At 47.3% G+C, this 129341-nt stretch overlaps 1 protein-coding gene across 1 annotated transcript; it reads left to right on the forward strand.

Moving 5' to 3' along the window:
* Positions 1–23635: 23635 nt before the first annotated feature.
* Positions 23636–112781, forward strand: PARD6G (par-6 family cell polarity regulator gamma). Its single transcript, XM_021673006.2, has 3 exons — positions 23636–23719; positions 68296–68518; positions 110392–112781. Exons 1-3 carry the CDS (start codon positions 23648–23650, stop codon positions 111225–111227), a joined length of 1131 nt encoding a protein of 376 aa, XP_021528681.2. The 5' UTR covers positions 23636–23647; the 3' UTR covers positions 111228–112781.
* Positions 112782–129341: the final 16560 nt, after the last annotated feature.

Raw genomic sequence — 129341 nt, forward strand, 5'->3', positions numbered from 1 at the left:
ACGAAAGAAATCAGGGCTCTTTGAAAAAAATGGCTGAAACTAGGACTGGGACAGAAAATACAGGAGCCAGGATACTTTTGAAGTAACAGAAAGAGACTGTAAATAAATACATACGTACATACATGAAATTATGTCAAAGGACCCAGTGGAAAGAGCTCCCAATGGCGACAGGGTATGAACAAAGAGCAACAAAACACTGTAGAATTGGATAACAACCAAAAGATTAAAGTAACTATCTGAGTGTCCATAATGGTATAAATAAATGATTAAATAGATACATAAATGGGCTGAATAGAAATCTCTTATACAGAAGAATTCCAAATACCTGATATAGACACTCAGCCATCAAGGAGGTGGGGCTGACTCCCCACTCCTCAAGTGTGGGCTCTGCATGGTGACCTCCTCCAAAAGCATACATAAAATGTAGACATGGGGAAAAAGTAACTTCACAGTGAGAAACCTGAAAACACTACCTCAGCCACGTGATCAAAGTTAACAATAATGGTGATAACACATCTTGAGAGCATGAAGTGACTAGAACAGCACTTGCAAACCAAAAATAAAATTCAAAGGCTCCTCCCCAAATCATCCGTATAGACTCCCTCCTCTCCACCAGGGGACACCAAAGTTAACCTGGAAGATAGGTTCAGGCTTTGATGGGAAAGGGGTGGTCAGACTTGCCTCAGTATGCCCTCCTCCCTTTTGGAATTCAGGAAAAGCCAATCAGCATTTAGTTTCTTATCAGACCTAAAATCTAATGAGAAACATTTACAATCTATTCTCTCTGAAACTGCTACCTGGAGACTTCATCTGCATGATAAAACCCTGGTCTCCATAACCCATTATCATGACCCAGACACTCCTTTCTATTGATAATAACTGATAGTAACTCTTATCTGCCAATAATAAAATGTTTAAATCTACCTATAACCTGCACCCTTTCCAGACTGAACTGATATACATCTTAAACACATCTGATTGATGTCTCCTATCTCCCTGAAATGTACAGAACCAAGCTGCACCCAAACCACCTTGAGCACATGTTCTCAGGGTCTCCTGAGGGCTGTGTCACAGGCCACGGTCACTCATATTTGGCTCAGAATACATCTCTTCAAATATTTCACAGACTTTGACTCTTTTTGTGGACACACTACATATCTGATCTGCTTCCCCCAAACCCATAACCACAGTCTAATTATGAAAAAAATCACCAAGTAAACCACAATGGAGGACATTCTACACAATACCTCACCAATCCTCCTAACACTGTTCCAGGTCCTCAGAAAGTCTGAGAGACCGTCACAGCCAAGAAGAGCCTGATATGGTGACTAGATGTCCTGTGGGATCCCAGATAGGATCCTGGGACAGAAAAAGGCAGAACTAGGAGAAACCAAATAAAATGTGAGCCTATATAGTAATATCCGGTCATCAACTGTGACAAATGATGTGAGATGTTGGCCAGGCATGGTGGGTCATGCCTGTAATCCCAGCATTTTGGGAGGCAGAGGCGGGAGGATCACCTGAGGTCAGGGGTTCCAGACCAACCTGGCCAACATGGTGAAACCCTATCTCTACTAAAAATACAAAAATTAGCCAGGCGAGATGGCAGGCACCTGTAATCCCAGCTACTCGGGAGGCTGAGGCAGGAGAGTCACTTGAACCCAGAAGGCAGAGGTTGCAATGACCTGAGATCACACCACTGCACTACAACCTGGGCGAGCGAGACTCCATCTGAAAAAAAAAAAGATGTTAACAATATATCTGATACATGTTGATATGTTAATAAGAGGTAAAACTTCGTTGGGTCTACATAGGAAATCTGCATTTTCTTCCCAATTTCTGCGCGAATCTAAAACTAATTTAAAATAAAACCTTTATTAAAAAATAATTTTTCCAAATATCTTCTTAATTATTTGTACTAGTAAGTAGTAACAGATACTAACTACTCTTATTTTTTAAAATAAGAGCATTCATGATGCTGCAAAGTAAATTATATAAACTAATAATTTCAAGAAATGCCTCTTTTACATGTTTTATGTTAAAATAACACATACATGTAAACATACTTATATCTTTTTTCTCATAGTGTGGTTCACTTTCTAGGAAGGCTGGTCACCTTCAAACCAGGAAAAAATTCACATTTTGGAGACTCTTTCAATTTACAGCTGGACATTTTCAAAAGTACAACTTTGTTAAAAAAAAAAAAGAGTTCACATAGCAAATTGTGACTGGATCACTTATTCTAATGAATGCTTGTCTTTATTTTGTCTCCTATCATTCCTTTTAGCTACAATACAACAGAAGCAAATATTTGCAACTGAAAAAAATATTCAAAGACAGGAAGAATGTAAACAGAATTTGTGACCACAATCATTCAATGTTTCATCAGGATGCTTTCCAATACAGAAGAGTTTAAAGGGATAGTTAAAGCTATTCCCCTAAAGATGCTTTGCAGAAATTGATGAAACTAGAGAAACAAAAGTGGCAGAACAGTCAATGTGACTTTAGATGTCACTGTGTTTTATGGGAAAAAATAATTTACCTTTTAGAGGATCACAAAGAAATAATGGAAGCCCAGACTCTGGAACTTTCTAAATTTAGATGTTACTATAGCTAGTAATGAATATAATGATAAAAAGGGATCTGTGCTTTATTTGTGTAATAAAATACCAAAGCAGTATTTAATGCTCCAAGGAAAACAAGTTATGCCTGAAATACAGTTGACAATATCAAAATCAAAATATGCTTCCTGGCCAGGCATGGTGGCTCACGCCTGTAATACCAGCACTGTGGGAGGCCGAGGCAGGCACATCACCAGAGGCCAGGAGTTCGACATAAGCCCGACAAACACTGAGGAACCCAGTCTCTACTAAAAATACAAAAATGAGCCAGGCATGGTGGCGCATGTCTGTAATCCCAGCTACACAGAAGGCTGAGGCAAGAGAATTGCTTGAATCCAGGAAATGGAGGTTGTGGTGGGTCAAGACACACTCCCCTATCGTATACGTAAAAATACAGATTCACTAAGTCAGACTAAATTGTGATTGCAGCGTAAGGCGGATCAAGGAAGCAAAAGAATGCAACCTTTTGTCTCTTCTCTACTTCTGACCTGGAAGCACCACCACTTCCTGCTTCTAGTTATTCCGCCTTACTGGACCAAATGACTGTACATCTTACACATATTGATTGGTGTCTCATGTCTCCCTAAAATGTATAAAAGCAAGCTCTACCCTGACCACTTTGGGCACATGTTGTCAGGACCTGCTGAGGCTGTATCATGAGCATGTCCTTAACCTTAGCAAAATAAGCTTTCTAAATTGACTGAGACCTGTCTCAGATATTTTGGGATCACAATCCACAATCACCATGGTGTGAAAGGTGGCTACAGCATTGAGTACAGAGACCTGCTATACAGGTTTGCAGCCTGGGAGCAATAGGCTATGTACCATTTAACTTACGTGTGTACACCATCTGGTTTTTATAACGACACTCTATGGTGTTCGCACAATGATGAAATCACTAAGAACAAATTTCTCAGAAAGTATCCACATCGTTAGGAGATGCTTGAGTGTATTTGAAATGATTAAAGCCTAGGAGAAAAAAAAAGAAAATCAATTCCTGTTACGGTTTAATAACAAAGCTTAATAAAGTTAACATATTTCATCTAGAATGCCAATGATTAAAAAGACATTATTTTATGCACCATCACAAATAGGTTGCCAATCGAACTCACTTTCTGAATAACAACAAAAATGTGAATTCACTTCTACTAATGCCAGGAAAGTAAAATGAAAATGAATTATGGTTTTCACATGTTAAAGCACAAAAAGAGGAGGCCGTCAGCCTGAGGTCTTCCCTAAGCAAACGGAAACTGAACTTGGAGGCATTTGAACTGACAAAAAAATTAACCAGCCAGCCACAGTCAATGACGAAAAGCCCAGCCGCAAGTTGGCTGTATGACTAGAGACGCGGAGAAAACCATCCCTACAACAGGCGGTCGGCCAGCTGGAGCCAATTAGAAACCTCACGAAGCTGCCACCACTAAAAGCTCGAAGCTCCAAGCCCTGTTTTCCTTTCTGGTGCTTCAGGCGTGATTCATGGATCATTCCTTTGCTCAAACTGTTCAAATTTATTTTGCCCAAAATTCTCCTAACCCTTAACCCTAAACCCTAACGCTAACCGTAAGTTAGTTTCTACGTTTGCACTGACATGTCAGCGTTGATTAGTGAGCGCTGTACCGGCAGGGCCGCGTGGGTAGTGCGGATTTTATACTAACATTTTGGTACTGAGGCTTTGCATTAACAGTACAGGCGTTTTCTGCACGAGCACTGTGGGTGCTGAATTCCTATTTCGGATGCCACATCTGCCTCAGGAACGCTCTCTGCACTCACAGGCTGCGGTGTGGGTCTCTCGCCGTGGCCACCTGGCCTTCACTGGGGAGAGCCGAGGTGCGCAGGATTCAGAGGGGCTTCTGGTGTCCAGTTTTCGACACCGAGACAGGCAGGGATGCAAACGGGAAGGATTTTACTCACCGAGGACGCGGCCGGAGTTGTCCCAAAGCGAGGCGGTGGCCCAAGGTCTGCGCCGAGAACACTGCTCCACCTTCTCGGTGCCCGCCGGGTCTGTACTGAGAAGAACGCAGCTCTGCTCTCGAGGTGCACCCCCCACCCCGCCCCGGGGTCTGGGCTAAGGAGGACACAGCTCCACTGCTACAGCGCCCCCCAGGTCTGTACTGAGAAGAACAGAACTCCGCAGACCACCGTGACGCCACGCACGCCGCGCTGCTGTTACGCCACGCACGCCCCGCCGCTCTGACGCCACGCACGCCCCGCCGCTGTGATGACACGCAGGTCTTCACTGTGACGCCACGCACGCCCCGCCGCTGTGACGCCACGCACGCCCCGCCGCTGTGACGCCACGCACGCCGCCCCGCTGTGACGCCACGCACGCCCCGCCGCTGTGATGACACGCAGGTCTTCACTGTGACGCCACGCACGCCGCGCCGCTGTGACGCCACGCACGCCCCGCCGCTGTGACGCCACGCACGCCGCCCCGCTGTGACGCCACGCACGCCCCGCCGCTGTGACGCCACGCACGCCGCCCCGCTGTGACGCCACGCACGCCCCGCCGCTGTGACGCCACGCACGCCGCGCCGCTGTGACGCCACGCACGCCCCGCCGCTGTGACGCCATGCACGCCAGAGGCGGAGCTACAGGAATCTCAAAAGGTGAGCTCCAGCGCTCCTTGCTGGCGGCCAGGCACTGCAAGGCCCTCTTGCTCCCAATGTGAAGTGGCGCCCCCTACAGGCCTTCTTCTGCACCACTTAAAGTCAGAGCGCCTTTTTTCAGCGCTCACAGTTCTGGAAACTCAAACTGAAATGGAGCTATTACCGGAGAGAGCTGATGTCCCAGTTCCTGTCTAACTCGGAAGAAAGGTTTTCACCAAGAGGCAGTACAAAGAGGGCAGATAACTTCACTGAAAATAAACACGGTGTAAAGAGCTTATTGTAGGAAAAATAGGCCCCAAGGGAGGAGTGGGCTGATCATGCAGGAAAACAGCCCAAGAGTCCTGTGCAGGGAATTGTATTTTGGCCTTCTTAACATTCCTGCCTCTGTCTCAAGTCTCCACCTGTTTTCTTTATCTGGTTTTTCTATTCCTGCAGTATGTCCCTGACTTGCCCCTCACGCTCGTGAGACTTACTCACTGTTAGTTAAGGCACATGTGCAGTGATCAATCTGAATCCACTGTCGGTGCTGGCTCCTTCCCACCTCCCAGGAAGGTCCTACAGTGGTCACATCTGTGCCTCGTGTGCCTGCTTATCTCTTTTGAATGTCCTTCTCTGCCCTAGTGTGTACTTATGGTGCCAGGTTTCTCTTAAGAATGTCCCCTTTGTCCTTCTTATCAGCATGTAGCTAGCAATATTCTGACATTTTCACTGCAGAGTGAATGATGATTGGGTAATCTTAAGAGGAGTTCTAGGGTGCTTCTTTCTGCATAGGTACTGTAAGGTATATTGCCGAGTTAAAATGAGGAAACTGAGGCCAGTGTGAGAAAATGAGAATCCAATTTATTCAGCTCCCGGGCGAGGTTCTGTGGTCCGGGAAGGGGCCAGAGAAGTCTCACTGGGCTTCTCAGGGTGTGGGGTTTTATAGGGAGTAGAGGTAATTGATTGGTCTTTAGGGAAACAAAGAGCAGACAGTTTCATTGGTGAGGAGGATTGATTGATTATTAGGGAAACAAAGAGAAGACAGTTTCATTGGTGAGTTTCATTGGTGAGGGAGTTTGATTGATTACTAGGGAAACAAAGAGCAGAGAGTTTCATTGGTGAGGGGAAGTCAAGGTGCTGATGGGGCGAGCTGCCATTGGTTGCCAGGCGGGACTACTGGTGGGCTGACCGGCTGGGGAGGTCAATGTTAAGCTGCCGTTGGACAAATCTTTGGTGGGCTTTTTAAATTTTGAAGGGGTAGAGTGAGGAATGCAGGAGTGGGTGTGGGGAGCCTGCATAGAGAGACCAGATAGGAGTGGGTGTGGGGAGCCATCATAGAGAGGCCAGCATGGGGAGAGATAAGTGTGTCAGCATGGAGAGGCCGGCACAGGGAGAGATAAGTGTGTCCATTTAACTCCCGGTGAGGCAGCTGGCCTTACAGGTACCTCTTCTCCCTCCTACTCACAACTGACAAGTGCCCATCCATCCAGCATTAGAGATGCTAATAATATGTACATTTTTGGTGGTCCCTCCAGGTGAGCCTTCCCAGACTTTCCCTTTCCCAGGAGCTCCCCATCATGTTCATGTCTAGCTATGTACCTACTCTAACAGAACCCACTATCCTGTGTCTTTCCCGGAAGTAGTGAAGGAACAATTGGAAACAATAGGAAATGAAATGAATGTAGATGAAAACTTTACAACTTATATAAATAATCACTGAAAATCATTTTTACAGTAAAAATGCATAACTATACAATTTCTAGAAGAGAACATAGAGGAAAAGGTATATGTCCTTGGATTTGGTAATGAATTTTAACAAACACCACAAAGTGTCAATACACACAGAAGAAGGAATAATGTGGGTTTTTTTTTTAATATTAAAAGTTTATACTCTGGAAAAGACCTTGTTAAGAGAATAAAAAACAAGCTACATAGTGAAAGAAAATATTTGCAAAATACAGATCTGAGAAAGAATTTGTATTCAAAATATATAAAAAATCTTAAAACTAAAAATAAGTAAAACAGCCCAATTAAAAATGCACACAAATCTAAATAGACACCAAAGAAGATCTACACATGGAAAGTCAACATACAAAAAGATGCTCAACATAGTAGAGAACTGAAAACCACAATGAGATTGCACAGCTGGTCTATCTCTGTTAGAACTGCTAAGCTCTAAAAAAAATGACAAATTGCTGGAGGAAAGACAAGAACTCCTTTTATTGCTGGTGGAAAATAGTGTATAAGACCAGAATATGCCACCCCAAAATATGTCCCTTTGGCATAAGAAATATTCCAAGCTGATTATTTTGAAAAAATACTAACCAACGAAGTTCTGAAAACAGGTAGAAGTTACCCTTGTGTAAGGGAAGTTTACATTTATAAAGGAAATCCCCATTTAAAAGATCTCTCAGAGAGAGAGATCCAAGATGGCTGACCACTAGCAGCTCAGGATAGTAGCTCCTAGTGAAAGTGCAGAGAACGAGAGGATGCCACACTTTCAGATGAATTTTTGTTGCTCACGGACCAGGAGATTCCCAGCGGAGGACCCTTACAGGTCACTAGCGTGACTCTTGTGGCCAGCGCGGCGGTTCTTGGTGCAGACTGAGTGGGACTGGGTCCCCTTTTGGCCGATTCCCGGGCAGAAAAGCACCATCAATCTTAACACCGCTGTTTTGGCCAGCGCAGTGGATTGCTCAGATTTCAGCGCTGGGAATCAACAAGTTGGATGTCCACTCAGAAACCTAATTTGAAAGTCGGAAATCACAAAGACAACAGGTGGATAAATTTACAATGATGGGAAGAAACCAGCATAAGAAGGCTGAGAATACCCAAAATCAGAATACCTCCCCCTCTACAGGTGATCACAGTTCCTCATCAGCAACAGAACAAGCCCTGATGGAGAACAAGTGCGTTCCATTAACAGAAGTAGACTTCAGAAGGTGGATGATAAGAAACTTCTGTGAATTAAAAGAACTTGTTCTAACCCAATGCAAAGAAACTAAGAACCTTGAAAAAAGGTTTGACGAAATGCTAACGAGAATGGACAATTTAGAGAGGAATATAAGTGAATTGATGGAGCTGAAAAACACAACACGAGAACTTCACGAAGTATGCACAAGTTTAAATAGTCGAATTGATCAAGCAGAAGAAAGGATATCAGAGTTCAAAGACCAACTTAATGAAATAAAATGAGAAGTCAAGATTAGAGAAAAAAGGATAAAAAAGAATGAGCAAAGTCTCCAAGAAATACGGGACTATGTGAAAAGACCTAATCTACGTTTGATAGGTGTACCTGAATGTGACGAAGAGAATGAATCCAAGTTGGAAAATACTCTTCAGGAGATTATTCAGGAAAACTTTCCCAACCTAGAAAGACAGGACAATATTCAACTCCAGGTATTACAGAGAACACCACAAAGATATTCCTCAAGGAGACCAACCCCAAGGCACATAATTGTCAGATTCACTAGGGTTGAAATGAAGGAGAAAATACTAAGAGCAGCTAGAGAGAAAGGTCAGGTTACCCACAAAGGGAAGCCTGTCAGACTTACAGCAGATCTCTCAGCAGAAACCCTACAAGCCAGAAAAGAGTGGGGGCCAATATTCAACATCCTTAAAGAAAAGAACTTTCAACCCAGAATTTCATATCCATCCAAACTGAGCTTCAAAAGTGAAGGAAAAATAAAATCTTTTGCAAACAAGCAAGTACGTAGAGATTTTACCATCACCAGGCCTGCTTTGCAGAAGCTTCTGAAAGAAGCAATACACATATAAATGAACAACCAGTATCAGCCTTTCCAAAAATATATCCAGCTAGCATCAAATGGCAGTATTAAACTCATATATATTATTAACTGGATATAAAGCCAAAACCCATTGGTACGCTGTATCCAGACCCATCTCACATGCAATGATACACAAAGACTCAAAGGGACAGAGGAAGATTTACCAACCAAACGGAGAGCAAACATAAATAAATAAATAAAAATCAGGAGTTGCAATTCTCATCTCTGATAAAATAGACCTTAAAGCAACAAAGATCAAAAGAGGCAAAGACGGACATTACAGAATGGCAAAAGGATCAATGCAACAAGAAGAGCTAATGATCCTATATATACACGCACCCAATACAGGAGCACCCAGATACATAAGACAAGTTCTTAGTGACTTATAAAGAGACTTAGCCTCCCACACAATAATAGTGGGAGACTGTAACATCACATTGTCAATATTAGACTGATCAACGAGATAGAAAATTAACAAGGATATCCAGGACTTGAATTCAGACCCAGAACAAGTAAACTTAATAAACATTTATAGAACTCTCCACTTCAAATACACAAAACATACATTCTTATCAGTACCATATCACACCTATTCCAAAAGTGACTACGTAATTGGAAGTAAATCACTCCTCAGTAATTGCATAGCATTTCATAGGTTTAAATGAAATACTGGTTGGCTGCTTGTTTGTTATTTTCTTCCCTTATTCCTTCCTGTCTCCATTGTTAAGCACAATTATTGGCATAAAAGAGGTTTTCAATTCCCATTTTTAGACTGCATTCTAGCCTGGGCAAGAAAGCAATATTCCCGTTCTCTCTCCCTCTTTCTCTTCCTTTTTCTTCCTCTTCTTCATTCTTTTTTTTCTTTTTTTTTCTTTCTCTCTTTCTTCCTTAAAAAATAAATAAATAAATAAATAAATAAAAAGACATGTATAACACCACATCGTGCTAGGGGTTTGGGGAAGGGGATGCTGAGGCTAGAAAGAGACAGGGCTTCTTATTTCCAAAATTAGAGGCTAGAGAAGGGGGAAGTAGGCCATACAGCAAGCACTCCCCCCCATTTAAAAAAAAAAAAAAATCTCTCTCCCCACTCCAAGAAGAGAAGGATAATTGAGTAACTAAAGAGTCTCATCAATGGAGAACATATGGACTTAAGTCTGCATAACAAACCTTACCCTTGTCTACTGTGCTTTTGCTGGGTACCTCCCTGCTACTGCACCTCAAATCACCTTTCTTTAAGTTGAAGACAGTATTTACATTTGAATTGAAAGCCACCTGTTGGAGATTTACTCATTTTTCCCTGAGTATCTCCCATGTATCCATAAGATGTAAATGTTTTTAAACTTTTGTACATTTTTTCATTTTAATCTGTCATTTGTTACAGAGGGTCCCATCTAAGAATTCAAAAAAGGTAGAGAGAAATTTATTTTTCCTCCCCTATTACAAGTTGGGCAGTTTCTTCCAAAACTAAACAAGTCTCACCTTACAATCCAAAAATCACATTGCTAAGTATTTTGACAACTACTTTGATGTTATTTCCAAACAAAAGCTATCATGCAATTATGTACAGAAGCCCTATACATAATGACCAAAGGGAAAAAAAGGAATCAGAAAGTCTTACAATAGATGGCTGTGTGGGAACTCACTCAGACATCAAGAGTTGTTATAAAGATTATTTAAATGAAAATATTTGAGATATTGAAGATAAAGGAAGAAATCTTACCAGAACTTACTGTATCCAATTAAAGCAGAGCCCCCAGAAAATACAGCTGCCATTAACCCCATCCAAGGAGTTTCTTATAAATTCAGCTGCCATGAAGACAGACTGCTCATTCCCATTAGCATAGATACACAGAAATTAAATCCTAAACTCCCAACTGACTGAACAGACCCACTCTTGGCTGAGGGGACCCCAGAGTAACTTTAAAAACTGAGCTATCGGCTTGGCCAGGATGGGCTGACAGGGTCAGATACACCTCGTTATATCCCCACCTTTGCTGACCGTGATGAGGCTTTCTTCCCTAAGGATTTAAGAGAAACCAGCCCTTTCAAAAGACTACACCACTGGTATCAACCAACTGCCTGAAGCTGCCTCTCCTTTCTTGCTTGATAAGAGACCACCCATGACAGAGAGGTTCTGGCCAGCATACAGAGGATGCATAGAGCAAGTTTTCACGTCCTCTGCTTTACCTTTTAATGTCATAGGGCTGAAAACTCCACCCTGGGATCATGCTAACACTGCCATTTTTTGTACATGGGACTCATGAAGGAGTAAGAAACTCAATTGCGCCTGCATGCATTTCTCCTTCCGTAAGTATTCACGACTCCTCCTAGAGCTTATTAAATATGGGTATTTGGCCATGCCACTCAGCATAAATTACTGTTTTCTTTACCTCTCCCTTGAAGTGTCTGTTTCTGGCTTCTGGTTGGAGTCTCTGTTTCCCAGCCTGTCAGAAGGACTACCCTGCAGGCTGCAACCCGTTATAGGAAATAAATCTCTCATTGGGTGTGGTGGCTTATGCCTGTAATCCTAGCAATTTGGGAGGCTGAGGCAGGTGGATCACCTGAGTTCAAGAGTTCAAGACCAGCCTGGCCAACATGTTGAAACCCTGTCTCTACTAAAAATACAAAAATTTAAGCAAGTGTGGTGCTGGGTGTCTGTAATCCTGACTAATTGGGAGGCTGAGGCAGAAGAATCACTTTAACCCAGGAAGTGGAGGTTTCAGTAAGCCAAGATCATGCCATTGCACTCTAGCCTAGGCAACAAGACTGAAACACCATCCCAAAAAATATATAAATAAACATAAAAATAAAGAAATCTCTCCTTTCCAAATTTTGAGCCTCATCAGTTTTTGGTTGACAGCATTAAAAATTTCCAAAAATCCTTCCATGCTCTCCCACAGAAGCTCTAGAATTTGTTATTTTGTTAATTATTTTGGATGCCTGAGAACTTGTAAGCAAATGAGTAGAAATGTTGAAATTGTGCTTTACCAGCTATGTGAGTATCTCTGAATCCAATCAAGCAGATGTCTAAAATTAACTCTCAGAAATTTATGCCTGATTCATGGCTAAAATTTCAGGATAAAAGCTGTGAAATCTCTATTTGTATTTGTATGCCTATTAATGTATGTTATGTATATGTGATATTTTCTTAACTCTGGATAGCACTGCAAAATTCATTTATAAAATCCTCTGAAAGTGTTCGAGTCTATCTTGGCTTGCTCTATTTTGGCCTGTTAATAAACATATTTTTGTCTACCACACTAAAGAATTGTACTATGAGGAAACACATCCCTCTAGATGTTGGGAGATGGCATACTCATATATTTTCTAATCTACTACAGAATGCTAATATCTGACAATTTAAAATTGTCTACTTTCTAGTTTTCTCTGGAAAATAAAGATTACTATGTATTAAAATTATAAGCTAGATATATAAATAAAAAATACTAGAAATAATAGAATAACTAGAAACAACTCTATGCAAAGTGTGCCAGAAAAGTAGGACACGTTTTGCAAGTAAAGTCGGATATATTTTTTATAAGACAAACCATACAAAATACACAAATAAAGAGAGATACCTAACCTTCTGTTGGTTATATATGTATGGGCAAAATGTTATGTTTTCATAACTTATATAAAATTCCTGGAAATGTATCAGTGCCCTCCTTATCCATGGTATGTGCTGGTATAGTGTTATGTCATGATTTCAATTATTATTTTAAATGCTCTATGCCTTGTCAGTTGCGGTATCATGAACTCTCATCAGATCTTTCTTCACAGCCATTTCATACTTTTTATCATTTAGATATTATTTCCCCCTGATGCTTTCCTGAAACTCCTGCAATAAAAATATTTGGTCAAAATGTTTGTCTCCAACACAGGACTCCCTTTGAGACTCATGGGAGGAAGAACTTTCCCTTGCAGTTAAGGGAGAGACACATGGAACACCTGCCCATCCTAGATGCCAAACCTGGAATCCTAACCTGTAAAAAGTTACGTTAAGGTTTAGGGTTAGGGCTAAGGATTAAGGTTTAGGGTTAGGGCTAAGGTTATGTTAGGGTTTAGGGTTAGGGTTCAGGGTTAAGGATTACCGTTATGGTTGGGTTAGGTTTAGGGTTTAGGGGTTTAGGGGTTGGGGTTAGGGTTAGGATTAAGGTTTAGGGTTAGGGCTAGGGTTACGGGTTAGGGTTTAGTGTTTAGGGTTAAGGGTTAGGGTTAGGGTTAAGGTTTAGGGTTAAGGGTTTAGGTTTAAGGGTTAAAGGTTAGAGCTTAGGGCTTAGGGATAGGGTTAGGGTGAGGGTGAGGGTGAGGGTCAGAATCAGGGGTTAGGGTTAGTGGTTATGGTTAGGGGGTTAGGGTTGGGGGTTAGGGTTACATGTTTAGGGTTAGAGTTTGGGTCAGGGTTGGGTTTTGCTGGTTTAGGGTTAGGGTCAGGGCTAGAGGTAGAGTTAGGTGTAGGGTTAGGGTTAGGGGCTTAGGGTTAGGAGTTAGGGTTAGGGGGTTAGGGTTAGGGGTTAGGGTTAGGGGGTTAGGGTAAGGGTTAGGAGTTAGGGTTAGGGGGTTAGGGTTTAGGGTTGGGGGTTGGGGTTAGGGGGTTAGGGTTACAGGTTTAGGGTTAGAGTTTGGGTTAGGGTTGGGTTTTGGTGGTTTAGGGTTAGGGTCAGGGCTAGAGGTTAGGGTTAGGTGTAGAGTTAGGGATTATGATTAGGGGCTAGGGGATATGGTCAGAGTGAAGGTGAGGGTGAGCGTCAGGATCCGTGGCAGGGTGAGTGTGAATTTGAGGATCAGGGTGATGGTCAGTGTCAGGATCGATGTTCATGTTAGGTCTCACTCTCTTGCCCAGGCTGGACTGTCATGCTAGGATCATAGCTCACGGCAGGTTGGACCTTCTGTGCTAGGCAATCCTTGCACTTCTGCTTCTTGAGTAGCTGGGACTTAATGCTCACGCTGCAGTGCTCTGCTTTTTTTTAATTTATATTAAGTTTTTTGTCCTCAGAGACAAGGTCTCCCTATGTTGCACAGGCTGGTCTGAAACTTCTGGGCTCAAGCAATCCTCCCACCTTGGCCTCTCAAAGTGATGGGATCAAGGACCCCTCTTAAGGAGGCCTGACTCTAGCCACCAACCCTCCTTGGCAGAGCCTTCACAGGACGTGAGATCACTCAGGCCATTTGAGTGAGATCAGCACATTTGTGTGAGACCAGCTTCCATATGGAACTGGGTTTGGTCAGAAAGTCAAAGCGTCTGGTTCCTTTGTTGCTTTTAGCTCAGGTAGTCGCTGGGCTGTTTGCCTCTGCCTGCCATACATTAAGGACCCCAGTGCCACACTGATGAATAAGTTCAGAGTGCGTTTTGTGGTGGACGATGGGGTATTTGCTTTGTTGGAAACTCTTCCCAGTTTTGCACTGCCCATTATGGGCATGCTGGGATAAATCCTGGGGATCACTAAGGATCCCAGCAATGGAAAATGCTCTACTAAACCATGGGACCTGGGCAATTTATTAACATCTTCTACTTAAGAGTCCTCAGCTATAAATGAATGCGCTAATACCCCATATACTTCATGAGATCTGTGTGTATGTGTCAGATGAAGTTGTGCATGTGAGAGCACTTTGTAACCTTAAAGCTCTTAGAGAAATGGAAGAAGTTATTACTGTAACTCCCCTCCTTTTCTGTTCTAGTGGAAAAGAGCCGTGTCGCAGTTCCCTCACCCCAGTCCCACTCTAATCGCCATCAGCCCTCTAGGCTCGCAAACCCAAATCAACACGGTCTAAGCAGCTGCAATGTGCCTGCTCCATAAATGCAGTCTCAATACAAATCCCACCTCATTACCACCAGAGAGCTGTGCTATGCAGAGCTTCAGTCATTACAGCCTTTGCTGCCATGCACATTGAAGGTTCTACAACCTCCAATCTGTCCTCCATAAATCTTTTCCTTCCAGAGGCACATCCATGGGGAACTTGAGAACACACGTGGTTTCAGTTACTACAGTTTTGGATACAGCACAACTAAAATGAAGCAGCTGAAAGCTCCAAACACACTCACTGTCCAGGCTGAAAGAATGCTCCATGGCTGATGGGGCTACTCTGCCATCCCTAACCCACAGCTTCCTGCCCAGGGCCAAGAATCCACTGCTTGCCAATCCTAGGCCAACAGGCAGTGGGCAAGGTGGGGCAGCAGGTAATAGGTTGATCATCACTTCCACATAGGTGCACTGGCCAGAGCTTGCTTGGGTGGAAACATCTAGCTGCAAGAGAGGCTGTGAGATGAAACTTGCTAAAATTGAGGAAGATGGAGATATTCAATTTCTAAAAAGGAGGAAAATGGATGTCAGGGGAAAATCACAGTATCCAACATACCACCGTAATCATGAAAGTTCTATTTTCAGGTGTCCCTGAACACTGCCTTCCTCAAGGTCTCGAGAAAGGCCCAAGAGAGCTGGACCCAGATCAGTCCCCACCCTGCACTCTACAGTGAGTGGCACAGAGAAGGCTTCAATAAACTTGGTGAATACCTCCTACTTGTAAAGGCCCTTCGATCACCCACATCTGCAGACCCCGTCTCACACCAGGGGCACCAGCTGGAGCAAACTTGTGTCTCACTAATTTCAAAGGGAAATTTTAGGACTTTGCCCCACCACCCTCCAAGTCCAATGCCCACTCCCCACTCTCCAGCACCTGCCCTGCACTCACATGACCCCCTTCAAAAGATCCTCAGAGCTGGTTACCCCAGGCAGTGACCCTATCCTTCCAACAACCTCACATACATGAAGGTGTGTGGGACAAACATCACCCAGCTATCAAACACAGTCACGGAGCCCTCCTGTCCAGGGCACAGCAGGGACTTGTGCTGTCTGGCGACCCCCATGCCTGCCCCATCAGCCCCCCTCACATTCTTCCCTCACAGCATCACCCTCCTGAGATAGCTCGGGGACCTTGCCATGAGAGGCAATGCTGCCACTTCACAGGATGAGGGCCAAGGGAGGAGACAGGGCTTTAACAGCTGAGTGAGTGGTCAGCCAGCAAGTTTCTCCACACTTTGCGGAGCAGGACAGCAGGGCACAAGGAACACCTAGGGCAGAGGTTAGACCACAGCCACAGATAGCTCACACCCACAGAGGACAGGCCACGCCCACAGACAGGTCACACCCACAGAGGACAGGCCACGCCCACAGACAGGTCACACCCACAGAGGACAGGCCACGCCCACAGACAGGTCACACCCACAGAGGACAGGCCACGCCCACAGACAGGTCACACCCACAGAGGACAGGCCACGCCCACAGACAGGTCACACCCACAGAGGACAGGCCACGCCCACAGACAGGCCACGCCCACAGACAGGTCACATCCACAGAGGACAGGCCACGCCCAAAGAGGAAAGACCACGGCCACAGAGGACAGGTCATGCCCACAGAGAGGCCACACCCACAAAAATCACACCTACAGAGGCCAGGCCATTCCCACAGAGATGACCATAGAGTCTCCTCCATCTCCTCCATCCCCACCCCACCCCACCCCACCCCAAGTGGGGCTAACAGAGTCACATCAAGAAGGAGTGCCCGGGCTCCCCCATTCCTGCTAGTGGGAGTGCAGCTTAGAACAATGTTTTTGAAGGCAATTCAGTGGTACATTTCAGATATCAGTGTGCCTTCTTTGTGATCCACCAATGCCTACAGAAACAAAGAGTGATGTCTATAAAGATTCTGAGAGGTCGGGCATGGTGGCTTATGCCTGTAATCCCAGCACTTTTTGAGGCCTAGGCAGGTGGATCATGAGGTCAGGAGATCGAGACCATCCTGGCTAACAAGGTGAAACCCCATCTCCACTAAAAATACAAAAAATTAACTGGGCATGGTGGTGCATGCCTGTAATCCCAGCTACTCTGGAGGCTGTGGCAGGAGAATAGCTTGAACCCAGGAGGCGGAGGTTGCAATGAGCTGAGATTGTGCCACTGCACTCCAGCCTGGGAAACAGAGTGAGACTCCGACAAAAAAAAAAAAAAAAAAAAGAAAGAAAGAAAGAAAAAAAACAATTCTGAGAAACACAAAAGAAACCTGGACAAATGTCCCTTAAAAAGAAAAACAGGGGATATAGAAGTTAAATGCAAAACCTCTGCCTTAAGTTGCCATCTGGTGGAGACAGACAAGTCCCTCTCCCCAGAGTGAAAATGCAATGATAGAGCCAGGCACAGAGGAGCAGTCCTCAGACAGAGGCCCCAGGCCTGCAGGAGGAGGAGGAGTAAGCCAGGCAGAAACAGAGACCAGAGGTCCAGTTAAAGAGGCTGCCTGCACAGACTGGCCCTTGAGACCACACACACAGAAAGGCCCACGGGTCACTGGGAGGATTGAGGCCCGGCCGCACACACTGCAGGGCAAGTGGTGGGCTTCACAGACCACAGGGGACCCACAGCCCTGATATATACCTGGAAGAGAGGGTCCACTCGAGGGACTGGGTGGCCCTGGGCTGCCTGAGGTGGGGCTGGGAGACGGGCAGTCCAGCTGGAAGAGTCCCGAATGACCCTTCCTGCAGTAGGCGACTGAGCAGTGATGTTTTTGGACGTGGAGACAGATGCTTCCCGAGAAGTTTGGGGAGCGAGGAGCAAGGCAGAAACCATGAGCTCGGCATTGCACATGTCGAGCCTTGCTGACCAGTGACCCGAAAGAGTGTTTGAGACCATATCTGAGAACCTGTGGATATGTGTAGGCAGGAAAGAGGAGAAGAGGACCTGGAACTCTAGGATTTTCTCACCCCTGGAGGTCACAAGGAGGTTAGTGTTTAGCAGGGAGTGAAAGTCACTCTTGGCAGTAAAATTGGGAGATACAGATCAAGAAGAAGAAGATATCAGGAGGGTATGCAGAGGTACAGAGACTGGGAGACTGGATTAAGGTTGTCTGAGGGAGCCCCGGGAGTTTCCCAGTTTGTCCTTGGGCCGGGTAGCATTATTTGGGGGGTTTTATGGCATGCTCTGGAACAACTGAATTGGGCACATATTGAGGACAGGGGAGACTTCTGGTTGAAAGGACTACATATCATGCTGGGTGCTGTCTGAATCCAAACCCTTGTCTTCTTTTGGGGCTAAGGATGGCTCCAGGAGGTTGCTTGTTCATTGCTTCCTGTGTGAAGCCGTTAGTTTTACAACTTGTGATCAAGCAGCATCGTCCACGAAGATTTCCCCACGGATCTAAGAATAAGGAGTTGATGCATAGTCATTTAGAGTGAATGAACTCTTCACACCTGGCTTTGGGATTCTTGCTTTGGCTAAGAGCTCAAGCCCAGAGACATGAGTGCTCCCTTAATGTCTGTATTGCCACGGCCCAGTACAGACCAGCCCACAGCACCATGGCATAATCTGATGAATCAGAGACATTATCTTGGAGAAGGCCATAAACTGGGCCACCCAGAAACCATGTTGAAATAGACAAGAGGAAAAGCATGCAGTTTCTTCTGATAGGAAATCCAGCAGGGCCTGCAACTACTTGGAACCTCTGAAATGCCTTGGGAGTGTGCACCAGATGAATCGTGCTGATGAATGGATGCTGCATGGCTGAAGACTGACCACACTTTTCTCCATAAAATCATATTCTGATACATTCACCAAGTCAGTGAAAAGCTTTATGGATTGACTCTTTTTAAAACAGATCCTGAGACTCTCATCCATTCTTAGTGTAATCCTTGGAACAAAGACTCTGCTTCATGTTCTAGGTGCTTTTATTTGTATTTTGAAAAAGTGTCCCAGAGTTTTAGGTAAAGTCAGAGACAGCTGGGTGAGGTCTACCTGCCTTTTATTTTCCACCTGGGGACGGACATGCAGGTCACACCACAAGCTGTTTGAGGTGGGAGCCCTTTGCACCAATCTAGGAGGTGCAGGCAGAGCCACTTTGTAGGATGTGGGCAGATGTGAGCAATGACTTCCACATGGCTCTGGAATGCAGGGAATTAATTTTGTTCTGGCTGACAGAGCCATCTGTTGAAAGAGCTACTGGTAAGTCAGTTTGGGCATGAAGCTTCTATTGAGAGTCAAGATATTACTGCATCAAAAAGGCACAAGAGGCCGGGCGTGGTGGCTCATTCCTGTAATCCCAGAACTTTGGGAGGCTGAGGTAGGAGAACCACTTGAACCTGGGAGGCGGAGGCTGCAGTGAGCCAAGCTCATGCCATTGCACTCCAGCCTGGGCAACAAGAACAAAACTCCATCTCAAAAAAAAAAAGGCAGAAGAGACCTCTTTGAGGAAGGGAAGAGTAAAGGGTAAAAAGAAGGGTTACATGAGAATCAGGTGATGACAAAGCATAAATACTCTGCCATTTCCTTGTTTCAATCGAATATCAGTTCTTCTCCTGCCTCATCCAGAAAACATATTAGAATGCACTGCAAATGCAACAGCCTGCTAGTTCAAATATTACAGTGATGCTTTCCTATCACCCAACACAATCATCTTAGAGAATATTTCCTTAGGACGTATGTATCAGTAACAAATGTTCAATTATAAAACAGCCGGCCGGGCGCGGTGGCTCACGCCTGTAATCCCAGCACTTTGGGAGGCTGAAGTGGGCAGATCACAAGGTCAGGAGATCAAGATCATCCTGGCCAACATGGTGAAACCCCATCTCTATTAAAAATACAAAAAATGTAATCCCAGCACTTTGAGAGGCCGAGGCGGGTGGATCACAAGGTCAAGAGATCAAGACCATCCTGGTCAACATGGTGAAACCCTGTCTCTACTAAAAATACAAAAAATTAACTGGGCGTGGTGGCACGTGCCTGTAATCCCAGCTACTCAGGAGGCTGAGGCAGGAGAATTGCCTGAACCCAGGAGGCGGAGGTTGCAGTGAGCCGAGATCGCGCCATTGCACTCCAGCCTGGGTAACAAGAGCGAAACTCCGTCTCAAAAAAAAAGAAAAATAAAATACAAAAAATTAGCTTGGCGTGGTGGTGCATGCCTGTAATCCCAGCTACTCAGGAGGCTGAGGCAGGAGAATTGCTTGAACCCAGGAGACGGAGATTGCAGTGAGCCGAGATCACGCCACTGCACTACAGCCTGGGCAACAGTGCGAGACTCTGACTCAAAAGAAAAAAAAGAGCCTGCCCTCATTTTTTTTTTTTTTCAACAGTGTCTCACTGTGGAGGGCAGTGGCATAATCACAGCTCACTGCAGACTCGATCTGCCCCTCTTGGCCTTCCAAAGTGTTAGGATGACAGGCGTGAGCCACTGCCCCCAGTCAGGGCATACATTTTACTGGGTTCACAACACATTTCCTTTTTGCTACTGATGGCTCACTTATTGGATAGGTTATTAGAAGCTGTGATTTGAGGAAGATTTAACCCCTACGCATTCCTATTTTCTCTCTCATCTTCTGTCTGAAACCAGTTGGCCCCTTAAAGTTTCCCATGACCCTCTGGTTGTGTGAAAAGGCAGGCTATGAGGCCAGGACCTGTGGAGTCTTTTCTCTCTCTTCTTTTCTCTTTCTCTTTCTTCTTTTCCTTTCCCTCCCTCCCTTCCTTCCTTCTTTTTTCTTAGATGAGGTCTCTCGTTGTCACCCAGGCTGGAGTTCAGTGGCACAATCATAGCCCACTGCAGCCTCGATTCCTGGGCTCAAGCAATTCTCCCACCTTTGTCTCCTGAGTAGCTGGGACTATATGTGTGCTCCAGCATGTCCAGCTAATTTTTTATTTGTTTGAGAGACAGTTTCACCATGTTGCCTAGGCTACTCTCAACCTCCTGGGCTCAAGCAATCCTCCCACCTCAGCCTTCCAGTGTGTTGGGATTACAGGTGTGAGCCACTGTGTCAGGCAGGAGAGGTTTTGTGTGTGTGTGTTTTCTCCAATCCTGCTGCTGTACCGTGTAAAAGCCTTTCCAGCTGAAGGCTCAGTTAATTTTTCTTGGTCTATACCCGATTCAACTAAGACCTCAAAGCCCTAACGAATCCTGTTCAAGTCTCAGCTGGAAACTCAGGCTCCACATGCAACAGCCAGCTTTCCCACCCTTTCCTCCTGTTTTCGCCTGCGTATCATGCCAATCAAGGACTGTGGAGCAACAGATGATTAAGATAAAGGAGAATCACTCTCAAACTTCAGCGTGGATGTGAATCACCTGGGGATCTTGTTCAAGTGCAGATTCTGATTCAGGGGGTCTGGGGTGGGGTGTTGCTAACAAGCACCAGGTGGAGAAGATTTGGGGCCTTACACCACACTCTGAGCCGTAGGCATTAACAAAATGATCTCACTCTCATCGATCTGGTCCAGAAGCCAAGTCTACGGCTACTTCTGTAGCCTTCCAGCCTTTCCTTCAGAAGGTTTCTTCCCACTCCAAAACCCCGAGATTGCTGTGTGGACCCCACTCCCGCCTTCACTGCCTACCGTACTGTTCGTTACTGCACATGGTCCTTTGCCCCCCGTTTCTTAAAATGTGTGAGTTGGAGCTTACCCCTCAGGATGTTACTGAGCCTCTTCTAACCACAGAACAACGCTGCCCTCTGTAACGGGCAACGTGCAGTCAGCATTGAGCCTGTGACTTTTCTCAAGTCCAAAGATCCGTATTCAGTTTAGGAAATTTCTCTTGAAAGAACGTCAGCATCTCTGTCCACAGCCTGCTTGCCAAGTGCGTGTCTCTTGGCATTTTTGTCTGCTTGCTTACTGCACACTTGCCTTGTTTTTGAACTCTGTTTACATATCCGGTCCTCTGGCCAGCCCAGTGTTTCTCTAAAAGGCAGTGATTATAACTCAGTGCCTTTGTAATGGTACTCCCTGGCACTAAGTCCCAGCATGTAACAGGGTAAATACTTAACAGAACTAAAGGAAAATCAGATTTCTATGAAAGTAATTTGTATTAAAGGCTTTAGAGGTGTGTACTTTGTGGCCTAGTATGACATAAAAGCTAAACATTGGAAACATCTTAAATATCCAACAATAATGAAAGGATTATAAATTATGCTTATATTCATGTAAGCACCTTTTAAAAAACATCTTATCTAAGAACATTTAATATGGCCAAGTGTAGTGGCTCACACCTGTAATCCCAGCACTTTGGGAGGAAGAGGTGGGAGAATTGCTTGAGGCCAGGAGTTGGAGACAAGCGTCTTCACACACACACACAAAATTAGTCTGTGTGGTGGCACAGACCTGTGGTCTTGCTACTCAAGACACTGAGTTGGGAGGATTGCTTGAGCCCAGAATTTTGAGGTTGCATTGAGCTATGATTGTGGCATTGCACTCCAGCATGGGCAATATAGCAAGATCCTGTTTTTAGAGGGAAAAAAAGTTCATTATATAGCATAAGCTGAAAAGAGCAGGTTGTAAAACTAGATAAACAGCATTATCACAATTTTGTAAAATATACAAATATATCTGCAGAAAAATAAGTGAAAATAAAATACACCAAAGGTTAATAGAATTCATTGCTGAATTGCATGAGTACAGGTACTTTTTAGTTTTTTCACTTATTTGTATTCTGCAGGTTTCTTTTGAAATGAATTTATGATGAGATTTATAATTATATAACTGGTAAATTACAATTCATAGTATGCTTTACAATGATTTCTTTTAAAAACTGTCTTGTCTCCCGCACTTCATCACAAATTCGTCAGGGGCAAGGACTGCATCTTCGCTTTCAGCAAGCCCTTGTTTCAGAGGCCTCTTGACTGATAATGATTCAACGATGCTGCTAGTAATTGATTCATCGTCCTAACAGGTTCTCTTCTTCTACCTGCCTTAGACAAAAAGTCTCCTCTCACATCAGGCAGGTCTACAGGTGCTTCTGATCCGCTCCCTAGAGATAGGCTATCTGATAAAACCCTCTAAGCCCTTATTTTTACTTTTCATTTTTTGAGACGGAGTCTGGCTCTGTCTCCCAGGCTGGGGTGCAGTGACGTGATCTCGGCTCACTGCAGCCTCCGCCTCCCGGGTCTCAGCCTCCCCAGGAGCTGGGACTACAGGCATGCACCACCACTCCCGGCTAATTTTGTATTTTTGGTAGAGACGGGGTTTCACCGTATCCAGGCTGCTCTAAGCCTATTGGATAAAACCCTTCTCCGAGGCCGTCGACAACTTGACAATTAGTACTGACAGGCGATGCCTTTTGGTCTCCAGTGGTTCTCGTTAGCATTCTTCTCCTGAATATTACCCGAAACAATGGCAAAGAGCAGCCCCTCTCCTAGGTGGCTCAGTGGAGCCAATCAAAACGGGACGCCCTGGGCTGGCCGCGATGCTTCTTTCCCCAGGCTCCGGGATTGGGACGAAAAGAGCGCACACCTACTGGCCAGGCGCCGCGGAGCAGCTGCGTGGGGGCGTGGGGGGCGTGTCCTCTGGAGCGCGGGGCGGGTCCGGGGCGGGTCCTCCGGAGCGCGGGGCGGGTCCGGGGCGGGTCCTTCGGGGCGCGGGGGCGGGGCCGGGGCGGGTCCTTCGGGGCGCGGGGGCGGGGCGGGGCGGAGCGCGGGCGCGGGGAGGTGGGGCGGCGCGCTGGCGTCCCCGGCGCTCCTCCCGCGCGCGGCGCCTGGAGTCCCTGAGGCGCGCGGCCAGCCCAGCTCGGGCCCGCAGCACCCGGAGCAGCCCGGCGGCCGAGCGAGCAGGGGCCGGGCCGGGGCCTGGGGGCGCCGCCCCCGGGAGTCTCTGCGGCCCCTGAGGAGCGAGGGCGACGCCGAGGCTGACGGGGCCGAAACCATGAACCGGAGTTTTCACAAGTCTCAGACCTTGCGATTCTACGACTGCAGCGCGGTGGAAGTCAAGAGCAAGGTAAGCCCCGCGCGCCCCGCGCGCCCCCCGCGCCCCGGCTCCTGGCCAATGAATGGGGCGCCCCGCGGAGGCGACTGGCGCCGGCGACAACTTTGGAGTTCGGGCGCCGCGCCGCCGGACGCGCACTGGGACCCCGGCCGCCCTTCCCGCCCCCTGCGCGGACACAAAGCCCGGCAGCCGCGGCGCTCAGGGGGCCGAGGGCCGGCGACAGTCCGTGCGGGCTCTGGACCCGCGCCGCGGGAGCTGCTCTTTTGTTCCACGAGCGAGAGGCGACCGGGGCGCGCCACACATCGGAGGGGCGGGCGGCCTTTCCGGGGCGAATTGAGGACCGGGGGCTGCTCGGATTCGGGGCCGTGGAGGGGCCTGCGGGGGCCCGGGCCGGGGATGGACCTGGCCAAGGCGCCTTCGGTGCTGCTAAGGAGGCGCCAGCTCCGAGCTGGGCGTCCCCCACCCCGTTTGGAACCAAACGCCAGGCACCAGGCGCGCTCCCCGGCCCAGACCCAGAGCACCCACCGGGCTCTCCCGAGGCCCAGACCCAAACCACGCCCCCGGGCGCGCCCCCGGCCAGACAACCCACCTCCGCGGGCGCGCCCCTAACCCAGACTTACCCGCCTCAGCTCAGGACGCGCCTCCGCCGCGGACCCAGACCCCTCCCGGCGCGCCCCCGACCCAGACCCAGACCCCTCCCGGCGCGCCCCCGACCCAGACCCAGACCCCTCCCGGGCGCGCCCCTGACCCAGACCCCTCCCGGGCGCGCCCCCGACCCAGACTCCTCCCGGGCGCGCCCCTGACCCAGACCCGTCCCCCCCCGGGCGCGCCCCCGACCCAGACCCAGACCCCTCCCGGGCGCGCCCCCGACCCAGACCCGTCCCCCCCCCCCCCGGGCGCGCCCCCGACCCCGACCCAGACCCCTCCCGGGCGCGCCTCCGCCCCAGACCCGTACCCAGACCACCCTCACGGGCGTGCCCGGCCCCTCCCGCTGCCTGCGCCCGGGCGGAGCGTGCCCGAACTTGCGGGTCGCGGTGCGCGTCTGGGTAATTGGCTGATAGGATCTGGCGCTTCTGCCCTTTGCGGGGGCGGTTCCTTCGCTGTAGATGCTATTGTTTGTGAGGGTCTCCGTGGTGGACCCCGTGGGCTGAGGAGGAGCTGCAGTTGTTGGGGGATCCTGCGGGAGGGGGCCCCTCGAGCCTTTCCCTGGCTACTCTCCGGGAGTTGAGCGGCCCTCTTGCCCTTTCTCTTTTTGCACCCTGGTTCTCAGAGTTGTGGGAACGGCTCCTAACGGCGGAGCGGGAGCCCTGACACCCAACTCTTGCCTGTCTTGGGCGCAGGGCGGATGTTCCCTCCCCTGTCTCTGGGGAGGCAAGTCTAACAGCCCCACTCCCTGTGCCGCTCTGGCCTTTGGTGTAGGGTTTACAGGGTGTCCGCAGAGGACGGGGGGTTTGTGTCCCAGCAACGGCACGGCCACCTCTCCAGCCTACTACCGTGAGTTGCAGGATCCTTCTTTACTTGCGGGTACGCGGTTTTTTAATGAATCTCTTATTTATCCTAGGATCTTGTCCTTATCCTTGTCCCATGACCTCGGCCCCACACCCATCTTCTCTGGAGCACAGGAGTGCCCCCAACTCACCCAAATCAAGTGCGCCAGCTGTGGGTTAGGCGAGGGGAAGAACCCACGAGCGTGGGTGGGAGGTTCCTTTAGCTCAGTGGGAACACAGCTCTCTGGAGCTGCACTGTCTAGTATAGTAGCCAGTAAGTACCGTATGGTATGTAACCTTATTTAACTTTTTATTTTGAGGTTATTGTAGATTCACAAGCAGTTGTGAGAGAATATAGAGAGGTTTATGTATACTTTGCTCAGCCTCCCTGATGGTGACATCTTGTGTGAGTAGCACACCGTCATATCCTGGACACAGCCCTTACCGGGTCTCAGCAGCGTGAAACGCTCATTCGTGTACGCCTAGGTCTGTGCAGTTGTGTGACCGCTAACACAGTCAAGGTGCAGAACAGTTTCCTCCTTTCATCCTAGGATCCTTCCTGCTGACCTTCACAGTGACCGTTTAACCAGGGACAACTGGTTAGCATGAACGTTAAAGACTTAGTCTGGGCTCATTGGCCCTGTGCAGAGGGTGACTGCCTCCTCACACACACAGCTCCAGAGAATCAGAGGCCTCAACCAGGCCCAGGGTAGGTCTCATCCTGCAGTCTGGGCTGCTGGCACTACAGAGGCTGCCTCTGCCTTCCCGGGGGTGTCAACTTGCCTGCCTCTGCCAGCTCCCCTTGGCAAAGAAGGGGTGCTGCCTCACACTCCAAGCATGGGTTCAAGTATTTCAGCTGTCAGATGGGCATGATCCCTTTTCTTCTTACCTCTCAGGATGAAATACAGTGAAGGCAAGAGCACTTTGAGTTAAATACTGCAGGTCAGAATTATTTGGCATTTTAAGACATTGGGTGGGAAACTGCCTTAGGGTCTCTCAGAATTTTTGTCATTAGCGATTTACCACAGTTGGCCAGTCCCCAGTGCTTAGGGACAGGGTCCTGGTGTGCGTGCGCGAGGGGGCGTACGTTCTTGATCTTGACCTGGTGGCTCTTCCCCATTTTGCAGCCCCTTATACTTCTCCAACCATTTTTACTTTAATTACAGTGATTCATCTGTTCCTCGCCAAACCAGCAGCGTGTGCTTCTGATTACCTGGTTCTGGTCGTGGGACCGCCCTTTCTCCCACTTACCTTTCACTTTTTCCTGTCCTTCCACAGGACCTGCAGTGGGGAGGGAGGGGCTATGCAGATGTGTAGGGTGTTTCAGGTTGAGGAAAGCAAGTGTCCTTGGCCACCTTAGAAAGTAGCAGAAAGCCCAGTGCTGGGATTGGGATGGGTTTGCAGGGGGCAGTAAATGTAGATGAATTTTCATATGAGCAGCAGATAGCAAGCAGTACGGTGCCACTACAAACTTAGCAATGCCTTTTAACTACATTAGTATTTCGTCAGTTCCACTGTCATCTGCATAGGCTTGAAAAATCCAAAGAAACACAGCTTATCCCCACCCAGCAGCGTGCTCAGCCCAGAGCCCTGTTCCTTCAGACTCGGGCATATAGACGACCCACTCCTCATGGCCTCAGCCCAGGCTTTCTTTGGCCTGCGTGTCCCTAGATTGTGGATTCCCCTGCCTGAAATGCTTTCTCTGGGAATCTGCCCTATCCTAAGGACCTTCTTAGACAGCTCCCTCTTCTACAAAGTCATTCTGCATGCCGGTGACAGACCAAGCTTTCTCTGTCCGACCCCTCCTTGGTGTTTCTGGTTATCTTATGGCACTTGTCATGATGCTGGTGCCACAGTTATGTTTGGAGCACCGATTGTCATGTTAATTGTATCTGGGGGAGAAGGTTTCCATCCCATTTGTGCTTCCTTATTAGATAATGTTGAGACTTTTTTGGATTCTAAACAAACAGTGTCATCACAGGAAGTTTAGAAACAGCCAAGCACAAAGAAGCACAAAGAAGCGAGAGCAAACAGCATTGGCAGCTCTCCTGTCCAAAGATGAGCCACTGTTAAAGCCTCTGGCCTTCTGGTCTTTTATGTGCATGTATGATGCACACACTCTTGTGTTACAGAATTTGGGTCAAATAGGCATGTCACGGTGTAGCCAGCTTCCCCCTCCAACTTACCGGTGTATGTATTGCAAGTGTTTCTTCATGTCATTAATATTTTTAGAAAACAAAAAATAACTGGGCACGGTGGCTCACACCTGTAATCCCAGCACTTTGGGAGGCCGAGGCGGGCGGATCACAAGGTCAGGAGATCAAGACCGTCCTGGCCGACATGGTGAAACCCTGTCTCTACTAAAAATACAAAAATTAGCTGGGCATGGTGGTGCATGGCTGTAGTCTCAGCTACTCAGGAGTAGGAGAATCGCTTGAACCTGGAGGCAGAGGTTGCAGTGAGCCGAGATTGTGCCACTGCACTCCAGGCTGGCGACAGAGGGAACAATGACGGCTGCATATTATTCCTGCTCATGTCTAAACAATGACTAAGCAGTATCTTAAGTTAATCCCAATATTTTCCATCGTAAACAGTGCTGTAAATAATATCTTTAAGTCTTTATATAAAGATTATATATAGAATATACACATATAAAGTATGTGAAGACTATTGATTATATTAAAGCAGTACAAGACTCTTACTGATCTTTAGGACAGATTCCTAAAAGTGACATTACTGGGTGAAAGGTATGTACCTTTAAAGGTTTTGTGTATGTATTTCTACTTTTTTTTCTGGGAAGTTTATTTTACCGACTTATAGATGCTATTTCATATCTATCCACTTATCTGTCTGTTTCTCCCCATCCCTTTCTTCTTTCCTCCCCCAGCACTGGTCATTTTCCATTCCTTTCCAATTAGATAAGTGAAATGATATCCCATTGTTTTAATTTGTATCTCTTGTTATAAGTGAGTTGAAATTTTCATGTTTATTGGCCATTCGTATATTTATTTTTAACTGCTTGGTTTTGTCCCGAATCCTTTTTCTTTGTTAGTTTTCTTTGGAGTTAATAAGTTATGGGAGCTTCTTGTTCACAGTAAGTTTCCAATCAATGCAGATGGTGCTGAGAGTGACTGGCTTTAAGAGTGCTGTGACCTTGCCCCCAGGCATTAAACTTGGGCCCTCCAGGATGACAAGGGTATGAGGAGCCTGTTGGTGGGCTGGCCAGTGGACTGGCTGGCCAGGTTCTGTGGGGAACAGCCAGGCGTGCGGTGTTTTATGTCAGCGAATTGAACCCCAGGATCTTACTGCCGCCATGGCCCTGCAGGAACATGCTCTTCCAGCTGTGTGATGTGCGACAGCCGGTGGGATGGAGCTGAGGCCAGGCCTCCGCGTTGGGTGGCTGACACTTGCCTTCTGCGGGCCGGTTGAGAACTGCCTGGACATGGTTTGACTCACCTGTGTGTGTCAGCTACGCCCTTTTAAGACTCCAGTTTTGTTGTATTTGTGCATGTCTGTGTTTAAACAGGTTCAGTAACTTGATTTGGGAAGTCACGTCTCGGGGAGACTTACCAGGGACCCACGGCTGACAATTTTTTGTAGGTCTGTGGCCTGTGAGAAGCAAATGGTCCGATGGCCTTCTTGGCGGGGGGGCATCCCAGCTTGCCAGGGGGTCAAGTGCTTTCCTAGGACCCGTGGCATTTCATACAGAAGGCCCTAATTTCAGGGAAGTGAAGGAATGTCAGGGATTGGGAGATGCAGCCATTCGAGGTATCAGAAGCGCTGATGTTCGCGAATCACGTCCAGAATCAGCACAAAGGGGAGAGGCATCCTGATCTTTTCCCATAAAGGGGTCTCCGTGACTTTTAGAGGCAGCAAGAAGGGAGCCTGGCCTGACAGCAGCAGAGCCTCCCAGGTGGTTAGACTAGTTCACCTGGTTGCTTACATGTCAAATCTACTTCCTCTGGGCAAGTTTCTACTGCACCATGACCCTGGGGAGCCGTGGGAGGTACGTGCTCCTGTGTAGCCCCCAGCCTCTTCCCAACACACACCCCGCAGCCCTGCTTTGAGGCCCCCAGGCTGGACACTGCCTGCTGCGCAGAGGTTGGGTTCTGAGGTATTAGTAACATTTACTTAATGCCCCTCCAATATATGTATATAGATGGGCCAGGCACCATTCTAAATACATTGCAATTGCAGATGGTTCACTAATGCCCATCACAATCCTGTAAGATAGGTTCCTTTATCATACCCACTATACAAATGAAGAGGAAACTGAGTCACAGGGCACTGTACTGGCCTGCCCGTGGTCATAAAGCTCATAACCGGGGTTGGGACCCAGATAGTCTAGCTCTAAAGTCTATAATGGGTACTACCAGTTGTTCATGGCTGGTGGAAGAGGGCTCATGCACCCCTGAGGATCCAGCAAGCCATGGAATCCAAACCAGGATACAGGTGCACACATTCCCAGCTCACCGTGCATAGGATGAGAGACCCCCCTCAGCTGTCTGAATCTGGAGCTTGCAAGAAATAGCTGGGAGATTTAGTCTTGTGTTTTGTGGGGAGAAGTTTTATTTTTCTTGCATTACTGTAGAAGGTTCTTGCTGCATGGCCTCAAGGGAAGTCCTCTCTTCAGTAGCTGTTCTTTCAAAATCTGATCTCATCCATGCACTTGTTTACTCATTTACTGAGCAGCTACTGTGTGCCAGGCATAGGGCTTGTGCTGGAGTAAAAAGTACAACATCCCTACCTTAAAAACACCAGTAAAGGTTCAGTCAGGTTAGTGGGGAGACTTGGGTGGGATGGAATGTCCTTTGTCCTGATAATCAAGCTGTCACCAAATCCACAGCTTCACGTCTCCTTGAAAACAGGTTTCCAGTGCAGCCCAGTCATCCCACCACCTAGCAAGACCAGTCAAGGTGCTGGGGCTCCCCTGAAATTGCTCTGGTGGTCTTTGTGTTGGCAGTGGTGATGCCCGTGTGAGGTGGTTTGAGACGCTAGGCCAGGTCTCCATAGCTCCGCTCCCAGAAGCAGGTGGGGTACAGTCCTGACTTGTACTCGTCTGGGGCTCTTTAATCCTTCCCACATGTGTTTATGGGGCAAGTTCAGGACCCTAGCCACACTTCTCAATGGCGTGCTACAAGGAAGAATTCAGCATTGGAGGTGGGAAGAGCAGTGCTTTGTGTACAGTCGGGACACAATCAGTGTTCCTTGGGTTGAATTCAGATGAAAAGCAAGTGGGTTTCCCTGAAAGCTGCTGGTTCAGAAATGGCCTATTAAGCAAATTTAGAAAATAGCTGGTTTTTGAGGAAAGTGACAACTACTTGCACATTTGAGTTGATGCTGGAACAAGTGAGGACTTTGAGGACTGTTGAGAAGGGATGATTATATTTTGCAGTGTCATAAGGACATGAGATTCGGGGGAGACAGGGAGAATGCTATAACTTGAATATTTGACAATCCAGACCTCATTGAAATTTGATCCCCAGTGTTGGAGATACAGCCTAAACAGAAGTGTTTCCGTCATGGGGGTGGATCCCTCATGAATGGCTTGGTGCCGTCCTCGTGGAAATGAGTGAGTTCTTTCTCTATGAGTTCTAGCAAGAGCTGGTTGTTAACAAGAGCCTGGCTTCTGCCCGCTTGCCTTCTCTCTTGCTACACAATCTGCATATGCTGGCTCTCCTTCACCTTCCACTGTGAGCAGAAGCAGCCAGAAGCCCTCCCCAGAAGCGGATGCTGGCACCATGCTACTGGTACAGCCTGCAGAACTGTGAGCCAAATAAGCTGCTTTTCTTTACCAATTAAAATATATTGATATGTTGATTTGCCAGTTGGCTTATGGCCAGGGCATCCCTGAGAGGTCTCCGTAAGCTAAAGGTAAGTGACGCCGGTGTTGTAGCTGAGGGAAGAAGGTGAGGTACTTTGGAAATTAAAAGCCCACATGGCTATTTCTGTTGCTGTTGTCATCTCCTGAGTTTCTCAGTGCTCAAAGATAGGGCGGGAGCCTGCTTGTTGCCAGCTCAGCAGCTCCAGGGGTGCTTGTGCCCCTTCCTTGTAGACCAAGCTTGTCCAACCCATGGCCTATGTGCCACGTGTGGACCAGGATGGCTTTGAATAATGTGGCCCAACACAGATTCATAAACTTTCCTAAAACTTTATGAGATTATTTTTTGTGATTTTTTTTTTTTCTAGCGCATCACCTGTCATTAGTGTATTTTATGTGTGGCCCAAGAGAATTATTCTCTTCCATTGTGGCCCAGGGAAGCCAAAAGATTGGACATCCCTGCTGTAAACCATCAGCCCTACACACTTCCTCTTGCAGAGCTGCCTGGGCACCCTCAGCCCACTGGGAATGGGGTGGCTGGACCAGGGCACTTCTGATACAGCTGTGTCATCAGATACCTTTGACCCCCCTCTTCTCCCTGCTGCTCCATGTTCCTGGGGTCTGGGGATGTGCTCTCCTGCAACCTGGCCTCTGCCCCACCTCTCCCTTATTCTCCCTTCACATCAGTCATCCATCCCATACTTTATAGACAGAAGGAGAGGAGTCTAAGAGTGTAGGGCTCCACTTCCCAGCCCCCAGTCAGAGCAGATCTGCTCTGTTTTGAGGTAAATGTGTAGCATTTTACTTGGGGAGAAGAAAGGGCTTTTACTGCTTAAAAAGGTTGAAAAGCACTGTCGCGCAGGATGGTTTCAGGCTGGGCAGCCAGGCCCTCCCACGTGGTCCAGCCGACATTAAACTACATGTTTGTCTGTCACCTCCCAGCTCCCCACGCCGCTCCCCGGCTCCGCCACCCTCCCACCCATTCTGTGACCTCCCAGCAAGCTGATCCCTTCCTCCTTTTGGCAGTGGAAGTTCAGCCCTGCCTGCCTGCCTCAGGGCTCACATCACTGCCTGCTCAGGAAGCTGGCCCACAGCCCCTTAGCTCAATGACAGTGTGTGCTGTGTTCAGTGAGTGTGTATATTACAGTGAAGCACACTCATCTTCATTGTACAGCTTGGTGAGCAAGATGTAGAACATTCCAGTGCCCAGGAAGTTTCCTTCATGCCCTTTTCTAGTGAGTACCTACCCCCAAAGTAACCACTATTAGGGTCTCTATTGCCGGTTTTTTATTATTAGGCTGAGCGCCGTCTGTCTTCTCTAGTTCAGTGTCATGTCTGCACAATCCATCTGTGTTGTATATATCAGTAGACCTTATTTTTCATGGCGGCGTAGTATTCCGTTGTGTGAATGAACCACAGCTTATGTACGTGTCCTGCTGATGGAGGGAGGTGGGGGCTGTTCCCAGCAGATGTTCTAGCCCATGTCCTATGGTGGCCACATGCACATGCTTCTCTGCAGCACGTAACACACTGTTTGACTACTTACACGGAAACTCATGCTCATGACCTTTAGCCACCTAGGAAGATGGCTTTATTTACGAGGTGGGGTTTTGTTCTGTTGCCCAGGCTGGAGTGCAGTGACACAATCACGGCTCACGCTTCCTCAACCACCTGGGTTCGAGTGATCCTCCTGTCTCAGCCTCTGAGTAGCTGGAGCTACAGGTGCACACCACCATGGCCGCTAATACTGGCTTTCAGTGACGCGTATCTGCCCTGTGGGGGTGATCGCAGTCATTGATCTTACCTATGACTCAGCCCTAGGATTGTTCCTGGCTTCAGTGTACACACAGACTGTGACCCCTGTCTGGATTTGGGGTCGGGCACTTGTAGGTCCTGGAGGCCTTGAACCACAGCTTATTAGCTATTTGTCGATTAACCAAAATCAGAAAAGGTCCTTTATCTTACAGAATTTAAGGTCCCCACTGCTGATATGTGAAGGACTTTCACAGCCCCTCTAATTATTTGGTTTGATTCGCTGTTCTTATGTATTTCCTGGCTTTCCTGAGTTCACACCAGCTGACCAATCTCTGGGGCCCCTTGTGTACAATGAAAGCTGGACAGTCTTTCTTGGAAAAAGTGCCTGAGCTTCACGTGTGGAATGAAGATCTCACTGCAGCTTCACTCGCAGGGAGTGGGCACCCGCAGGGCCAAGAGCTTCCACTCCACCTTCAGCCTGGGAGGTGTGCCTGGGCTGCCAAGCTGGTAGCTCATCCCTTCTACACTTACGGGAGGGTGTTTGTGAAGCTGTTTGTTCGTGGTTCAAGGGCTGTCAGAGCACTGTGGGAATTTCTCTGCTCCTTCTAAAAGCCTGACTGGTGAGTGGGTGCATTTATTTTCTGTCTTACCACATCAGTACACTTGTCAAAAACTAGATTACAAATCGGTCAGTTCTGTGGTATCAGATCTCTCTTTTTACTTTTGCTTCTGAGACAGGATGGATGGTACGCATATGCATGGGCCCTCAAGAGGCCTCTTTCTGAGGACGTGAGCTCATGTGCGAGGCCCCCAAGGTTCCTGGTTAAGGCTGTGAAAGAGGAGTTTGGGGCTGTTACAGCTGTCACTTTTAGGTGGTCAGCTGTTCTAGAGGATTTGGAAACAAAAGTAATGTCAGCACCTGTGTCCTACGTCTCAGGGGCCTCCATGCCTGACTCTCCACCAAGGGACGAGTCCTGACCTCATCCCTTGCTGGTCGGCAATAATAAGGGGGTGTTTCCTTGGGACGAAACAAACTTCTCTGTCTTCAAAGTGGTCCCTCGTGACAGGGAGGAAGTGGCACTGACGGCCGTGGCCTGTGGTCACCTTGGGCCCATCAGCACCTGTTTGGTGCAGAGATGAGAGGGAGTGCTGGCCCAGCTGCAAGGAGGAGCCCCCTGGGCCCTGTGTGAGGCCTGAGGATTCCAGTCACGTGACTGTGGGGTGGCACACGAGTGATTGGTGCTGAGTGTTAAATCCTGTACCACCTCAGATGACTTTGTTTTGTTTAAAAACTTTGCATTGAATACGCTCCTTTGCCAGAGGTGGGATAGTTTGCCTGGAAGGTGACAGTGTGTGTCTCCACGGACAGGAGCAGCAGATGTCAGAGAGATGCAATTGAGATTCATGGTGTGTTGATGAAGCCCCACTCAACTCCTCAGGAGATGAGCAGCTGGGGTCCCAGCATGCATGGAGGTCTGTCCCTTGAAGGTCTCACTTTTGAGGAGGCCCCACTCCACTCCTCGGAAGATGAGAAGCCCCAGATCCCTGTGTGCAAGATCTGTCCCTTGGGAAGGTTTACCTGTGAGCCCACACTCAGCTGTCCTGCACCGCGAGCTGGTAGCAGTTCCCCAGGGATGTGGCCCCATGGTTTGTGGGAGGGACACCACTCAGGGATGAGCTGCTTCCTAAATCCTCCCCTCAGCAGCCTGAGCCTCTGATCTTGCCCATGAATGCTGGTGTGGGTGTGCTTGGCCCTGTGTCCGGTCAGTCTGGTGGAGATGGAGCAGGTGCAGTGATAGGGTTTGACTGTGTCCTCACCCAAATCTCAACTTGAATTGTACTCCCATAATTCCCACGTGTTGTGGGAGGGACGCAGTGGGAGATCATTTGAATCATGAGGGCAGTTTCCCCCATACCGTTCTCATGGTAGTGAATAAGTCTCATGAAATCTGATGGTTTTATCAGGGGTTTCCACTTTCACATCTTCCTCATTTTCTCTTGCTGCCACCATGTAAGAAGTGCCTTTCACCTCTCACCATGATTCTGAGGCCTCCCTAGCCATGTGGAGCTGTAAGTCCAATTAAACTTCTTCTTCTTCTCAGTCTTTGGCATGTCTTTATCAACAGCGTGAAAATGGACTCGTACAGTAAATCGGTGCCAGGAGAGTGGCCGTTGCTGAAAGGATGCCTGAAACTGTGGAGGCGACTTTGGGTCACAGGCAGAGACTGGAACAGTTGGAAGGGCTCCGAAGAAGACAGGAAAATGTGGGAAAGTTTGGAACTTCCTAGAGACTTACTGAATGGCTTTGACCAAAAGCGTGATAGTGACACGGACAGTAAGCTCCAGGCTGAGGTGGTCCCAGATGGAGACGAGGAACTTGTTGGAACCTGGAGCACAGGTGACTCTTGTTATGTTTTAGCAAAGAGGTTGCCCCTACCCTAGAAATTCGTGGAACTTTGAACTTGAGAGAGATGATTTATGGAATCTGTAGGAAGGGATTTCTAAGCAGCGAAGCGTTCAAGAGGTGACAGCAGCCCGACAACGTGATAGGAAGAAACACCCGATTTCTGAGGAGAAATTCGTGCTGGCAGAAGTTTGCATAAGTAACCAGGAGCGGAATGCTAATCCCCAACACAATTGGACAATGTCTCCAGGGCATGTCAGAGAGCTTCTCAGCTGCCCCTCCCATCACAGACCCAGAGGCCTAAGAGAACACGGTTTGGTTGGCCCGTCCCAGGGTCCCCGAGCTGTATGCAGCCTAGGGACTTGGTCCCCTGCTGTAGCTGAAAGGGGCCAATGTAGACTCCGGCCGTGGCTTCAGAGGGTACCAACCCCACGCCTCGGCAGCTTCCGTGTGCTGGTGAGCCTGTGAATGCACAGAAGTCAAGACTTGGGTTTGGGAACCTCTGCCTGGATTTCAGAAGATGTATGGAAATTCCAGTCAGAAGTTTGCTACAGGGCTGGGGCTTTCATGGAGAACCCCTGCTAGGGCAGTGCTGAAGGGAAATGTGGGGTTGGAGCCCCCACACTGTGGGGCACTGCCCAGTGGAGCTGTGAGAAGAGGGCCACCGTCCTCCAGACCCCAGAATGGTGAATCCGCTGACAGCTTGCACCATGCTCCTGGAAAAGCAACAGAGCCTCAATGCCAGGCCATGAAAGCAGCTGGCAGGGAGCCTGTACCCTGCACAGCCAGAGGGACGGAGCCGTCCAAGACCATGGGAACCCACCTCTTGCATCGGCATGACCTGGACGTGAGGCCTAGAGTCAAAAGAGATCATTGTGGAGCTTTAAGATTTGACTGCCCTGCTGGATTTCAGACTTGGATGGGCCCTGTAACCCCTTTGGTTTGGCCGGTTTCTTCCATTTGGAGTGGCTGGATTTACCCAATACCTGCACCCCCATCGTACCTAGGAAGTAACTGGCTTGCTTTTGATTATACAGGCTCGTAGGCGGAAGGGACTTGCCTTGTCTCAGATGAGACTTCGGACTGTGGATTTTGGGGTTAATGCCGAAATGAGTTAAGACTTTGAGGGACTGTTGGGAAGGTGTGATCGGTTGTGAAATGTGAGGACATGAAATTTGGAGGGGCCGGGGTGGATTGATATGGCTTGACTCTGTCTCCCCACCCAAATCTTATCTTAAATCATACTCGCGTAATTCCCACGTGTTGTGGGAGGGACCTGCTGGGAGACAATTTGAATTGTGAGGGCTGTTTCCCCCACACTGTTCTCGTGGTAGTGAATAAGTCTCATGAGATCTGATGGTTTATCAGGGGTTCCTGCTTTTGCGTCTTCCTCATTTTCTCTTGCCACCACCATGCAAGAAGTGCCTTTCGCCTCCCGCTGTGATTCTGAGGCCTCCCCAGCCATGTGGAACTGTAAGTCCAGCAAACCTGTTTTTTTCCCCCAGTCTTGGGTATGCCTTTATCAGCAGTGTGAAAACAGACTAAGACATGCAGGGAGCACAGGCCCAGGACTGCAGGCCCGGCCACCTCACCCACTTCCTTCAGCAGCCCCGCAGCAGACTTTCTGCAGTGGAGGTCAGAGTACTCCTGGGGACCCCCCACCACTGCCCCACCCTGGTCACTGGTGTAGACATCACCTAGCAGAGGCCTGTTGAATTGTGTGGCTTGTGGGGTGCATAACCTACCACTCTTTATCTCCACCCAGAGCTGCAGGCTCCGGTCACACTCATGAGCACAGCTTTTTGCTCATGGAATTATAAAAAGATTAGTTTGTTTTTTAAAAATGCCCTGAGAAACAGCCACCTGCTAGCAGTGAAGGGACAGGCCTAGGAAAGCAGTGGCTTCTGCTCAGAGAGTCGGGTTCGTGGTTCAGCTGCAGGAAGGCTGAATCTGCCAGCAGCTCAGGCCCACGGTGTGAACCCAAAACAGGCTTACTGTTCTGCACTATTTTAATTTCAGACATGGAAGAGGTCTCCCTTTACTGTGCTTGCAACTTGGGTTTTTGAGAAGGGCTCAGCAGCCGTCCCTGTGGGTGCCTGTGAGATGCTGCACCCGTTTCTAAGCCTGGGGGAGAACAGACAGCTTGGTGAGCAAGTTGAGCGAGTGAATTGCTCCCATTGGCTGGGGTCTTATTCTCTCTCCAGGACCTATGTTGAGCACAGAACATGTATTCATATTAGATTCTCACCACAACCCTGAGATGAATGTTTTTATTCATTTTACAAAGGAGGAACAGGATCAGAGAAGTTTAATAAATTATCCAGAGTTACACAGCCAGTAGAGGTGAGGATTGGAACTCAGGTGTGTCCACTCAGAGCCTGGAAATTTGCAGCTTTGCTATGTCGTCTCTATCTGTACAATTCCGGTGACCCAGCCTGCATCCCCTCAGCCCCTCCCAGTGGGCAGCACAGCTCAGATGCAGATCCAGTCTAGAAGCTGCCTAATTAATCCATGTGTCATGAGCTCACATCGGAATGGGACCCCATTTTCTTCCACAGGCTGGAGTTCCAGGCATCTGCCTCAGTGAATTTGCCTTGCAGGAAAGTCTCGTGAAGGCAGGGACAGATGAGCAGCCCATGCTCCTGCCCCACACACTTGGGCCCAGGCCAAACCCCTAGCACCCCTCCCCTGGGGTGCTGAGCCCTCACTTACTTCTGGAGCAGCCTTGGCCCATTCATCCTACTCCCTTGCTGACGGGCCATTCCCTCCGTGCTGATGTCCGCTCCCTCCGTGAGGGGCATCCCCTCACACCTGGGGTGCTCCTTCCGACCAAGGGCACCCCTTGTCCCTAACCTTCCATTTAGAATTCTCTCTCCTATCATTGTGGCACTTTAGGTCTTTTCTAAATTCCCTTTTTGAATTCAGCCTCAGCTCCTTCATTCACGAGCCTTGTGACTGTGGACAGGTTATCGAACCCCTCTAGGTTTCAGTTTCCTGGCTTGTAAAGTGGGAACAGTGACACCTCCCTAGGGTTGCCGTCAGGATTAAAGGGAGCATGCACACGAAGTTTGGCATAGACTGTTTTCTCTCCTGTACGGTAAAGCCCTTCTGGACGGAGACCACATTCATAGACCTCTGTGTCCTCCACGTCTGCTCCTGCCCCACTCCTACATTTAGCGGTGCTGGGTGCATCGGTGCAGAACACATGCGTGAACCAGAGTGGCAGGCTCTCTGCAGGGACTGCCTATGCTCAGAGGGGACCACAGGGTGCAGTGGGCTTAGCCATCACCCCGGGCAGTCCAACACGATGCTCGTCTGGGCAGTTCTGCGAGTGCCAACGGCTGCACCGTCATCACTCTGGATCTCGGGCGGACAGCACCTAGGCAGGCACCAGGCTCCACCTCATCTGACTCATAGGTTTGTGGTCCGATTTTGAACCGTCCCAGCGTGTCAGCCCAGGAAGTCATTCCATAGCAAACTACTGCCGAGTCCCACGCTCCAATAGGTTCCTCCTGAGGGTGACAGCCTGTATGTCTTTTAAGACCCGTTGCACTCTCTTTTCTGTGTTTCTTAGTTTCTGCAGGGCTCTGGCGTGCACATGTGCTCCCTGGCTTGAAGGTCCGAGGCGGCTCGCGTTTGCCACGCACACTCGTGAGATGCGTTACAGCTGGAACGTGTCTGGGTTTGGATGGTAGGCCAGCATCGCCACCGCTTCCCAGCAGACCCTGGCTTAGAGCAGGCGAGTCTCATCCCCAGTGAATGGTTGAAAGCTGGGCATGTGACCCCATCCTGACAGTGAGACTTGAGGGTCTTCTTCCTCTGATGTGGTGACATTGTGACCCTATGACGCACCTGGATGTGTGGGGGAATGTGGGAGACACCTGAGGTCCCCCAGCACATCCTGGAGCCCACTCCCTGTGTCAGGGTTTTCCTGGAGCGTCTCAGACACGCACAAGGTCCTGCTTGCCTGGCTGCCCCCCTAGTTCCTGGGGCTGCCCAGGCTCCTTGGTCGTGCCATGGGATGAAATGCTCTCTGTCCTCACACTTCACCCAATTATTTCCACTCCTTATACACAGTTTAAAATAGGGCCTGTGTTTTGCAGTCTTTGTTTGTGTCTCTCACAGTTTGAAATTACATATTTGCATGGTGATTACTGTCTAACTCACAGATTGAGCAAACCATCAGCCCCATGAAGGTCTCCCAAAGTACTGGGATTATAGGCGTGAGCCACCACCTGGCCAGAAGTGATACTTTAAAAGGGTTTAAGGGCTCAAGGAAGTCTTTACAATGTAGTAAATTGTAAAACACACATATAAGAGCCCTGAATCTTGTGAGAATGCAGATTTGGACTCCGGGTCTGGCATACAGCATCTCCAGCTGGCTCCAGGGAATGCTTCTGGTTCAAGAAATAGCCTCGAAGTGTAGGAGCTAGAATTTTTTAAAAAGACCTTGCCTGGGCCCAGCCCAGAGGTCCTGACTTTCTTGGCCTGAGGAGCTCCTGGCTCAGACAGGATTCCCAGCCCAGGAGCCTTGCCCATCTGTGCTGTGTTGTGCCGCAGTGATTTCTGACCTAACTGGGACTGCGCTATAGATTCGGCATTGTTTTCTTGTGTGTGTGTTTTTAAATTTACTTTATTGTAAAGACTTCCTTGAGCCCTTAAACTCTTCTAAAATATCACTTCTGGCCAGGCAGTGGCTCACGCCTATAATCCCAGCACTTTGGAAGGCTGAGGCGAGTGGATCACGAGGTCAGGCGTTTGAGACCAGTCTGGCCAACATGGTGAAAACCTGTCTACTAAAAATACAAAAATTAGCCAGGTGTGGTGGCACGCACCTGTAATCCCAGCTACTCCGGAGGCTGAGGCAGGAGAATCCCTTGAACCCGGGAGGTGGAGGTTGCAGTGAGCTGAGATTGCGCCACTGCACTCCAGCCTGGGCAACAGTGAGACTCCGTCTCAAAATTTTTTTTTTTTTAAATCACTTCTGGTATCTTCATTAAATCAAAGCCTGGAAATGTGCTTTCGTGTGTTTGATGTACTTACTGTTTCCATTTGTCATAATTGTAAGTATTTTGATGAGCATTTTCTGTGGGAATCTCTGTCTCTGTTTCTGATCATTTGCAGTGGTTCACTGTTCTCACCTGTAGGACTGGGGTGAGGGCCTTAGATGGGAGGCAGGTCCCTGGGGGTGTGAGGCAGGGCCTTGGCGGAGAGAGGCCTTAGGTGGGAGGCGCAGTCTGTGGATGGGATGGGGGTGGGGCTTCAGGGCTGCGTCATAGGTGGTGCAGTCTGTGGGCCTGGGGGCCAAGACCGTGGGGTATCTGGGACCTTAGATGGGAAACAGTCTGCACACCTACCCCTTTTTGGGGTAGGCACCCCTAGCAGAGAGCGTGAGCTGTAGGGGCTCTTGGTGCCTGAGACTCACCCAGCAGAGCTGCCTTGAGGAGGCTGGGGGTCAGTGTAGAAGGGCCTGGGGTGGGCTTGTGCATGTGGCCTGTGTTCCCCAGCACTGTGCGTCTGGGAGCGCCCCTCCCATGGCCTTCCCTCTCCTCCCTGCAGCACCTTCTGCAGCTCACTTAGGGTCTTACTGCCGTCTCCCCCGTGGGCTCCGACTCCCTGAGCACCGGGCCAGGCCCTTTGCCTGCTGCAACCAGAGGCCTTGAAACCACTCCTCGGGTGAGCAGAGGTGGGGCCTGCCTCATGCTGGTCACTTGTTGTTTAGTAAATGTTTTTAGTATCTACTGTATACTAAGCTATCTTGGAAATAAGACAGAGACCACGTTTTTCCTTTACTGTTCAGCCCAGCACAGGAAAATATGGGTTCAATTAGTATGTTTCTACCTGGCTCGAAGAAGTGAGTTCAAATAGAGACACGGCCACTCAAAAGGATACTTCTGTAAACCTCCTGGCCTTTCTGAAGCCCTGGTAGCCTGGTGGTTCCTGGGGTTACCCTCTCGTGAATGGGGTTTCTCAGACGTTCTTCTCTTTCTAGGGTCTGTTCTGCTGAAGGGAAGGATGTGGGATGGGGAGTGGGTGGGAAGTCCCCAGACTCCCAGGAGAATCTACCTGCCTGCAACAGACGCATTGCCTGCCGTTCAGTCACTAGTGTAGAACACAGCCCTATGTGTGTGACCCAGTGGCTCCTACCCAAGTTTGACCAGAAGAGGACGGGAAGCTGGTCGAGCAATTCAGTGCTTCCTTCTTGAGTAATTTGGAAGCAAATTACTTTTGCAAGAAAACATAGCCTTGCTTCTTGTCACCTGTGTGCAAGTATTCTTTGAAACGTTACCTCCCTGTTTTTGTTGTTTGAAAACATCTTCACCTGCATGCTGACATTTGGCTCCAGATGGGGGAAGATTATGACAAGGGCCGTGTCTACGGGGCTGGACTGGTGGGACTCATTGCTCTGTAAGGGTCATGGAACACATTTCATGACTTTGTGCTCAAACCTCGTCCTGTCTTCCTGTTTTGTGACATTGTCAGCCAACGTCAATTTAATAAAATTCTAGAGTTTTATTTTAAAACTGGTCAAGCCAGGTCACGCCTGTAATCCCAGCAGTTTGGGAGCCTGAGGCATGAGGATCACTGGAGCCCAGAAATTCGAGACCAGCCCTGGCTACATGGTGAGACTGTGTCTCTACAAAACAAAAATTTTTAAATTAACTGAGTGTGGTGTTTGTGAGCTTATAGTTCTAGCTGCTGGAGGGGCTGAGGTGGGAGGATTACTGGAGCCTGGGAGGTTCAGACTGCAGTGAGCCACCACTGCACTCCAGCCTGGGCAACGGAATAACACCCTGTCTCCAGAAAAACAAATAAACAAACTGGTCAACAGGTTTATTTCATTAATTCAGTGAAGATTCAGGTGCCTGCTGTGTGCTCGTAGTCAGTGGAAAGCCACAGCAGTTTCCTGCCACTTGTAATGTGACAATTAAAAATTTTAAATTTGTGTCTGCTTGGGGTCTGGGAGGTGACCTGTTCCTTAGCAGATTTTGACTCATAAATTAATGCCTGGTTCTTCAGCCTGGTTCTTTGCCGGCCGGTGTGACAAGAGCCTGTCGTGTCTCTGGGGGCACCTTATAATCACGAGATGTGATCTTTCTCCGGTTCAGGGCCGTCTGTGAATCAGGGGTATTGCCACAGTAGGACTATGAACATCCAGCAAAACACTGTTTTCAAAATAGTAAGTGAAAAAAGCGTGAAGTGGACCAGTGTGGGTAGTGTGCTACCATTCTTTAGGAAAGAGGGAAGATAGATACAATTCACACATGTTTGCCTTATGCATAAGATGTCTCTGGAAGGGCACATTAAAAGCTGAAGTCATTGGTTACCTGTGGGGTGGGGGCTGGGTAGCTGGGAATTTCACTAGATACCCTTTGAATGTTGAGCCATGTGGTTATATAGCCCTATTGAAACCATAAAGAAAAATATAACAACGTATGATTCTAATTTTTAAAAAACAAACATGTTGAGGAAGCCTGGAAGAATGTCTTCTAACACATTAGAGTGGTTTTTTGTGCGGTGGGGTGATGTGCAGAGTGAGACGTCCTGAATTAGATGTGTGGAGCCCTCGTGAGCCAGCGCAGAGATGACTAGTGTGCTCGGATCTTCCTGTCCTCTGGCAGCACCTTGGGTGTCAAGCTAGACCTGGACTTCCCTCTTTGTGTTGTGCATGTGGGGGGGGCATCTACACTGAAACTTGCTGGTTTCTCCAGAATGAATACTTCCCAAGCTTCTCCAGCTACTTCAGGCAACACTACCTTGATGTGGATATGAAGGAGAAAAGAAGGCTTTTAAAAGACAGCAAGAGCATTTTGAGGAAATAACAAAGGACAATAGAAACGTAGTGTCAGAAACATTTGCCCTTCAAGTTTAATTTTGCTTTTTCGTGAAAACCAGCCTGAAGGGGGAGGTGAGCTGGGAGGGAATTGAGTCAGGCACGGTGGCAGAGAGTGAGCAGGATGACTGGGAATGGGTTATTCAGTGGTCTACCTCTATAAGGGGACACTACATCTTTCAAGTGGCTTAAAGATTAAAAATAATATATATGTATCTCATGCCTCAAGTAGCTACGAGAAATTCAACACGGCGTGAGGCTTTGCGTGAGTGATGGAAATGGCCAGGATGGCTTCCCTTCCTTTGGTTTGTTGACGAATATCACGTGGGTCCAGGCCCTAAGGGTTCTCCATAGTGTGAAAGGACCTACGTGACAAGAAAACACTGTTATTTTGGACGCTGTGCGAAGGAAATGCAGACATGCGTCCAACGCATGGGTGACGGCTGCTTTGTGCGTAGACTGAGAAACGGTGCCGCGGTTCCTTTGGGGTTGGTTCTGAGCTGCAGCTGCACCGTGATCAGCAAAAGCATGACATCTTAAAGTTTTTAAGTCAATAGTAGCTGAATGAGTTCAAGATTAAACTCATAACAGAGTCCCCAGCAGGGGACTATGTTTTCAGTGGTAAGAAGAACGCATACGCAGTTGGAGCGCTGGGCCAGAGTCAGGAAATAAGGGTCTTACTTCCAGCATGTAATCAAGTTTCTCTGTGGCTTTGGGCAAGTCTCTCACCCTCTCTGAGCCATCAGTGCAGGGGCTTAGAAGGTCAATTTCAATTGAAGCTTATGATTTAATTCAGGACATGAAGACCGATATCCAGCCTTGAAGTACACACGAAACATGAGCCCTGTTTGTGCTGACAGTGAGAGAACCTCACGTGATTAGGAGGTTTGTCCAGAGCATACTGAATCAGGACCCAGGCAGTCAGGCAGGCCAAAAGGATTTTGGATTTCTGTTTTAGACAGAAAAAGAGTTTTATACCTTCTAGAGTCATTCATGCTTGGATTTGTTTAAATGTATGGTAAGTGTAGATAGACCCTCTTAGGTATCAAGAAAATTTTGCTTACAGTATCTTTTAACCTGGAAGATAAGACATAATCATGGTAATAGTGATGGATTATCCTTCAGTATAGAAGTTGAATGATGAGGCCAACAAACACATGAAAAACGCTCATCATCACTGGTCATTAGAGAAATGCACATCAAAACTGCATTGAGATACCATCTCACGCCAGTTAGAATGGCGATCATTAAAAAATCTGGAGACAACAGATGCTGGAGAGGATGTGGAGAAATAGGAACACTTTTACACTGTTGGTGGGAGTATAAATTAGTTCAACCATTGTGGAAGACAGTGTGGCGATTCCTCAAGGACCTAGAAATAGAAATTCCATTTGACCCAGCAATCCCACTACTGGGTATATATCCAAAGGATTATAAATCGTTCTACTATAAGGACACATGCACACGAATGTTCATAGCAGCACAGTTTACAATAGCAAAGACTTGGAACCAATCCAAATGCCCATTGATGATAGACTGGACAGGGAAAATGTGGCACATATACACCATGGAATATTATGCAGCCATCAAAAATGATGAGTTCGCGTCCTTTGTAGGGACATGGATGAACCTGGAAACCATCATTCTCAGCAAACTGACACAAGAACAGAAAATCAAACACTGCATGTTCTCACTCATAGGCGGGTGTTGAACAATGAGAACACATGGACACAGGGAGGGGAGCACTATACACTGGGGTCTGTTGGGGGGAAATAGGGGAGGGAACAGGGGGGTGGGGAGTTGGGGAGAAATATCATGGGGAGAAATGCCAGATACAGGTGAAGGGGAGGAAGGCAGCAAATCACACTGCCACGTGTGTACCTATGCAACAATCTTGCATGTTCTTCACATGTACCCCAAAACCTAAAATACAATTAAAAAAAAAGAAGTTGAATGATGAAAGTAGATTTATACTGCCGGAGCCCTGTGACTCCAGAAATACCATTCATACACAGTTTTGGTTTCAGAATTGGAGAAAAAGGACCGAGGACCTTTGTAGTTTGGGGTCAGGGTGGAGACGGGCATGTGAGGGAAGGCAAGTTCCACCCTGTTCGGAGTGCCTGCCCTCTGTCCTCCTTACCTAGCCAACACTGTTGGGCCCATTTTAACTGGAAAAGCCAGCCCTGCCAGCTTGGTTGGACCAAACCTCATATCCTGTGCCTCCTCTAAGGCCCAGCAGTAATGAGACATGAGCCTTCCCTGAGTTCTTAACTCTTCATCTTCTGAATGGGTTGTATGCTTACAGCAGCTGCTGGCCTCCCTTGGTCCCGTGGAACATCCTGTTTGCCCGGAACAAAAGCAGAGTCTCCACTGCCTGCCTGCCATGCGTCCTCGGGGTTTCCACGTTTCTGAACATGGCTTCTAGTTACCCTCCAATTGCTGGGTCATGTGGTAAATCTACGTTTAACATTTTAAAGAACTGCCAGACTGTTTACAAAATCATTTGCACCATTTTACATTCCTACCAAAAATGTATGAGGGTTCAGAATCCTACGTGTTCTTATCGACATGTTATCTTTTTTACTACGGCCATCCTGGTGGGTTCAAAGTGGTAACTCTTCTGCTTTTGATTTGCATTTCCCTAGTGACTAAGGAGGTTGAGCATCTTTTCATGTGTTTTTTGGTAATCTGTGTATCTTCTTTAGAGAATGTGTATTCAAATTATTCGCCCACTTTTTAATGGAGTTGTCTTTTATTATTGAGTATTAAGAGTTTTCTTTTAATATGCCTGGTGCAAGTCCTTTACCAGAGATCTGATGTGCAAATATTTTCTGTCATTCTATAGATTATGTTTTCACTTTCTTCATGGTGTCCTTTGAAGCACAAAGGTTTTTAAATTTAATTAAGTTCAATTTATCTATTTTTTCTTTTGTTGTTTATGCTTTTGGCATCATATTTAATAAAATACTGCCCAACTTCAGTAATGAAAATTTAATTCTATGCATTTAAGAGTTTTATGATTTTAGCTCGCATTTAGTCTGTAATCCAATTTGAATTACTTTTTATGCATGGCATGAGGCAGGAGTCCACCTTTACTGTTTTGCATTTGGATATGCAGTTGTCCCATTTTCTCCCCATTGAATTATCTCGATATTCTTATCAAAATAAATAGATTACCAAGTGCAGTAGCCCATGCCTATAATCCCAGCAATGTGGGAGGCTGAGGCAGGTGGATCGCTTGAGTCCAGGAATTTGAGACCAGCCTGGGCAATATGGTGAAACCCTGTCTCTACAAAAAATACAAAAATTAGCCAGATGTGGTGGCATCCACCTGTAGTCCCAGCTACTCGGGAGGCTGAGGTGAGAGGATTGCTTGAGCCCAGGAGATGGACATTTCAGTGAGCCGAGGTCATGCCACTGCACTCTAGCCTACGTGACAGAGCAAGACCCTGTCTCAAAAAATGAATAAACTGATGACAAATGTAAGGTTTTTTTTCTGGACTCTGAATTCTATCCCCTGGTCATTTATGTGTCTGTATGTGCTGTGTGTAAGTTTTGAAAGTGGAAAGTGTGAGCTCTTCAACTCTGTTTTTCGTTTTCAAGATTCTTTTGGAGATAGTGAGTCCTTTGAATTTAGGATCAACTTGCTGATTACTACAGAAAACACAGCTGAGATTCTGATGGGGTTGTATTGAATCTGTAGATCAATCTGGGGAGTATTGCTGTCTTAGCAATATTGAGTCTTCTGGTGGGGCGCCATGGCTCCCAGCCTATAATCCCAACACTTTGGAAGGCCAAGGCAAGAGGATCATTTGAGCCTAGGAGCTCGAGACCAGCCTAAGTAACATAAGAATGACCCATCTCTACAATTTTTTTTTTTCAAATTAGCCAGGCGTGGTGGTGCATGCCTAGAGTTCCAGCTACTCGGCAGGGTGATGCAGGAAGATCACTTGAGCGCAGGAGGTTGAGGCTGCAGTGAGCTGTGATTGTACCACTGCACTCCAGCCTGGATGACAGAGCAAGACTTCATTTCGGGGAAAAAAAAAAAACAGAAAAGAAAAATTAAGTCTTCTAATCCATGAGCATTTCCATTAATTTAGAACTTCTTTATTTTTCAACAATATTCTGTAGTTTTCTTTTTTTTATATAAGTTCTGGGGTACATGTGCAGAACGTGCAGATTTGTTACATAGGTATACATGTGCCATGGTGGTTTTCTGCACCCATCAACCCATCATCTACATTAGCTATTTCTCCTAGTGCTATCCCTCCCCCAGCACCCCCTATCCCCGACAGGTCCTGGTGTGTGATGTTCCCCTCCCTGTGTCCATGTGTTCTCATTGTTCAGCTCCCACTTGTGAGTGAGAACATGCGATGTTTGGTTTTCTGTTCTTATGTTAGTTTGCTGAGAATGATGGTGTCCGGCTTCATCCATGTCCCTGCAAAAGACATGAACTCCTCCTTTTTTATGGCTGCTTAGTATTCTATGGTGTATATATGCCACATTTTCTTTATCTAGTCTATCATTGATGGGCATTTGGGTTGATTGCAAATCTTTGCTATTATGATCACTGTTGCAATAAACATTTGTGTACATGAGTAGGATGAATTATAATCCTTTGGGTGTATGCCCAGTGATGGGATTTGCTGGGTCAAATGGTATTTCTAGTTCTAGATCCTTGAGGAATTGCCATGCTGTCTTCCGCAATGGTTGAACTAATTTACACTCCCACCAATGTGTTCCGATTTCTCCACATCCTCTCCAGCATCTGTTATTTCCTGACTTTTTAACGATCGCCATTCTAACTGGCGTGAGATGTGGTTTCAGATTGGTATCTCATTGTGGTTTGATACGCATTTCTCAAATGACCAGTGATGAGCATTTTTTCTTATTTTTTTTGGCTGCATAAATGTCTTCTTTTGAGAAGTGTCTGTTCATATCTTTCACCCATGTTTTGATGGGGTGTTTTTTTTTTTTTTTTAAATTTCTTGAATTTTGTAGATTCTGGATATTAACCCTTTGTCAGATTGATAGATTGCAAAAATTTTTTCCCATTCTGTAGGTTGCCTGTTCACTCTGATGATAGTTTGTTTTGCTGTGCAGAAGCTCTTTAGTTTAATTAGATCCCATTTGTCTACTTTGGCTTTTGTTGCCATTGCTTTTGGTGTTTTAGTCGTGAAGTCTTTGCCCATGTCTTTGTCCTGAATGGTTTTGCCTCGGTTTTCTTCTAAGGTTTTTATGGTTTTAGGTCTTACATTTAAATCTTTAATTCATCTTGAGTTAATTTTTGTATAAGGTGTAAGGAAAGGATCCAGTTTCAGCTTTCTGGCTAGCCAGTTTTCCTGACACCATTTATTAAGTTGGGAATCCTTTCCCCATTGCTTGTTTTGGTCAGGTTTGTCAAAGACCAGATGGTTGTAGATGTGTGGTATTAATTCTGAGGCCTCTGTTCTATTCCATTGGTCTATATATCTGTTTTGGTACCAGTACCATGCTGTTTTTGTTACTGTAGCCTTGTAGTATAGTTTGAAGTCAGGTAGCATGATGCCTCCAGCTTTGTTCTTTTTGGTTAAAACTGTCTTGGCTATATGGGCTCTTCTTTGGTTCTATACAAAATTTAAAGTAATTTTTCCCAGTTCTGTGAAGAAAGTCAGTGGTAGCTTAATGGGGATAGCATTGAATCTATAAATTACTTTGGGTAGTACGAGCATTTTCATGATATTGATTCTTCCTATCCATTAGCATGGAATGTTTTCCCATTTGTTTGTGTTCTCTCTTATTTCCTTGAGCAGTGATTTGTAGATCTCCTTGAAGAGGTCCTTCACATCCCTTGTAAGTTGTATTCCTAGGTATTTTATTCTCTTTGTAGCAATTGTGAATGGGAGTTCACCCATGATTTGGCTCTCTGTTTGTCTGTTATAGGTGTATAGGAATGCTTGTGGTTTTTGCACATCGATTTTGTATCCTGAGACTTTGCTGAAGTTGTTTGTCAGCTTAAGGAGATTTTGGACTGAGACAATGGAATTATGCAGTCATGTCATCTACAAACAGAGACAATCTGACTTCCTCTTTTCCTAATTGAATACACTTTATTTCTTTCTTTTGCCTGATTGCCCTGGCCAGAACTTCCAATACTATGTTGAATAGGAGTGGGGACAGAGGGCATCCTTGTCTTGTGCCAGTTTTCAAAGGGAATGCTTCCAGTTTTTGCCCATTCAGTATGATATTGGCTGTGGGTTTGTCATATAAATAGCTCTTAATATTTTGAGATATATTCCATCAATACCTAGTTTATTGAGAGTTTTTAGCATGAAGTGCTGTTGAATTTTGTCAAAGGTCTTTTCTGCATCTATTGAGATAATCGTGGTTTTTGTCATTGGTTCTGTTTATGTGATGTATTATGTGTATTGATTTGCATATGTTCAACCAGCCTTGCATCCCAGGGATGAAGCTGACTTGATTGTGGTGGATATGCTGCTGGATTCTGTTTGCCAATATTTTATTGAGAATTTTCGCATCGATGTTCATCAGGGATATTGGCCTAAAATTTTCTTTTTTTGTTGTTGTTGTTGTGTCTCTGCCAGGTTTTGGTATCAGGATGATGCTGGCTTCATAAAATGAGTTAAGGAGGATTCCCTCTTTTTCTGTTGTTTGAAATAGTTTCAGAAAGAATAGTACCATCTCCTCTTTTTACCCCTGGTAGAATTTGGCTGTGAATCCGTCTGGTCCTGGACTTTTTTTTGATTGATAGGCTGTTAATTGCCTCAATTTCAGAACTTGTTATTTGTCTATTCAGGGATTTGACTTCTTCCTGGTTCAGTCTTGGGAGGGTGTATGTGTGCAGGAATTTCGACTTCCTCCTGGTTCAGGAAGAACTTCTTTCTACTTCTATTTGCATAGAGGTGTTTATAGTAATCTGTGATGGTAGTTTGTATTTGTGGGATCGGTGGTGATATCCCTTTATCATTTTTTATTGTGTCTATTTGATTCTTCTCTCTTTTCTCCTTTATTTATCTGGCTAGTGGTCTATTTTGTTGATCTTTTCAAAAAACCATCTCCTGGATTCATGGATTTTTTTTGAAGGGTTTTTCATGTCTCTATCTCCTTCAGTTCTGCTCTGATCTTAGTTATTTCTTGTATTCTGCTAGCTTTTGCATTTGCTCTTGCTTCTCTAGTTCTTTTAATTGTGACATTAAGGTGTCAATTTTAGATATCTCCTGCTTTCTCTGGTGGGCATTTAGTACTATAAATTTCCTTGTACACACTGCTTTAAATGTGTCCCAGAGATTCTGGTACATTGTGTCTTTCTTCTCATTGGTTTCAAAGAACATCTTTATTTCTGCCTTAATTTCGTTATTTACCCGTAGTCATTCAGGAGCAGGTTGTTCAGTTTCCATGTAGTTGTGTGGTTTTGAGTGAGTTTCCTTCTTTTTTCTTTTTGCGAGGCGGGTGGGCAGGGGGCAGTGGATGGAGTGTTGCTCTGTCGCCCAGGCTGGAGTGCACTGGAACAATCTCAGCTCACTGCAACCTCCGCTCCTGGGTTCAAGCAGTTCTCCTGCCTCAGTCTCCCAAGTAGCTGGGACTACAGGTGCACACCACAGTGCCCAGATAATTTTTTGTATTTTTAGAAGTGATGGGGTTTCACCATATTGGCCAGACTGGTATTGAACTGATGACCTCATGAGCCTGAGTGAGTTTCTTAATCCTGAATTCTAATTTGTTGCACTGTGGTCTGAGAGACTGTTATGATTTCTGTTCTTTAGCATTTGCTGAGGACTGTTTTACTTCCAATTATGTGGTCAATTTTAGAATAAATGCAATGTGGTGCTGAGAAGAATGTGTATTCTGTTGATTTGGGGTGGAGACGTTTGTAGATGTCTATTAGGTCTGCTTGGTTCAGAGCTGGGTTCAAGTCCTGGATATCCTTGTTAATTTCCTGTCTTGATCTGTCTAACATTGACAGTGGGGTGTTAAAGTCTCCCATTATTATTGTGTGGGAGTCTAGGTCTCTCTGTAAGTCTCTAAGAACTTGCCTTATGAATCTGGGTGCTCCTGTATTGGGTACATATATATTTAGGATAGTTAGCTCTTCTTGTTGCATTGATCCCTTTACCATTATGTAATGCCCTTCTTTTTCTCTTTTGATCTTTATTGGTTTAAAGTCTGTTTTTTGCAACCCCTGCTTTTTTTTTTTTTTTTTGCTTTCCACTTGCTTGATAATTATTCCTCCATCCCTTTATTTTGAGCCTATCTCAGTGTTGTTTTTATCAGTTCGGGAATATCTCATTTGTCCTTTTTCTTCTCCTTCATTTTTTTGACGGATAGTGTAGCTGGATATAGAATTCTTAGCTGGCACTGTTCTCCACCCCATTGCCTTCCCCAAACTTGAAATATGGCATTTCACAGCATTTTGGTCTCCGTGGGTTGGTTGGTTGGTTCGTTTTACCCAAGAAGTCAGCTGTTAATCTTACTGATGATCTCTTATACAGACAAATTGTTTTTCTCTTGCTGATTTCAGGATTCTCTCTCTTTTTTTTTTTTTTTTTTTTTTTAATGGCAGTTTGAGTATGATGTGTCTAGGTATGGACCTCTTTAACAAACTGTAGGTAGGATACACTTAAACTTTTTAAAATATATAGATTAAATTTTCATCAAATGAAAAGTTTAATGGAAAATTTTGGCTATTATTTCTCCAAGTAGCCTTTCTGTCTTTTTTTTCCTCTTTCTCTCCTCTGGGATGTCCAGATTTGTTTGATTGTATCCTACAGATCTCTGAGGCTCTTTTCTTGAGTCTTTTTTCTTTCTGCCCCTCTGATTGGATAATCTCAATGTACCTGGCAACAAGTTTGATGATTTCTTTCTTTTGCCATCTCTAAACTGCTGTTGAGTGCCTCTAGTGAATTCTGTACTTCAGTTTTATTATTTTCAACTCTAGCATTTCTACTTGATTCTTCTTTTATAATTGTTATCTCTTCATTGGTATTCTCTGTTTGATGAGATATCATTCTTATACATTCCTTTAGTTCTTTAGACATGGTTTCCTTTAGTTCTTATATTTATAATAGCTAATTTAAAACCTTTTCCTAGGAAGTAAAACATCTGGGCTCCCTCATGGGCAGTTTCCATTGACTGCTTTATTTTCCTCTCCACGGGCTTTTTATTTCTGTTTCTTTGTGTATCTCATAGTTTTGCTCAAAACTGAACATTTTAAAGAATAGGATGTGGTAACTCGGTAAACCAGACCCTTTCATCTCAAGGGTTTTGTTGTTGCTGTTGGATTTTTTAGTGACTTCCTTGGACTAATTCTATGAAGTCTGTATTCTTTGTCATGTGTGGCTTTCAGTCTTTGCATAATGTGCTCAGTGGTCAAGTAATTAGAGATTTCCTTAAATGCCTTGAACCTGTAAGTCTCCCAGCCCTTGTAGAATGGTTGTATATGTGTTGGGACACATCTTCAGCACGCTGGCAGTCCCGGTCTGCTTCAGCCTTTGCTTTCTGGTTGCACAGAACCGCAGAGTCAGATGTAAAAGATCATAGCTGCCTCAGGTCTTTTATGGCCATGCACAAAGCCCTGCCTGCCCTGACGTAGCTGTCTAGATCTCTAGAATAGATCAGAGCTTTTCACAACCTTCTTTGAACATCTCATTTCCCCAGCATTTCTTTTGTTCATTTTTTAAAATTGTGACAAAATATGCATAAAATTTATCATCTTAACCATTTTTATGTGTACAGTTCAGTAGTATTAAGTCCAATAAGTCCTCACTTATCATTGATAGCTTCTTGGAAACTGTGACTTTAAGCATAACCACTAGCAATAAAACCAGTTTACCGTGGACTGATTGATATAAACACGAGTTAAGTTCCTGCAACATATTTCTGGTCACAAAAACATCACCAAACTTCTGAATAAAGACCCCAAATTTTTCTCATATCAAACATTGAAATACATGTGAGATATATATTTAAGAAAGATTGATAAAAACAAGATATTTTATTTTTTAGACAGAGTCTAACTCCGTTGCCCAGGCTGGAGTACAGTGGTGTGATCTCAGCTCACTGCAACCTCTGCCTCCCAAGTTCAAGTGATTCTCCTACCTCAGCCTCCTGAGTAGCTGGGATTACAGATGCGGGCCACCATGCCTGGCTAATTTTTGTATTTTTAGTAGCGATGGGGTTTCACCATGTTGGTCAGGCTGGTCTTGAACTCCCGAACTTGTGATCCACCCACCTTGACCTCCCAAAGTACTGGGATTACAGGTGTGAGCCACCGTGCCCTGCCAAAACAAAATAATTACTTACCCAATTTTGGGTGAATTGATGACTGCTCATAGTGGTGGTGGATTAAATCAAGGACTGTTTGCAGAGAGAAAATTGTAATGAGCACCTCCCACCACCATGCAGTTCAAAAACAAACAATAACAAATACAGCCGGCTCACTGAGCACCTTCATACTGTAGCATTTATTGCCACATATTTGTGTGATTACAGCTTTTTATTTTACAATAATTTGTATGTATTCATTCACCCATTTTCCAACCCATTTATTCCAATTCATGGATTTTAAGTGACCAGAGCCTATCCCAGCAGCCCAGGGAATGAGGCAGGAACCAACGCTGGACAGGACACCATTCCATCACAGGTTACATTCACATACACACCCACAAGGACTTTAGACACATCGTTAACCTAATGTGCACATCTTTGAGATGTGGGAGGAAGCCGTAGTACCTGGAGACTATCTATGTAGATGTGAGGAGAATGTGCAAACTCCACAAAGACAGTGGCCCTGGCTGGGAATGGATTTTGTTTTCTTGTCAGTATTATAATGAAATAACATTGAGTGAAACATTATTTGAGGGCCTGCTATATATTCGTGTCGTTATGCAGCCATCACCCATTTCCAGAACTCTTTTCACCTTGCGAAACTGAAACACGGCGTTCACACTCCCCATTCCTCCTGCCCCGCAGCCCCTGGCACCCACCATACTAATTTCTGTCTCTGTGATTTTTGAGCACTCTGTTTATGTCAGTGGAATCATACAGTATTTGTCCGTCGCGACCAGCTTATTTGACTCAGCGTAATGTCCTCAGGGTTGGTCCATGTTGTAGCACGTGTCAGAATTTCCTTCTTTTTGAAGATGGAATAATATTCCGTTGTATGTTTACGTCATGTTTTGCCTAGTCACCTATTGATGGACACTTAGGTTTTTATATTCCAGCTATTGTGAAGGGTGCTGCAATGGACATGGGTACACAAATACCTCTTTGAGATTCTGCCTTCAGTTATTTTACATATATGCCCAGAGGTAGAATGCTGGGTCACATGGTGATTCTATTTGTAATATTTTAAAGGAGCCACCATATTATTTTCCACAGCAGCTGCACTGTTTACATTTTCACCAGGAGTGCACAAGGATTCCAATTTCTCTACACTTACTTGTCAACATTTATCATTTTGGTTTTTCAATAGTAGCCATCCTAATGGGTATGCATCCCGGCATTGTCTTTTAAATGTGTTTGTCCAGTTCTTGTTTGCCCAACTGGTAACCATGCCTCAGGCACTTTCATGGTGATCTCTACACCATAATGCTGTAATCTGCAAGTATCACTTATACTCTAAAAGAAGATAGGCAGTACCATTCAGGACATAGGCATAGGCAGGAACTTCATGACTAAAACACCAAAAGCAATGGCAACAAAAGTCAAAATAGACAAATGGGATCTAATTAAACTTAAGACCTTCTGCACAGCAAAGAAGTAATCATTAGAGTGAACCGGCAACCAACAGAATGGGAAAAAATTTTTGCAAGCTACCCATCTGGCAAAGGGCTAATATCCAGAATCTACAAAGAACTAAGACAGATTTACAGGAAAAAAACCCATTCAAAAGTGGGCAATGGATATGAACAGATGCTTTTCAAAAGAAGACATTTATGTGGCCAACAAACATATGAAAAAATGCTCATCATCACTGGCCATTACAGAAATGCAAATCAAAACCACATTGAGATACCATCTCACACCAGTTAGAGTGGTGGTCATTAAAAAATCTGGAGACAACAGATGCTGGAGAGGATGTGGAGAAATAGGGACACTTTTACACTGTTGGTGGGAGTGTAAATTAGTTCAACCATTGTGGAAGACAGTGTGGCGATTCCTCAAGGACCTAGAAATAGAAATTCCATTTGACCCAGCAATCCCATTACTGGGTATATATCCAAAGGATTATAAATCGTTCTACTATAAGGACACATGCACACGAATGTTCATTGTAGCAATCCTGGGTATATATCCAAAGGATTATAAATCATTCTATTATAAAGACACATACACACGTATGTTCATTGTGGCACTGTTTACAATAGCAAAGACTTGGAACCAACCTAAATGCCCATCGATGATAGACTGGACAAGGAAAATGTGGCACATATACACCATGGAACACTATGCAGCCATAAAAAAACAATGAGTTTGTGTCCTTTGTAGGGACATAGGTGAATCTGGAAACCATCATTCTCAGCAAACTGACACAAGAACAGAAAATCAAACACCACATGTTCTCACTCACAGGCGGGTGTTGAACAATTAGAACACATGGACACAGGGAGGGGAGCATCACACACTGGGGTCTGTTGTGGGGGACTAGGGGAGGGACAGCAGAGGGTGGGGAGGTTGGGGAGGGATAACCTGGGGAGAAATGCCACATATAGGTGATGGGGGAATGGAGGCAGCAAACCACATTGCCATGTATGTACCTATGCAACAATCCTGCATGTTCTGCACATGCACCCCAGAACCTAAAGTGCAATTATATATATATATATATATATATATATATATATATATATATGCATACATACACACACACACATACACAAAGCATTTTATTTAAAAATCATATTTGTATTGAGGACTAAATATTTTCATTTCCCCATCATATCAGATTAAACGAGAGTCCTCTAGATGAAGGAATTAACAGCTGTAATTCATTATCATATACTTGTTGTTAAAGTGCCTTTTTAATATACGTACCAGAAACTGAAACAGTGAATGGCTGTAATGACTAGGCAATAAACTTTGCTAGGCAAGTAGTTTCCAATTATTTGCTTTTGACAAAATAGAAAGTTGTCCTAATTAAACTGTCAGCTAATTATCAAAATAATTTTCACAGACGACTCTATTATTTTTGTCACATGACCTGTTAAGAGTTCAAGGAACTGAGCTGTGCTTAGCGGCCTTCAATCTCATCTACCTGAGTGTGCAAATGAAGTTTCACAGTGTTGACACCCAACAACAAAAATAGCAAGACAATTGGTGCCAGCCTACCTCATTTAGCAATAAATACTTAACAGTAAACGAAAGATTATTTTTAATGTTTACTTTGGGTGGCTAAGGATTATTTATCAAGTCACACAACTATGTTTGAATCACCATTTGATAATGATTTTCATAACTCAATTTAGAAATTTTTTTTACTATAAAAATCTATTTCATTTATAATTGTGGTAAAACATAAAATTTACCATCTGAGCCATTTTTAAGTGTACAGTTCAGGAGTGTACATTCAGATTGTCATGCACACAATCTCTAAACTGCTTTTCATCTTGAAAACTAGAACTTTTTACTAGTAAACAATTTTAAAATATTTTTAACAAATAGAGCTTCATGGCCACAAGAGAAAAATGTTTGAACTTCAATTCATATACATATATCTGTTGCAGAGAAAAGTTACAGGATTATGTTTGATTACCTGTAACTTTCCTCTGCAACAGAAATATGTATATGGGAAGAAGAAATCAGAGAAAAAGAAGCCATGTAAAATTTCTGGTTAGAAAAGAGCTCTTCACAGTCACGAAAATGGCCAAGAAAAAAAAAGACCCTGTTTATCCTATTTTAAAATGCATGATGGTAGTATAAAATCACCACAGCATTTAGATTTCATTGGCTATATTTAGAAGCTCATGCACTAAAAACTTTATTTTTAAATGAAATATTTACAGCATGCTATAAATTAAATCCTTTGCAACTATTTATATTTACTACAAAAAATTCAGGCACCAACTTAAAAATATATCGACCCCTTTTATAGTAGTAGTTTTCCAAAATTCTTTTAGTGGGCATATGGCATTCGAAGACCGCTACACATTGGAGTGTAGGGATCACCGTGAAAGTGCCTAAACCACCATTAAAGGTTAGCAAGAGACTTGCCACTCCCTAATATTTTCATTGTTTTTCATGTGGGTGTTTGTTCATATAGCAGGGCTTACAACAGGGCGACTGCTTCAATATCTGCTGGGCTTTTTGTTCATTCACCTACTATTGAGCACGTAAAATGCCTTGATGGGAGCCATCATATCCCGAAAGTCACCTCCTTACTCCAAACCAGTAACCAATTTCAATGAAAGGTCAATACTTAGGCCAGGCATGGTGGTAAATACCTGCAGTCCCAGCTACTTGGAGGCTGAGGCAGGAGGATCACTTGAGCCCCGGAGTTCTAGGTCAGTCTGGGTAACATAGCAAGACTTTGTTTCTATATTAAAAAAAAAAAATCAAATTTACTAAGAAAAGACTGCGCCTGGCCTAGGTTACTAACAAGTTAATAGATAACTACATCCAAAAGTCCACCTTGGCCAGGCGTGGTGGCTCATACCTATAGTCCCAGCACTTTGGGAGAACAAGGGAGGCAGATCACTTAAGGTCAGGAGTCCGAGACCAGTCTGGTCAACTTAGTGAAACCCTGTCTCTACTAAAAATAAAAATAAATAAATAAAAAATTAGACAGACGTGATGGCACGTGCTTGTAGTCCCAGCTACTTGGGAGGCTGTGCCAGGAGAATTGCTTGAACGTGGGAGGTGGAGGTTGCAATGAGCCAAGATTGCACCACTGCACTCCAGCTTGGGCAACAGAGTGAAACTCTATCTCAAAGAAAGAAAGAAAAAGAAAAAAAGACCACCTTTCCCTTACCAGTACCCTGACTGTGAGCTGTATCATAGCCTCCTTTTTTTTTTTAATGTTTTATTTATTTTATTTTTATTTATTTATTTATTTTATTGCATTTTAGGTTTTGGGGCACATGTGAAGAACATGCAAGATGGTTTCCAGGTTCATCCATGTCCCTACAAAGGACACGAACTCATCATTTTTGATGGCTGCATGATATTCCATGGTGTATATATGCCACATTTTCCCTGTCCAGTCTATCATTGATAGGCATTTGGGTTGGTTCCAGGTCTTTGCTATTGTAAACTGTGCTGCAATGAACATTTGTGTGCATGTGTCCTTATAGTAGAACGATTTATAATCCTTTGGATATATACCCAGTAATGGGATTGCTGGGTCAAATGGAATTTCTATTTCTAGGTCCTTGAGGAATCGCCACACTGTCTTCCACAATGGTTGAACTAATTTACACTCCCACCAACAGTGTAAAAGTGTTCCTATTTCTCCACATCCTCTCCAGCATCTGTTGTCTCCAGATTTTTTAATGATCGCCATTCTAACTGGCGTGAGATGGTATCTCAATGTAGTTTTGATTTGCATTTTTCTAATGACCAGTGATGATGAGCATTTTTTCATATGTTTGTGGGCCTCATGCATGTCTTCTTTTGTAAAGTGTCTGTTCATATCCTTTGCCCACTTTTGAATGGGCTTATTTGTTTTTTTCTTGTAAATCTGTTTTAGTTCTTTGTAGATTCTGGATACCAGCCCTTTGTCAGATGGGTAAACTGCAAAAATTTTTTCCCATTCTGTTGGTTGCCGATTCACTCTAATGACTGTTTCTTTTGCTGTGCAGAAGCTGTGGAGTTTGATTAGGTCCCATTTGTCTATTTTGGCTTTTGTTGCCAATGCTTTTGCTGTTTTGGTCATGAAGTCCTTGCCTACGCCTTTGTCCTGAATGGTTTTGCCTAGATTTTCTTCTAGGATTTTTATGGTGGTAGGTCTTATGTTTAAGTCTTTAATCCATCTGGAGTTAATTTTAGTGTAAGGTGTCAGGAAGGGGTCCAGTTTCTGCTTTCTGCACATGGCTAGCCAGTTTTCCCAACACCATGTATTAAACAGGGAATCCTTTCCCTACTGCTTGTTTTTGAGGTTTGTCAAAGATCGGATGGTTGTAGATAGGTTGTGTTGCCTCTGAGGCCTCTGTTCTGTTCCATTGGTCTATATCTCTATTTTGGTACCAGTACCATGCTGTTTTGATTACTGTAGCCTTGTAGTATAGTTTGAAGTCCAGTAGTGTGATGCCTCCCGCTTTGTTCTTTTTGCTTAGAGTTGACTTGGCTATGTGGGCTTTCTTTTCATTCCACATGAAGTTTAAGGTGGTTTTTTCCAGTGCTGTGAAGGTCATTGGTAGCTTGATGGGGATAGTGTTGAATCTGTAAATTACTTGGGGCAATATGGCCATTTTCACAATATTGATTCTTCCTAACCATCAACATGGAATGTTTCTTCATTTGTTTGTGTCCTCTCTTATTTCATTGAGCAGTGGTTTGTAGTTCTCCTTGAAGAGGTCCTTTACATTCCTTGTTAGTTGTATTCCTAGGTATTTTATTCTCTTTGTAGCAATTGTGAATGGCAGTTCGTTGTTGATGTGGCTGTCTTTAAGTCTGTTATTGGTGTGTAGGAATGCTTGTGATTTTTGCACATTGATTTTGTATCCTGAGACTTTGCTGAAGTTGCTTAATCAGTTTCAGGAGATTTTGGGCTGAGACGATGGGGTCTTCTAGGTATACAATCATGTCATCTGCAAATAGAGACAATTTGACTTCCTCCTTTCCTATTTGAATACACTTTATTTCTTTTTCTTGCCTGATTGCTCTTTGCTTATCATAGCCTCTTAAAAGGACTCAGGGTTCGTAGGCAAAATGGCTAATTCCAGGTATATGGCAAGAAATGTATGTAAGCCTATGAATCCCATCTTTATTTTTAAAGAATAAGATTATTTGTTGTTGGGAAATTCACAGGTATGCAAATCTTTATTCTTCAGTGCTTCTAGCTATATGAACCCTCATTCATTATTTAGATAATAATTACTATATTTTGTAGTTGACTCTATTATTCCTACAACAGAATAGTAAAAAATGGGGTGGGGGAAGATTTCATCTTTTAAAATTATTAAAAATCATTTCAAATACAAAATACCAAGACCAATAAGCAACAGTGTGTCAGCTTCTGGCTAGGCGTGGTGGTTCATACCTGTAATCCCAGCACTTTGGGAGGCCAAGGTGGGTGTATCATATGAGTCCAGGAGTTTGATACCAGCTTGGGCAACATGGGGAAAACATGTCTCTACAAAAAAAAAAATACAAAAATTAGCAAGGCATGGTAGCACATGCCTGTAGTCCCAACTGCTTAGGAGGCAGAGGCAGGAGGAGGATTGTTTGAACCTGGGATGTGCAGGCTGCAGTGAGCTGAGATTGTACCATTGCACTCCAGCCTAGGTGACAGTGTAAGACTCTATCTCAAAAAATACAAAGTATATCAAAAGCTTCTAAATGCAGATCATTTTTATTCTCTTTAAAATGTATTCAATGATAATCATTATACTATAAAATAGAATATCCATCTATCCACCTATATCATATCAATCCCTCTCTCTATTAATTGTATCTATCTATTCCCTCAACTCTCTCTAATTTCTCATCATAATTTTGACTCTTTCCCTTCCAGAAGAAGGGATAGAGCTCTGAGAAGTGCTTGTTGAATGAATAATACCTGGGAGCCACTTGTGATAAAAGTAGTGTTCCATAGAGAACCCAAAACAGCTAAGAGCCTGGGAAGCATGACAGGAAACTGCTGTTGTGTAAGAGTTAATCTCCAGACACTTCCAGAATAAGAGTAGGACCTGCAAAACTCTGCTTATCCATTAAAGCAAGAATACTGGGAAAAAATTGTCAAAACCAACTTTTAGAGAACTGTGGAAATTAATCAATGGCTTGCAACAATCCAAGGAGTTTTATTCTAGAAAAGCAGCTAAATCTCAGTAAGAGCAGCAAGATCTGTGGTGCTTTCACTTCCAATCCACTTCTCCTCAACTGTGAAATCCAGCAGCCTCACAGCCTGGGAGGGAGCAGAACCGATCTGGAAGTCCCCCAAAGCCCACACACACTCCATCGTCAGACCTGTCTGGCAGCTCCAGGAAAAGCCCTACTCACAGAGTCAGGCTCAGTGGGAAAAGCCCTGTCTCCAGGGCATTTGTTGACAACAATCAGCATCAACTGTTTAACATTTAAAGATAATATGATCAAAGTTTTATTTTTATTTTTATTTTTTCATGGGCCAAATTTATTTTATTAGGACCAACATAGGTTATCTACAAAGGGAACAATTAAATAATTACAAACAAATAATTATTGCATGCTCCCTGCCAATTTTAAACCTCCGGCCAGAAACAGAGCATTTACTTTAATAAACTTATAATGAGTAACTTGCCTAAAACCACTGAAAGTAGGGATATTTTCAAAGCAGCTGTTTATGTGATATGACTGGCAAAACCTCCCCACCTCACATTCCCAAACACAGGTTATTAGTCATTCCTTTGAGTCAATACATTGAAAGTCTCTGTTAAAATATTATCTACTAATAGACAAATGAAATTATTAACATTTACTTCAAACTAGTTGATTGAATTTCTTAGTCACGTAGTTAGGTCCTTTGTGAAAGGGACCCAGGAGCAGTGTTTTGTTTTGTTTTTTTGAAAAGCCATCTGTATTTTTAGATTTATTTTTAAGTTAAAATTTTACAACATGCTGGAAATTAGATCCTCTGCAGCTATTTATCTTTAGGAAAATTAGATGCCAACTTAAAAATACATTATCCCCTTTACACTTGTTCTTAAAATTCTTTTTTATTATTATACTTTAAGTTCTGGGGTACATGTGCAGATCTTGCGGTATTGTTACATAGGTATACACATGCCATGGTGGTTTGCTGCCTCCATCCCCCCTTCACCTACATTAGGTATTTCTCCTGATGTTATCCCTCCCCAACCTCTGCACCCCCTGCTATCGCTTCCCTAGCCCTCCACCCTCCAACAGACCCCAGTGTGTGATGTTCGCCTCCCTGTGTCCATGTGTTCTCATTGTTCAACACCCACTTATGAGTGAGAACATATGGTTTTTGGTTTTCTGTTCTTGTGTCAGTTTGCTGAGAATGATGGTTTCCAGATTCATCCATGTCCCTGCAAAGGACATGAACTCATCCTTTTTTATGGCTGCATAGTATTCCATGGTGTATATGTGCCACATTTTCTTTATCCAGTCTATCCTTGATGGGCAACTGTAAACAGTGTTGCAGTGAACATACGTGTGCATGTGTCTTTGTAATAGAACGATTTATAATCCTTTGGGTACATACCCAGTGATGGGATTGCTGGGTCAAATGGTATTTCTAGTTGTAGATCCTTGAGGAATCGCCACACTGTCTTCCACAATGGTTGCACTCATCTGCACTCCCACCGACAGTGTAAAAGCGTTCCTATTTCTCCACATCATCTCCAGCATGCAAGCTTAAAACCCAGTAGGGCAGTCATTAAATCTTAAAGCTCCAAAATAATCTCCTTTGATTCCTTGCCCCGCATCCAGGGCACACTGGTTTGAGGGGTGGGCTCCCAAGGCCTTGGGAAGCTCTGCCCCTGTGGCTTTGCAGGGTTCAACCCCTGCAGTTGGTCTCAAGGGCTGGTGTTCAGTGTCTGTGGCTTTTTCAGGCATATGGTGCAAACTGTCAGTGGATCTGCCATTCTGGGATCTGGAGGATGTGGTCCTCTTCTCACAGTTCCACTGCGCAGTGCCCCAGGGGGGACTCTGTCGGGGCGGGGAGGGGGAGGCTCTAACCCCACATTTCCTCTTTGCACTGCCTTAGTAGAGGTTCTCCATGAGGGCTCTGTCCCTGCAGCAGACTTCTGCCTGGGCATCCAGGTGTTTCCATACATTCTCTGAAATGTAGACAGAGGCTTCCAAGCCTCAAATCTTGCGTTTTGTACCCCCACAGGCTTAACACCATGTGGAGGCTGACAAGGTTTATGGCCTGCGCCCTCTGAAGCAGTGCCCCTCTGTACCTGGGCCACTTTGAGCCACATGTCAGGATGCAAGGAGCGATGTCCCAAGGCTGTGCAGCACAGTGGTCCCTGGGTCAGCCCTTGTAGGCCTGGAGGCCTATGTTGGGAGGGGCTGCCATGGCAGTCTCTGAAATGCCTTGGAGGCCTTCTCCCTGTGGTCTTGGCTATCAGCATTTGCCTTCCTTTTAGTTACGGAAATTTCTGCAGCCTTCTTGAATTCCTTCCGTGAAAATGGGCTTTCCTTTTCTACCGTGTGGCCAGGCTGCAAATTTTCTGAACTTTTATGCTCCGCTTCTCTTTTAAACATAAGTTCCAGTTTTAGGTTATTTCTTTGCAAAGGTGGTTAGAAACAGCCAGGCCACATCTTGAATGCTTTCCTGTTTAGAAATTCCTTCCACCAGCTACTCCAAATCATCACTCTCAGCTTCAGAGCTCCACAGATCCCTTAGAGCAGGGCCACAAAATGCAGCCAGGATCTTTGTTAAAACATAGCAAAAGTGACTATATTAGTATTCGTCAGGGTTGTCTTAGAAGGACAGAACTAATAGGGGGTGTGTGTATGAGTTTATTAACTTATATGATCACAGGGTCCAACAACAGGCTGTCTGCAAGCTGAGAAGCAAGGATAACCAGCCCAAGTCCAGAACTTGGAGTGTGATGTTCTAGGGCAGGAGAAAGATGTCGGCTGGGGGCTAGGCCTGTCTCTCGTTTTCAAGGTTTTCTTCCTGCTTTCTATTCGCTGGAAGCTGATTAGATTGTGTCTGCCAGGTTAAGGGTGGATCTGCCTTCCCCAGCCCACTGACTGAAGTGTTAATCTCCTTAGGCAGCGCCCACACAGACATACGCAGGATTAATACTTTGTATCCCTCAACCAAATCAAGTTGACAGTCAGTATTAACCATCACAGTGACCTTTACTCTAGCTCCCAGGAAGTTCCTCATTTTCATCTGATACCTCCTCAGCCCGGACTTCATTATTCATATCACTATCAGCGTTTTGGTCACAATCATTCAACCGTCTCCAGGGAGTTCCAGATCCCCCCTCATCTTGCTGTCTTCCGAGCCCTCCACACTCTTCCAACTTCCGCCTGCTGCCCAATTCCAGAATTGCTTCCGCATATTCAGGTATCTTTACAGCAATGCCCGACTCCTTGCCACCAATTTTCTGTATCAGTCCTTTCTCGCATTGCTATAAAGACATGCCTGAGACGGGGCTCATGTTCCACAGGCTGCACAGGAAGCGTGGCCGCCGTCCGCTCCTGGGAAGTCCTCAGGGAGCTTTTACTCATGGCCGAAGGCAGAATGCGAGCAGGCGTCTTACGTGGCAGGAGCAGGACTGAAAGCGGGGAAGGTGCTAGATCTCGCGATCACTCACTCACTGTCACCAGAACAGCACAGGGGACGGTGCTCGACCGTTGGTGGGAACTCCACCCTCTGGGTGCAGCCACCTCCCCGCAGGCCCGTCCTCCAGCACCAGGGACTGCAATTCAGCGTGAGCTCCGCGTGGGCGCAGATGCGGGCCGTGCCGGTAACCATGAGCCACGGGAGACGGGAAAGACCAGGCTGGTACCAGTGAAGCCAATGCTTTGTGATGTCGTTGGAACCCGGATCTAGAAGATACCACATAAAACTTACGCTGGGCCAGACGTTCCTCGCCGAGGGTCGCCGCGGTTTCCTGCTTCGGCAGCGCTTGGACGGAACCCGGCGCTGTCCCCCACCCCGGCCGGCCGCCCACAGCCAGGCCTCGGTCACCTCCGCCCGCGCCCTGGGACCGCCCCGAGGCCCCGCCGCCGCGACGACCGTCCCCTTCGCAGGTGCGCCGGAACCTCACCAGGACTCGGAGGCCGACATCAGCCGCCAGGCGCGCCCGGCGCTCTACGCCTCCCGTGTCTGCCCGGCCATGCCTTACTCCTCGGACCGCGATGATGTGGCTTTGAAGGACTTTGCCAGGTACTTTCCTCGCCAATCTCGTGAGGAGAGGGAACGTGCCGAGAACCCGATGGAGCCGCAGAAGCAACGAGGTGGCCGCGTCTTCCTTCAGGGTGTCGAGAAGCCAGACCGTGACGACTGGGAGAGCCGGCTGAATGCCACGGAGCGTGCATCACGTTCGGAAAAGAATGTGAGTCCGTCGCTACTGGAACGGCGCGAACTGGCCACCGGCAAAAATGACCCCCGTTTGTGCGACTTCGTTGAGACGCATTACCTGAATGAGCAGCTGAAATCCATCCAAGAATTGGGTGAGCACGTGACCAACTCGCGCCAGATGGGAGCGCCCCAGTCTGGCTTGGCGGAGTGTCTCTCTGACAAGCACACCCTGGGAGACAGTCATGATGAAAGCTGAGCCTCAGGCTGACCTCCCCATAGCCACGGGGTGACTTCCCTGGTCACCAAGGCAGCGCATGCACACTGGGGCTTCCTTCACCTTTTCTGTAAGTTGTACCAGAACATCCACTTAAGCTCTTTGTACCATTCCTTCAAATAAAGAAATTTTGGTACCCCCCCCCCGCCCACAAAAATAAATAAATAAATAAATAAAACTTATGCTGTAGGCTTTATGTGTGTGTCTTAAAAGTTTTGGAGCCCCTGTGTGGGAAAGAATATGCATTGCCCACGTGCCATGCCAGCAGCATCCTGGGGTGAGCACTGAGCGGAAATGTAATGCTTCCCTTTGAATAATGGGGAGGGATTTCAGCCGTTTGCTCCGCTCTGCACTTCTGACAATAGCAGGAGATAGAGGAGAGCCCTTCCCTCTGTGTTCAGAGCATGTAACTGTCCAGATATCTCGTTCTAAGGTCACACTGTTTCCCTTACTGAGTATGTAGACAGCAGGTTACAGGGGTTCTGATTAGTCATTTAAAGTGGCTTTTCCCCGAACCAGTGGTTTTTGTTGTTGTTGTTGTTGTTGTTGTTTTTTGAGACCAAGTCTCACTGTCGTCCAGGCTGGAGTAAAGTGGTGTGATCTTAGCTCACTGCAACCTCCACCTTCCAGGTTCAAGCGATCCTCCTGCCTCAGACTCCTGAGATGCTGGGGTTACAGGTGTGCACCACCACACCAGGCTCATTTTTTTGTATTTTTAGTAGAGATGGGGTTTCAGCATGTTGGCCAGGCTGGTCACGAACTCCTGACCTTAAGTAATCCACCTGCCTCAGCCTCCCAAAGTGCTGGAATTATAGGTGTGAGCCACCTCGACTGCCCCAAGCCAGTATTTTTAATTGTCCCATTGTTGTGAGCCCTGGAGATTTTTTTTTAATGGCTGAGGGCAGTGCATGATGGGTAAGAGGTTTGTTTTGCTTTTGGTAACCTGGGGGAAGTGCATTTTGAAAGGGAGGTAGGAAAGGGTATTTGTTCTCAGGCAATTCAGTTTCACAAAGAATCTGTAGAGGTGAAGGTCTAGTGGCTGATTCCGTAAAACCAGTGGTTCTCTCTCTTTTTTTTTTTTTTTTTTGAGACGGAGTTTCGCTCTTGTTACCCAGGCTGGAGTGCAATGGCGCGATCTCGGCTCACCGCAACCTCCGCCTCCTGGGTTCAGGCAATTCTCCTGCCTCAGCCTCCTGAGTAGCTGGGATTACAGGCACGCGCCACCGTGCCCAGCTAATTTTTTGTATTTTTAGTAGAGACGGGGTTTCACCATGTTGACCAGGATGGTCTCGATCTCTTGACCTCGTGATCCACCTGCCTCGGCCTCCCAAAGTGCTGGGATTACAGGCGTGAGCCACCGCGCCCGGCCCAGTGGTTCTCTTTATGTGGTCCCCAGACCAACAGCATCAGCTCTTTCTGGGACCTTGTTAAAAATGCAGATTCTTGGGCTGTACCTGAGCAGAGCCAAACCCAGAACTCTAGGGGGCTCCAGGTGATCCTGACACAAACATGTATGATTTTAGATGCTTTTACCTGACTCATTTATACAATGTCTAGATGATATAATGAGTAGTTTTCCATAAACATTAGACACTTAATTTTTATATATTTTGGAACCAATATAATTTGTTTTCAACTGTACTAAAGAACACAGAATATGTGCCGCCTGATGAATACAGGTCCTTAATTCCCAAGTGAGGAATGGCAGGAGCCAGAACCCTTGGTCATGACCCTAACCTCGTATTCCCCTGGGGTCCTCTCTTGGAGGGTATCCTGGAGCTCTGCTGGCAGCTCACAGGCGTCTGGGCCAGGGCCAGAGTCTGCTGGGAAAGAGGTTAGTCCTTAGACATTTCCTGAACCTGGACCACCTAATGACAGCTCTGGAGGGGAGTGTACATGCCGCCTTTAGGAAAGCGACCGGACCGTCATCCTGTCTCCCTTGGGCTTGTGTGATTTTTACCAGGTTTCTTCATTCTTGCAATTTTACCTCTACTTCTGATCCTTTTGAAATACAACCATTTGGTCTTACTAAAATGCAAACCAAATAAAGACACTTCCTAGCTTAAAATTAAGGCCCGTAAGGTGGTCTTTTGCCTTTGGGAAAGTGCCCTGAGGTTTCATCTGGCCTTGCGTCCTCTCCTGCCTCTGAGTTAAGCCCTGAGCAGAGCTGTGCAGATGCCCTCTCAGCAACCCCAGATGAGGCGAGGGACCGTGCTAAGGAAGGGTTCTTTTTTCCTGCCACCCAAAAAATTTACATTAATTTTGATGTTGCTTTTTCCTACCAACATGAGCTACACAGCCTGTCCTATCCTGTCCTCAGGATATTCATCTGTGTGGATGACTGGGCTGTCCCTCAGTCAGTGTGGATGAGAGAGCTGCTGCCTGAGTCACTACAGCTTTTAATGTTTTAGGGTCCCTCTTCCTGTGTTATAATTTCTTATTTAGTCACTGTGAGCTCTGTGAGAACAGAGCTGTTTGCCCCGGGCCTCGTGGAGAATTAATAAATATTTGTCCTTTTATATTTTTGTTCTTTTAATACAACATTTTAAGTTCATCAGTCTCTATAGCAAACAGTATGAAATGTCTCGGAGAACTGAAAATAGAGTTAGCAGTGGATCCAGCAGTCTTACTGTTGTGTTTCTACCCAGAGGAAGAGAAATCGTATTAAAAGGATACCTGCACTGGTGTCTTCATTCTAGCACTATTCATAACAACAGAGATGAAAGCAACTTAAGCGTCTATCAGTGGATGCTTAAAGAAAATGTGGACTATAGATACTCGTTTGTTAAGTACACTAACCACACCTTATTTCTGGCTTTTTCTCTGGTGTTTATTAATGCCCATCCCCCCCCCAACCCTGTCTCTTGCATTGTAGTTTGGGGCGGAATTCCGAAGGTTCTCTCTGGACCGTCATAAGCCTGGGAAGTTTGAAGATTTCTACAAGCTGGTTGTGCACACCCACCATATCTCCAACAGCGACGTGACTATCGGCTATGCAGATGTGCATGGAGACCTGCTGCCCATCAACAACGATGACAACTTCTGCAAGGCGGTGTCCAGTGCAAATCCCCTGCTCAGGGTCTTCATCCAGAAACGAGGTACTGAAGTGGTTGGACGGCTGGCTGGTCTTGTTGAGCAATCCTTTTTAAAATATAGTTTTTAGATGTTTCTTATTTAGTCTCTGTGAGCTCTGTGAGAACTGAGCTCACTGAATTTTAAAATATTTTTTGTCATTACTGAACCATGTGATTCTATTTTCTAACCTGTAGTAGGAGATTAAAGAAATAAAAATTTGTTTGATCAATATTAATTTATTAGACTTAAAATACTTAAACTGCATTTTCTACCTTAAATGGTGTTGACTTCTGACTTTTAAATACTGAAGAAAGAATAATATTGATACTTCCAGTTGTTTAACTAGAAGCGAGATAACTCAGTGATAAGGAGGCTTGAGTCAGTGGCCTCAGAATGAAACTCGGGATTACTGGTGCATGCTTCTATCATCTCTTTAGGAGTAGGGAAAATGTTAGTTTAGATAATAACTTTGGCTGACTTTTAGCTCTGAGCCCCCGTTTTGCTATAGATAATAATATAATTTTATGTTAAAATAAATTACTAACATAGGGTAATGGCTGAAAGGGAAGGGGTGCCCTGCTGCTGACTTGTGGGACCTCATACTGCTCATGTCTCTGAACTACATTTAGATTTGTTTTCATCTCCAAACTTCGGAGAACCTTGTTGTTTCAAAACGATATGCTGAAGGAAAGAAACACCTGCAGGTGAGGCTTGATACGGGGAAAATGGCGTTTTTATAACAGACTGTCTCTCCTTCTTTGGGTGGCCCTGCAGTGGACGTAGTGAACGCTGACCGCCTCATGGAGCCAGGCAGCGAGTGGCGATACTTGCAAAGTGACGTCGCAGTGCGCCCCGTCTGCCCTTGTGGATCTGCTGCCAGAATCTCTGGGACAGCTGGGAGAGGCTTCCCGGAGGAAAGCCTGAGCTGAGACTAGAGGAAGCAGCAGCAGGGTGCTGGGCGGGAGGCGGGCTGGGCGGGTTCTCAGACGAGGCCCCCCGCCTCCTTCACCCCAGTGTCCTGTTTTGCAGAACGAGGGTACTCATATTAGCCCCATCCAGTTACTGTGAGGATGATGCGGAGCAGCATGCCACCAGCTCCTCGGCCCTGCTCTGTAAATATTAGCTGTGGCTGTTATTCCCATTTGTGGTGATGAAGGGAACGGCAGGAGACTCGTTGACCTCACTTCAGACAGATTCTCTGGCACAGGATCAGAACACTCTGCATCTGCAGTTCTCGCTGGGCCTGGGTATCCTGCTGATGGCGCTGAGAAGTCAACACAGCTGTCACTTCCTCACAGTGGCCTGGGGGATGACTGAGCTTCAGCTTCCTCATCAGTCCCTCAGGGTTGCTGGGGGACAAGCACCCTCGCTTTCTCTGCATGGCTCTGCATAGCCTCGAGCATGCCGCACCTCCGTCCTCTGCACTGGCCACCTGCTGCTTGGCTGGTCCTGGAATGGAGGCCTGTGCCCCCTGCCCCCTGACCTGGAACTCTCCACCCCTTCACAGTGCCTGGGCGTCTGTATCTGTTCACAGCCTGCCTTCTCAGGAAGGCCTGGTCTCAGCTGCTTGATCTGAGGCGCTCGTGTTCCCCTCCCCCATCCTCTGTCCTCTTACTTGGCTTCCTCTGTGCTCTGTCCTTTGTTCCCAGGGCTGGTTTGCCCTCCGTCTCCACCAGACCAGGAGCGTAGGGTGGGGTGTGTTCCTGGCTGTGTCCCTGCCATCCCAGGTCATGGCATTTGCTCACATGGCGTAGGCTGAGCAATGGTGTGAAGAAAATGTGCTATAAACTGCAGATGTGCACACAGGCTTCGTTCCGCTGACTGTGGAGCTGGGGTGAAGACTGGCAGAAGGCACTCTGCCCTTTGGAGGTTGGCCCCAGGAGTCTTGGCATCCTCCATGGGGGATGCACCAAAGCTGGGGTGGGACCGGAAAGCGGGCTTGTGTGTTGCCAGTGGGAATGCACTAACCTCCAGCAGCGGCTCAGGCAGCTCTGCCTCCTCCAGCTTGCTGGCTGGAGCCCTGTGTTCTGTCTTCATCATTTATTTTTCCTTCTTCCTCTGCCCTCAGAGTAGTAGCTCAGTTTAACTAGCTGGCTTAGGGTTTCTCAGTCTCTCATGGTTTTTTTTTTTTTGAGACGGAGTTTCGCTCTTGTTACCCAGGCCGGAATGCAATGGCGTGATCTCGGCTCACCGCAACCTCCGCCTCCTGGGTTCAGGCAATTCTCCTGCCTCAGCCTCCTGAGTAGCTGGGATTACGGGCACGTGCCACCATGCCCAGCTAATTTTTTGTATTAGTAGAGACGGGGTTTCACCATGTTGACCAGGATGGTCTTGATCTCTTGACCTCGTGATCCACCCGCCTCGGCCTCCCAAAGTGCTGGGATTACAGGGGTGAGCCACCGCTCCCGGCTCTCGTGGTTTTAGCATGAGTGTGTCGCCAGCAGCCCCTGCCTTTCTCTGTCATGTTACAGTGTGGAGCTAGAGAGACCCGAACTCAGACCCCACCTTCTCCCTGGCTCTGTGACGCAGACACACGCCTTGCCCGGCAGAGCTCTAATGTCCTCATCTGACCACCTGCCCTCTGGGGTTGTTGTCAGGGCTTAATAGAGAAACCTGCTGATGACAAGCCCTTAGCTGGCCCTGCGTATACATCACTGGGCCCTCCGTCCTGTCTTTGGGAAAATCTGAGCTGCCTCTCACTATCCTCAGTGGATTTGACTGTAAGGATGATGACATTCCAGGTGGCAGTCAGGGGCAGTTGTATCCGGTGCACCGTCAGGCGCCCTCCCACATAGTAATCTGTGTGTTTCGGACAGAGCTGAGGCCCCCTGAGAGGCAACACTCAATCCCACAGCCTTTTTACTGCAGCATGTTGGGGGGTCAGTCACCGTCATGCTTTTTTCATGATTCTGCTGCAACCATACCCGCTCTGTCATTTACTTAATAACTTTCTGTACACAGACATATTTTATAAGAGGGAATTTACTGTCACAAAGGAAAAAAGTCAGTGTTCTTCTAATACCTGTTGAAATAAACCCACAACTATGTTTTAAAAAATTAATCTGTTGCTAAGCAGGGCATGATGGCTCATGCCTGTAATCCCCGCACTTTGGGAGGCCGAGGCGGGTGGATCACTTGATGTCAGGAACTCGAGACAAGCCTGGCCAGCATAGTGAAACCCCATCTCTACTAAAAAGTATAAAAATTATAGCCAGGTGTAGTGGCAGGCGCCTGTAGTTCAGCTGCTTGTGAGGTTGAGGCAGGAGAATCGCTTGAACCTGGGAGGCAGAGGTTGCAGTGAGCCAAGATTGCACCACTGCCCTCTAGCTTGGTGACAGATCAAGACTCCATCTCAAAAAAATAAAATTAATCTGTTGCTTAAAATAATCTCTTCCTCCAACCATACAAAGACATAGTGATAAACTACAGGACGGCATTCCTTTATGAATGTAGGTGTAAAAACCCTTTACCAAAATACTAGCACATAGAAAAATGCAGCCACACAAAAAGTACACACATGTTTATGGCAACATTATTCACAGTATCCACAAGGCAGGAACAACCCAGGCATCCATCAGCTGATGAACAAGGTGTGTGCATGCTCGCGTGTGCACGTGTGTGTATTAGTCATTCAGTGGAATATTATTGAGCCATAAAATGATGCACTGCCACGTGCTGCAGATGGATGAACCTCAGAAGCTTCATGCTGAGTGAGAGAAGTAGATTCTCGTTATTCAAGGACTGTGTATTGATGAAAATGTTGTGACCCTCCATTTCCTCCGGAAGCAGTGGTTCCATGCTCAGTAATTCAGTGACTGTGTCAATTTTAGAGAACAAACTACCACATGTTGCAAGAATCGTCTGCAATGTGCAAAGTCCAGAACAGGCAAAGGCGTAGATTCATGGTTGCCAGGGGCTGAGAGCTAGGGAGAATTGGGAGGGATGGGCTTTCTTTTTGGGGTGATAGAAATGTCCTAGACCTAGAGATTTGTGTAAAGATGCCAACAGTTGTTGAATTACACACTTCAAATGGGGGAAGTTTATGTGAATTATATCTCGATAAAGCTGTCAAAAATAGAAAGGACTGTGTGCCTTACCAGGGTGGACAGGCTGATGAGCAGACCCCTGGATCTCAGCCATAGCCCTGGATGAGGTTTTCTTGGTTTGTCTCCAGCCTTTATTTCCAAAATTCTTCCATCCTCCATGTGTGAGTACTTTGACGTTGTAATAAACATGTTTGTTCAAAACTTTAAAAATCCTCTCTTCCCTTGGTAATAGGAAACTTCCTGTGCTTCTCAGAGGGCTCCAGGCATGACGAGTGCCCAGGTGGGGACAGGAGCGTGGCGTCCTCAGCTGCCTCCCTTCCTCACTGGGAATGCACACAGCACAGCCCAGTGGGATTAGCTGGGCCTGTCACTTTGTTACCAGTGGAAATCACAGATATTTTCATATTCTGTGGTAGTTGCATTCCGATATCCTAAATATCATTTACAGTAATCATTATTTAAAAACAACGGTACATGTTGTTAATTAGTGCATAAGAATGCGCGTAAGTAACGTGCCACACATTTCCTTTACTATTGTGATATTGTCTTCAAAATAATTTCCTTTATAATCCCCTGTGTGTTATTTTATGCATTTAGGAATGCCATTTTGAGAAAGGGGTTCCCAAGCATCATCAGATTGCTAAAGGCCTCTTGGCTTATACCAGGTTGAGAGCCCCACTTGTAGAGAGGCTGCATTTGGGACTCAGACAACAGGCCAGGCATGACTTGGCTTTCATCCTCCTGGGAGGAACAGAATGTTCTTTGATGACTACGTGGCATTTGGGGGCAAAAGGACCTGGCCTTCGGCCTTCGCTGCCTTTCTTCTGTATTTACTAGGCTTCTGCTGCATCTGCCCAGAGACTGTGAAAAGCCGTGGGCTTTTCCCTTGGGCAGATAACGGCTGTCATTGCCCTTCTCTGTATCGCTGTGCCCATTTAGGCAGAACAGCAGCTACCAGAATGGATTGGCTGCGATGAGAGAGGGTCTGCGCTTGAGTCTGCGTATTTAGGTTGCAGACACAGAGTGTGTTAAGGACCCACTTCTCTGTTCCCCTGCCTCCCCAAGGGTGCAGGAATGTTTTGGGAAGCTGGCCCTTGCCAGAGAATGCGGAACCAAGCTGATGTTTGGAGCATCTCTTTCTATGTTTAGCAGGATAAACAGGAAGTGCAAACAGTAACTTCACTGCTTATCCATCAAATAAACTCTGCAAATGCTAGCGTTCCCTGTGGTCTGCTTACTTACCTCCAGGCTCAGCTCAGGACTTGGTAGGGTGTGTGGTGAAGGCTGGTAGCTCCTCCTGAAATGTGAAGTTTTAATTACACTGAAAGATGTTTAGCACAGCGTACTCTGAGCTCCTTACTTTTAAAGCTAACATAAATGCTGCGTATTCGCATATACCTGTTAACTGTTCTTGGCATTCTGGGCATTCTTTTGGGTTCCTAGAATGAAGAGAACACAGTTGTAAACTTTTTGTTTTATCAGAAGTTGCCTGATGGAGCGTATTACGCTGTGATTTCACTTAAATGAGCTACTAGAAAAGTAACTAAGGGGTGTTCTTCAGAGTAAAACATAGAATGACTGAGAATCTCGTTGTGGACACCGGCAGGGTTTTCAATATCAAGCATATAAATCCCGCTTCTAATTGTTTTTCTCGGATTCCTAGGTAAGTAGCTAGAGGTATGTTTGGTTTTTAAATTGAGGGTTCACTGCTTATCAGGAAGCCCTCAGTTAAGCCATCAGAATTCAATTTCTGCATTCCACACGTGGTATAGTCTCTTTCCTCAGACACCACCTAAGGGTTGAGGTTGTGTGTCCTGGGGTCAGGGGAGAGGTATCTTTTTGCTGAATTAGCCTCACTGTGTCCCTGTGCTTATGGGAACAGACATAAAACGTGCGCTTTGCCGTCTGGTGGAGGAGCGTTTCCATGAGACACGTTTTCTGCTTTAATTGCCACAGATTCCTGGAAGTTTGTGTGTTTGGAGGATTTTCTTTCTTTTTCAATAGAAGAAAAAAGTCTCCCACTCCACCGTGGGAACGTGGAGAAAATGAAATTCCTGCAGCCGCGTTCACGCTAGAGTAGGAGTGTGTTAAGGGAGGAGAAAATGTGCTGATGTAGCTGGTCAAAAAGAAACAGAGCCAGAAGCACCCAGAAGAATCCAGGGTTGTCCTCCAGGACGCCCACAGGAAGCCAAGCTCTGCAGGCGCCGTCGGGAGCACTGAGGGAAGCAGATGACTGACTTGGATCTTCAGTAATCCAAGAAAAACACCTTGTGTGTAAATGGTGAGAGTTTATATTGATGGAATTGGAGCCTGTTATTTTTTTTACTTTTCCTAACAGTTAAACCCATAATGTATTTATAATTTGGATTACTTTTAAAGACCTAACATATTATAAGCATATCCTGTCATTAAATTCTTCATAAACCTTTGTTGTTTTTAAAAAAGCTTTTCTGTTTAAAACATATTTGTAAAACAAGATTCAGATGACATGGAAATAATCATACCACCCTGAGGCAGTGACTGTTAACATTTTGGTAAAATCATTCTAGGCCTCTCACCATAGATGCGGTAGGTTGGATATAGTTTTACATAAACAGGGTCATAATATACAAGGCGTAGCAATTTTTTTTCCTGTGTAATGTGATTTTCTTGGAGGCATAACAATTATTTTTAATCTAGCACCGTATTTTTTCTTTTTGTAGATGTAAGTAGACATACATCAGGGTTTTATGATGGTGTGTCCGTTACGTGACTAACAAAGTACAACCAAGTCCTTATTAATTGTTAATTAAATTGTTACCATTTTATTATAAACTATGTTGTGTATTTTAAGATACTTGTCAGATTCTCTCTTTAGGGAAAACTGGTAGAAATGTTCTTGCTGGGTTAAAAGGTACGAGTATTTGGAACTAAAATATATATTGCCAGGGGACCACTCTTTTGTAGGGCTCTAGAGTAACATTTGAATTGGTTCTTTTTTACTTAAAACAAAATTCATTTTTTTCTAAGAGATGGACTCTCACTCTGTCACCCAGGCTGGAGCACAGTGGTACCATCTCGGGTCACTGACGTGGCCACCTTCCAAGTTCAAGCGATTCTCCTGCCTGAGCCTCCTGAGTAGCTGGGATTACAGGCACGCACTACCACACCCTACTAATTGTTTTTTATTTTGAGTAGAGATGGGGTTTCACCATTTCAGCCAGGCTGGAACTCCTGACCTCAGGTGATCCACCCACCGTGGCCTCCCAAAGTGCTGAGATTATAGGTGTGAGCCACTGCACCCACCCAGAAAAAAAAAATACATCTCTGAAGACTCTTATTGTATGGCACAGGAACTCATGATCTTTGAATTTTTCCTCTCGAATGCTGCATTGAAGGCCGGCAAGGGTCTGGCCTGGGGTGCCGGGGAAGGCTGCTTTCCTGCCAGAACAGCACTGAGTAGGGCCAGATGGGTGGCCACCTGCCCTGAGAATGGGGATTCCCACCTGCTCCAAGCACCTGGCATTTTGTATTCATGGATGCTCAGCTCGGCCTCGTGGGTGAGGAGCTGAAGGTCTGCAGAGTTCAAGTTGAGCAAAGAGGAGGCTGCCCGTGAGCAAATTGTACCTCTCCCTCGAACAGAGTGTTGTGTGGTAAAAATGGCCACGTCATTGTTTCTGTCATGTCACAGTGTCTTGTGTGATGATTAACACATTTGTGTGGCTACAGTTTGATGGAAATGAGGCCAAGCATGGAGGCACAGGTTGGGGCTTTCTTTTCATATTAGGCCAGTGATCATCTTGAGCCCAAGTGACTGCTGGTCCACGGTGGGACTGGCTGGCAGTGCCGGTTTCCTGCCCCTCCTCCTCCTGCTGTTTTCTTCCCCAGCCACAGTGATGCCCAAGAGCAGTGCTGCTGTCCTCTGGCAGTGAGCGCAGGAGGGGCGCCTCCAGTCACATCTCCACTGTGGCACAGCCGGCCCCTCGGAGGGGCTCACGTGAGCCCCTGCTCTCCTCGTGCTGACACCTCACACGTGGGCTTCTCTGTCCCCATGGGTATCATTTCCCCCCTCAGTTATGTCCATCCCTCATCCAGTGAACGTCCTTTACTTCCTGGAATTCACCTCTGTTACCATTTTTACTTCAGGAATCCTTAGAAATAATTCCCCATGTGGCATAGGGTCCTCCTGCACCAGTATTTTGGAACCAGGGTTATGAAATATGCAAAGTCCAGAGCTCACCCCTACCCCACAGAACTAAGATTATCAGGGGAGTGAAGGTCCAAGGCTCATGCACATTGAGGTTTATGAACATCTGCCTGAGAACAGTTAGCATGTTCTCAGAAACATTCAATGTTTTACTGTTAACCAAGGATTTTTAAAATTATCACGTGACTCTCACAATTAACCAAGTTGTGTAAGTTTCCTCCTTTTACACATGATGACACTGATGCTTCAAGAAAGGTCAAACGTTGTGAATATAGTTCTCAGTGAAGTTCAGTTCACATGTCCATGAGTCAGGGCTCACTGGGCACCTTCATGTAGAGGATGCAGAGGTAGTGACAGGCATGCACGTCACGATAATGAAGTCACATTTCGCTTGCCAGTGCTCAGAACCAAGGATTGATATACCGGCCCTGCCACACTAAGGCCATGTTGTTTTTCTGTGGCCAGGAGAGTCCTTGTTCAGTAGTGCATTAATGAAAAGGGGCTCATTTTAGACATGATATACCTATGTCATTTCTAAATGATATTAGTTTGGAGTCCAGAGACATAAAAATTTCCACTGTGAACTTTTCTCTTTTCCAGAAACGTAAGCAAGATTTGGATTTCCTCTTGCACAGCAGTTTCTTTTCCTGTTTTTGCCCCATATCTCTGTACTTTCCATCCTCTCCTGTTGGAAAATGATTCAGCCTGGAGGTCACCATGTGCAGCACGTCCCACCTGTATCCAGGCTCCCAGAAACCCCAACTGTTTTTGTAACACTTGACACACACACACACCGAGTTGGGAGTGAGAGGTGCCATTGGAGCTGGAGCCATTTACTCCTCAGTGGTGGTTTGAGGGCTGGGACGCTGGGCATTCCCACCTTCCTGCCAGCACTCCTCAGCGTCCCACTCGGAGCCACTTGCTTTCCCAAGCGAGTGAGGGTGGCTGGGGTGGAGGAGAGTGTCAGCACCAAGATGTTAACCAGTATCAAAGATGAATGCCTCACTTTTTATACTGGTGAAATATTTGTAATGTAGATTGTACTATTTTAACAGTCTTTCGGTTTATAGTCTAGGGGCATTAACTACGTTAGGAACATTGTACAAACATCGCCACCATCTGTCTCCAGAATGTTTTAACCTTCCCAAACTGAAACTCTGTACCTATTGTCTTTTTGTTGCATTGAAGTCAAACTCCAGAAAACAGCTCTGTACCTATAAGTACAAATTTCTATAAAGTATCTTTGGGGCATGTTTATAACTGATGTATCTGTAGTCTTACTAGATATTTGAGATCAAAGGGTGAGGAATTATACTTTCTCAAAAAGCAAATCACTTATGAAGAATTTTCCCTTGCTGATGGAGTCGTCGAGTCTCTGGGGAGCTCCTGGACCCTTCCCCAGGCCGGCTGTGAGGCTGACCCTCTTCCCCTGGCTGCTCCTCCTAGCTCCTGTGCACTGACCACACGCCAGGCCACAGAGGCTCCTAGGACACGGGGTGAGGAGGATGTCGGGAGTCAGGAGCAAGCCTTCTGTGCACCGGCATTGGTGCCGAGGAGGGGCTGCGCCTCTTGGGCTTCGGGTGGGTCGCTGCGTTAAATTTCCTTAGGAAAGAGCACAGCTCAGAGGCCCGAGTCACCATCTGCCTGGGGCCTTTCTGAACTAGAAAGCGAGTTCCGTCTCGAGCTGTCAGTCCTCTGTGCTGTGTTTGCCAGGAGGACTCGGACACGTGGCGCTTCCTCCACCAGACGTTGCTGCGGAGCAGCCTCCCTGCAGCCCCTCTCCTGCACCCTCCACACGGGAGCGAGGGGAGATCTGACAGCCCAGCTACCGCGGCCAGCAAGCCAGGAGGGTCCCTGCCCACGGTGCGCGGACCGTGAGGAAGAGATGATGAACAGGGGAGATTTGGGACTGGTTGACCCTCATCTCCAGGCCGGGTGTGCTTTTCTTTCACTCTTCTCCTTCTTCCCTCTGTCCTACCTTGTCTTTGGTGTTCTGGACCACTGCGAGGCTTACAAAGTGCGGCGTACCCTTCGGTGTGTTGTGACAGCCCCACTCCGGTCCCCGGGGCCGCCTGGGCAGTTGTGGAGCTTCAGGCTCCCACTGTGGCATCTGCTCTCTCCTGTCACCTGGGCTCCCGCTGGGCAGTGGCTTCAGTTAGAGCTGGCATTCAGTTGAGGCCTCACCTACGGGCCCCAAAACAGATCTGCTCCCAAGTGGCAGCTGAACAAGGCCCCCTTGATCTGGAGCTGAGGCCAGATGGCCCCTCTGCCTGCAATATGCCCCCCCTCAGGCTCAGACCCAGAGAGCACCAAAGGAGAGTATTCACTGATGTTCTTGCTTCTCAGGAATGAACAAAGGGGCCACCATCATACCGTGTCTTGTAGAGAATGTGCAGTCTCCACCTTTTGACCCCAACACCTTCCAGGATTTTTAGTGACTCCTTAATAATCAAACGAAAAGTATTTCTGTGGTTAGCACTGACCTTCTTGTACATTGAAAACATGAAAAAAGCATGTTTTTGATGTTCAGAATCATCACGATAGAGTTAGATACCTTTGACCAATTTTAGATTTGGCTCTGGAGGTGGTTTGTTAGCACTAGGAGATAAATCCCTACCTTGGAACAAGTCTTTTCTAACCTAAGCACTTTTCCCAACAAGTGATCCCTTCTGGCTGCCCTTACTGTCACATGTATACGTCTAAGCACATTTAGTTAATAAACACTGAGTCTCCTGCTGTGTTAAAATCGTAGGAACCTGAAATGGAAGGAATTTTAAATTAGCTTTTTCTTTACAGGTGAGGAACCAAAAACCCAGCTGGACTGAGTCCAAGGCTTCCACTTAAGTGTCTGACAAATATATTTGAATTGTGGCACAGGCCCTTGTAGACCTGGTTCTCCTATAGACCAAAACCTAAATGGTTAAGATATTTTTCAAGAAAATTTCTTGTGAGCAGATAAAAGAACCAGTAGGAATTCATATGTCTGAGCTGCCTGCAACCTATCATCTGTGGCAGAAAATTTATGTCTCCATATCATTGCCCAGGGACACACATGTGGGCTCCTGGTGGTGAGCTGTGGTCAGTACTCAGAGTGTAATGACCCTGTCACAATCCCAGTGGGATTTTCCTCAGAGTTGATAAAGTCCAAAGAACCATACAGAGAGGAGGAAAAAAGAAAGATAAGGATTGTACAAAGGCATTGCTTTGTGCAGCTCTGCCAGGCCTGGGCTGTGGCCAGGGTTCTTCTGCAGGTCCTAGGGAGGTTAACAGGTGCTCAGCTCTGGGTCCTCTAGAGATACCTGGATATGCTGACCTTCCTGCCCATTGCCAGGCACTTCTAAAATTAAAATTACTTCTGCTTTACCCTTCGTTACTGTTAAAATACTCATGTACCTGGTGTTATGGAGCCAGTGGATTCTGACACGCTTTGCTGCCACGGTTGCGTCACAGTTAGCTGAGAGGAGTATACGGGAGCCTCCAGAATGCCTGGCCCCTGCTGTGGTGTTCCAGGGCTGGAGGCGGAGGGAGATGGAGAAACCCTGCACGTTTCACGGAGAATTTGGGCAAATAGGTTCTGGGTCTGTTGTTTCAGGATGGGATTTAATGAGCTCTGTTTCCTGCTCATGGACGGTGATTTTGTTTTATTGCCTGGAGACCAAGAAAGAATTCCGAGGGCTGCAGGGCCTCACAGAGGAGTCAGAGGCATTCTCTCCCGAGGCCTCCTAAGCCCACCTGCCCTCCGCTCCTCAAGTCCGTGGTCCTCAGTACCTCCTCTCAGAGGTAGGAGTGGCTGCCCTTTTTATATAGGACAAAAATGAGTCCTGGAGAGGCTGTGTGACTTTTCAGAGCCACATGGCCATCAGATGACAGACCAGGATCTGTGTCTGGGCCTGCTTCCATGCCGCCTCCCCGCAGCTGGAGTCACGGGTGGAGAAGCAGCTGTGTTTCAGGTGGTCAGGGTGGAAAAATGGGCCTGTGCACATCAGGCTCACAGGTCAGAGGCCTAAAGGGACGCCTCCTTGGACTACAGAGCGCCTGTTGGGAACAAACTCTGGACGAGAAGCAATGTACACAGGAGCCCTCTCAGCCCTGCCAGAGTTTGCCCGTCCCAGGAGGCTCTGCCCTCAGGACCCTCTCCTGGCCGCCTGTGGGTTCATCTATGTGAGCCTGGATTGTTGCTGGTACACTAGACAGCTTCTGAGAAATGGCAGGAAGGTGACTTGTTTCTTTTTTAAAATCCAGGCTCTTGAAGACACTAAGTGGAAAACGCAGGGCAGAATGGTGTGTGTGATATGTGACCCGCATAATAAAAGGAGACAGTAAGCATCTGTGTCCCTTTTACTTGTGAGTTGCATGAACAGACGCTGGAATAATCTATGAACCTATTGAAAGTCGCATTCTTGGGATGAGGAGGTGAGGATGGGGAGTGAGTTTGGGGTTTCTTTTTGAGGTGATGAAATGTTCCAGAATTAGGCAGTGGTGGTGGTTGCACAGTCCTGAATATACTAAAAAGCATCGCATTGTACACTTTAGGGTAGTGAGCTCTTTGGTAGATAAATCATATCCTACATGATATCTCAAGCCAGCTGTTTAAAAGTTCTTCTGATAGTATTTCATTTGGCTTTGAGCCTATATCTGGGTGTTTAAAAACTGATGAGTTCTGCTTGGAGAGGGATGGTCTCATCTGGAGGTGAAAGAAGAGCCCCAGCAACTGACGGGGGACCTTCAGGGGGACTCTCAGGGGCGTGCTTGAAGCTGTTTGTGTCTAAAGGGTCTGCGAGCCAGGCAGGGAGATCAGCACGGAGGACTGTGGGGCGAGGGTGACTGCCCTGCCTGGGGGGCTTCTGACGTGGTGTGTGTCAGCGGGTAAGAGACATCTGGAGTTGGCAGCCCTTTTGGTAGACTAGGAGGAAAAAGGGTGTTTTGCCCATTGGTATTTCAGGCTGGCCCTTGAGGAGCCCCAGGAGCAATTGCCTCGTGTCCTCTGCTAGAAAGAGCTTACTTTGCGTTTGTGTAGGACTCAGCTTATCATCTAGAGATACGGTCCCACGGCTAGGGTAGGGCAGTGGCCCTTGGTTGAGTTAGGAAGGGACCAGTGGCCAGTCCAAGGAGGACCACGTTGACATGCCCCAGGCCTCTTTGTTGGGCTTCTGAGATATCCTTTGAAAAGAAAGAAGAAAACCACTGGTTTGATGTGCTGGCAAAATTGGTCTTGAATGCCGGCCATGGGAATTGCTGAAGGAGGTCTTCTCTAAATATGGGCTTTTCTGCCAATGGTTATTTTTGGTTGTTTCAATTACAGCTGTGCTCTTTGCTAACTGCCGTAGTGTTGTATAAATACAGGGTGAATCACAACCAGGCCATGAATCCAGATCTGGGGTGGAAGTGACACGTGGACAGCCCCTAGAACTGGGTTCTCCGCCCCAGAGCGTGACAGGCAGCCCGGGCTGGGCAACGCCTGCCCTGCTGCCTCTGGTGGGCGCTATTTTTCCCATGTCTGCACTCACACCTGAGGTCACTCTTGTGTTCAGATGCCCCGGCAAGTCCACACCACCCTCATGAACATGGGGAAATGACAGGGACTGCACCTGCCTGACTTCCCCGCAAGGTCATCCCATGGGCTGGTTTCTCCCAAGTGCCTGTCACTTGCTCTACCCTAGCCATCCCAGGCCAGGGCAACTGGCCAAGAAGCTGCCCATCTCCTGAGACGCAGACCCCTGAGAGGCCGTGTGAACTGTGCCCTGCATCTGTGTAGGAAATTAGGGGCCCATGTTTCCTCTCTTTTTCCTTCATCATAAAAACTCAAGAGCAACAGGTGGGGAAATGGAAAGACCCTTCCTCTGGTCAACTGGGCATCTGAAGAGGGCAGCGATGGTTGTGCTGGCACAGTCAGGTTCAGGTACCTGCACAGGTCAGTGGGCTGCGGAACAGCAGGGGTCTCTTTCTGTTGTTCATTACTGGAGGGTCCTGCCACGTTTTGGGCCATCAGAACTTCTGCTGCCCAGGACAGGAACTGCAGGTGGAAGGCGTCCCGAGGAGGTGCCCAGGACCATCTGTGCTCCTCAAGAAAGTGTTCTTGTTGGAAGAGACACCAGCACTGGAATCCAAGTCTCTGTTCCCCAAGATACCCATGTAAGTTCACTCTTTGAATCTGAGTCCCTAATGCAGACAGTGAGATAAGGCCACCTCTAGGGCCTTAGGAGAGGCCAGGGTGGGGCCAGCCATGGGCCCTGAGAAGGGTCACATAATTAAACAAAATTGTATCTAATTAAACTGTAGCAGAGACTGAGGAGGGATAGAAATACTATAAAACGAGGGGATATTACTGTGTCCAAGGCATCTCACTGCTAATACTGAGTACAGTCCTGCAACACATGACATTTCCATCAGTGACAACCACATAGGCAGTAGTTGTCCCATAAGATTTTATTTTTACTGCACGTAGTCTATGTTAAGAAGTATTTAGATACACAGATAGCCACCATTGTGTCACAGTTGCCTGGTATATTCAGCACAGTAACACACTGTGTGGGTGTGCGGTCGCAGAGCAGGGGGCTACTCCACGTAGCCTGGGTGCACGCTAGGATGTGTGCACGACAACCAGTCACCTAATGATGCATTTCTCAGAACATATGTGGCAATCTCTCAGAACCGTGCCTGACCCTGCAAAGCGTCTTACAGGTCAGCAGTGGTCGTCCATGGGCCGGGTGAAGCCCACGAGTGAGGACAGGTGCTGCTCCCACAGTAGGTGATGTGGGTACAGCATGCGAGAGCCAGGCGGCGGACAGGCGCCCTGACACACCAAGAGGGAAGGGGCCGGAGTCTCCTCTGTTCCTCGTGGCTCTCCCACAATGCCTGAGTTGTGGTGATTCACAGCTAAATCTAACTGGAGCAGCCCAGCTGTACTGAGGGCTGCTTTGTGGATGCTGTGTGTCCCGCTTGCTGAAGCTCACGTTGGTCACGTGTGTCCACGGTTGGTAGAATCCTTCTCACACATGTGCCTCATGTCTAGCCTGAGGGACTCAGCTCTGTCTACTCTGAAGCAAAATGTGAGAAACAGTTCAGCCCAGTGTTCCAAGAGTATTTCTCACTAGGAGGGAGTCTGCTGGGGAGAACCTGACAGCACCCACCCATGTGCGCCGTGCCCTCAGTCGTGCAAAGCAGGACATTGACGTTCCGGGGCCAGAGAACAAGTTGAAGCAGGCAGCCCCATGTCCTTGGGAGCAGCCCCACTGGCATCGGGCCATTAGAGTAACTCTTAGTGGATTCTTCCTTCATTTTATTATTATTTTTTCACTACAGTTCTCACACACATCTTCCTTGATTTCTTAAGGTGGTTCTGAAGACCAGAAAGGATGAGAAGATGCTGGTTAGCACGCAGATTTGAGGAGCAGAGGGTAAAATTTTATGTTGCTTTTAAAACTGGAGGAACAGCAGCTACAGACAAAATGCTGGTTAGCACTTGTGATCATGTATATCCCTCAATTATCACATCAACTGAGAGCAGCAGCTGTGTGTGCGTGCACATCCTTTGGGGGTGTGTGCAAGGGCTGTGTGCGTGCACGTGTGAGGGTGCCTGCATGTGAGGGTGTGTGCATGAGGGTGTGTGCATGTGTGAGGGTATATGTGTGTGTGAGGGTGTATGCATGTGAGGTGTGTGAGCACCTGTGAGGGCATGTGTGAGGATGCTTGTGTGTGAGGGTGTATGTGTTAGGGTGTATGCCTGTGTAAAGGTGTAGGTGTGTGAGGGTGAATGCGTGTGAGGGTGTATGTGAGGGTGTGCGAGCATCTGTGAGGGTGTATGTGTGTAGGTGCATGTGTGTGAGGGTGTGTGAGCGTATGAGGGTGTGTGAGGGCATGTGAGCATGTGTGTATGCAAGCATGTGAGGGTGTATGTGTGTGTAGGTGCAGGTGCGTGAGCATGTGTGAGGGTGTGTGTGTAGGTGCATGTGTGTAAGGGAGTGTGAGCATGTGTGAGGGTGTATGTGTGTGTAGGTGCATGTGTGTGAGGGTGTGAGCACGTGTGAGGGTGTGTGGGGGTGCATGTGTGTGTGAGGGTGTGAGCATGTGTGGGGTGTGTGTGTAGGTGCGTGTGTGTGTGTCAGCATGTGAGGGCGTGTGTAAGTGTGTGTGTGAGGGTGCGAGCATGTGTGAGGGTGTGTGAGGGCATGTGAGCATGTGTGTATGCAAGCATGTGTGAGGGTGTATGCATGTGTGGATGCAAACGTGTATGAGGAGTGTGTATGTGTGCTTAATACGTGTGGGTACATGCATGTGTGAAGGTGCTTACGTTTGAGGATTCATGTGTGTGAGGGTGTGTGAGGGGTGCCTGTGTGAGAGGTGCATGTGTGTCAGCGTGCATGTGTGTGTGAGGGTGCTTGTGTGGGGATGTGTGTGAGGGTGGCTGTGTGGGGGTGCATGTGTGTGATGGTGCATGCATATGTGAGTGCATGCGTGTGTGGGGGTGTATGCGTGTGTGATGGTGCATGTGTGTGTGAAGGTGTGAGCATATGTGTGTCCCTTGTGTTCCAGGGCTGCTGGTCATGTGCCTGGAATAATTTCATCTAGGTTGTGTGACATTCAGGTGATGTTGGCTCCAAATTTAACTAGATAGGAAAGACAACAAAAGTTAATTTCATTCATATTAATTTTAAAATTACTTCTTAATACATTAAAGCTTAGGCAGGTATGGTGGTGCATGCCTGTAGTCCCAAGTACTCAGGAGGCTGAGGCAGGAAGTTGGCTTGAGCCCAGGAGTTCACATCTAGCCTGGGCAACAGAGTAAGACTTTGCCTCTAAAAAAAAAAAATTAAATCACCTTCTGAAGATATGTGAGAGACCCTGTGAGTGGCCACCTGTATGCTTGAGGGAATGACCCACTCCTCCCAGCAAGGCACGTCACACTTACCAGATTCCCACTATCCAGGGGCAGTGTGTGCAGTATTGTACTGGAAAATACCCAGGCTGAGAACCTAGAGAGCACAAGATGTTTCGGTTAGTTGTAGACTGCATGATTTTCTAACAACATCTCAGAAAGAGCAGTTACCCTCGAGCGGCGTGACTACAGCCGAGGCAAACCCTGGAGGGTAAAGGGGTTGCCTCGCACAGCTGCAGGGTCAGGCACTGAGCTCAACCCATCCTCAGCGCACTGCTGGTTCCCCCTGGGAGTCTATCGCCACAGTCAAACTGAGAAAGCATCCCTGGGGATAAGCCTGGCAGAGTCATCCGGTTTTGTCTGTGTTCCCACCAGTGGCTTTCACCTCCTTCCGCTGCTCCAGCAGACAGGCTGTCGTCCCATTAGATCTTGGTGTGACTTAGATGCGTCTCCTGAGCTGGTCGGTGGCAGTCGGGGCAGAGCCGCTGCCGCTTAGACGTGTCTCCGTGTGGAAGGAGGCCTCGTGTCCACAGCCGTGCAGGACGGGGAGGCAGGGTCAGGTGGTCGGCAGGCTGAGTGGACGCTCGGGAGCAGGCAGTGGTGGAGGCTTAGGCCTGAAGACCGCGGCTCTCAGAGCTGCCAGGGTGACAGAACCTTCCTAAAACCGTGGATTCGGAGGGACCAAAAAAGTGATCTTTCTTTGCTGATAGTCCATTCCGGACTTGAGTCAGTTCTAAATGTGCTCCCTTAATTTCTCCTGGTTTATTTTCATCTTCGTCGCTATCTGATGAAGGTGCTGTCAGAGTTACTGAAACAACTCTGGCAAATCACCGAGGGCACCTGTAAGCAAGGGCCTGTGCGTTATAGGGCCCCGCAGCTGTGGCGACTTGCCGGCTCTTCCTGTCACTCTTCCTTCTGTCTTGCCATGGGGTGAAAATACAGGCAGACGGGGGTTGGGGTTCATCCTCCAAGTATGCTCCGTCCCTCTGCAAAGCCGTGAAGTACTGCACAGAAGCCAGGGCAGAACCGTCTGGGATGACTGAAGACTCCATGTTTGTGACAAACATGGAAGCAACCCAAAGTTGTCAGAAGAAAAAAGAGCAAAAGTGTCTGGCCACTGTGTTGAGAAATCCTAAGTCAGTTCGTCGTGGTTCATGACACCGCCCCAGTGTCTGCACACCGCACAGGCTTCCCAGGCCACACTCTCCGGGCGCTGTCCACACCGCGGTCTGGACCAGCCCGTGCAGCCGTCGGTCGCCTCCTGGTGGCAACCTGTCCCCTGCACTGGCGAGGCCCTCATCCTGGCAAATGGCAAAAGGTGACCCCCTTAAAGAGCAGAATGTATGAAGGCACCCATGGTATAGCAAGCGGCATGCTGGTAACTCCCCTTAGATGATAAAGGAAAGGAAAAAATTTCAGATCGTAATTCATTAATGTTGATTTTGGTCTGATTTGCTGAAGGAGAGTAGATTAAAAGCAGGGAAAAGGTTAGGCCCTCTCACAAATCTCTCGTTCTTAGGAAGGCATTCAAGCTTGCGGCAACTAGGAGGGCAAGTCTGTGGGACTAGCAGTTAGGTTCCTGCAAAGCTGGAAGGAGCCATCTTATTCTTCAGCTTTATTGAGACCTAATTCAGCATCCAGCCATTTAACTTGTCCAATCCAGTGTTTCTTAGTGTGTTCGGAGTTGTGCAGCCAACGCCATAGTCAGTTTTAGGACATTTTCATCACCCCAGAAAGAAGTGTCTGTGCCTGTTCTGGGAATTTCACATGAAAGGAATTGTCCAGTCCATGGTCTGCGTGCCTGGCTTCTCTCACTCAGCCTGAGTGAGTGGCTCATCTGTGGTGTTACCTGTGTTACGGCTTATTCGTGTCTGTGGTGTGGCTCATTTGTGTCATGGATCCTTTGTGTCGTCATCTGTGGTGTGGCTCATCCGTGTCATGGCGTTTCAGTGCCTCTCTCTTGCTTGTGGCTGTATGGACAGAGCACACCGTGTTCATCTGTTCGTCGATTGACAGACGTTGGGGTTGTTTCCACCTCTCGGCCACCATGAATGATGCCGCGAATACTCACGTGTGACTCCGAGATCACGTGGATTCACTGCAGCCTGGCAGTTCCTCAGAGGCTCAAACATAGAGTTGCCATGTGACCGGCGCCTAGGCTGAAGGGCTAAGAGCGGACACCCTTGTCTTGTTCCAGTGTTTGGCATTGAGTGTGACCTTAGCTGTGGGTTTTCATAAATGCCCTTCGTCTGGTTGAAGCCCTGGTGTTTCTTTTCTTTTTCACATCAGAGGCAAATGCATGGTGGTGGGTTCTTAATTTCCTCCAGTTTGGACAAGAAAAAGGACCGAGAGAAACAGAACTCTTTGACTGCTAACGTGTGTGTACAAGGAAAGTTTGTAGAAACAAAGTGCTTTTAGCAGCGTGGTCGCCACTGCACACAGGACACTGGAATTATAATTTGGGGCTGCGTCTGTCCATGTGGTTTCGTCGATGTCATGTGCTCTCAGCTCAGACGGGAACATCCAACTGACTTCTGACTTGGGGAATTTAAACTTTATACCACAGCTTTATTTAGAGGATTTATGTATTGTGTTTTCCATTTGTTTTTATTTAAAAGTTGTATAAAAATTGTTAGGGCTGTTTTTGACAGAGAAAAATCATGATGACGGGTTTTGCTAAACCCATATACCTTTGTGGTCTGGGGAGCGGTGAGTGCCGAAGCCCAACGAATGTCTGCAGAAACAAACGGGGGGTTCTCTCAGCTTCAGAGATGGGTGAAGCAGGCTCCTAGGCAGAGACTACTCGGAGAGAGAACGACCACGCTGCACAAGCTGGAGCTGTGCGTGCCACACGCAGGATCGTGTGCTGAGCCATGGGGGACTCAGCTTGGGGCCATTAGAGCTCCGGGGCCTGCCCCACCCATTCTGACTGGCACTGCCCTCAGGAAACCATCTCTGCCTGAAACCCATTAGGGCCAGGGAGATTCGTCTGGCTGTAAAGGAAGAAGGTGGATGCTGGTGGTTTTTTGTCTTTTGGTTGTGGCTTTAGAGCCGCGGGGAAGATCAGCGAACCTTTCCACGCCGTGTGTGTGGCTCTGCTCTTCTCCATGCTCATCTGCGGCTTGTTTTGCAAAAATCTTCCCTTTGGCTTTATCTCCCTTCTCCAGTCGCGGCCCATGTTCAAGACTGCGAATGAGATTCAGGCCTTTGAACAGCTCGACTCTGTAGGAGCCGCCTTCCAACCTGCTGGAAACGTGCATGTGAGGCCAGGGTTCTTACCCTCAGCACGGCTGACCTTCTGGGCTGGACATTTCTTTCCTGGGGCATCTGCAAATGGAGAGCTGTTTATCGGTGCTCCTGGCCTCTGCCATCTAGATACCAGGAGCGTCCCCCAACTTGTGACAACTAGAATGTCTCCAGACATTCACCACATGTCACTGGGAGCAGAACCATGGCGCTAAGTTGTGGCTGTTCCTGTGGCGGGTTGTCTGTTGTGATGAGGAACGGCCGGACCTGCAGGTGGCCATCTGGCCCCCCACAAAGCTTGTACAAGGGGGGACCCAGGAGCATTTGGTGCCTATGCCAAGCTCACTGGTGGGAACTGCGGTCAGGCTTACTTCCTCCAGGGAATGGCGAGCAGCCCTGCCATTCTCCACTAAAGTGCCATAGAGACAGTTAAGCTTGAGAATGTGATTGGCATTCTGAAAACACCCAGGGGCCACAGTGTGCCCCAGCTGGCAGAGAGCGAGGACCCCTGACACTGGCTGGGTTGGTCCTCGGAGGGCCCCCGTGATGCCTGGAGGGCATACACCACGGAGCAGAGCCTCCTCCAGTGCAATGTGGAGCCTCTGTGAGCACGCGGCTGCATTCCCAGGTGCTGCCGGCTGCGCCCCTCCCAACTGCGTGTCCTTGCCTGCCAGCCCCAGCTGTCGCTGCCCACGCCCTGCCTGGCTCCCCTGCCAGGAACTTCCCAAGCAGAGGCCTCAGGTAGCAGGCACTCCTTGCCCCCTCTGCCACTTGGGCTGCTGAGAGTATATCACCAGGAGTGAGTCAGGCCCTGGTTTGCCCAGCCAGACCTCTATGCCGTTTTCCACAGGACGTTTAGTGTATCCTTTCCTGTCCCCTCTGCAGACCACTGAACTTTCATTCCGAGGCACAGTGGGGTACTCCCATCAGGCTCTGCCTCCCTTGACAGAGGTGAGAGCAGCTACAGCATAGCTCCTGGCAGCCGGGAGCCCCTCTGACATGAGTCAGGCAGCGTGCTCACGGCACCTTCGTGTGGCTTCAGTTCTTTGACCTTCATATTCCTAACCAAAACATAAACTTTAGGATCACCTTGGATTTTGAATTACCCAAACCATTTGCTTTTGATGATAATAGTGTCTTGGCCGAGTTCTTTCTCTTGGACTTAGTGTGGTGATGGTACCTGCCATGCATGGAACCCACATCATAGGGATCTGCCACTGTGCTCGTTAACTGAGGAGTTGAAGTCACTGTCCAGAAGGCACAGGCATGGCCGGGGCAGCCTCAAGGCCACACCGTTGTGGAACCCATGCTCCTAACAGCTTACCTGCACCTCTCCTCTTGGTTCTGCATGTCTTTGCATGGAATAGCTGATTTCACGTGGGTCCAGGCCTGTAGGGGACCCTGAAGCAAGCCTCCTGGGTGGGGAGAGGCACTGGCATGTCACGTACGTCCCATTGGCCATCTACGGTGGATTTGGGGGCCAGTAGCCTGCTGAAGGCAGGACACGCCCTGGCACGGGAGCAGGCGTGGGCGGGAGGGCATGTTGCTGCAGTCTGGGGCATGCCAGCCTGGCTGCCAGAGATGAGCTCATCCTCCCTGGACCTTGCTGAGTGTCTGAGGCCTCTTCACCGAGGCTCACCTGAGTGACTTCAGCGCCAGGGGATTACCAAGGAAAAATGTTCCTCTCTAGTTTGAAAAAAGAAAAAACTGACTGCAGCCAGGCTTCAGGCCCTTCCTGTGAAGGCAGCGTGGGCCACACCATGTGAGCTTGGCTGTGGGCACTGGGCCGGCCTCTGGTGCTCACCCGCTGGTGCACTGGGAGGTCTCGGGGGTGGGCAGTGAGTTCCCATTGGCGCTTTGTGACAAGCTCCTTCTCTTCATGGCTTCTGAAAAACGTTGTACGAAATGGGAAATTGTCGGCGGCGGTTAGTGCTCTCCCTGGGCTCTGGCGTGTTCTCCGTCTCCCTGCAGGACGCCACCTGCCTCAGGGGCTCTTCTGCCTGTCTCCTGCTCTTCCTTTCTCACTCCCTCCCTGGAATAGGAGCCACTGACTTGAAACCTCCATGCTGTTTGGGGTTGACCTGTTCCTATACCTGGGAGGAAGTGATGGGGCAGGGCTAAGAGAGGCGACCTTGCCATGCCGTCAGCATGTGTCCGTCTGCACAGATTTGTGGACATCTGTTTTCTGCCTCGTGTGTTCCGTAGATAAAGACGCTTGTGCCATGTGAAGGTAGCACTCCTTCGTACTCTGTGAGCTCCACTGTCCCATCCTAGCAGGAAACATCTGGGGCAAGAGCCGGCATTGCTAGGGAGTCTGGGGGCTGGGACATTGTTTTGCCGAAGTGCTATGGTTGGAGGTATCCCTAAAGCAAAAACGGCCAAAAAGCCAGACTGGATGCTGGAAATGGGCTTGAAGGAGGATGGCTGCAAGCTGGGATTCTTCAGGGATGCTCCTCTCTGTGGGTTCTCAGCATGCAGGCACAGAAGCCTGGAGGATTCTCCTTTCCTGAGGGAAGACACTTTTGGAAGGGCAGGTGCAGCCAGGAGCAGGAGTCGCCAGTGAAGGAATGGGGGTCCCCTCAGCCCAGCAACTGCAGACACTGAGCTCTGGAGGAGTCTGGCTGGAAGGCACAAGTTTACAAAGCCTGGGCCAGAGGCATCTCCTTGAGGAGTCAGACCTGTTCTCCTCCTAGGGTGCAGCACCGAACCTACCGGGAGCAGGTGTTTGAGATTTTTATAGAGATCACTGCAGCTTTTCCAGTGATATCTCCACTGGGACAGACATGGGGATGCAATGCAGGTCTCCCCGTCTCACCTGTGCTGTCTCGTGTGCTGGGTGGATCTTAGGAGCAAGACACAGCTGTATCTGGAAGAATCAAGCACAGAAAGAAAGTTTCTCGTCTAAGGCAATATGTGGTCTTGCTGGATCACGATTATTCCATACCTCTGTGTGTGTGTGTGTGTGTGTGTGTGTATGCACACACATGCCTCCCATTTGGAATGTGATTATCTTGTGCAGGTGTGTGTGCATGCACTTCCCATTCGGACTGCGATTTATTTCATGCATGTGTGGTGGGCGTGTGTGCACGTGCACGTGTGCACATGTGTGTCCTTCCCATTTGGACTGCTGATTTATCCATGCACGTGTGTTCACGTGTATGTGTGCTTCCCACTTGGACTGTGATTTATCCTGTGTGTGTGTTTGCATGTCTGTGTGTTTGTGTGTATATGTGTGTGCTTCCCATTTGGGCTATTTATCCCATGTGTGTGCACATGTGTGTGTGTGCTTCCCATTTGGGATGTGATTTATCATGTGGGTGTGTGCTCACGCATGTGTGTGTGCTTCCCATTTGGATTGCGATTTATCCTGTGTGTGTGTGTGTGTGTGTGTGTATCTCTGTATGTGCTTCCCATTTGGGCTATCCCATGTATGTGTGTGTGCGCATACGTGTGCATGTACGTGTGTGTGTGTGCTTCCCACTTGGACTGTGATTTATCCTGTGTTTGTGTGCATGCGTGTTTGTGTGTATATGTGTGTGTGTGCTTCCCATTTGGGACGTGATTTATCATGTGGGTGTGTGCTCACGCATGTGTGTGTGCTTCCCATTTGGACTGTGATTTATCCCATGTGCGTGTGTGTGCACACTTCCATTTGGACTGACAGCCCATGCAGGTGTGTGTGCGCATATGTGTGCACATTCCCCACCTGGACTGCAATTTATCGTGTGTGTGTGTGTCCTGTTTGTTTTTTAAGGAAAGTGAAGGGCTGTTCACACAGATCATGTTTTGCCTGTGACCGCTGCAGTACCAGTGGGGAGCATTTTTCCACTTTAGTGAGCTGTTTGCCCTGTTGGGAGCTTGGCCTTGGCTGCACGGCAGGCAGTGTGGGGGAGGCTTTCTTTAAGGCTGGTTTGTGCTTTTATTCCTTCCCATTTTTCCCTTCCAGTTCCACACAGAAGTGTTTGCCTCCACCCTGTTCCATAGCAAACTGCGGCCCTTCTCCCCACCCGGGCCAACATTAACTATCGCCGGCTTCTCTTGAGGCTGAGACCTGAGTGGAAGCTGAGACCCAGGACCAGCTGCTGTGTGGCGGCTCCAGGGCCTTTGTTCTGTTTTTAATTTTGAAGGGAGTAGGAAGTATACATTGTAAGCTGGCACTCACTTGGACATTAGGTCTGGAGTTGAAATATGGAGGTACTGGCTTTGAAAATTATGTATATATTCTGGGTGTAAAGTAAACATGGGATGTGTCCATCAGTCTTTTCTTAGTGAGTTGAGTCCTTTCAGGTAGAGACACAAGGAAAAACTTGATTAAAAGCACATGTGCATAGTTTAAACCCGATCGAGTTATCTGCTCCAATTCCTATTTTATAATGTTATTCCCTCCTCTTTAATGTGCTTCTCTATACCATTGATACTTTCTGGGAAAAAATGTGAATTTCTATCCGTACCCCGACCTTTCTCTCTTCATCCTGGCTCTTGGAGCTCTCTCCTCCTCTACCTCTGGGTCACCACACCACAGACCCTCAGGGTACAGCCAGCCTCTTCTCCCTTTTGGAAGCCATCTCCTCCAGGAAGCCCCTCAGGACTTGCCCCCCTCTTACCAGCATGACATCCCAGCAGGGCACTCACCTCGAATGTGACTGGAACTGGTGGACATTTGGAGGTTTTGGATTTGGAGCTACCATCTGCAGAATCTCACAGAAACAAGCCTGAGAGTGTCCCTCAGAAAACACTAATGTCAAACACAGCAGTCCTGCATCTAGGAAGTGACCGCCCTGGAGCTCAGCGGCGGGTCTGTGTGGTTGTTCACTGTGGCGTTATTTTGTAATGGTGAACAATTGGCGAAAGCCCAAACACCTGCCTGCTAGGGGCTGAATAGTTAGAGGCACGTTCCTGCAGTGGTGGAACGAGGGATGTGCCCTGACAGAATGGTTATAAAACTGTGGGTAGTGCCCCAGGTTCTTATGTGGAAGTCCTAGCCCTCACTATGACTGTGTCTGGAGACAGGGTCTTTAGGAGGTGATGAAGGTTAAATGAGATCATAAGGATGAAGCCCTGACCTAATCAGATTGTGTCATAAGCAGAGGAGGAGGCACCAGAGATCTCTGTCTCCCTGCCATGTGGGGATACAGGAAGAAGGCAGCTGTCTGTAAGCAAGGAAGAGAGCCCTCACCAGAAACTGCCCATGCCAGACCTTGATCTTAGACTTTGCAGCCTTCAGAACTGTGAGAAATAAATGTGTGTACTTTAAGCCGTGCCATCTGTGGCATTTCGTCATGGCAGCTGGAGCTAAGACACACATTGTGTTCACACTTATGCAACAAAACAATTATTAAAGTGCGCGTTTCCTATCCAGTATGTGTTAGTTGCACTGAATAGTCTGGGGAGGTGTGTACTAGACTGTTAGGAAGAAGGATTATGGGCGTTTTCTTTCTGCTTTGTTTAATCCATTTTCTCCAGTCTGTCTAGTCTTCTGATCCCAGCACGTGGGAGAAGGCCTCACCTGTGTTGGGTGCTCTCCCGGAGCATTGGTTAGGAATGAACGGACAAATGCATGAGAGACTGCGTCTGACTTTTTACAATGAACATTTTTTACTTTGGCAAAGGGGTGTGGGCTTTGGGAGATTATCTTCCTGCATCACCCAGCACAGGAGTCAGAGCACCTGGGTCCTGCTGTTACCCCTGAGTATAAATGAAATGTGGGCTGCATCTATCAGTCCTTTCTCAGTGTGTCGGGTTCCTCCAGGTGGACATAGTGGAAAACTTGATTAAAAGCACTTGTGGGCAGGCGCGGTGGCTCATGCCTGCAATTCCAGCACTTTGGGGGGCTGAGATGAGAGGATACCTTGAGCCCTGGAGTTGTCTGTCACCCTGCTGTCACCTACCGGCCTCCAGCCTCAGTTCCCCACTCTGTCAAAGGAAGTTGTCATTGGCCTCAAGGTCTGGGAAGACCAAGGAGGAAGTGGGTAGAAAACTTTTATGGAGCCTCTGGGACTTTGCTGAGGAGGTGGGAGCTCATCCCCCATGTCAGCCCTTGGTTTGTGGACCTGGTGGGATGCAGGGCCTGGAAAGAATAGGCTTGGCTATGAACTCGCTGCAGTGCAGAGGGTGAGGGCTCTAGGCACAGCCTTGGGCTTTTACAGCAGCCCTGTGGGGGTGAGGGTGGTGCACCCCATTTTATAGATACTAACACTGGGCTCAGAGCTGGTCCGGGCAGTAGATGGTGGCTCTGGGATTAGGCTAAGCTTCCCTGACTCTACAGACTGACTGCCTTTCCCTGCATCCTAAAGCCACAAAGCCAAGGAAATTTGGGCATTAGTGACCTGTCGTGACCTGGAAACTGCCCCAGGACCAACAACGCAGTGGCTTCTGTGAGGCAATAGCCGTGTGCTTTGAAGGGGGCTTAGCAAACTCCACTGGGGAGCAGTTCTGGGGCCACCTCTAACTGAGGCACCATTACCTTTTGGCAAAGAAAAGTGTGTCTGAGTTTGCTTTATTTTTACTTTGAGGGGTTTTTAGGAAAGAGCCATTCTTTGAAGAAACTCATTTAACAGAAAAACAGAACAGCATCCGTGATTGCCGCCTTCCCCCTTTGTAGGTGGTGTCTCCTCAGGGTTTGCCTTTTTTTTTTTTTTTTTTTTTAAGACTGGAGTGCAGTGGCTCAATCTCGGCTCACTGCAGCCTCCACCTGCTGGATTCAAGCGATTCTCCTCCCTCAGCCTCCCGAGTAGCTGGGATTGCAGGCGTGCGCCACCACACCCAGCTGATTTTTGCATTTTTAGTAGAGATGAGGTCTCACTGTGTTAGCCAAGCTGCTCTCAAACTCCTGACCTCAAATGACCCACTCACTTCAGCCTCCCAACGTGCTGAGATTATAGGCATGAACCACCACGCCCAGCTGGTTTGCCCCTTTCCAAGCAGGCTGGGTTGGTGTCTGGCCGTGACCCCTGCCCTTGCAGTTCTGAGTCTGGTCTTTGTCCTCCGTGACAAACGACATGCTTCCTGGTGTGCCTCACATGCTCGTGATGCTGGGAACCTGGTGGCTGAACATGATGGTATGTAACTTCTTAAATGAGGACTTTCTACATTGAATAGCTGGTTTGTTCACTTTTGTATCATGCTGGTTCCAGACAACTTCTAATAGTGCCTGGTATTCAGGGCTCTCTTCTCCCAGGCCGATGGAAATGTTCTCATAAGCCCGGCCCCAAGCGTATGGTGACACATACGTTTCTGGTTTTTCGTTTGCTTGTTTTTACCAGAGCAACAGATAATGTTATTTGCTGCTTTACTTAGAATGGCACAGGGATGTGACTTTGAATTAGGCAATGATTTCTTAAATATAACACCAAAAGCACAAGCAAAAAAGAAAACTTAGGTAAGTTGGACTTCATCAAAATTAAAACCTGTTGTATATTAGTGAACACTACTGAGAAAATGAACAGAACCCCTCACAAAATGGAAGAAAGCATTCGTAAGTCATGTTTCTTTCTATAGAGACTCGTATGCAGAATATGTAAAGAATACTCATGGAAATAGAAAAGACAACCCAGCCAGCCATGGTGGTACATGCCTGTAATCCCAGCATTTTGGGAGAACAAGGCAGGCAGATCCACTTGAGGTCAGGAGTTTGAGACCAGCCTAGCCAACATGACAAAACCCAGTCACTACTAAAAATGAGAAAATTAGCCAGGTGTGGTGGTGGGCACCTGTAATCCTAGCCTCAGGAGGCTGAGGCACGAGAATGGCCTGAGTCTGGGAGGCAGAAGTTGCTGTGAGCTGAGATCACCTCACTGCATTCCAGCTTGGAAAACAGATAGAGACTGCATTTAAAAAAAAGAGAGAGAGAAAAAAAAAAGACAACCCAATTGAAAATGGGCAAAGGATCTGAACAGACCTGTCTCCAAAAAAGATATACAAGCGGCCAATAAGCACACGAAGAGATGCTCATCACCAGTCATCAGGGAAATGCAAAACACAGCTGCAGGGAGACACCACTTCACACCCACTGTGATGGCTGATAATGACAGGCAAAAACAAGAACTTTCAAGAATGTAGAGAAATCATAACCCTCAGACACTGCTGATGGGAATACAAAATGTTTCAACCACTGTAGAAAACAGTCTGGCAGTTTCTCAAAAAGTTCGACATAGAGTTACCGTATGACCCAGCAGTTTTACCGCTAGGTATATATCCAGCAGATAGGAAAACATACGTCCACATGAAAGCTTAGTTCTGCTTCTCTGCAAAGCCCAGACTAGACATCCAAACCAGGCTGTCATTCTTCCCCTTTGTCAAATGTACATAACAGTGTACATAAATGCACATGTCAAGTGTACATGAATGTTCACAACGGCATTATTCACAATAGCCCAAAACTAGAAACAACCCAGATTAAACCCATGGATGAATCAATGTGGTATATCAACGCAGTGGAATACTGAATTCCTTGTACAACGTGGATGAACCTTGAAAACATGGTGCTAAGTGAAAGGAAGCCAGACACGAGCCATGTGTTGTAGGAGTCCATGTATATGAAGTGTCCAGGACAGGAAAGCCCATCGAGACAGAAAGTGGACTGATTAATGGTGTCAGGCTGGGGAGAGGAAGGCATTGGGAGGGACGGGGTTTCTTTTCAGGGTGATGGAGATGTTCTGTAATGAGTGGGGATGGTTCGCTCCACTGTATTGTGAATAACTGAGTTGTACACTTCATAATGGTTAAAATGGTTAATTTTATGTTATATAAATTTTCTTTCAAATATTTTTAAACAAAATGCGCAGGGAATGAGCATGGGCCAGTGATGTCAGCAACCAGGTGTCTGTTGCTGGACTGTTGTGGTGCACCCTGCTGGCCCCACGTGAACTGGGGGAAGCTTTTTGTTGCAGAAACTTCCCAGGAGTGGAAACCCCCACCCAGGGTGACCTCCCAAAAGGCAGCTCTGCCCAACCAGGGATGCCACAGGAGGAGGGCTTGGAGGGAGGGCAGTGGGCATGGCCAGGTCTTCTTTCCTGAGGTGATCCAAGCTTGTCGGGGGAGACGCGGCAAATGTTGACTACAGTAACCTAGGAGTGAGTTATGGCTTCGGGGATTTTTGAATTATTTTTACTTCCAGTTTTTCTGTACTGAGTGTAGATTACTTGGGGTGGTATTTTTAATAGAGAGAAATAATAGAGAACCAGGACCAACATGCAATGTTTCTTAAATACTTCTAATGAAAATTTAAACTCAATTCTGCTCATTCCGTTACTGTCTGTCTTCCTGGGTCAGGGTCAGGAGTATCCTCCTCTCCTTGCCCACAGCCTCTTGCTGGGGGAAGGGCGTTGGCAGAACATTCCAGAGGCAAGTACACAGATTGGACCTGGCTACACTTGAGTCCACTGTGTCCAGAAACAGGGCCCTAAAGTAACTCAAGAATTATGCACCATAGGGTTCCTTTTTCCCACATTTGTGGGAAAAAAAACATCGCTTAAAGTTACAGAAAACACTTCTTAGATGGAAACTAGGTCTTTGAGTGTGTGGTGTTTTCATTGGTTGAGGCTGTCCTTTACTGCGAGGCTACAGAACCCACCCGGGCAGCGCTGGGCGTGGTGCTCAGACCCCGGCCTCCGGCATGCGCCCTGCAGGCTGCCTGTTGCTGTGCACACAGGTCCTGGAGCAGGCGCTGTCACCTCCCTCATCAACCTGGGCGCCCTTCATGACTGAGAGACGACAGTCCTGGTCTTGGTGGGAAGTAGATTTGCTCTGGCAGATGGGGGCAGACGGTGGTCTTGAGCTGTTCTGTGCTGGGAATCACGGCCAGGTGAGCCCGGAAGAATCCCCTGAGGATGCGTGCTGCAGAACATGCCTGTGGAGATGCCACAGGGAGACAGGCCTTGGGGTTTCAAGTTTCGAGGAAAAGATAAAACTACCAAAGAGTTCTGAGACTCCTTGTTAATACACAGCGTGTTTTGTTTTTCACCTTATGTGGCAGACTTTTAAAATGTTCACAGTTATGTTGTCTTTAAAAAGGAAACCTTGTTCTGGCGTGTGTTTTGACCCAGTAGTGTAGTTCTTCTGCAGTATTTTTTGTATGTGTCTACGTGTTGTTTAATTATGGGGAGGGAAGTTGGTCTTAACCACCCATGGACAAGCTGGGACTAGACAAGGCCCTAACAGGCCATGCTGATCTGGCCGCTGAAGTCTCTGGCACGGCGCGTCCTGATGGCGTCACTGAGAGACTGAGACGTGCTCTCCCCTAGGCTTCCTCCCTCCTTCCTTCCTTTCTTTATTATTTTAATTACTTACCTTTTAAGCTGGCAGCCGCTTTGCCCATGAGCAGGCGAGACCATGGCGTTTGGCCCGGGGCGATTTGCCAGGTGACCACGGTGGCTCACAGCAGGGCGGCTGGCAGCTGCTCGTCTCTTGAAATCAAGTGTGGCAGATGAGTGAGCACTTACTACCCCTCTCCGTGGTGAGTTAAAACTGACTAACCCATCCTAAGTGGGGAAGAAGGAGGCTGTATCTCTTCCTTTAGTTAATGAGAAGTTGAATCAGAAGCAGTGAAGCGAGTGGTTTGACAACAAGAACACTGAGAGCCAGGAGGCTTGGGGAGATCAGGAATTGGGGTGGGAGTGGCTGTGAAGAGGATGTCGGCGGGCGCCGTGTGAGGCATGCAGCATGATGTCGGCGGGCGCTGCGTGACACGTACCCGTGTGATATCTGAGAGCGCCGCCTGCTGCATCCCTGCATGTCGGAGGGCGCTGCCCGAGACATCCCAGTGTGATAGAGGACGCTGCCTGATGTGTTTGTAGATGATACTGGAGGCCGCTGAAGACCCCGCCTTGAGCCCCCTGGGCCTGGGAGCCTTCCCAACAGAGCTATGGCTGGGTGGTAGAGACTGGAGGAGCTTCGTCCCTGCTGTGGCCTCAGGGTGGGAGGCCAGTGGGCACCAGTGGGTGGCTGCAGGCAGTGTCCCATGCACCACACCTGGCCTGGGGCTCAGAGGATGGCTGTGCCAGCACCTACTCCCCTTTCCCACCTGTGGAGGTCTCGCCTGCCCTGGGGTTCATGCCCCCACTGTTGTCTTTGCCTCCCTGCCTGCCTTCCCTGCGGTCCTGCCTGGGAACCTCCTCCATCCTCTCCAGTAGCCCTGCATGAGCCTTCCTCTGAGGTCAGGGCCTGAGCAAGTGCTCATCCCAGTCAGATGGAAGAGGACCCCCTTCTTTGGACCCCTGGCCCCTTGCCTCTCCCCACCCTGATGGAGGGGCTTTCAGGCCAGAAGGCTGGGGCGCTCTGTCTGGGTTCCTGCAGGGTCTGAGAGCAAGCTGTGAGCTTGTGCCTTTAGCTGCTCCTTTTCCACGGCAGTGTGTTTTGTGACACAGAACAGTGAGCAGATTGGACTGCCGCTTGTAAGCCATTTTTTTGGTCGTAACATTCCCACAACAGCCAACTGAAAAGAGAAAAGTATTCTGCTAGTCTACCTGTTGGAACTAAAATATCTCAGCCTTTCACTGGGAATTCTTCGACAACGGCAGGTATATGATATTTTCCCACCTCCGTGAATCTGGTGAAACTTCTTCCCAGAGGGAACCATCTGCCAACTTGGATGTATTCGCCCATTCTACCTTGGTCCCTAGCCATTTATTCTTGTAAAAAGGACAAGCAGGAAGCTCGTTAGCAGAGGCCCCTGCAGTCCCGAGTTGGGGGCAGAGGCCCTGGCTGGGCTGGAATGAACAGCTGGTCGGCTGCTGCCTCCCATGTTTTCATGCTTGCTTGGCCATGCGTAACCTGAGTCAGCTGAACTTCCTTGGTTGTTTTTCAAGAGCATGTTCCCTGCTAGAAGACTCCCACCTGTGTTAGGGACAGCAAAGTCTGCACCACCGGCACAGGCCATGCGTCCATCTGCCAGCCTCCAGCTGTGTTCATTTGTAGCCGTTAACAGGGACTGGGTGCTGGGGGTGACCGGCCAGCCAGAGGGAGGGAAACAGAGCTGCAGCTCGCCTCAGTGCTGCTCCGTCATCCCTGGGATAAATGCACAAGATACTGTAGGTTTGGGTGATGCAAGGTCTGGTAATGTCCTGATGATGATGGTGGTGGTGGTGATGATGCCATTACTGGTGGTCACTAAGCACTACCCGCCCATGTGGCTGGCCCTGAGTGTCCTCAGCTTGGGTCCTTGTAATGCTGTGTACCAGCTGGTCTGACCCACTGCTAGTTAGGACAACACCAGCAGCTGAACAGATAATCTCCAAATGCAAGTTTGTTTTTTTCTCATGTGGAATCCAAAATGAGTCTTCCAGAACCCTGAGGGCCCCTTTCTTAGAGATAATGTGGGCTCAGACTTTGCATGTCACTCACATTTCTTCAGAACTCAGGAGACTGGGCATGATGAGTTCACCAGGCATGGGAGAAACAGAGAGAAAGGGTTTGGGGAGCAGAAAACAGCCCCTGCTTTGCCCACATTGGTGCTGGGGCTGGGGGCAGTGCCCCAGAGCCTACATCCTAAGTAACTGGGGAGCGCCTGGCACCTCCCCAGTCACTTAGAAACAGCTTGTCCAAATGGGCAGGAGCTCCAGTGAGTCCTGGACAGTGGTCTGTGATGGTTCTGGATGTTTCATTGATGCAGCTTAGGATCCCAGGGTGGCAGAGGCCAAGGTTGTCAAGGGGATTCTGTACTGGGGTATTGGTGCCAAGAAGTGGTAGTGTCCTCAGCAGCCCTGATGAGCTGCTGGACACCTGCCTGGGCGATTTCACAGGGCAGGGCACAAGGTAGCACCAATAAGCCAGCTTCTCTGGGGCCTTCCATCTGCAGCTGTGAGATGCTGTGGCAGTTTGAGAGGGACTCTTGATGCACATTGTGCTCCTTCTCCAGGAATGGCTAATGGAAAACAGAAAGGGGCCTTTGGCCAAGAACTGCCAGTCACTTACCTGCACACCACGCAAGCCCTCAGGCATGCAGAGCTGCCTTCCTGAGTGACCGGAGCATGAAGGGGACGCCTTCCTGTTTCTCTCCCTTCCCCAGAGTGCAGTTGGACAGGCTCCATCCAGAAGAGCCCTGGAAACCTTTGGAAGTGGCATCTTTTTTTTTTTTTTTTTTTTTTACTTTATTAACTGATTTAGGTAGATGGTCTTTGGCTGCATGAAGCTACAAAATTGACCTCTATTTATTTATTTACTTTTTATATATTTTATTGCACTTTAGGTTCTGGGGTACATGTGCAGAACATGCAGGATTGTTGCACAGGTACATACATGGCAATGTGGTTTGCTGCCTCCATCCCCATCACTTATATCTGGCATTTCTCCCCATGTTATCCCTCCCCAACCTCCCCGCTGTCCCTCCCCTAGGCCCCCCCAACAGACCCCAGTGTGTGATGCTCCCCTCCCTGTGTCCATGCATTCTCATTGTTCAACACCCGCCTATGAGTGAGAACATGTGGTGTTTGATTTTCTGTTCTTGTGTCAGTTTGCTGAGAATGATGGTTTCCAGGTTCACCTCTATCCCTACAAAGGACATAAACTCATCGTTTTTTATGGCTGCATAGTATCCCATGGTGTATATGTGCCACATTTTCCTTGTCCAGTCTGTCATCGATGGGCATTTGGGTTGGTTCCAGGTCTTTGCTATTGTAAACAGTGCCACAGTGAACACAGGTGTGCATGTGTCTCTATAATAGAACGATTTATAATCCTTTGAATATATACCCAGTAACGGGATTGCTGGGTCAAATGGAATTTCTGTTTCTAGGTCCTCGAGAAATCACCACACTGTCATCCACAATGGTTGAACTAATTTACACTCCCACCAACAGCGTAAAAGTGTTTTTCTCCACATCCTCTCCCGCATCTGTTGTCTTCTGATTTTTTAATGATCGCCATTCTAACTGGCGTGAGATGGTATCTTAATGTAGTTTTGATGTGCATTTCTCTAACGACCACTGATGAGCATTTTTTCGTATGTTTGTTGGCCTCATGTGTGTCTTCTTTTGAAAAGTGTCTGTTCATACCTTTTGCCCACTTTTGAATGGGTTGGTTTGTTTTTTTCCTGTAAATCTGCTTTAGTTCTTTGTAGATTCTGGATATTAACCCTTTGTCAGATGGGTAAATTGCAAAAATTTTTTCCCATTCTGTTGGTTGCCGGTTCACTCTAATGACTGTTTCTTTTGCTGTGCAGAAGCTCCGCAGTTTAATTATATCCCATTTGTCTATTTTGGCTTTTGTTGCCAATGCTTTTGGTGTTTTGGTCATGAAGTCCTTGCCTACGCCTATGTCCTGAATGGTTTTTAGGGTTTTTATGGTGTTAGGTCTTATGTTTAAGTCTTTAATCCATCTGGAGTTAATTTTAGTGTAAGGTGTCAGGAAGGGGTCCAGTTTCTGCTTTCTACACATGGCTAGCCAGTTTTCCCAACGCCATTTATTAAACAGGGAATCCTTTCCCCATTGCTTTTCTCAGATTTGTCAAAGATCAGATGGTTGTAGATGTGTGGCGTTGCCTCCGAAGCCTCTGTTCTGTTCCATTGGTCTACCCTTCCTCGCTGGAGAGTCAGGATAGTTTTAATTCAGGTCAAGCCCTTATGTGACAGAAGGGGTTGTTTGTAGGAAAATGTTTCCCAGAAAATCTTTACTTTGAAAACTTATAACCATGAAAGCTTCATAGGACCAGACTTCAATTTCCCCTGTTGTTTCGGATACCTCAAAATAGAAATGGAAGAAGAAAATGTAATTTAATGTGATGGCTAGGTGTGGTGGTGCATGTCTGTAATCCTAGCTACTCAGGAGGGTGAAGCATGAGAATCACTTGAACCCAGGAGGTGGGGGCTGCAGTGAGCAGAGATTGTGCCACTGCACTCCAGCCTGGGTGACAAAGTGAGACTGTCTCCAAAAAAATTTATATATATATATACACATATACATACATACACACACACGCATATATACATACATATAATTTAATTTGACTGAAAACAGGATATGGGGAGAGGGTGGGACAGTTGCCTAAAAAATGTGACTCCTCCAATTGTTTACTTTGTGGAAAATAACAGATTTACCATATTTCTTTAAAAAGAAGCAGTGACAATTTTTTTCTTGTAAAAAGGTATTTTAGAAATCAAAGTTGGAATTTTAGAAATGCAGTATTCTTTAAAACAAATTTTATTTCTAAGAAAGTTTGGAATTTTTCACTAATGAAGTCCATATGCAATGGTTTATATTTAAAGAGATGGAAAAATGGATTGTTGTCTGAAATTCAATCACCTCGCCCCCATGCCAGGGTGAGCGGTCAGCTGCGGTACGAGCAGCTGCACACCGAGCGCTTCTCTTTCCTGCATCCTCCCTCTGCAGACAGGCAGAGGTGATGTGTTCTCTCACCCCAGCCGCAGCTCTCACTGGAAGCAGTCAGGGTGGTTGGAGCCAAAGATGCTCTGGGCCCTCGGATGCTGGGAAGGAGGTTCAGGGTACAGCCCATGGCCGGCCCATCTCTTCAAGAGTTCAGGAAGGACCAGAGTCACTTGCTTGCACTTACCGGCCCTCCTCACTGTGGGGTGTCGGCCCATTTCCTCCACTGAGCCACTTGCGTTCATCTTTCAGCTTCCACAGCCGTTTGACAGTGACAGACATTCCTTAGCTCATTAGCCTCCCGTTATTCAGAACCTGCCTTTGCACAGGGAGGTCTGCTTGCCTGCCGCTGAGGGGTGCTGCGCCATGAGGGGACACATTTCCCTGCTGCTCCAAAGTTCCCTGCACATTCATCCTGGGCCATGTTCCCGTGCTTGTCATCTTCCTACGTGGCTCAGAGCATCAGAGACACTGCGGGAGGGAGTGAGGACCGGCCTGGGCACATCTCATAGCCCCAGCTCCACCCTCGGCAGCGCCTACTCCCAGGGCCCCAAGTGTGTCTGGAAACATGGTGAAGCATTGCTGCTGCCTCGCCTGTCATGAGTGTTCCACACAAGACCCTCCCGCTCCAGGCCATTCCAGGCCCCTGAACCCCCTGAGCCTGTGTCCCCGGGAGTACCTGCTCCAAGCCTGCTGTCCTGAGCGAGCTGCTGCATGAAGAGCTGTGCCGTCCTGAGCACTGCCTGTGTGTTATCCTGCACACATGTCCACACGCGCACACGTCCATGATGCTCCAGGCAGGAACCACACAGAGGACCCACAGTGGCGTGTGGCCCGTGAGGCCCAGCGGGAGTCACTCGTAATTATTGACTTTCACTGTTTGGATCGATTAGTGTCTTACACTGAAAAGTGGTAACTATCCCATACGGTGACACACTGAGCCCTACACCTGTAGATTCACTGAAACTCCCTTGGAGCACAGGGCCAAGGCCAGAGGGCTCAGCGTGGGATGTTAGGGTCTGGCCAGCACGACCAAGATCAAAGGGGGCTCCAGTTTGTTGGGTCCCCAAGTGTTTGCATTTGTGGGGCCCCTAAACAAAGAGGTGGCTGTGGTATGGAGAAGGGGATCTGAAGGGACTTCTGTGAGAACAGCCCCCTTACGGTAGGGGGAGGATCAGACCTTCCTGGTCTGCAGGGAGGGCCAGTGCACTCCCCTGAAGTTCCCTGGGAAGGTGGGAGTGTGGAGTGAGTGCCCTGTGGGCTGTTTTGCTCTCAGGATGTAAGGAGCCAGGACAGGATGAAAGGGGCATGCACCTCCCCTCCTTGTCCGACGCTCTCTACAGGGGACATTTACCAGAAAATTTAAAATACTACTCTTAAAAAAAAAAAAAAGCCACCACTAAGCCCTTGTGTTTCATATGGGGTGACTAGATCTGACCACTGGGGAGGTTGTGATCGATCGCTTTCGATGAACTGGTTGATGCCTTTAGATTCTAAGAGAGGTGGAAAGTTTCCACTGACATAAGGTGTCCTGATGCCCCCATGACCGAGGGTCACACCAGCAGCGTCTGCCATGGCACACATGCCCAGGTCTGTGTTGCCTGCTTGGCAGAATACAGCGGGGCCTTTCCAGCACCCAGGTAGGGCTGCTGGAAGAGATGCCCATAGCCCTGCATCTGGGCCTTTGTTCTGCTTCGGGTGCTACGGAGAGGAGGAACACACTAATGATGGGGGTGATGTGCTGTGTAGGTGCCGACCTGACCATATGGTGTCCACGAGCTGAGGCTGTGTGCCGCTGACATGCCTGCCTTCATCTCAGAAAGAAAAATACAAGGGAACAGTCACGACATTTGTTTGCATGTCCAGATGGTGACAAAGTGGTAGCTTTGTGAGGAAATCGGTGGAAATGATAATTTTTTTTTCTGAGACAGAGTTTTGCTCTTGTCGCCCAGGCTGGAGTGCAATGGCACGATGTCAGCTCACTGCAACCTCTGCCTCCTGGATTCAAGCAATTCTCCTGCCTCAGTCTCCCTAGTAGCTGGCACTTCAGGCAGATGCCACAACGCCCAGCTAATTTTTGTATTTTTAGTAGAGATGGGTCAGGCTGGTTTCGAACTCCTGACCTCAGGTGATCCACCTGCCTCAGCCTCCCAAAGTGCTGGGATTATAGGTGTGAGCCACCATGCCCGGCGGAAATGACAAATTATAACGTTTTCTGGCAAATTCCTGGAGGTTAACAATTCAACACCATGTTTTGTTTAAAAAACAAAACAAAAAAAACCTTTACTAAAGTTTTAGAGGCAAAGACATATCTTTGAAAGCTTTAATTTGTAGTTGGCTAGAATTATATTTTACATTATCATTTGGTGGGTAAACAAGGCTCCCCTCTGCTCAAGTCCTTGAAGGCCCAGTACCCAACTGTTTCATCCTCTTACTGTGGACACAACATTCAGATGTGACGTGAAGAGTAGTGTGGACCCAGCAGAAGACACCCAACCGTGAAAGTTAAACGCTGGTTAGACACAAGGAGAGCACATCACAGAGGCAGCACCCCTCAAGGTTTGGAGGGTGTGGAGCGCAGCAAAGGGATTTGCAGTAGTTGGGACTTGGCTGGGAGGAGGGGGTGTTAGGATGGCCCCTGAGTGTTGTGAGGCAGGAGAGGCCCCTCAGGACTGTGGGGCCCATGGAGAAAAGACAAAAGTCCAGGTCCTCACTCCCTGCTTAGTCTCTCTAGCACCAGAGCCAAGGTCAGGGGCTGCTGGGCACCCATTCCAGCCTTGAGGAGGTGAGGGTCCAGGCTGTGAGTGGGGTGCAGCAGGCGGGGCAGTTATTGTCCACACGTTCCGTCCTTTTAGGGTGCCTCTCTGATCTTTGTATAGACAGAGCAGACAGATTTTTGTTGGGGCTATTTGGTCTGTGCCTGTTGCGCATCCAGGTTGCCGGTGCCTTCAGTTCCAAAGTCTGGGATGACGAGGCTAAAACTCAGGGAGCTGCTGCCATGTTGCTTCCCAGGTCCTGAGGCCCCAGCTAGTGTGAGTTCTCTCCTGCGTCATTTCTTGTTTGCTTTGTATGTAACATCCCGGGTTTTTGTTGCACTTTGCAGGAGGGATTGGAAGAACTACATGACTTCTGGGAAGCAGAAATCCACACACTTGCTTTTATTGGTGCAGGGAACCCTGGTCTGCCTGAGTGATTATAAGCCCCTGACAAGGAGGGTCCCCACTGTGCCCTTCTCTGTACCCCACAGTTCTGGGCTTGAACCTGAATCTGGTCCACTGTGCACCGCGACCAGAGCACTTGCTGCCCTGTGGGGATGAGCGAGATGCTGCCTCCCGGTTCTTGTGACACAGACAGGTTCATGGTTTTGGTGGAAGGGAATGCACCATGTAGAACAGCAGTGGGGCTCCCGGGAGGGCTGGGCGTGAATTGGGACTTTAAGTGGCTCGTGGAGGGAGGTGGAATAGAGTCTGAAACTCTGAGTCAATGGTGGAGAGAAAGAGGATGCTTGGAACAGTTAAGTGTCACTTCTCCCAGGCCCAGCCTCGCCACATTCTGCCCATGTGTGAAACAGGCGGCCGGGCTGTTTCACACATGGACATGCACCATTTCTTACTCCCCTACCCTCAGCATCTCAGGCCTCACCTGCCCTGCGTAAAACCTCAGTCTCTTGTTCTAGGCCATTCCTCCCTGGGCCCCACCTTTCTTGGGTGGCCCAAATTCCTGCCTTAGGCCAGACAGGGCTGGTGACCCCAAATGGCCCATCCCAGAGGAGAACACCACAGTGCTCTTGCAGGCATGGCTTTGCCAGAGGTCCTGCCCTCTTAAAAATGTATAGGTCTGTCATCCAAGGAGTGCCCTTGGGCAGAACCCATGTCACGGAAACCAGGCAGAGCGCTGCGCCTCGGAAGCTGCCACACCTCCGTCTGTGCCCTCCACATCCCTCCCATTTAGAATGAGCACATCCTGAGGCAGATGCCTTTGTGTGGGTTTAGCTTTTAGTCCAGGGAGAACCCGCTCTGTCCCAGGCCCTTGGTTAATTCAATCTGCGGCAGCAGCCAGACCAGACAGACCCTACAGGCACAGTCTTTCCTCACATGAAGAGGGGCTCTGTGCCCCTCACTCTCTGACATCTTCTCTTGACCTTTATGGTGTTGGTCCCCACACCCCTGGGCAGTGTAACTGTGCCGCCTCCCCAGGTGCCCCCACACTGTGCCCATCATCCTGGGCACATCCAGTCTCACAGGGCTCTCCATGTGGCTGTATGTAAAATTCAGTCTATTTCTTTCTCCCACTAGCTTCATGGCTACTTCAGGGCGGGACTTTATCGACTCATCTGTGCCCCCGAAGTCACCAACTTCTTAGCATTTTGCAGAGTCTGTGAGGTGCGAAGAGGGTGGGTGCTGGCCAGGAACTGAGATCCCATTTCTATAAGACAAACACAGACAACCATATCCATGTGCTTGTGTGAGTGTGCAGGAAAGGGCTCGACAGACATGCACACTCAGCCCCGGTGATCACAGCTGAGAAGGAGTACTACAAGTGTAATTTTATTTTTAAAAATTTTTATTTTTGTGGGTACATATTAGGTATATATATTTACGGGTTACATGAGATATTATTTTGATACAGGCATACAATGCGTAATGATCACATCAGGGTAAACAGGGCTTACAGGTGTCGTTTTTAAAAGTCATCTTAATTGAAAAGTCCTTCCAGACCTTACTGTGTCGGTGGGTAATAAATTATGCTGATGGTAACTGATGACGGATGGGTTCCATCATTGAGCAGTACGCGTTGAGAGCTGGCTGGGATGCCAGCTCCCAGGAAGACGACAGTCCTCATGCCGGGGCATCCCGGCTCCAGGGTGCATTAACCCTGCTGCCTGCAGCATGTTCCAGAGCCTGTGCTAGGGCCTTCTCGTTGTCTGGACGGCCATGGGCTCTGCTGGGTTGAGAGATGAGATGCCTGAGCGTTGGCCTCCTCTCTAAGCTGCCTGAATGTTGCCTCCACGGTGGAAGTGATTTGTCTTTGAAGTCCTTTCCAGAACTGTCAACCAGCATTCCCCATCTCCAAAGCAAGTCATAATGCCTGCTCACTGAAATGCAGAAGCCAGACTGACCCCTGGAGCCTGGAGGTCTCTGCTCTGAGGAGCGCCTGTTTATGACATTGCTTCTGCCTGGGCTCCCAGTCCTCCTGGCTTTCCCTGGCAAAGCAAAGACGTGAGCCTCCCCAGCCCCAAGAGCAGGCCGCTGTGGATGCAGTGGACTCCACAGGACCAACCCTCCTGGAGCAAGCCCTTCCCTCTGCTCCCCAAGACGCCTGTCCTACAGAGCCTTGTGTGTCAAAAACTAAAGAGGCTTCATATAAAAGTAAAAGTGATAAAACAAGGTTTTTTTTTTTTTTCTGAGATGAGGAAAATACCTTCTTCATAGTTTCCAAATGCCACCAGTCTCTTTGCTTAAAATTTTTACTTTAGACTAAGCACCTTACGTTTCTGCTTAATTCAGTGGACTTTCGTTGTATTTTGCAGTAGCCTAACTTTAGGGTAAAGAAGTTTCCACACTGCCACAAGTGCGTCATGCCACGCGCTGGCAGGTGTGTGCAGAACCTCACAGAAGGGAAGCAGCTGTCCTCCGCTCCCACTCCTTCCTCTGCTCGTCTCCCCTCATCAGCTGCTAACCAAAAATGCACGGACATGCTCACTCGCCTGACTGAGCATCGCCTTCAGGGGGCCTGGAATGCTGGCTAGCAGACACTAATAGGAAGAAAAGAAGAAAGCAGGAAGGGTCTCTCTTAGTTGTGATTAACCTTAAACAAATCTCTGCCTTACAGTTGAGAGAAGGAATATACGGGAGAATGGGCAAAGCTTAAGAAGTCCCCAGTCCAGCCTGCTGCCTCCCTGAAGGCGGAGGCACTGGCCAGTCCGCCACGCCCCAGACCCTCCACTTGCCATTGATTCTGTGCTGCAGGCGCCTGCGAGCACCTTTTAGCCCGTAGGCCCTTTGGTTTGGTGCCTGTGGAGCAGTTTGGAGAGTGCTAGAGAGTCAGTTTTAGGGGACTGCACTTGAGCTTGCCGGGTTTCAGCTCAGCCTGTGGGTCTGGAACACGCCCATGCACCCGGGGTGTTCACGCGTCACGAGGATGGAACAGCAGCGCCAGGTGTGTGATGGCAGAGGGCTCAGGCGGGGCTCGGTTGTGTGTCCCCTCTAACTGTCCCCTCTCCCACAGAGGAGGCCGAGCGCGGCAGCCTTGGCGCGGGCTCACTCTGCAGGCGGAGGCGGGCGCTGGGCGCGCTGCGCGACGAGGGACCCCGGCGGCGCGCACACCTGGACATTGGCCTCCCGCGCGACTTCCGCCCCGTGTCGTCCATCATCGACGTGGACCTGGTCCCCGAGACGCACCGGCGAGTGCGGCTGCACCGGCACGGCTGTGAGAAGCCCCTGGGTTTCTACATCCGCGACGGCGCCAGCGTGCGCGTGACCCCGCACGGGCTGGAGAAGGTGCCGGGCATCTTCATCTCACGCATGGTACCCGGGGGCCTGGCGGAGAGCACTGGGCTGCTGGCCGTGAACGACGAGGTCCTGGAGGTGAACGGCATCGAGGTGGCCGGGAAGACGCTGGACCAGGTCACGGACATGATGATCGCCAACAGCCACAACCTCATCGTCACCGTCAAGCCCGCCAACCAGCGCAACAACGTGGTGCGTGGCGGCCGCGCCCTGGGCAGCTCGGGGCCGCCCTCGGACAGCATCGCGGGCCTCGGGGGTCCCCCCACCCCGCGCATCCTGCAGAACTTCCACCCCGACGAGGCGGAGAGCGACGAGGACAACGACGTCGTCATCGAGGGCATGCTGGAGCCTGCGCGGTCCCCCCAGGCCCCAGGCGCGCCTGCAGGCAGCCTCTCCCGGGTCAATGGCGCGGGCCTGGCGCAGCGGTTGCAGCGGGACCTGGCCCTGGATGGCAGCCTCCAGCGGCTGCTCAGCTCCCTGCGGGCCGACCCGCGTCACAGCCTGGCACTGCCGCCAGGCGGCGTGGAGGAGCACGGGCCCGCAGTCACGCTCTAGACTCCGCAGAGGCCCCACACCTTAGCTCCGCTTCCCGGGTAAGGACAGGGACAGGACCTGCAGACTGCGTCCCCTCCTATTATTTTGCTTTTGTGACCACAAAAGCCCTGTTCTTGATTTCCACTTCTGGATAGAAAACACAAATATTGCCTATTATTTTTATAGAATTTCTGCACAGAACTTAAAATGAACTCCGGCAGACGCACTGTACCAGGCCTGAGTGCAGGTCCTGGCGCCTTTGCAAAGTGAAAGGGAAGATCTGACCAAATGCAAAAAAATGCTTTTTTAAATTTTACAAAAATAATACTCTGTTTTTAAAATGAAGCTTTAAAATTACTTTTTAAAAGTATCAAATTCACATTTTTAACTTAGTCCATGCAAAATATGCCTCAGCATTCTCACTGTGCTTTCTGCTCTGACTTGCAGGTGAGGACTGTGCTGATAACCCGTCTCTACTAAAAGTACAAAAATGAGCCGGGTGTGGTGGTGGACGCCTGTAAATCCCAGCTAGCCAGGAGGCAGAGGTTGCAGTGAGCTGAGATCGCCACTGCATTCCAGCCTGGGTGACAGAGCAAGACTCTGTCTCAAGAGGAAAAAAAAAATGAATGCACCCAAACCTGTCATAGGTACAACCATGGAGATGAATTCCAGATTTTCACACTGTGCATAGTCATAATTCAGCTGGGACAGGAGAGCTCCCACAGCTGTGATATTATCCCTGGGGCTGTTTTTTGTTTTGTTTTGAGACACAGAGTCTTGCTCTGTCCAGGCTGGAGTGCAGTGTCGCAATCTCGACTCACCGCAACCTCCACCTCCCGGGTTCAAGCGATTCTCCTGCCTCAGCCTCCAGAGGAGCTGGGACTACAGACATGCGCCACCACACCCAGCTAATTTTTGTATTTTCAGTAGAGACGGGGTTTCACCACGTTGGCCAGGCTCGTCTCCCAACTCCTGACTTAAGGTGATCCACCCACCTTGGCCTCCCAAAGTGCTAGCATTACAGGTGTGAGCCACCACACCTGGCCAGGGGCTGTTTTTGTGACTCACACAGGTGACCCATTCAGCCTCAAGGGGGAATCCATGGTGGGAAGCAGTGGAAGGCAGGGCCCAGCAGTCCCATTTGGGATCAAAGCCTCTGAGATGACAACCAGTCTTTTTCTGTGGGTTGACTGACTCCGAGGCCAATTTCTGAAATGTTTTCAGCAGAAATGAAGGATAAGCATCACACACCTCCAGCAAGGGAGTCATTTGCATGTGAGTTCTCATCTTTGTTTTTGAAACAGACGTTGCTTTTTGTAAGTCAGTCACAGTTAATACATGCTAATTTTCATTTCTAGATTAGATGGTCACTGGCAGTTCTTATTCTTAACTATAATAAATCATGTGGAACTCAGTGATTTTTAACAAAAATACTAAATTCATCCTCACTCTATGTTCTTCCAGCAACATTTATACATTTAGTAATTTCAAAAGTTCGTATTTGATAAAATTAAATAATTTTATATAATGTGTTTTGCTTGAATACAATGTTGGGAATAAAATGTTACATTCATACTTTGAGAACTTTGACCAAATCTTTGATACAAATACAGGTAAAAATATTTTTCTAGGTTGTCGGAGCCACGCACATCCTGCTGCTTCTCCTTGTGGCCCAGCACCACCTGCTGGTCAGTGGCGGAACTGTCCTGACCTCGTGAACATGGGGCTGCTAACAGGGAAAACTGCATCTCAGCATCTTCATTTTTTCTGATTATTAAGTGAAAAGCAAATTATTTTCTTCTTGAATGCTATTTATTTGTAAGAAATAGCTGTTGCTGAGGACTTGTGAATTCCTGCACCTGTGTTTGATGTTATTTGTATGCAATGGATTGCTGGCCCTTTGTTCTTAAGTACAGAGAAGACCAAAGATGCCTCCCGGTGACCTCTCCGGTAAGGATCCACATCCCGCCAGACTTGCTCTCTGACAAACTGGAACGGCATGTTGTTCGGTGCCCCAGCAGTCAGAAGCGGTTTTTGTGGAACTAAAACATGCTGTTACTCTCACAAAGGAAATGTTCTTCTTTTACTAAGTTATTGCTGATTACTGAATGTCTGTTAAATAACCAGGTCTGCTATCGAGAAGGAAAGTTTTATATTTCTTATCACATTTTAAGTTTTTAAGCAAATGTGAATTTTTTTTAAAGAAATAATAAGGCTTTCTCTGAGAATTGTGTGTTATTCATAATTTTAGAAATTACAAACTGCTTGGAATAGCTTCTTGAGTGTATTTTTCTACACAGGACTGTACTCCTGCCACTTTTTCCTTTTAAAAACAAAACTGTCATATCATGTATTAAAATTTCCTTGGTTTTATATATCAGAGAATAAAAACTTCTTTGACTTTTGAGTAAAGAGAATGCATTAATGATATAGTTCAGCTGTGTTCTAAGTGGAAGAGAATACCAGAGATAAAGTAATCCCTCAAAAAGAGAATGGCAGATTTATCAAGTGCCGATCATGTGCCATCTTTTTTCACTGAATCTGCACACTTTCTCTGAGGCAAGTAGATGAGAAAATAGGCCCAAGCTCAGATAGACAGATGGCAGTCCAGAACCCTCTCTCAAAGTCTTTTTGAAAAAGCTTTTCTGAATATTTACACAGTACTTCCTAAATATGCCCCGGTTGGCAAAGTTTTCATTAACACTGTTGTTCTGGCGCCATAAAGATTCCAATTACAATGACAAATGCGATTACTCAGCAAATTACAGATGAGACCTCATGGAGCAGCAGCACCCTGGAGGCAGCGCGGGCACCCCACGAGGAGCTTGACACGCACTCGCCACCTGCTGAGTCCCAACAGCAACTCTGGACTATGGGCAGCCTTTCCAGTTGAGGTGGGGAAACCGGTGGCTGGATGGTTGGCCCCCTCAGTCTGATGAGCTGGAGCTGATGGGGTCAAGTGCCAACACTGGGTACACACTCCAAAACTAATGACCAGTTTCAGAGACACATGTGCACCTGGCTGCTGGCCAGGTGTGACCTCAGGGCTGGGTTTCCCTTGCCCGATAATCCACATCATAAGTATGCAGTGATATTGCGAATTTATTCACAATTCGATGAGGGTATTTAATATTTTATGGTTTCACATGAAATGATCGCAGGGAGTGGGAGTTTTATGGCAAGGTGCAAAAGTATTCAGAAAATGCCATGATTGTTTTATAAAATCCATTTTAGCCAAAATCTAAATTTTTCCAACAGAAGGCCATGTAAGTTACCTGTACCTCTGTGGAATGTTTTTAAAGGATGCAAGTATGAACCAAGTGTGGTAGGGTCAACTTTTGATCCTTGCATTTTAGAAGTTGGCACTAGTATGAAGTTTTTTATGGCAGCACTAAAACTCACCTGGTCTGAATAGTTTATTAAAAAGGTTTAAGGCTGGCCAGGTGCGGTGGCTCACGCCTGTAATCCCAGCACTTTGGGAGGCCGAGGTGGGTGGATCATGAGGTCAAGAGATCAAGACCATCCTGGTCAACATTGTGAAACCCCGTCTCTACTAAAAATAGAAAAATTAGCCAGGTGTGGTGGCACACGCCTGTGGTCCCAGCTACTCAGGAGGCTGAGGCAGAAGAATTGCTTGAACCCAGGAGACGGACGTTGCAGTGAGCTGAGATTGTGCCACTGCACTCCAGCCTGGCAACAGAGCAAGATTCTGTCTCAAAAAAAAAAAAAAAAAAAGGTGTAAGGCTGTACTAATGGACAGTTCCCAAATGCACTAAAATACTTAATGTGTACCATCCTACTGAAAGCATGAACCTTTTCTGGAAAGGTAAGCTGCTCAGTGTGAGCTCAGGGACTTCCTGTTTCAAACAGATCAGAGGGTGAACCCTTGTCCCCTCAAACAGCTTGTTTAGAGTGCCTGCTGGCCAGGTGCAGTGACTCATGCCTGTAGTCCCAGCACTTTGGGAGGCCAAGGCGGGCAGATCGCCTGAAGTCAGGAGTTCAAGACCAGCCTGGCCAAGACGGTGAAACGCTAGTTCTACTGAAAATGGAAAAAAAAAAAAATAGCCAGGTGTAGTGGCATGTGCCTGTAATCCCAGCTACTCTGGACACTGAGACAGGAGAATCGCTTGAACTAGGGAGGCAGAGGTTGCAGTGAGCCAAGATCACACCACTACACTCCAGCCTGGGTGACAGAGCACACTCAGTCTTGAACAGACAAAAAGAGTGCCTGGATTACCCCCAGAGGGTCTGATTTAAGGATCTTGGGTGGGGCTTGAGAACTTTCATTTCTAGCAAGTTCCCAGGAGATGCTGACGCTGCTGGTGCGGGAATCACATTTGAGAACTATTGGCTAATTCCCCAAGCTTAGAGGACTTGCCTATAAGCTTGGACTTGATGACCAAGACCCTATCCAACAAGCACATAGGATTTCCCTCTAGGATGTTACGTGCTGGTATCAATATTGTAATTTAACATCAGGTAACCTGCAAAAGTATTTCCTAAATGCAATATACTGTTTTTTGAATTATCTCCCACCACCACCATTCTGGTGCCACATCTATACACCTAGTCTTCTTAACTTTCTCCTTTCTGCCTTGAACATCTCCTATTTATTCCTGAAGACACTCCAAATCAATATACAAGTTCTTTTTTCCCTCTTACCTTTCCTCAATTATCTTGTGCTTTATTCTCCTTGAAAGTATTGAGAATGTTTTCAATACTGAGACATGTTCCCAAGGAGGGACATAAACTCTAGAACAGTAATAAAAATCAAACAAAATGATTCAACATTCTTCTTGCAACACAGAAAATGAGTACCATTTTCCAAATTTGCTTTCCCAGTGAGCTTTGAAGATAAACGCATTATTTCTTGATTTGAGTCCCCTTGCTCCCAAGACAAAATGCCAGGCAAAAGCTCTTTTAGAAGCATTGCACTTCCAGTAGACTGTCATGTGAGCTGTTAGCAACATGGATGTGATGACAGAAAAGTCTGTCTTACGACTTTGGAGCCAAATTACACACCCTATGTGAAACCCACCTGAGGTCAGACTGCAGAGACCCAAACGTAGAGATGAGAGGATCACAGTATGGAACCTCCTTTCTCACGATAAGACTGTAGCCTAAGAGGGGCACAGGGCCAGACATACCTCCTATGATGGGACTGCATAATGCCAAATGTATGACAGGATCAGCATCCAAAGTCTGCTTCCACAAAGCCAGACCATAGGGAGCAGCACACACGAATAAGGATAATATCCAAAATCAATTTCCAGTTAACCAGACTCCAAAGACCAGCACACACAGATGAGAGAATCAGAGATGGAAAACCACCATCACAGAACCGGGCCACAGAGACCACCAGTCATGAAGAGAGAACTACACAGAACCAGCCTGCAGAGGGCACCGCATACATGGATAATGGGATTTCAGTTACTGGGCCGCAGATCCCCACTTCACCTCCTCAGAACCAGGCCGCCGCAGAGGCACCACAGACACTGACGGGGGTACCGGAGTCCCACATCTACTTCCACGTAACGAAACCCAGGTCACGTCCGCTGCCTGCCACGACGGTTTTGCGTTTTGTTTCCCATGCCAACGTAAGCGCTTTATTCAGGGGCTGTCGTATCTTCTCTGATGTTCGGTTACTAATGATCCTGCTTACTGTGGATGAGTAGAACAATGTTTCCTTGGAGCTCGTGCTTCAGAAACAGGCAACAAACGGTAGCACATAATTTATCAATAAATGAGAAGAAAAACAGAGCCAGAAAGAGGATATTGTAAATTTTTACCATTTACCATTAGTTTTCAGATGAGAAAATGAAGGCAGACTGATATTTCTAGTATCACACAAATAATTTTCAGAACCATACTTCCCACCTGTTTGATGTTTTTCTCACCCCATCTGTTTTTAGCACTGCAGGCTAGGTGCAGTGGCTCATGCCTGTAATCCTATCACTTTGGGAGGCCAAGGTGGGAGGATTTCTTGAGCTCAAGGGTTCAAGACCAGCCTGGGCAACACAGACCTTGTCTCTACAATTTTTTTTTTTTTTTCTGTAATTAGCCAAGTGTATTCTCTTTGCCTAAAAGAAAAAAAAATAGTCGCAGCTACTCAGTTGGCTGAGGTGGGAAGATCACTTGATACCAGGAGGTCAAGGCTGCAGTGAGCTGTGACTACACCACTGCGCTCCAGCCTGGGCAACAGAGTGAGACCCCATCTCAAAACAAATAAAAAACTAAAAATGCAATGTTTATCCACACAGTTGTAGCTAAGGAAAGAAACCATCCACCACCTTTGATTTATTCTGGAGTTTACCTGCACTAGCTGTTCTAGCCAGCAACAGGCAGACTGTCATTCAGTGCAAGTGACTTCATTTCTCTGTCAAAAATTAGAAAAGTCTCCTTATATGTAAAGGGTCACTCAAGTTGCCGTTGAAAATATTAAAGAGAATATTCCCTGCTCAGGACCAGTGACCCATAGAAAGACAATCAGTGAGAAACGGGCAATCCTTTCTCTGAGCTTCCTGTTTCTTCACTTTCTTGGAATCATGATTTTTGTATTTGAAAGTATTTTGGAGAAACAATATCTTAGGTGAATGCTACTACAATAATAATCTAAGCAGAAATCTCAGAGTCATCCTTACTAGTAGCCATTTTTTATTTGTATAAATCTGTGGGGTTACAAGCATTGTTTTGGACACCCTATTCAGCATGCACACACTAACACTAACACGCTAGCTGATGGTCTTTAAAAAAAGGGGGGTCTTTGCATAATTGGATAAATGCATACAACGTGTGCTGGTCAAGTCAGGGCTTTTAGGATATCGTCACCCAAATAACACGGTACCCCTTAAATTCTCATCACCCACCCACCCCGACCTCTCACCCCTCCAAGTCTCCAACAGCTGTCATTCCACTCTTCACATCCATGTGCACACATTTGTTAGCTACCACTTACGAGTGAGAACACATATTTGTCTTTTGGGGTCTGACCTGTTTCATTTAAGATAGTGACCTCCAGTCCATCCATGATGTCACTAAAGACAACATTATTTGTTATGGCTGAATAGTATTCTACTAAGTACACCACGTTTTCTTTATCCAGTCCTCCACCGACAGACACTCAGGCTCATGTTCATATCTTTGCTATTGTGAACAGTACTGCGTTAAACATAGGAGTGCATGTATCTTTTTGATATATTGATTTCTTTTCCTCCGGGTACATACACAGTAGGAAGAGTGAAGATTGTTGGATCAAATGGTAGTTCTATTTTTAGTTCTTTGAGAAATCTCCAGTTTTCCATAGAGGTTGTACTAATTTACATTCCCACCAACAGTGTATAAGAATTCCCTTTCTCCGCATCCTCACCAACATCTGTTTTTTGACTTTTTAAACAACCACCATTCTGACTAGGGTAGGATGAGATACTTTGTTGTGGTTTTAATTTGCATTTCTTGGACGATTAGTGATGTTGAGCATTTTTACATATACCTGTGGGCCATGTGCATGTCTTTTTTTGAAAAATGTCTATTCATGTCCTTCCCCCACTTTTTAATAAGATTATCACAAAAATTATGCATAGGCTTTTTTTTTTTTTTTTTTTTTTTTTTAGCTCATCCGCTATTATTAGTGTTAGTGTATTTTATGTGTGGCCCAAGACAATTCTTCCATTGTGGCCCAGAGAAACCAAAAAAGTTGGACACTATAGCATGAGTGTTTTGTACACTTAGAAACTTGAGTCACCTGCACCCTTCTGTCTGGACAACTCATATAAATAATGTGACTTACAATGCACCCCTGATGTAGCCTCCTGTGTGCCGATGGGGCCAATCCCCCAGACCACACACAGGAACTCAGGCTCAGACAAGCCTCCTGGCAGACAACACCTCACACATCACAGCTCACTGCTGGAGGAGTTAGGAGCATCCCGCATGACTGCCCTGGAAGAGGATGCTCACAACTCGCACGGGCTTCCTGCTGCCTTTGCCTTGTGCCATTTCCCCTTAGGGACACCGCAGTCATGAGTATAATGACTTCTGAGGCCTGTGAAACTCACTAAACCTGAGGGTAGTCTTGGAGATGATCTCTCTCTCCCTCACACACACACACACAAACACAAACACACGCACATACATTTACATCTCGATTGTTCCTTTCCTTATTTATAAGAAACCTGCTCCCATTATCCTTAATATACTTACGTGCTGAATGTGACCACTAACCTTCCATCCCCACCACAGCCGCCCTCTTCCCCACGCAGGTGCCCTTCCCCATCTCCAGGCTCAATGCCCCTTCAGAGGTACCTCTCAACCTCCCAGCCCCACGTACACTGACAGGGGCCATTCTCATCTCCCCTGGGGCCCCTTCCTCACCCTGTTTGGCTCCACAGCCAACTCAAAGCACCGTTAGTCCTTCCCTCTGCCAGCTGGAGCCCTCTTTGCTCTGCCTCAGTTTAGGGTTGAGAGGGAAGGAAGAGGATGCGAGGAGAACGGGGAAGACTTCTGAAGCTTCTGCACCTGTAGTGCGGCACTGTCTTACCACATTTATTTACCAGAATTATTTCAAGAACGTTTAAACTTATCAGACTCTGATCCCAAGTCCTGAATTTAAACCTGAAGTCCAATTCTGTGCCCCTAAACTCTCCCATGGTCCTCAAACGAGCTGGGCCTCTCATGTCTACATCTCAAAGGTATCCTGTGCTGTTGCTCGGCCTGAACGGGACCACTCTGCACTTCCCCTGCAGCTTCCCTTCACACTTGAGGTCGGCTGTGGTGCCTCCCTCTGTGAAGCATTCTCTGCTCTTCCCATAACGTCCGCCTTCCCCTTGCTCCTGCGCGGTGATGGAGCACAGGGTCATGGCTTTAAAGCTGGGAGCTCTTTGAGGAGTAACTCCATTTCATTTATGTTTTATCCCCAGCATTAGGCAGGATCTCAGAGACCAAGCCACTGATGGTATCAGAACTAATTTCAGGAAAGAGGAAAGAGAAATGATGGCTCAGCATCCCATCTCTGCGGGCATAATGGCGGTCACCGGTCAGCCATGGGACCAAGGTCATCAGACAACTCTATTCAAACTTGCTACGTGTGGTGTTAAGACTTTTTTCATCAACAATTATTAAATATGAGTCTACACACAGGAAAAATAATGCTTGCTGTCTCCTGGCCCCTTGCCTGCCCCAATGTGGTCTTCTCCCTTCAGGTTGCTGGGGCCTGGGCAGCCATGGAGGGGCAGCAATGCCTCTGAACCACTCCTGTGGAGTACAGGCCCCAGCACTTTCTACTTAGCAAACGCAAGTGGTAGAGAAGAAAAGCAGACTTCAAGAACATTGCTATGAGGCTGGTGAGGGAGGAGGTGTCCCTGTCCTGCACACTTTTGTTAATTCCTTGCACGATGTTTCGAAAGTAACAAAAATATTAACTGCCTAGAACTCTGCTGTTGGAGTGATCAACAACCAGTCAGATGACCCACTTTTTTTGCCTCTTGAACTTGAAGCTTTGATAACTTGCACAATCCAGCAGCACCTAATTTCAACAATGACAGCAACAACTTTATATACAATAAATTAATAGGCGAATGCGGTTAATCACTTTTTCCAACAGGTAGCACTGCTAACTGGGACACCACTTACATTTTTAGAGGACTAAACACATTTATTTTAGGAAATTTGTAAAATACGAAAAAAACACAAAATCACTCCTAGTCTCACCACCCACATACACACTTCATGGTTGGGTCCTCCTGGCACCCCATACGTTCCAAATATTAATTAAAAGCAAATCAGCACTCACTTCTGGATGTAAGCACTCTAGAAATGTATCTTGGACTCTTAGCTGACCTGTTTACCAAGACTTCTGGGCACAATCATTCTTTTGCATACACACACTGCTCGGTTTGCCTATGATCTGAAAACACCTTAGGACCAGAATATGTGAAACAATAAATCATTTGGAGGTCTGTGTTTGAATGGACCTTAAAAGACTGCACGGTTTGATACTGTCTGCTGACCACACCCAAGGATCATTAATTTCTCCACATGAATGTGTGTGGTTCTTAGTTGAAAACAGGAATGACTAGAGTGTTCCAAAGGGAGGGAGAGGGCAGTAAGATCGGAGTGACACCCAAGACTGGAAGGAAATTTGATATCCAAAAGAAAAGCACAGAATAAAAAGTCCCAGACACGAGGCAACAAGCCTTTCCAGTCAAAGGCGGGGCCTGTGCTGCACTCAGAAGGGTTTCAAGAACGAGACCGACACCGCCTGGAGACACACGGAGCTGGTGCAGCCGGAACAGAAGTCTCAGCTCTCACCTGGCACCTCAGGGGAGGCACAGCAGCCATCACGGGCTCCCGGCACCCCTGAGCCAGGAGGGGCTGTCTCCTCTCCTGTCCCCTGTCCTGGGGGAGGGAGAGGCTCGCGCCGCCGTGGCTTGGGTGGGCTTAGAGATGCCAGTACGTGTGAACGCAGGGCGCAGCCCAAGGCCAAGGGCGCCAGAAGCACCGGCGTCCTCTTACCCGAGGTTCCCTCCCCACTCTCCCGCCGGGGCCGCCGGTGACTCCGCGGTCACACCTGCAGCAGCGTTCCAGACTGCACCCGCTTCGAAGTGATCTCATTGTTAACTCTACAGAATTTTCTACCCTTCCCGGATTGAAGAACGCGTTGGAGAATGTGAAAGGCAAATACGAGCTGAATCTCTGCCCGGTCCCCGTCACCTGTGGCGACCACAGCCGCGTTCCCCCAGGTGAGGGCGGCGCCGGCGCGGCTCAGCCTCCCCCGCACGGGGGCTCCGCGGGGCGCACGGGGCTGCCTCAGGGGCGTTCCCTTTCCCTTCTCACGGGGGTTGTTATCGTACAACTGAACATTTTACAGCGTTTTCGTCTCCGCCCTGAGGTAGCAGGCGCTAGGAACGGAGCCCGGAGCCTCATCTGCCTCTCCCAGCGCGGGCCCCGCGAGCCAAGAAAAGCCCTGTGGCCTGGGCCCCAGGTGCTCACCCTGAGCAGGTGCCGCCCGGTTCGCCTCCCGTACCGGACTCAGAACGGTGCGGGGCAGCTCAGCCCCCAAACGACGGCTTTTCTCGGCAAGATTCCGCCCCGCTGCTGCCGCGCCGCAGCTTCCGGGCCCAGTGAAGGGCAGGCGCGACCGCGGGAGCAGCTGGGGGCGGGGCAGGGCTGCGCTCATATTTATACCCAGTTAAACATATGCAAATTAAGCGACAGATTATGCAGCTATTTCTAGAATAAGGGTGGTAACTTTCAGGTCGTCAGGTAGTTGCCATGGAAAAGGGCGGCAACTTCCGGGCGTTGCCATGGCAACGGCAAACTGACAGGTTCCCAGTGGGGTCGGGTCTTACGGAAAACTGCTTCCCCCGCCCCGTCCCGCCTCCACCTCAACGGCAGACTCAAAAGATGGGCGCCCCCGCAAGTGCCAAAGATGCAAAACACGTCATCTTAGAAACCACATTCTGTGGGAACTTCAAAAGCATCACGCGTTTCTCACCGAAACTCGCCCTGTTGAAAGCGGCCTCACCCGCCGTCCGGCTACCGCGCGCTCCTGGCCGGTCTCCTCCTCTGGCCTCCTCTTCCAAGGGAGGCGGCGGCCCCTGCCCAGGCCGGGGGTCCGGGGGTCCGGGGGTCCGGGGGTCCGGGGGTCCGGGGGTCCGGGGGTCCGCGGGTCCGGAGTCCCGGGCCGAGCTGCGGCCGTGAGCGCGGGGGCGGCCAAGGCCGCGCGCTGCCGTTATAGACGTTTCAAATACGCTTTAAAACGCACGCGCACGAGGGGCTCCACGCCTCCTGTCGGGCTTCGCAGACGGCGTGAAACCACCAAGTTTATCGAGTTGAATTAATGGTGACTTCTACGTAGAAACTTCTACCAACTTAGAAGCAAGCATTCTACAGGAGAATAGTTTTGCTATTGAAATTATCAAGTTGGCCGGGCGCAGTGCTCACGCGTAGTCCCAGCACTTTGAGAGGCCGAGGCGGGAGGACTGCTTGAGCCGGGAAGGCGGAGGCTGCAGTGAGCGGAGACCACACAACTGCCTCCCGCCTGGGCGACACAGCGAGACCCTGCCTCAAAAAAAGTTTTTAATGAAATTATCAAATAACCAATGTTATTCTTTGCAGAGTCCTTAAAAATTGTTAAAAATTCTATTCCTAAATGCACAAACTTAGTTATTCCTATTTATTACAAATCAAAGTTTTAGATAGGCGTCTTGAAGACTTTCTAACTAGAATTGATGGGTTTGGGGGATGTTAGATAAGGTATGTTTGGTTTTTATCTCTAATACCGCTGTAATTTAAACACTAAAATGTAGCAATGAAGTTGTTGTCAAGATCGTTGGAATTTTAATTGGGCTATTCAAATATCCAGATGCCAACTGAATTCACAGCAGAAAAAAAAAAGCTATTTGATCTATTTACTATATTTTCATTTTAGGTTATGATTTTTTCCCTTAGTGCCTGGCAAGTAAACAAATATTAGCATTTAAATCTCTAGGGCAGTTCATGCTTTTTTGGTCCTTAGCAATATAACACCAGCTCACATGGGGGCTGTAGTGAAAATGGACAGAATCAACGGAAAGGGCTTGGACGCAATCTAAACAGACGCAAGCCAGCCATACCCGCAAGAGCCCACCGTGATGACACATGAATCCACCTGAGCTCCTACGGTCCAACATGAATGACTGATTTCAACGCGTTTTAGAAACCTATGCATGTGACAGCAGTAACGAAGATTACATTCTACCCAAAACGATGTAGAGTCAGAGTCACCCGCTTTAACCTCGCCCTTTATTCTTAGGTTTTAGATTTGTGGTACTCCGCATCTCATAAATGAAAGGGTACCTTACACCCAGGCGAAGGCCGCTGAAACAAAGTAGACACATCGGGGCCAGTTTGGGGTGTGTAACATATTTAGAGAGATTGAAATGATGCCAGTAAAATCACAAGCGACGTAACTAGCTCAGCAGTTACTTCACTGTGTCCAACAGCTGAAGCACCTCATCGTGTTATCGGGCCCCAGGCTGCCCTTTGTATTTTCATTAGCATCTTTCTACTGCTGGAAATGTTCTCTAAAATCAACATAAACTTTAATAGGAGATAAATGTATGTGGTAATATAACCAGGGAAGTTTGGTCCAAGATATTTTACTGCTTTAAGAAGATAAAGGTCTGCAGTATCAGCCCTATGGTAAAACATTTATACTGTTGCTGGTAAATGACAGAGTGTGTGTACTCTATAATCTTAAATCATATGCACAAATGTTTTAACAGTGAGAAACCCTGTTAGAAGCGTACAACATTGCCAAATGTAGGTGGATGGTAGATTTTAAATAAAAACAATCATTCTGGCATGTTCTTCCTGGTAGTCTCTTCTGCACATCACTTCTCCCCGGGGGGCAACCACAGACAGAAAGACCTTGTTACAGAGAAGTGTAAAGAAAACTTCTCAACCAAGACGTCTCCGTAGTCTGAGTTCAAATGATCTGGATTGAGATGGACTTTATATTAGAAAGCAAAAACACATCCAGTCCTGCTCAGGAACATGCTGTTTCCTTAACTCTCTGAATCTGTGGAGTCTTGGCCCGCTGCCAACACGGCAGCCCTTCAGGAGATCCGGGTGTGGCGTCAATGAATTTGCAGATCACTGCGGGTAAGCAGCTTGCTAATTAACTGTTCAAGAAATGGCAAAGATCCATTCTCCCCTTCTAGCGCATGGAAAATAAAACATGATTATATGGAGAACATCTTTCAAGAAACACGGAAGGCATCGTCCTACTGCTCCCACCCCCACCTTTTTGAAACAGAAAAGCAGGCATAGTGGGGCGAGGACTTGGCACGGGGCCTCGGACGTAGAAGGTGGTTACGTAGTCATGTTCAGAACGTCTTTGGCATTGAGAAATCAGATTGAGGATATTGTTAAATTATACCAAGTCCTTCAGACATTATGGATAAGTATTTTGACCCTGGAAACTATAATTTTCATTTGGATAAAACCGCATACATTCTAAAAATGGTTTTAAGGATTTCTAAGTAGGATTCCAATAGATAAGAACTGATAGATATGGTGATGTCCCCAGACAGTCTAACTTTATTACCAAACAGATTTCATACTGAACTTTTTCATGTTTTAAGATACTGAATTGAAACCATGTTTAGCATTTCAGTAGCAACACATCTATTTTTAGTATCTCAACTTTTACCTTCTTTCATCAAACCAATTACACATGGACTATCATATCAAAGCAAAAAAAAAAAACAACCTGATGCTATATAAATAGCTAGGAAATGGCTAGAAAATGTGCGGCACTGGGTGCTGACATCTATGTATTCTGCTCACTTCTAAGACAAAGATGATCACTACTAACAGCTATGAATAAAAAACAAAGAAGTGAAATAGTTTGTGACTAGGAAATGGGGGCACAGAGAACCACTGTAAACGCGACGTGCAGTTCTGGGATGAGGTTATCAATTTTCTAACAACATGTGAGACATCACCAGAAGAGTGCCAGCCTCAGAACCAACACAATTAGACGCCCGAGCTGCTTCATCCCAAAGGGGTCATGGGGCTGGAATGGGAGCAGGGGACAGAGCAGGGATAAACTTGGGAGTCCCAAGCGCCTTCCAAAAATCCTTGCCCTCACCTTCAACTCTGTCCTCTCCTTTCGTGTGGTCTTACTGATACACCTAATCATTTGAAAGCACATATAAAACCTATAAAAATGCTTTAGTAACCAAAAATAATCTTCTCTAAGAAATGCCTTCTCTCTTTAAAATTGCCTCTTATAGATTCCCTTATTTTCAGAAGTTGTTTTCCACAAGATAATATAAATGGTGGATGAATCTCCCATCCTTTACAGGATCAAAGATCACTTTCCTTGTAATGAGACCTCCAACCTGGGCCTGCACAGGGACTCTTTAGAGCCTTTATTTGTAGCTGATGAGAGTCCAAATGTGAGATCCTATTTATATATATTGTGATGTCTGAAGTGTGAATTGTTTTTATCTTCAGCAAACTGTCTTGTATGGTTTTTCTGTATCTTCAGTCTTCCCATTCTAAACAAGCTGCCTGGCAGAAGGCCAGGAAGGATCTGCGACTCTCACAGGATGTTTTTATGAATTTTATGGCTCTACCTTTCAAGATACACATACATCTAACACAAAAAGATTACCTTCAGAAAAACCGCTCAACTATTAAAGCCTATGACCCATTGCTAATACTCTACTTTTCCTAGTGTACTTTCAGGTGAATGTCAAAGTATTGAACATTAAACTTTCCATATCATGGGTGCAAAACTGTAGGAACTGCATGATTTCTGAAAAAAATACCTTGATTCGCTGCAATGAATTCTGAATTTGTATTTGAAGGTATGACCTCACAATCTTAGTTTGTACACAGCAAACATGTCGGTGTGGCTGCCGTTTAGTTTAGACTTGAAATACCTTAAATTCTTATTGGAAAGCTTTCCTTCTGAAAAGCTTCCCTATGTATTTTCTTTTTTAAAAAAAGTAGTGTTTAGTTCAGAGATGGGCATGCTAAAGAAAAGCAATCATGTTGCTGGCGATCTTATGAGCAAAATGAAGGTGAGCGGGTCCGAAGCACGTTCCTTAAAAGGCCATGAACAACCACACTCGTTCCTGTTTAGCAGCGTGACATACGTTTTTCCTCTCAAAGTGCACATCCGAATCATTTGCGTGAATGACTGGTATTAATATTCATTTTGAACTTGACAGTATGATGAGCTTAAAAATCCCTTTCAGACACCATGGGCTCTGGCATTTAATCTGTAAGGTGGCCTCCTAGACAGCAGTCCCCATATAAGCACGGGTCTTTGAGGCTGGTAGTGTAAGTAAATTCTCATTTTAGCTGTGTATTATGAAAAATTTGATAGTATTCTAGACTTTAACATTTTTCCAACCTTCTAGGTCACATATTTACACTTTTCATTGATCATAAATTAAGAAACTCCTGAGTTTAGAATCTGAAAGAACGTGAAGTGCTTGCTGGGTGCTGTTCTAAGCAGTGTGTTCTTACGGCACATTCACGAAATATGAAAATAGCTTCCCTACTTAACCCCTATATTGCCAAAATGATATTTAAGCTTGCAGTTAATCTTAAAGACTAAGGAATTAGAACAAAAGATCAAAAAATCAGAACTCTAAAGCTGTGACGTAGTAGCTGCATAATGGAAAGCCTAATCGCAAAAGTCTAAGTTAGGAGGAACGCTGCACAGTGCACCTTTACAATCAGAAACATTAAACATTTACTTTCACCACCTGTGAAAAGGCATTAGCTTGAAGAAATTGCACATATAACAACCATAAGAGAAATCCACTCAAGTTTTGAAAGCTTAAAAAGTTTTCCAGCCGTACTTCATAGATGGAAGTGTCGTTGCTTAGTTCATGAACATTCAACAGAGAGAGAATCTAAACAGCAAAACTGCATGCATTTCTTTTATTGTTGTTTTCACAAACTCAGCCAGGGCTACTATCATTCTTCATCACTAATATACTGTCGCCATCAAATTTAAGATGCAAAACATTCAGAATGGCATCTGGCACATAGGAACTCTCTGGTAACCACTTTTATGTTGTTATTGTTGACATTACCACCAGAAAAAGGATGTCTGGGATCAGGATGCCCTATTCACCCTGGTACCCAAAGGGCCATGTACGGGTCTGACGATAGCACTGCACCACTGTTAAGCAACATGTCATCCTGGGCAAACTGAAATGTAAGTGGAGTGATGAGCCTGCCCCTCTGCCTAAGAGGTTCCTTTTTAGCACTAAAGTCCAGAGAAATTGCTCAAGTTCTTAGCAAACTGGGATAGCTAGCCAGCTCTGCCTCTGAGCTCGTTTCCTCCTCTGTAAAACACAGCCAACTTAATACCTACAGGGTTACTGTAAAATTTAAACGGGATAAAACGTGTTAGAAGCCACTCAGCTATCACTCTGGCACCGTCCACCCTCACAGGCCTTCACCTCAGGTAAGTACTTACCTCCATGCCTCGATCTTCTAGGTCACCGCGGGGAGACTATCACTCACTCTGTGAGACTAAATGTGAGAACACATGCTCATGGCCGTGCCAGAGGCACAGCAGGCAGCAGGGATGACTATCATCCAGTATTCAGCCCCTTTCCTAGCAATATCAAGCAGTTAATACATGTGTGCGGTTTTCTAAAAAGACCTTAAAAACTAGGTTACTTTGGGGGCTAAGTTTTCTTATTTAGTGAGTTAACTGCTGCTTTGTTTAGTGACTCTAAAAAATATAAAACTGCACACAACAGTCATCAGACATTTTTAAAATGTCTGCTAAAAAAGGGTAACAGAGGCCCAGCACGGTGGCTCATCCCTGTAATCCCAGCACTTTGGGAGGATGGAAGGTAGCAGTGTGGCTTGAGGCCCAGAGTTTGAGCCCAGCCTGGGCGACACAGCAGAACCCCATCACTACAAAACATATTTAAACTAACCAGGCATGGTGGGCATGCACCTCAGCTACTCAGGAGGCTGAGGCAGGAGGGCAGCTTGAGCGCAGGAGTTCGAGACTGCAGTGAGCTACGATCACAACACTGCACTGCAGCATGGGCACCAGTACAAGATCTATCTACAATAAAAAATTTTAGGTCAGGCGCGGTGGCTCGCACCTGTAATCCCAGCACTTTGGGAGGACGAGGCAGGCAGGTCACCTGAGGTCAGGTGTTCAAGACCAGCCTGGCCAACATGGTGGAGCCCCATCTCTAAAAAAATACAAAAATTAGCTGGGACAGGTGGCGTGAGCCTGTAATCCCAGCTACTAGGGAGGCTGAGGCAGAAGAATCACTTGAACCGAGGAGGCGGTGATTGGAGTGAGCTGAGATCGTGCCATTGCACTCCAGCCTAGGTGACAGAGTGAAACTCCGTCTCAAAAAGCAAAAGAGCAACAAAATTCGGAGAAGCTACAATAGTATGCTGTATTTAAACGGGTTTTGCCTGAATAGACTTCAAGGGTATAGTATTTTTAAAGCTGCTGCTACATAGGTAGATTAAATACATAAATTTTTTGTACACAATTTTTAGTATTTCAAAAACTCTTTTCTTCTGGAATTTATCACTTTAAAATTTTTTCACAACTATTAATCTGTTACCTTTTCATATTCCCAAAACAAA

This window comes from Aotus nancymaae, unplaced genomic scaffold (assembly GCF_030222135.1).
Source record: "Aotus nancymaae isolate 86718 unplaced genomic scaffold, 86718_ANA_hifiasm-v0.15.2.pri h1tg000100l, whole genome shotgun sequence".
NCBI classification, from domain to species: Eukaryota; Metazoa; Chordata; class Mammalia; order Primates; family Aotidae; genus Aotus; species Aotus nancymaae.

What these genes read in the sequence shown, in the direction of transcription:
- PARD6G (XM_021673006.2), top strand. Translation starts at nt 23,648, where the DNA reads ATGAACCGGAGTTTTCACAAGTCTCAGACCTTGCGATTCTACGACTGC. An exon ending in CGGTGGAAGTCAAGAGCAAG is followed by an intron (nt 23,720 to 68,295) that starts GTAAGCCCCGCG and finishes CTTGCATTGTAG; the next exon opens with TTTGGGGCGGAATTCCGAAG. An exon ending in GGTCTTCATCCAGAAACGAG is followed by an intron (nt 68,519 to 110,391) that starts GTACTGAAGTGG and finishes CCTCTCCCACAG; the next exon opens with AGGAGGCCGAGCGCGGCAGC.